General features: G+C 41.0%; 10 protein-coding genes across 18 annotated transcripts in view; 4 read left to right on the plus strand and 6 right to left on the minus strand.

The window, feature by feature from the left end:
* rab9b (RAB9B, member RAS oncogene family) overlaps positions 1-6,802 on the minus strand; it is a 6,863-nt gene extending 61 nt beyond the window's left edge. Inside the window, exons 1-2 of the mRNA XM_042492775.1 lie at positions 6,759-6,802; positions 1-3,142 (exon numbers count right to left, since the gene is read on the minus strand). The exon at positions 1-3,142 is cut by the window's left edge and continues 61 nt beyond it. Of these exons, the coding sequence (XP_042348709.1) occupies positions 2,473-3,084 (612 nt within the window). The 5' untranslated portion in view covers positions 3,085-3,142; positions 6,759-6,802 and the 3' untranslated portion in view covers positions 1-2,472. The remainder of the gene's footprint in view (positions 3,143-6,758) is intronic.
* A 937-nt stretch (positions 6,803-7,739) lies between these two features.
* fut11 (fucosyltransferase 11 (alpha (1,3) fucosyltransferase)) lies at positions 7,740-12,398 on the plus strand. The gene is made up of 5 exons (XM_042493068.1): positions 7,740-7,862; positions 8,165-8,503; positions 8,637-9,017; positions 10,479-11,101; positions 11,268-12,398. The coding sequence occupies exons 1-5, from the start codon at positions 7,860-7,862 to the stop codon at positions 11,416-11,418; spliced, it is 1,497 nt and encodes a 498-aa protein (XP_042349002.1). The 5' UTR covers positions 7,740-7,859; the 3' UTR covers positions 11,419-12,398.
* Positions 12,174-32,027, minus strand: znf185 (zinc finger protein 185 with LIM domain). 4 transcript variants are annotated; one of them, XM_042493063.1, is made up of 34 exons: positions 31,586-32,026; positions 29,632-29,708; positions 29,209-29,329; positions 28,975-29,124; positions 28,849-28,872; positions 27,877-27,933; positions 27,730-27,786; positions 27,565-27,636; positions 27,388-27,468; positions 27,145-27,207; positions 26,866-26,988; positions 25,956-26,786; positions 24,494-24,559; positions 24,304-24,375; positions 23,953-24,027; positions 23,172-23,246; positions 22,881-22,961; positions 22,478-22,537; positions 22,285-22,338; positions 22,000-22,059; positions 21,010-21,060; positions 20,858-20,902; positions 20,576-20,623; positions 19,491-19,556; positions 19,256-19,327; positions 19,067-19,129; positions 18,686-18,784; positions 18,379-18,426; positions 18,039-18,074; positions 16,597-16,668; positions 16,422-16,496; positions 16,249-16,314; positions 14,403-14,508; positions 12,174-12,882 (listed from the first exon to the last, which is right to left on the minus strand). In XM_042493063.1, the coding sequence occupies exons 2-34, from the start codon at positions 29,639-29,641 to the stop codon at positions 12,781-12,783; spliced, it is 3,081 nt and encodes a 1,026-aa protein (XP_042348997.1). In that variant the 5' UTR covers positions 29,642-29,708; positions 31,586-32,026; the 3' UTR covers positions 12,174-12,780. The 4 variants fall into 4 exon arrangements, with proteins under 4 accessions (XP_042348997.1, XP_042348998.1, XP_042348999.1 ...); XM_042493064.1 differs by lacking the exon at positions 31,586-32,026 and adding an exon at positions 30,624-30,704; XM_042493065.1 differs by lacking the exon at positions 19,491-19,556 and having other exon boundaries at positions 31,586-32,025.
* Positions 32,028-33,932: 1,905 nt separating this feature from the next.
* On the minus strand, positions 33,933-38,859 carry nsdhl (NAD(P) dependent steroid dehydrogenase-like). Its single transcript, XM_042493483.1, has 7 exons — positions 38,619-38,859; positions 38,350-38,511; positions 37,331-37,477; positions 37,073-37,201; positions 36,283-36,425; positions 34,847-34,949; positions 33,933-34,716 (listed from the first exon to the last, which is right to left on the minus strand). The coding sequence occupies exons 1-7, from the start codon at positions 38,637-38,639 to the stop codon at positions 34,384-34,386; spliced, it is 1,038 nt and encodes a 345-aa protein (XP_042349417.1). The 5' UTR covers positions 38,640-38,859; the 3' UTR covers positions 33,933-34,383.
* A 1,543-nt stretch (positions 38,860-40,402) lies between these two features.
* cetn2 (centrin, EF-hand protein, 2) lies at positions 40,403-43,578 on the plus strand. The gene is made up of 6 exons (XM_042493357.1): positions 40,403-40,473; positions 40,649-40,733; positions 40,911-41,075; positions 41,178-41,306; positions 42,429-42,566; positions 42,772-43,578. Exons 2-6 carry the CDS (start codon positions 40,731-40,733, stop codon positions 42,859-42,861), a joined length of 525 nt encoding a protein of 174 aa, XP_042349291.1. The 5' UTR covers positions 40,403-40,473; positions 40,649-40,730; the 3' UTR covers positions 42,862-43,578.
* A 1,154-nt stretch (positions 43,579-44,732) lies between these two features.
* On the minus strand, positions 44,733-46,253 carry LOC121947833 (olfactory receptor 2M4-like). Its single transcript, XM_042492972.1, has 3 exons — positions 46,038-46,253; positions 45,828-45,929; positions 44,733-45,332 (listed from the first exon to the last, which is right to left on the minus strand). The coding sequence occupies exons 1-3, from the start codon at positions 46,251-46,253 to the stop codon at positions 44,733-44,735; spliced, it is 918 nt and encodes a 305-aa protein (XP_042348906.1).
* Positions 46,254-47,668: 1,415 nt separating this feature from the next.
* Positions 47,669-52,679, minus strand: gcna (germ cell nuclear acidic peptidase). 2 transcript variants are annotated; one of them, XM_042493399.1, is made up of 13 exons: positions 52,599-52,679; positions 52,155-52,257; positions 51,401-51,593; positions 51,236-51,308; positions 51,103-51,152; positions 50,927-50,993; positions 50,756-50,826; positions 50,244-50,660; positions 49,975-50,146; positions 49,480-49,624; positions 48,743-48,878; positions 48,437-48,641; positions 47,669-48,308 (listed from the first exon to the last, which is right to left on the minus strand). In XM_042493399.1, the coding sequence occupies exons 2-13, from the start codon at positions 52,242-52,244 to the stop codon at positions 48,077-48,079; spliced, it is 1,851 nt and encodes a 616-aa protein (XP_042349333.1). In that variant the 5' UTR covers positions 52,245-52,257; positions 52,599-52,679; the 3' UTR covers positions 47,669-48,076. The 2 variants fall into 2 exon arrangements, with proteins under 2 accessions (XP_042349333.1, XP_042349334.1); XM_042493400.1 differs by having other exon boundaries at positions 52,612-52,671.
* A 933-nt stretch (positions 52,680-53,612) lies between these two features.
* ogt.1 (O-linked N-acetylglucosamine (GlcNAc) transferase, tandem duplicate 1) lies at positions 53,613-68,884 on the minus strand. 5 transcript variants are annotated; one of them, XM_042493524.1, is made up of 22 exons: positions 68,530-68,884; positions 66,309-66,459; positions 65,231-65,474; positions 64,765-64,833; positions 61,252-61,368; positions 61,066-61,145; positions 60,497-60,692; positions 60,217-60,357; positions 60,018-60,118; positions 59,643-59,796; positions 59,055-59,156; positions 58,768-58,947; positions 58,238-58,396; positions 58,007-58,096; positions 57,708-57,833; positions 57,420-57,590; positions 57,168-57,284; positions 56,723-56,893; positions 56,175-56,327; positions 55,829-56,081; positions 55,524-55,647; positions 53,613-55,440 (listed from the first exon to the last, which is right to left on the minus strand). In XM_042493524.1, exons 1-22 carry the CDS (start codon positions 68,564-68,566, stop codon positions 55,260-55,262), a joined length of 3,117 nt encoding a protein of 1,038 aa, XP_042349458.1. In that variant the 5' UTR covers positions 68,567-68,884; the 3' UTR covers positions 53,613-55,259. The 5 variants fall into 5 exon arrangements, with proteins under 5 accessions (XP_042349458.1, XP_042349457.1, XP_042349456.1 ...); XM_042493523.1 differs by having other exon boundaries at positions 58,750-58,947; XM_042493522.1 differs by having other exon boundaries at positions 66,309-66,489.
* A 24,306-nt stretch (positions 68,885-93,190) lies between these two features.
* Positions 93,191-103,918, plus strand: fhdc2 (FH2 domain containing 2). Its single transcript, XM_042492783.1, has 12 exons — positions 93,191-93,343; positions 94,476-95,060; positions 95,164-95,225; positions 97,728-97,830; positions 98,084-98,169; positions 98,388-98,488; positions 98,949-99,019; positions 99,237-99,344; positions 99,706-99,776; positions 100,247-100,364; positions 101,021-101,185; positions 101,294-103,918. Exons 2-12 carry the CDS (start codon positions 94,593-94,595, stop codon positions 103,229-103,231), a joined length of 3,291 nt encoding a protein of 1,096 aa, XP_042348717.1. The 5' UTR covers positions 93,191-93,343; positions 94,476-94,592; the 3' UTR covers positions 103,232-103,918.
* A 2,323-nt stretch (positions 103,919-106,241) lies between these two features.
* Positions 106,242-109,948, plus strand: rhogd (ras homolog gene family, member Gd). The gene is made up of 2 exons (XM_042492784.1): positions 106,242-106,307; positions 106,921-109,948. Exon 2 carries the CDS (start codon positions 106,950-106,952, stop codon positions 107,523-107,525), a length of 576 nt encoding a protein of 191 aa, XP_042348718.1. The 5' UTR covers positions 106,242-106,307; positions 106,921-106,949; the 3' UTR covers positions 107,526-109,948.
* The last annotated feature ends 31,732 nt before the right edge of the window (positions 109,949-141,680 follow it).

Consider the following 141,680-nt stretch of genomic DNA (forward strand, 5'->3'; position numbering starts at 1 on the left):
CCAGCATGTTGGCACAACCAACTCTTATCCTCCGTAGTGCAAAAAGAGGAGTTCAGGGAAGTTTTCCATTAGATCAACACATAATCAAGATGAATAGACTTAACTTTCACACAGCTTAAATCATATTCATGGGTTGAGCACTGAGGATGAGACAGACGTTCAGTGTCATTTTGTACATTATTATGAAATGAATGCCCTTTGCAATTTACATAAGCCATTAATATAGACAGCCCAGAAATAAGTTTTTACATTCATAAATATTACAGGAGCATTAAAAAATACTGACATGAGACAGGGTTGCAGTGATGTAAGACATGAGATAAACATATTGTATGGTTTTGCTACCCACTGATTCTCAGGTAAGTTTCAGGTAAACACTGTGGTAGGCTACATTATCTGAACGGGATAAAAACTGAAATGGTAAAGAGACAAAGTATTCTGTTTCATCCAGAAAACATTAACACTGACAAATGATAAGCTCACAGCCCTCATTTTTGCTTTGAAATAATGTAGGCCAACAGCTTGATTTCATTAAAATGCCCAACTCAGTTCACAGTTTAAGTTCACCTCATACTACTGTGAGTATCCATACTCAACACACCTTTACAATAATTATTATATAAGCCTACATTAAACCAAAGGACCATGTAATAAGTAAATATGACTGTACCTGACTGGATTCGGTTCACCTTCACAGTGAAGAACTTCACCAATATTTTGCACACACACTGAAATATGATGCAATTTGTGACTTGAAAGGCAAATCTTGCACTGAGAGAATACACAAGATCGCCAACATAACAGGAAAAAAAGGGTATGAAAACATGCACCATATTAAGAACCCAGGTGCACTCAGAAGATGAAAACATCTTATTCATGCAATAGTAGACGCAATATAAAATATTATTCCAGCAGCAATCAAAAACACTGATGAGAGTGAATTTAGACCATGTTAGTCATAGTATGAAGCATTGCCCTCTGGCCAGCAGCAGTAAAACCAAAAGGAGCCTGTATGTAAAAGCATTCAAATAAAAGTACCGTCCAGCTGAAAACAAGTAAACATTGTTAAATTGTCTGAATACCCAGTTGAATGGTTCACTTAATACTGTATAAATGGACAGAAGAGGTGATGCACAGTGCACACAGTTATGGCCTTATCCTTGTGCTTAGGCTAGTTCACATTCAGCAAGAACAACCAGATAGACAGCACGGGTTGAATGTATCATAAAGCACAGGAAACCTCCAGAATAGGCAAAGCTAAAGGACAGGAATGTTAAGGCCTGCCATGCAATTAACAAGGCAGGTATGAGATTACAAACTCACCAAAACTGTGAAAAGTGTTAATTCTGAAAACAGACTTATATCAGCCCTTGATCAAACAGAATATCGCACAATGTGTGTAAAAAATAAAAAAAAACATTGGAGGATGGAAATATGCTTCACAGAAAAATAAACAGCAGTTTATCAACAACAGCAGCAAAAGCAGTATTATTTTTGAACCCCGAGAAACACTGAACCGTACTTAGTAAACAGGCCCATGTACATAAATCATGGGAAATAAAAAAATGATCGGATAATGCCTAACTCGTACACCTGACACCTCCAGCTACACAGTCGCAGTGGTAAGAAATCTAGAATTAAAATGAATAAGGGCACCACAATAGCTCATACCTAATGCTTACAGTCAGAGCTGCAAAATTAAAGCTTACAGTTCCCTTCCCATTGAAGACAAACAAGGCCATCTTCCCTCTGAGTGCAGCAATCATTTAAGGTCCTCGTACCTCAAATCGTACTTGTCATTATACTGATGTTGGGAGTTTTCATGCGTAAAAACTGCCTGGATTGGGAACACTGTCAGTCACAGACATTGTCTGTGTCCAGAAAATACATTAGCTTCCCAATTCTGCTGAGAGATCAGATAACATGAAAACATGATGTTTTATTTCAAAGTCCCTCTAAAACCAAGGAAAGTCAGCTCATGGACAGGCTGTTGAGCAGTCACAAGACCGACTGAATGTTGCTGTGCCAAAGATAGAGTGTGCTCTTTAAGAGAGACCTGGTATACTCTCTCGTCCACTGAATTAACTATCATTTTGATGATTTTAATGAAAATAAATGCTCTGAAAGCACTATCTGATACAACTCCTGCATAGGCAGAGAAAGCTGAAGCTAGGTAAAAACGTTTTTGTGCAACACTAGTGAAAGCAGACGGGGTACAAAGGATGAGTGTGCCTGTTACAGTGTGCCTGTACCTTTGAGCAATAATTCAACTATCTTGACACCGGCTGAATCCTTGACACGACTGTCCTCAGAGCAGCTGTATCTTATCCATATTATCTTTAGTGGATACTGTACTCAGTACCTTGTACCTACAGTATGTGTACCATAAACAATATCTCACTGGCTCTTAAAACTAACATAGGGGAGTTTCAGCCAGAGAGATTAAGACAAGGTGGAGTCACACCTAACCAATCAGCAGCAAGACGCACGAGAGGTTTTGCGGTTGCCATGGAGATCTATAGTACTACTCAGTAGCGCATGGTCAATCTGGTCCTCAGCAGCCAGAACCTCTCTGACAGCTGCCTCAAATGCAGCTGTGACATTAGTGTCATCCTTCGCACTGGTCTCAAAGTAAGGACAGCAACCGTTCTCTTCACACCAGGCCCGTGCTTCATCCTCCCCCACCTCCCTCTGCTCCACGTCTACCTTATTGCCGAGCACCACAAAAGGGAACCGCTCAGGGTCTTTAACGTCTGAGTAGTACATGAACTCCTTCTTCCAGCAGCCGAGGTTCTGGAAGCTCTGCAGGTCGTTCACAGCAAATGTGAGCAAGCAGCAGTCGGCGCCTCGGTAGAAGGGTGTTCGCAGGGACTTGAAGCGCTCCTGGCCCGCTGTGTCCCAGATCTGAAGGGTGACCAGACGTCCGTCAACCTCCAGATCCCGGTTGAGGAACTCCACACCAATGGTGTGGAAGGACTGGGAGTCAAAGCGGTCTGTGACATAGCGGTTCATAAGGGAGGACTTGCCCACTCCACCGTCCCCCAGCAGGATCACCTTCAGGAGCAGGCTCTTCCCGCTCATCATGTTTTCCGCCCACCCAGCAAGGCCTCCACACCAGGTGGCAGACCAGGGTCAATTTAACCTAGAAAGAGGAAGAAACGCGAAAGCAGATGCTACTATCAAAGGGAGATGCAAATCATGTTTAGAAAATTATGGGGAAAATAAATAAAACTACCTGCTACTTAACAGTGAAAAGTAGTTAAACTACATCTTAACCACTCTCAAAGTCACTTGTCCAAGTAACACTAGTTTCAAAAAGTAGTTCAACTACATTCAAACTACACCACGATCACAATATGTCAAGAATCAGTCTCATATTGTTACACAGAGGTACAACTGAACTGACACTGAATAAGGTGTAGGTGTGTTTTATTACTAGGGCAGGCCAATCCTCACCTAGGCAGCTCAAGAGTGTAATTTAAGGATAGGATAGGTAGCAGCTGTTGGGGTGGAATAAGGATAATGCTAAACTTCTAGGGAAAATACTAGTACTCCATCTTGGATGCAAACTAGAAGTGATTTTAGTCCAATTGCAAGTAACTGTCATTAAATGACAACTGTGGCAAATAGGCCGGGGCATTTTGCCAGACTGTAGGGCAAAAAAAATGTCTTGAAATTACTACGCGTATGTTGTTTGTATTAATAGAGATGCACAATAATATCGGCACATTATCTGTATTAGCAGATATTGGCTTTAAAATGAAATATCGGAATCAGCCAACATGCTGACTACAGCCAATATCACAAACCTATTTTTTCATTATTGTTATTGATAAAGTGAACATGTGAAAAACATCAACCCTGAGGGATTTTTCTTATTTTGGACAATGAATGAATTTTGCATACACTGAAAAGCATCGTATTTTATGTCTCCATCTGATGGTGGGCCATCACGATAAAAATATGCATAATATGATATCAATTCTACTACAGAGGAAACTTAATGATCACTAAAATTAGGACGGAAAAAAAGCAGATATATCAATGTCGGTATCAGTTATTGGCCAAACACAGAAAGTGGGTATGCACAAAAATATCCTAATTTATAACAGGGTGTGCATGTACATCCCATGCCCGTTTCCCTTTATAAATCACAATCAACTCCAAAATTGGCACATTTGAGCGAGTGTCTTGTCCCACTCATAGGTGCCCATAAATGGTCAGGGGAACGCCCTTAATTAATAATCACTCATACTACCTGCATGAAGACGAGCATGGCTATGAGAGAAACACTGATAGAAATGGCAAGAAAATAAATTTCATACAATGTGAAGTTAAAGTTCTTGTTGGGAAGGTTGACATGCATATGGCAATGGTATTTGGTGAAGACAGCACCCGCATTACAAATGCCAAAAAGGCAGCAGAGTGGCAGCGTGTGGCAGATGCTGTAAATGCTTTTACCTCAGAGAGTTGCACTATGGCCAAAATTAAAAAGAAGTGGTACGATATTAAAGTGGAGGCCAAAAAACGCATTGCCCTCCACAGGCAGTGTGTGTGCCATGGGTGGATGAAGGGGAGCTCACACCCCCTTTGACAAGAAACTGGCAGCGATCATCAGGGAATCTCTACGCACCTTATCCTCTGACAGTGCCAAATAAGCCATTGTGCATCTTTATGCATTTTGATTGCATGCCTGTTTATACCCACCCATCGACTGACTGTATCTGAAAAACTACAGGTATGGGGAATACCATAAATGACAAATGGGTTTGCGCAACAAAAATGTAATAATAATAATATCAATAATAATGATTATAAACTTTATTTGTAAAGCACTTTTCAAAACACAGTTACACTGTGCTTTACAACAAAACAAAAAACACATTTAACACACATGGATAAAATGAGCTAAAAGCAATAACACATAAACGCATTATAAAACACATTATATGCGATATACTGTCTGACAAGCAGTTTTGCGCAATGAAGTGATAACATTATATTAAACTATGCACTGAAAACGGCAGCTGTATGAACGTATTTTGTCCTACTGTTCACCTTATTATTTATGAGAATAAATTTCACAACATGCAAATGTTCTTTAATAATTACGGGACATATTTGAGAGGTTATTAAACATTAGCAGATATTTCTTCTTGCATTTAGTATCCTAAATCATATTTTATGTGTGCGAATACACTCTTCATATGTGATACATGAGAGGTAATATCTCCATTTATCATAATGGTATCAATTTCACGCCATTTTTTTTTTCGTTTCATGCTTCTGCCACTGGAGTCATAGTTTGTCCTCTCACCAGTCTCTTTGTACACATGGGTCAAAGTTTCTGTGGAGGACTGCACATTTTCCTGTCAAGTCTGTTTTTTGTAAATAACCCAAATTTGCTTAGAAAGTAACATACGCCTTCTTTAGTGCGTACGCAACATTTATAAATAAGGCCCCAGGACAGGCCAATCCTCACCACGACAACCTGAGAATGTGTTTTTAAGGAAAGGACAGGGAGCAGTTGTTGGGGTTGCAAAAGAAAAATGCTAAACTTTTATTGAAATCCATAGTACTCGATATAAAAATAAATCTTGCTTGAAAACTAGGGGTAATTTTGTGTAATTGCAAGTGACAGTCACTAAGTGACAACTGTCGCCAATGAGCTGGTGCATTGTGCCATACTGTATGGCAAAACATGTCATGAGAACACAAAGTAACATGAACTACAAAAACTACATGACCCAAAGTATTAAACTACTAATAAAAAACCATCTGAGGTTTGAATGTCTGCCACCCAACTACTGCAAAGTGCAGTGTAGGGAACTACATATAGTTAAACTACTTCCCAACACTCCTACTAAGGAACAGGAAATGAAGAAACATAGTAGATTCTCTGAAAACACTAAACACCCCAAACAGTCTGTGGGCTTGACTTCGCTGCTGATTCAGTGTAGATAATAAGGGGAAAAGGAATGCTGTTCTGACAATTTGTGTTCAAACTCAGATGAACCTTACTGACAAATGAAAGAGAGATGTGTAATGGTTGACTAGCTTCAGGGACACAATGACAGGAGTTAAGGACCGAGATGTCTGCCAAAGGTCTCTGATTGAAGCTCTGGGCTGAATGACTACAGCCTTGTTATTTAATACACAATACTAACTCATGGTAGCCTGCACACATACAATGCTTTCCAGCCATTGTTAAGACGTGAACATTATCCTGCATAATTCATGATATTACTTTTTATGACTTGTTTAGGCTCCTAGGTGTAGGAGTCCTACGCCACAACAAGAGGGGCGAGTCAGGATCATGAGCTGACACTGGAGACGACCACTGCACCTGCGCAGACCACAAACATGAACCAGCTTGTTGTCAACTGTGACTGGCGGCTAAAACTCTGGTTAAACTGTTCCGTCGGTGGTCTCTGCGAAACTGTCCACCAGGTGCATCTAAACAGAAGTGAACTACGAACTGAAACAGCTCAAAGGCTTTTACAAACTATAATGCTGCAGACAATAACACTGTTACATCGTGTAGCGGCTTAGCAAGCATCTCAGCCAACTAACAAGCTAGCCGGCTAGTCTGACGGCTTGTTGACATCCTATCCTGCTCAGGCTAACCGTTAGCCTCAGTGAGCATGCGACTCAAAACTATTTTTAAAAGCAACAAAAGAAGAAATGTTGCAGCGAAGTCATGTATCTATACCATAATGTCTCTAATATGTACATAACAAAAATGTATTTTCACTCACCCTGTTCCAAGTGGTCGGTGTTGCGTGGTCTGCCCTCCTCCCCTACATCTGACTGAGATTGAGTGTCGTGACGTGCGCGCCCCCATCAAAAAGGTGCACGTGCACACCGCCCGGACAATCCGAGGTCCTAAAGCCCGTAAAGTTCACCTCTATAACAAAGTTTCACTGTGAGTCACTGTACATACATCAAGTACATTTTGGAGTGCAAGTACTTCACTTGAGTATTTTTCCATTCCGTTCCGTACATGTCAAAAGGAAATAATGTACTCCATTACACATCTGTTATTTCGCAGATTAACAGTAGCCTATGGAGCATCTACAAAAAATACCCTGAATCTATAATATGTGTATTGTTAAACTCTACAGAGTTTATTGCAAAAGGTGTTCACCTTTTTACGGGTAATACATCAAACAAAAGTAACATACTATTAATGGGAAAATACAACAAATATAATTTTTTTGTATTCATCAGCCAGACACCTGCCATCAAAAATTAGAGTTTAGTTAAAATCAAATGGGAAAAGCAAATGAAAGAATGACGTGGATACTTTTGTTGTTGCTGTTGTTGTTGTTATTATTATTATTATTATCATTATCAATAGAGATATTACTTCTGCAGATGTGACTCTACAGGTTTTTATAAATGCACCATGTTTTAGTGTAGGAGAACATATTTGAAAATCGTTTTTACATCAGACTATTTTTTTCCATGACGTTTTCTGTATAAAGTATGAATTATTCTAACTTTACCATATGGACATATTGTGCCCTGATAAAATATGTTTGCTATATTCTGTAACACTGTCACAATTTGTAACAAAATAACAATGCAGTGGCCACAGACTTTTAATGGAGCAAAATACCCTCCGGAGCTGCAGGTGGCGGTGTGCTGCTTTGGTTATTTTGGACCCAAAGAAGAAGAAAAGCTGAAACGCAGAAGAAGAATCCGGCTGTTTTTATTCCCTCTGCTGTGCACCGCTGGCTGTGAGATACCAGGCTGCATCACCACTTCTCAAAACCATCTTACACGGTGAATAGCTGTGTATTTTTACTTTGAAGAATCCAGAAAAAACGGCCCTTCATGTGTATACTGCAGTGACAATGGTAGGAAACAGTGTAAATGTTTCGATATTTGGTGCACGCTCAGAAACCGCTGACACGTAACGTTATTACTGAGTTGTTAAAGTCAAACGCTAATGTTTGTTGAACAAAGTTAGCTGTGAGGGGAAGCAACTGCTTCCACAACACTTTTTGGAATATGAGCACCAGAAAGGGCGTGAATTCATCTGCAAGACTTAGGAATCATATAATAAACAGATGAGAATTAATTGATTTGTCCTTTTGAATGGTGACCTACTTGTATCCGAGTTTCTGAAATGTCTTTCCTGTTGTGTTCAACCCTGTAGATGGCTGGTAGGGGCAGGCTGGTGCCCTGTGTGTGTTTGGGGATGTTTGGTGTCCTGTGCTGGGTCTGGGTCTCCTTTGCCTCCTTTCCAGATGATCAGCCTCCCCTGGAGCTCTTGGATGCAGTGGACCGAGGAGCCTTTCAGCCTCAGAGTGCTCTGTCAGAGATGGAGTTTGCCTCCATCAGTTCATACAGAGGACCTGGCAACACTGACCGCCGGAGCAACAAGGAGCTGCCAATTCTCCTCTGGTGGAGTGGAGGACTGTTCCCACATTTCCCCGGTGACACAGAGCGCATCGACTGTGCCACGTCCTCCTGCCTGGCCACAAGCAACCGCAAGGTACCAGAGATGTGTCACCTCATAAAGCCTTTTAGTAAAAGTCTTGGCTCCGACAGAGAAGATGCATGCTCACATTAATAATAATCATCACCTGTAGATGCTCTGCCAGTAATCTTGAGTTTGATCTTCAAAGGTCCAGCTGTACAAGCGGACAGCATCCATCATCTTCTATGGAACAGACTTCCGGGCATATGAGGCACCGCTCCCTCGCCTCCGCCACCAGACCTGGGCACTGTTCCATGAAGAGTCACCCATGAATAACTACTTCCTCTCCCATGGACCAGGAATCAGGCTGTTCAACTACACTGCCACATTTCGCAGGGAGTCAGACTATCCTCTGACCCTGCAGTGGCTGCCTTCTCTGGATTACTTGCTGGGCCCTGTGGTCGTGTCCCTGGAGGAGAAGAACCGGCTGAGGAGGGAGGGCCTGGCCCCTGTGCTCTACATGCAGTCCCACTGCGATGTGCCGTCAGACAGAAACAGATATGTCCAGGAGCTCATGAAGTACATTCAGGTACAGTACAAAAGTACAAAGATGCTCTGTTAGGGACAAAAATGAATCCAGTTTAGTACCTGCGGCTTGTTGCAGCAGCTGCGTGTGTTCAGACTTGGCCTAGTTAGAATGTTAATTATCACTAAGTTGTGATTTATGCATTACTAATATAAAAGCTGTTGCACTATGGAGAAAAGTAAAAATATATCTTTTAAGTAACAACTAAATTATAAAATCATAACATCATAAAATGTCACAAAATTGTACTTACTGAAGGTAAAACAGCAGCTTTTCTGCCACATAGCATATTTTTAAATGATTGCATGCCATTTTGCAACACGGTAATCCTCTAGAGAGCTAATTTATTGATATAATATTTCTGTAATATCACTATCTATCTGGATTGATACGATGTGATACAATGACAAGTAGGGCTGTAATTAATGGTTAATTTAAATTGTCAATGAATCTGTTTATTATTTCCGAGATTAGTTGTTTAAATGACGATTGGCCCAAAATGACATCCTCTCTTGTTTTGTTCACATCCCAAAAATATTCAGTGTACTGTCACAGAGGAGTAAAGAAACCAGAAATGTACAATACAAATACACTGCCCTTACATATTTTCCTCCTACCGCCTCATTCTCATGAACAATATTTCTCAAGAACATCTTGAGGGAATATCTTGATGAACTAATTAGATTTTGGTAGTCAAAGGTCAAGGTCACTGTGACCTCACAAAACATGATTTTGACCATAATTCAAGAATTAATTTACTAATTATGATTTAAAAATGTAAATGAAATTTTTTAAAATAATGTCTAATAGGATAAAATGAATTGATGGTATGTTATATCTCCTGACATGGCTGTATATGAGTCTGGACAGACATGGATGTAAACTGCAAATTCACTGGTTTGCAGAGGCATACAACCTGATTAGTTGATGTTTTTTTTTACTCCCATCCTCTGAAGTTTGTTCTTAAATTAAATACTCTTTTTTTTAAAATTTGTTTTAATTTGCCTCTAATCTTTTTCTCAACAAATAACAGGACATGTTTCTGCTTGACATTGAACAACATTTTCAGTACTCTTCTCAGATTTAAACCCCACCACAGCAATTCTGTACAATCAAACATAAATGGACTCACATGCACTGAAAATCTGTAGCCCTCTGAGTCTTCCCTGTTTCCACTTGCAGATACTAATACAAGTAAACAAGAGCCAGTAGAGTCAAAATCATTAATCTTCACCCATGCAACTGCAGTAACACCTCTGTAAATGTTTTTGTAAATATAGACCACAGTGTGATGTTTGTGAATCCCCATCGGGAAATGAAATGTTAGAGTTCAATTAGAAATGTCTAATCGAGGTTTTGTGAAAAATGCAGACCATTAAAAGTGTGTCAGAGTCGCATTAATAATCTCCCAAATGTTTCCGGAGATGAGTCTCTTCTCTCACTCTTTATTTTTTCTCTCTGAAGGTGGACTCTTACGGGAAATGCTTGAACAACAAACCTTTACCTGAACATCTGGAGGACACGTCCACAGCCACCGGCGAGGAGGCCAGCTTTATGAACTTTGTTGCCCGCTACAAGTTTCACCTGGCACTGGAGAATGGCCTGTGCCCAGATTACATGACAGAGAAGCTGTGGCGGCCTCTCCATCAGGGCTGCGTGCCCGTCTATCGAGGCTCCTCTGTGGTGGCAGACTGGATGCCAAACGAACACTCAGCAATCATAATAGATAACTTCCCCTCCCCAAAAGCTCTTGCTGAATTCCTCAAACGTCTTGATGAGAATGATGATGAATACGCAAAGTATTTAGAGTTCAAGAACCCCAGACGCATCACAAACGCTCGTTTGCTGGAGGCTCTGGAGACCCGCGAGTGGGGGGTTAATGACATGAGTAAGCCTAACTACCTTAATGGATTTGAATGTTATGTGTGTGACCGGGAGAATGCACGACTCGCAGCAGAACGAGCATACAGGAAAGCCCCTAAAAAGAACCAACCTCCTCAGCCAAAAATGGCCAACAACTCTCACATGGGATGCCCCCTGCCCAGCCCCGGGTACGGAGATGTCCAAGATTTACCTCCAGATGATGGGTGAGTTTGTCTTAAATTATTCGCTGTGCCAGGTGTGAAATCCTTCTCTTTCCTGTACTTTAATGTGAATAACAACGTCCCGAGGGGCGAGACATCAGTCTATTTTAATGTCCTAATTAAAATAGCCTCTGTGATGAGCCTAATCTGTTTGTATATCTGTCCGCAGATGGTTGCAAATATGGCCTCAGGATTACTGGCAGAGCCTGGACCAAGCAGAAGGGCTGGAGTCTCTGATAAGACATAACGAGTCAGACCCTTCGCTGCTGTGGAAGCACATCCAAAACATTGCTGTGAGCAGAGCCAGAGGAAAACACTGACACAGGCCTTGAAACAAACAGAGGATGGAGCACATCCAGGATTACAGAGGTGTCCCACATTATGCATCCCCGCTGTTTAAATGAGGGAATGAAGCAGAAATTACTAATATTTCTGCACCTGAGTCACCCTCCTTCACACTTGTGAGCAGTTTAGTTATATAGAAGTTTAACTAGAGTTTGATATTGTATTCGGCTGACATGATGTCCTTTATCCTGAGTTCAGTAATGGGAAAATAATGTTTTAGAACGCTATATGCTAATATTTTCCGGTGGTTTCATTGCTCTGACTGAGGTGCCATTGTTGCCCTTACTACTTCTTGCGTTGTTAACATTAACTGCATGCAGTGCAGTTGTTCCACGGAGGCACATTCTCCAGGGAGGCTGGTTTTCATTGGACTGGGGCAGAGCCAAAGACTTGTCCTCTGCACTGAGGGAGCTCTGCCTAACTGTGTGTGAAGACCATCAAGACAGTAGCCAATGAACTGCATTAGTTTCTTAACAGTCGCTCAGCAGGTAGCTGATGGTTATTAGCTAAAGTCACATTTACGTACAAGGCTATTTTAAGTGACTATGCAACAAAAATGTTATTTCACTGAGGAGCGCGAGAAGGCAAATGTAAAGTAATGCACAACTCCCCTGTGGGAAATCACCACTGCATTTGCAAAGTAGTTCTCAGGAACAGCTGATACATTTATGTGGCAGATACTTTATAATATTGCCCTAACTGTTTCATTATACGTGATGCTAAGGTCATGTTCATGTGCAATAATTTTTAATCATGCTTTTCTACAAGTAAAGTACAAGTAACAGCTTGAAACTCCATGACAGTATTGTGCATCTAGTAGCACACAGCATATTTATACCTGGATTATCTAGATCATTTTATTTTTCTAACAAAGCATCATACATGTGAACACACTATTTTGTATCAAGAAGAGCAAAATAAGACATAACATTTTGTAATAAAGTAAGTTTCTTCCATAACTGCTGTTGCTAAATTATAATATTGTAACCCACTTGCCAATATTAGTCTGTTCACAGCCGTATGTAGCACATCATGTTGCACAGACATGTCCTTCATAGTTTACTGAGGCAGATACAGCTTTCACCACCAGGAAAAAAAACAAAACACAAGCTTGTATAACATGTTTGAGAGATTAGAAATTTCACCTAATGTAAGAATCAACATTTGCTAGTCATATTGTTCATTCTAACGGCCTCTTTGATCACACTAAACCAAATCATTCCCGAGTTCAAACCCAACGCAGTCCAAACTTTGTGAAAGAGCAGTTCTCACTTTATATGCAAATGAACATGAAGGGAAGGGGATGAGGATAAGAGGCTGCTGAAGAGCTTCTATAATCAGTCGAAGGCTTTGGAGTAGCAGCTCTCACAGTGGACTTTCCCACCATGTAGGAACATGCTGTCGAGAAGGTCTCCCATTGGCTTATGACACACCTCACACTGAAAAATTGGGAGAATGTTATAAGAAAATGTAATTATGAGAAAATACAGTCAAGCGCATTGTTTTTATCCCTGAAATCCTCTCACACTAATGCACCGCTCCATTATACAAAGTATACCAAACTGTTGCAGCTTCGTAAAACACAAATAACTAGGTAAACTTTGATTCATTTACTGGTAATGTATGATATCTAAACATAGTTTGCATTTCAGACAAAAAACATATTAAGGAGGACAGGCATTATAAATGTCAAAGGAGTAGTTTGACAATTTTGAAAATGCACTTATTGACATTTTTGCTAATAATTAGATAAGAAGATTGATACCACTCTCATGTCTGTCTCTCACATATGATGCTAGAGCCAGCAGCTGGTTAGTGTAGCTTAGCATAAAGACAAGAAAAGGGGAAACGGTTGCTGGCTCTGGAAAGTCGGATTGTCCAAAGGTTAAAAAAATCAGCCTAGTATCTCTTAAACTCACTAATTAACAAGCTTCGATCTCATTTGTTTAATCAGTGCAAGAACACAAAATGTAAAACAACAAGTTGAGGTTTTATGGGAGGCAATATGCCACTGTTATTTAGCCATAAGCTGTGACTTCCTGGACAGCAATAGTTGCCTGGTCACTATGTGGTGATACGGCTCAAGGAAGTGACTGCTCCTGGCAAAGAAACAATGTGGCACACAACTCCCTGTAAAACTACAAGTTGTCTGGTATTTGTACAGATTAAACAATCAAGATATACATGTTATGTTAAAGCTTTTATTAAGCTTTAGAGCTGTTGGTAGACAGATTATTAAACGATGGACATTTCAAGTCTTTTTCTGATCTACGTTATAACTGCAGCTATCAGATGCTTAAATGCTTTGTAAGATCTTTTCAAGCAAATTTAAAACCAGATTTAAGACTCTTTTGTACAATTTATCTTTGTCTTATCCAAGAATTGCAGGTATATGTTAAGAAAAATTTTGTATGTGGTTCCATTCAGAGGTGAGTTTTTTGTGGGTATGGTTATTAGAGTGATGTGAGGTAATCTACAATTCACCAACAGGTAAGTCTAAGTATAAAGTAAAAAGAAAGTAGTAGGTTCAGTGGTAGGTTTAAAGATTTTAATGCCAGAAATGTGGAATTTCACACAGTTTGACTCATTTAGACTAAAAGAAGGATTTAAAGATGGATAACTGAAATAGGATAAAATGTTTGTGGCAATCAAGACCTCACAAATTCAAATGTAAGACTTTAATTGCCCAATATTTATTAAATTGAATTTAGGAAATTTAAGACTTTCCAAGGACCAGCCGACACCCTAAACAGTCTGCAACATCATATTTAGAGATGTGTAGTATCAGTCTTCTCATCTAACTCTACAAAAAGCAAATTTTTGCCAAGATGTCAAACTATTTTTAAGGGAAACAAAAGCTCATTTCCTCCATGTCAGTCCCCTCAAGGAAGTTTTTATTGTCCAGTAAATACCAATTTGTGCCTTCAGCTGAAATGTATCAAGCAGATGGATGAAGTACCTTGAAGCAGGTGGGGTGGCAGTTGATATTGAGGTGCTCGATGGTGATCTTGGCATCATTGCCCACCAGCTCCCCGCAGTATGTACAGGTGGATGACAGCGACTTGCTGGGGAAACACAGCCATTGAGACAAGTTAGTGTGGCCATTAACTCAAGCAGCTCTCATGCAACTGCAGCTCTGTCTGGTAAAATAACCTTTCTATCCTGTGCGAGGGAACTTAATAAGTGTAAATAATCCTTTGATGTCCCCGCTTAGCCTCTTAATGAGCAGGCTTGGTGGAATTTCTGCCCTACTGCTTACACATATCTAGTTTCGTCAGAACTGGAAATAACAAGGTGGGGGAAGAAAGGGCTTTTAGCTGGTTTAAACAGGTTTAGGGAATCGTGTTGTTAACGGGAGTAAGTGGAGTAGCTGCTGTGAGAGAAACTGACAGAGCTCAGTGTCAAATAATTTGACCCACATCAAAAAGAAGAGCAATTAGAGAAAGAAAACCTTCCCTAAGAAAATTTATCTGGGGTCATTATATAATAAGGACAGTGCAGGCAGTGCATTTGCATTGGATGAGGATGGGCCCTTGCAAGGGATTCAGATTGCAACCTAAAAAATACACCAGTGTCAACAGAAGATCTCACATTAAATTACAAATAGTACCATTTGCTAAATATGCCCTCAATAAGGCAAACCCATCTTTTTTTTCTTTTTGAAAAAAAATATTTATGACAAAATTATATGAATATTTTATATAAACTTTCAAGACTAAAAATAAACTATTAGAAAAACTAATAAATTAAATGGATAATTTATTATTTGCACTGAAGATCAAAGATCAGTTTTAAGGCAGAAGTGAAAATGCTGAAAAAAGCTGATTTGTCACTCTTAGGGGCGGTGTCCATCAAAGCATTTTTTCCTGAGGCCAGTGAATTTTTGAAATGATTTGCAATGGGAGTGCTGCATTTTTATACTATGCTACAAATGACAGCAGCATGACAAAGCACTTAACGACTAGTCTACGCTAAGTACCGCATGTTTGGGATTTTTTCGGAGTGCTGAGAGTTTAAAAATGTTCAACTATGAGTAAAATGCTGTGCTTGTCACTGTCACTTTTTACCTAGCTATACACTCACAATGGAGGAGGGGCAGGACATGAACCATAAAGACCAACCATCACATCTTAAAGGTGCTAAACAGCAAAATTAGAGGAGAAATATGTTGCTGGTAATATACTGTGTATGTTAATATATGTTTCTTCTAATGAACCCATATAGCTCAGTGGGACCGCCCTCTCTTCCCACATGCTTCAGCCTTCCCCTCATCCAGAGCAAATACTCTACCTTGTTCTGACATTTTTACTTCTGCACATATTCCATATCATAGCATTTAGACACAACCAAAGTGTATAAGCTGGTAACACTGCAACTCCAAAGTGCTCCCACATGTCCCCAGCTGGGAATGAGGGGTGTCTGACTTTTTCAGCTGAGAAAAAAAACACTTTTGGGGACACGGGGCCTAAGTGTCAGTGATAAATTGAGCTGGAAGTGTCAGTTGAAGTGAAGGTCCTGAAAGATCTAAGTGCCAGTGCAAGTGTGTAGCCTAACCTCAAAAATGTCAGTAAAAGTGGCTTGTGGGACTAAATAGAGGTCAAAATTTCAAAGGCAAAGACCTGAAGGGTTTAGGGCGTTAGTCATAGCATAAGCATTGAAATGCACTAAACTGTCAGTTGAAGAGAAACGGATAAATGCAGTTGAAATGTCAGTTAAATCGTCATTTAAATAGCAAGAGATGAAAGCAGCTGAAGTATCAAGGGAGAAAGTTTTATATCTGGTTTAATAATAAGTTATGTTATTACCTGGCATAAGTGGAGGGGCTGCTGTAAGAGTAACTGGCTGAGCTTGATGTCAAATAATCAGACCGACTGTGGAAAAAAGAGCAGTCATCATAAAAGCAGTGTTGGGAGGTTTATTCAGCAATTTTTATTTTAATCAATATTATTTGATTGTGTAAATAATGTATTGGTCCCACCTAGTGCTGAAGTCTTTGGCATTATGCAAGGACAGCTCTGTTGCATTGACATACTCCTTCAAATACACAAACCCCCTTGAGGTGAGGCAGACAGAGGAGAGAGTGAGTTAAGATGCATAGTTCAAACATTAGCTGTCACTTTAATTTAAATGCCTAGTTTGTAAAAATCACTCACTTTTTGGCCTCAGGTTCTGGTGTCTGGACAGGCCGGTCTTCTTCAATCACAGTCCTGGAATAGGTTTCATAGCTGGAGACAGAGTGTGGCGGCGTTAGTCTCATCTTTCACTTACAGACGACAGTAGTGTGATGGGTTATACAGAAGGACTCTACATCTGTCAAATGTAACTCAGGAGGTAATCATTTTCTGCCATCGCTTGTTAATGGCATGCTGTTTAACGGGCTGTGATTTGACAAAAGGACATCTCTAATACACATCATTAATCTGACATCTGGAGACTGATAATTAGAGGGAAGGAAATGAGGGCAAATTGAAAGACAATGGGAGTGCAGATCTTGTCATTTAATTTCAGTAATAGAGTTGAGTCAGGAGTCTGATGACACAGAAATGTTGCAGGAGTTGCAGGTAACTTAAGATGCAGACTGCAGTATATAAGCGGATACAGCTGTGTTCCCACAGGGTTTGGCCTAAATCTCTCACCCTTTAACTAAGACGGCTGTGTTACAAACACAAACACATAAGCAGATCTAGTAGGTGAAAGTGTGAAACACGCCCAGATTACCTAAAGCTTATGTGGTGTGTGTTTGATTTTAAATACATTTCATTAAATTAAACATTTATTCCACTCAAAGAAAAACCAGGTAAGTTTAAAAGAATACTTCATCCAACTGACCATCTGTTTATCAATTACTCAAAGTGTGTGACACTAAAGAAAACTTTTTCTTATATGCCTCCACTGTGAAAAGAGAATTCAAAAAGTAATGTTTTAGCGAAAATGCATGTTTTTGGATTTTTAATTATACTGAACAGATTGTGTGAGAATTCGTTAACGGATGTTTTGATATAAGTTTTGATGTTAAACGTCCCTTTTTACTAAAATTCACGAAGAGTGTTTTTTGGCGTCTCCGTTGACCTTGCAAAGACTCATAGCACTTCACTGATTCATTTGTAATGCATTTCATTTTGTAAATACAAACCTTTGCTCATTTGTACATTTTAGCAATTTTGTATTCTCCCTAGTGTTGAGATTTTGATCAATTATGGAATCTTTGTTTTTATCTTTTTCCTTTTATTCATGATTAGGGAAGGTATCTCAATAAGCCATTTCTTTGCTTCTAACCTCTCCTGCACAATGTTTCAAGTTTGTATTTTATTCCTCTGTATTTAAAAAACTAAACTAAACTAAACCAAACTGTGGAGACAGATTCAATGTAACACAGGGTAAGTCATTTATATACTAATAGTCATATTGCAAGTGAAGTATTCTTTAGACTCACATGCAGTACCACATCCTTGCTTCAAACAAAAGACATAAAGCTCCACTTTAAGGAGAGTTTCTTTGCAAAAGTAAGAAAATCAACAGACCACACAGCAGAAAATAACACTCTGGAGAAAGTATTCTTGCATTATGCTGTCTGACGTAAAGATCATAAACTTACCGATCCATAGCAGGCTGTGGCTCACTGTGTATCTCTCTGGAAAGTGAAGAAAACTGTATTAGACTTTGAGTGTAGGCTGTAGCAGTCAATAAGCTGGACTCTATCCACTGAGCAAGAACTCTGCAGTTATTATGAGTGTATGAGGCTGATCTTTCTGACTCGCTGCTCCAAAGAGGTCAGGATCTATTGACCAGGTGTGGTCTCTTTTTCTATTGTACTGCAGCATTGCCTCATTTTGAGCCCTCCTCCCCATGCATTGCAAACATAACCTTCATGCCTCTCATGCTCTGAATTCCTTGTAATCTCCCCAGTTTGGAGGAAAGTTTAAATCATTTCAAACCTGATGGTGGTGATGGTTGTCACTGTCTCTGTCTGTGTATCCCTGGGGCTACAAAACAGGACAGTCCTGCATTATAATATGTTTGGCAGTACAGGTGATGGCATTAGAGTAAAAATAACAAGTTGAGAAGGAGTTGATTATTCTCAGACTGAGCCGTGAGGAAGTTTCAACTTGTATTTAGCTTGCTTTCAATTAAATGGTTGACAGGCACTGAATTTTAAGATGCTATAATGACATCCCGCTGAAATTGTGAAAAATAAAAAGTGGTTTAATATGCATGTAATGAGCCCAGCCACAGCGGAGATACCTTTCTTCCTCTTTCCTCTCGTCCTCCTCCTCTTCAGTGGTGATAGTATAGACTGTGGGTGATGTCCACCTGTCCCATGGGGAGTCGTTCTCTTTGGACCTTTGGCACAAACAAAGGCATGACATTGTAGCATGACAGACAAATTCACAGTGTTCATTGTAAAGAGAAAAAAGCTGAAAGGGGATCTGTTTACCGTGATTGTGAGGAAAAGTTGTAACAAATACAGTATATCTGACCTATTTTCATCAGCACCAGTGCACAATGTTTTCTGGCTCAGTGAGTAGATGCTACAAAAGCCTTCACCGTGGTGAAAGGGAAGGAGGTTATGGGAATAAAAGGAGCAGACACACACGTGGGGCTTTTAATAAAAAGATGACTTACTTTCTCTCAAACATGACCAGCGTCTGTTGATCTACAGTTTGGCCTCCCGTTGCGGCTTCTTGGCTGAGAGGGGACATACATTGAAAGGCTTTTAGCGCGTAATGGACATGGATGAGTGCATGTAGATGAATGAAACATAGTGGTCTGCATTGTGTTGTAGTGTAAGAGTAAATCCAAGTGTGTCATCACCTTTCCTCTGTGTTATCCTGCTGAGGTGTGCTGGTTTCCCATGTGTGTGCCCATGACCGCTGAGAGCTGAGACTGGAGAGAGAGATGATGTAGACGTTATGACAGATCAAGCATATCAGACGCTAATGTGTGCGGTTTGAGAGAGTCAGTACTGCAGGTCCACAGTCTTCCTTCCCCGCTCTTCTCTCACTCATACATCCATGACACAATTATGCACTAAACTCAGTTTTAATACCTTGTGCTGTCAGTGCTGATAGGGATGACGTTGTCTGTGAGGGATTCCAACGCATTACTGCTAATACTGTCAAACACACGCACACATAAAAAGGGGTGGAAAACATAAAAATCGAACAAAATGGGTTGCCCTGGAGGCTCAGAGCACTGCATGTGAACCTCAAAGTCCCCAGTTCAAATCCAGCTTGCTAAATGTCACTGCCCTACTGCTCTTTCTCCCCTCATTTTCTGTCACCCCTCTCTATTGCTCTTTAATAAAGGCATATTATCCAAAACAGAAAAAAAAAACATCTTAATAAATTGAAGTTAAAAAACATATTAATGAATTGTGTATGCTTTGAATTATTTAATGAAGTAAAAGGGGTGGGGGTGTTTCGAAAAAGCAAAACTAATTTAACTGAAAAACTAATTTAAAACACTCCCACATAAACAGCTCAGGCGCGCTACTCGTTCGTGCGTGAGACTGTTTACATACAAGTGCTTTAAATAGTACATTTTTAGCAAAATTGCATGTTTGGGAAGTGACTGCAGCATATGACTGCATAAATAAAACTTGCATTATACTGTATGAGCTTTGTGAGAGTTTGTAAACGGATGTTTTGTTATAGCTTTGCTGGATGGACCCCTTCGCTTCAGTTTATTAAGAACTTTCTCCATTTTTGAATTCTTCCTTATTTGTGGAGGCATAAAACAATGTTTTCTTCTCCTATTCAACGGAACAAGCACTGAGTAAATAAGTTATCATTTGGAGGGTTAGGTATTCATTTAACAAAAGTAGAGGTGCACCCAAGGAGCATGTCACTGTCACACTAAATATAAAGAAAATCATCTTACTTTGCTGAAAATGTAGGTTTAATATTAATTAAATTTTTTACAGTTAATAATTTCAGTCAGTTATATAGCATAAATGCTAAACTGATGCTAAATGTTTTTGGTTCCAGCTTCTCAAATGTAAGAATGTTCTGCTTTATATCATCCTAATTTGAACACATTTGTTTTTTGGACTGTAAATCAGGCAACACAAGCAATTTCAGAAAGGCACTTTATCCCTTCTTTTTTTTAATGTGCTGAATGAATTCAACTTACTTGGTGTTTGGACTTGGATCTTTGTTCTCTAGGGAAGTAAGTGACACACTGCAAAAATAAGATTAGAAAAAAATGAAATCAACATTAGAGTATCAATGAGGTGCAGCCTCAGCGCTCAGTGTGTGTGGTCCAACAGCTGCTGATTGTGAATAATAATTATTGCAACTGACAAAGTGAAGCAATTGTAGTTACTCTGATATGATGTTGTAACATGATGGTGTCAGTGCTACAAACAGAGGTTACAATATAGAAAAAGGGGAATTTGCATTGTCACTCTCATACCTGTTGATAGAAATATCAGAGAGGGGCTGCAGCAGGTCAGAAGAGCTGCAATAGAGAAAAGTGGCTCATAATCAGAAACTGCTGCATTATGCATGCCGAGATGCTATCTGGCTGGCTGGAAAACAGTCACAGCTCCAAACCAATATGATTACCTGTTAGAGGATGTGGTCCCTAACGGATATGGATCAAACGGATCAGCCGAGCTGAAAAACAATTTCACACTGATTTCACTCTCAATTGTCAGCATGGCCCATCTTGTGTCAGAGGAATTCTGATCACATTGACTCATAATGGAAAGATTTAATGCAGTTTGAATGGTAAACAGAAACACAGAGGGATCTGGGGCCAAACTCAATCAAAATCAGAATCTGGATGTATTTGACAAATGGGATGATTATTCTGCTGCTGAATGGCAAAATCAATGGATTTCAGTTTTTCTCACCTAAAATGAACTCTGATTTCAGTCTACGCTAACTATTTAAGACTAAACAGATTATTATTTTACCAACAAGAAATTCTTCCCAAAACAATTAATTCAAGCATTAAAATTAATTTGCTGATTGAATGAGATCTATTTTACATGAACCCAATCTTTTAAGCACATTTCCCCCCTCACTGTCTATTCTATTTTTCAACACACTAACATAGAATTTGCATACATTGTAATAGACATCTTACAGGTATACTATGCAGGATTGTCAGTTAGTGTTTGTAAACATTTTGGCCAATGAAGGTGAAAGTAAAATCAAACCCCAAATTCACTCTCATTTAATGTTTTGCCTCTTTTTTTTGGCATTTTTTATGCAGAGTGTCTCTTGGATGCCTGCGGCTTACAGTCTGGCACCCGGTCACTACCTTTTCATAATGCCCTGAACTCAGCTAAGCGCTGTGTGGATACATGCCCATAAATGTCCTGAACAAAGAAAATAAGAAATACAGACAGAAGGGTGAGTGTCTGCAGAAAGATACAACACCACACACACTTCTAGTGGGTCATAAATAATGATTGAGAGAGATTACTTCTGCATCACTCTATACAATGTTTTTTTTTGTTTGTTTGTTGGGGGGGGGTTCTAGGAAAATCCTGCATAGTATACCTTTAAAGCATTAGCTAATATGTGGCGTTGCAGTAAATAAACTACCTTGATTCAGTAACTGTGGTCGTCACCCCTGAGCTCCACAGTTCTGTGCTGTCCTCTTGGCTGTATGGAGGCGAGATAGAGCAGTACAGAGTGTGGTACGGATGAATGGCATGATGGGAAGGGAAAAGAGGGCAAGTAAAGGTAAGTGTGGTTCTTCTCATACACTATTTACAAAGCCAGTCCATTAGAAAAGCTTGAAACCCACTGAACTATTTAACGAGCATGAAAACCATCCGAATTTAGTACATAACAGACTTTCTCTCAGTGTGTGTGCGTTTCTCCTACCTTTTGTCAGTAATGATCACAGTTTTGGTGGTTATAGTGACTGTCTCTGTGGGGCTGGTGGGCAGAGAGACACAGCACAGTTGCAGGCAGAGTTAGTATAAATCATTACAAGGCATATCTGGATAGAATGCATTTCTTAGCAGGAACAGCTAGATAGATAATTGTTTAAGAGCAGCCTGTCATCTCCTTCTACCTTTGTGTTCCTTTGGCTGTCTCATCTGTCTGTTTCTCCTCCTCTCGCTGGGTGCTGAGGCTGGCAGAGACAAAACAAAGCCGCAATACTAATCAGTACAGAACATTCTCTTCTATTTCCAGTCGCGCCGCAGATAAGACGTGGCTTTCTGTTTCAAAGTATTACTCAGTCGCTTCAGGAATCTGCGACTTTGTTTCTATCTAACATGGCGCAGGGGTTAAAATAGAACGCTGGATGTAGAGGAGCCCTGATTTATGGATCAAACTTGAGGAGGATGGGGTTTATTAAAAATTTTACACCTCGGGGAGCTGGGACGCTCGGCCCCTTCATCTGCAGGGATAAGAATTAATGGTACACAAAGAGGGAGGGATGGGGAGCAGGGGCCATCACATCTCTTTCTCACCTGCGTGACTCTGTGCTGATTAGAATGACATCATTAGCCAGGAGATCCACGGTGCCACTGGTCTTTGCTGGGTTTGACTCACTAAAGATATCAAACACAGAAGTCAAATACAGAGCAGAGTTTGTGCGCAAGCTCCTTTGAAAATGTGTATCCAACTCTGGCAAAGTAAGTTAAGGTAATGCTTCTGCTTGCTACTGACAAGGGAGCTATCGATTTTCTACTGATGAAAGGATCATTCTTCGCATAACTTCTGTGTTTGGGGCTTGGGTGGGAAAGTGCTCTTCCTATTACCTGTCTAGTCCGCTAAGCAGATCCTGACTCCAGCGTCCTGGGCTGGGGGGAACAGGCTCTGCTGACTCCTCTGGACTGCGGGGGCAGACGGATGAGAGGAAGAGGAAGTGGAGAAGGTGATGAGCATAAGGGGATTTAGGATTCAAAGGAGATTTCAGACAGGTTAGGTAAAGGAGGGAGGGGGATCATTAGAGGTCCAACAGTGCCACCTTGTGGGGATTATTCAGTGATTGTGAGGCGTGCTTAACCCTTTCAAACTTGGTGCCACATCTTTTTTCTTGTGCTGCATTCAGACGCCTTTCACAAATCGGTGTGATTTCTTTCAGAAACATGGGGGGAAAGGCAATAAGCAACTTGAAAAGAATTGTTTCATAAGCCGTAAGATATCAGTATATTTTGAAAAAAAAAAAAGTAAGAACATTAAAAAGATAAAAGCTAGGGGGAAAGAACAAGCTAGGAGATTTCATGAGATTTAATATAAGATATTATAAGAACAACTATATTTAGATTTACAACAATTACATATTTTAAATAATGTTACAGAAAATTATTGTTATTTTTAAGCTTTTCTCCCCAGGTAATGTTCTTGTTTGTTTGGTTTTTGTTTTTTTCTGTTTAACTTTCTTTTTCTTTTGCAGGTAACACACTCTCGCTCTTATAAGTTTTTTGGTTATTTCTTATTAAGTTGCTCTTTGTCTTCTTCCCATGTTTTTGAAATAAATTAAACCATTGTTTAGGTTTCAAATATTAATTGCATAAAAAAATATTTTTTTTAACAAACCCATTGGTGAGAACCAGGAGATCGTCTGTTATTGGTATACAGTTGCTGATTTCTGGAGCTGGCTCCTGTTCATCACTGCACACAGAGGAAGAAAACAACCATCAGTGCACCTGCTTTGGCACGTACGCACACATCACTATATTACATTTTTTTGAAGTACCACATTTAATCAGGTCTAATTTTGGACACCCTCTTGTGTGTAAGGCAGTTTCAGGCACCTGAAATTGAGTTGTGGGTTATTTTGTGATTGCTTTGAAGTGAACACAGTGGAAGTTAGCCATTATCTCTTTTCTTGCCAAACCTACTATGACATGAATGAGGAAGTTGTTGGGTTTTCTTTGTTTTTTTTACCTGTCCTTTGTGGCACGACTGTCCGCTGAGCTTCCTTCTTCCTTTGCCAGCACTGGCTCATCATCCTTAAAGCTGGAGAGGAAATAAACTCTTATTATCAAATGGCTGTAGAGGCTAGAGGCACTAGTATGAGAATCTCTTTTTTTCCATATTGGTTTCAGCCATTTTCATCTTTTTCTTTTTCTAGTACCTGGTTGAACTTGTGTCGAAAGAAATGAGGGTGTCAGACAAGGTGGTGAGCGTGTCAACAGCGGAGCTGTGAAAATAAATGGAGAACAAACACATGACATTCCAGGGCAGCCTTCAATCAGACACGTGCAAAAGAATAAGAGCAAATATGCCACAGATACAGACAAAGTAAACCACCTGAAAGCACATTCAAAGCTTTGCTCAAGAATTTTACTATTCATTCATTCTGTTATTAAACATATCTGGATGGATATCAGGTTGATATTTGAGACTCATTATTGCAGTATCCGAGATATGTTATACTGATGTTAACACTCAGATCCTTTACTCAAGTAAAGGTATGAAAATCTTAATATAGAATTACTGTGTTACAAGTAAAAGTCTCCTATTCAAAATTCTACTTATGGAAAATACAGTATTAGGGGTTGCATGGTTTAGTTATAGCAAAAGAGGGACATCTGGTCTCTAACATCACCTTTTCAAGTTAACTGAAAGTAAAAATATAGTTTTTTCCTGATTGTGACCTCTTACATGATCTATGCAAATTATGTTAATAGCTATTGGCTTGACTGCACCATGGTAACAGATGGACTTCTGTACATCACAAACATGGACACCCTTAGATCAACCTTCCAAGTTATTGAGAAGCAAAATTATAGCAATTTTGGTTCATTTTTGTTAATTTATTAGCTTATTAAGAAAACTGTCCATCATGCAACTCTGATAATCCAAATTGAATTTTATCCACTAGGCCTGCTGATGTCATTTCAACCATAAAAAGTTCATATGAAACAACTTTTCTGGGGGAAAAAACACGAATGAAAATGCTATGAATGAATGCTATAAAATACGAACATGAAAATGCTATTTAAGTAGGAAACAGGGACGCAATTATTATTACTGATGTGCTATTAGCTTTTTACTTTTGTGTTTGGTCGAGGTGGAGCAAATTTTATGTTTTTATTAGTGTATAATCACCTAAAAAGATAAGACTTGCTGTATTTTCGTTACCTTAGAGTGAGCTGTTTATATCTATATATGGAGCAAGTCCACGGTGTTGTTTATACAGTAGCCCAGAACTAACAAATCAAACACTGGCTGTAGATAGCACCTTTCACATTTTTGTGTCGGCAGCTTTAATTCTCCTACACAGTTGGCACATTGAAAAGTTTAGGTTTTGCAACCTCACCATTAGATGCCACTAAATCCTACACACTGGACCTTAAAGTTGATCGGTTCAGTTGATCTTTGTATGTGAAGGTACTAGTAAGTGAAACTGATATACATGTTTTTAAAAAAAAGGACACAATTATCCCTGAAATATAGTGGAGTACTAATATAAAGTAGCATGTAATAGGACAATGCAAGTACCTAAAACCTGTACTTTGGTAAATTTAATTAGTTTCTACAACTGATACAATGTTATATGTGGCAGCACAAATTCTGGTTAGTAGAAATCTCACCGTGGCATTGGAGACGGTTTTGTTTCTGGCACAGGTTCTGGTTCTTGCACAGGTTCTGGTTCTGGTTCTTGTACAGGCTCTGGTTTTGTTTCTGGCACAGGTTCTGGTTTTGTTTCTGGCACAGGTTCTGGTTCTAGCACAGGTTGTTGTTCTGGTTTTGTTTCTGGCACAGGTTCTGGTTCTAGCACAGGTTCTGGTTCTAGCACAGGTTCTGGTTCTGGTTTTGTTTCTTGCACAGGTTCTGGTACTAGCACAAGTTCTGGTTCTAGCACAGATTCTGGTTCTAGTGCAGGTTCTGGTTCTGGTTTTGTTTCTGGCACAGGTTCTGGTTTTGTTTCTGGCACGGGTTCTGGTTCAGTCTTCACTGTGATCTCTGTTACAGTAGACACTAGGGCAGGTGAAAGGGGGACAGGTGACATTGGGGCCAGAGACACAGGGGCAGGAGCAGGAGACATTGGGGCTGGAGCAGGAGATACTGGGGCAGGTGATTCTGGGACAGGTGAAGCTGGTGCAGGAGCTGCTGGTGTTGGTGATATTGGGGTTGGTGACACTGAGGCGAGTTCAATCAGAGGGGTGTCAACTTGCCCAGAAACGTCTGAATCCTCGGGTTCTGGCTCTTTATAGACTGCTAGAACAAGGTCAGGTTTGAGTTCGGGGAGAGGGGTGGCCACTTTGGTGCAGCCCGGTTTCATGCCCTCAAATGGATCTTTAACAGCAATAGACACTGGAGCGGGGTCTTCCTTCACAGGCTCTGGGACGGCCTTCTCCGCCTCTGCTGCCTTCGGCTCATTAACAATGACATCGACAGCTGTCTTAACACTGGTGTCGACTCTGTAAACCACACAGGTAATGAATGAAATTGAAAGAAGCACTTGTTGCAGAGGAAATAGAAACATGGCACAGGACTTACATTTTGTGTGTTTTGGGCTCAGGCGTGGAGGCAACAGATGTGACAGGGAGGACAGGGGAGGGGGCCAGGGTGCTGGCAGGTGCTGGAGTCACAGCGCTCTCATCATCATCAATAATCTCCACCCTGCATGATTGTAGCCAAGCACACGTGCGCACACACATGAATGCATGTGTGGAGTTGGGCGTGCACACAAATAGAAACAGGCAGAGTAACATTTGATCACACATTTTGACTCTCAGGTTTTCCTTTTGTTTTGGAGGGATGTTAAAGTGTGTTTACCTTTTAGCCACAAATGATACACTGTTGTTGACCGGTGAGGTGTCAGGCCCTGCTTCTTTAGACCTGAAATAGAATTTGCATAAATACTCTACATAAAAATGTATTTTCACACGTCAGTGAAAAACACAATTTCCCAACGTGTAGTAAGTTTTAAAAATATGTAACTCTTTTATGATTCAAGAACTCTAGAAACAGGTTCAGTGTTAAGATTAGCGTTGGGAGAGTGACATAAGACACACATACTCATATTTCTTAGCAGCAGAAAGCACATAAGACCGTTGCCTGGCTGCAGATTTCTTCAGAACGTTGCTGGCTGCCTCCGTCCTGTGAAATGAGTCATTATGATGTTAATATAATCTCTTTTCCAGGGGCATGTGAGTTCAAATTGGATGGCGTTCTTTTGCGTGAGCAGAGTCTTACCGTCTCTCCTGCTCCTCGTTGCTAAGCGGGCCCTCCTGGTTCTCTGAAGTGGGCCTCACAGTGTAGGGGGCTCTAAGGAAGACAAGCGCAAACACACACCTCATGAAAATACATTCTCACTCAGCTGCCAGCAGTCTACAGGGAATGTGATTTGTGTGAGCTCACATTTTCTTGTAACTCTCTGAGGGTTTTTTGATGAATTGTTTTGTTGTAGTTGTTCCACTGTGAAAAAAAAAAAAAACAGATCACGTTAATATGGGAATATCTCTTCACACTATTAACTCTGCTTATTTCAGAAGGAAAAGCTCGTACCTAACGCCGTTAGTTGTTGCTGATGGAGCAGGCTGGTCCATTTGAGTAAAAATGCCTCTGAAAAAGAAATGAAACGCATGAGTATTTTTTTTTTCATTATAACCTATCATTCAATTACAAAATGCCCCATGTAGCCGAGTGTGCGTTTCAGTGCTCTGATATCCCAACATCTGCCTCTAATTTAGGTCTCTAGTTTCCAGAGTGGAGACCAAGTCAATATTTTGCAAGTCACACAAAAAATATTTGCAATCAAGTCCTGAGTCAAGTCCCAACTAAAAATGTACTATTCCCAAGTCAAGTCCCAAATCAAGACTGACAAGATCTGAGTCAAGTCTCAAATCAAGCCCCAGGTCAAGACCAGCAACTCCTTCGTCAAATCCCAAGTCAGGACATACAAGGCCTAAGTCGAGTCCCCAATCAAGGTTGACAAGTCCCAAGTCAAGTCAAAAGTGGCATGTCCCGAGTCAAGTCCAGAATCAAGACCGACAAGAGTCAAGTCTTGAGTCAAGACTGTCAAGTCTCAAGTAAAGTCCCGAGTCAAGACTAACAAGTCCCAAGTCAAGTCTTAAGTCAATACGAACAAGTCCCAGTTCAATTCCCACGTGAAAATTGACTCTTCCAGAGTCAAGTCTCCAGTCAAGACTGGCAAGTCCCAAGTCCTATACTCTGACATTTGAGTCCTAAACAAGTCGTTTTGCCCTCCACCAATAGTAATGCCAGTCTAGGACAAATTAATGACATGTTTTGTTTTTTTTAAATCATGAAATTCATTTAAATTTGTATTTGCTAAAACCAGTTTGTTGGATGTTGTCGCGTCATCGCCTTCTGTCATTTTTGGCCTGTACATTTTGCAATATGTCTTTTGTTGACCACTCGTAGTTTTTTTTTACGAAAATAAAATGATCTTATTATTTTTCCAACTGGCACTCAGTCATTAAAGAATTGCATGTCTAAATGTGCAAGAGGTCTTACCTGATCATGAATCCTGACGAAGAGCTAAATTTAAAAAACAGACTCGTTATCAGCACAATCATGTTTTGTGGGAGGTTTTCAAAGTGCTGTGTAGATAACTCCATGAAATTAGAAACCTGTGTTTACCTTCCAGTGACTGGCTTGGTGGGTGGCGGAGTGGATTTTGCTGGTGATGACACTGGCTTGGTGGGTGGCGGAGTGGATTTTGTTGGTGAGGACACTGGACTGGTTTCAATGGGGGCTCCGTCCACTCGGCCAGCCCTTATATCTGCCATCCTGCATGGATCCACAGAATTTGATTTTGTCTATTCAAGTGACTGAGTAATGGGTAATGAAACATTATTTATACATCTGGCTTACCATGGTTTCTCCTTCTGGGATTTGTCCTGAGCATCACTGGAGCGACGCTGCAACCAGCTGCCATCATCCCTCAGCTTGGTGCGGACTTTGGTGATACGATACACAGAGTCTTTGTCCCCATCTGAGACACAAACATGTGCATGTCACATACCCACACACCATCTGAGATATTACACACACTGTAGGCTGCATCATAATGACATCTTAATCACTGCATGCTTGATGGATATGCGAAAAATTCAGTCCCCTTTGGACCGACGCATAATTGACCACTTGTGTTTTGCATTAAATCAGGGCAATAACAGAGGATCGGAATTTACAGAGTCATCAGCCAGGCACAGAGACACGCCCTCTGATGCTCTATGCTTTTATTGGAGGAAACAGGTCATCTCACATTCAGATCACATCTGTCAGCCTGCTTACCTTTTGACATGCTTGTTTCTCAAGGTTTCTCAAGGTTTCCTTGTTCTGTTATCTTTATAGGCCACCTGAAAAATTCACTGGAACCAGATTGAGACAGATGTGTTAAAGTGTACAATTTGCAGCAGTTGCAATTTATTATGATTTATGCAATTTATTATGTGGATCCCAACCTTTTTCCTTAAGGGACCCCTTTTCTATCATTGAGTAATCTCATGACCCCTGAGTATCTGACATATTCAATGGATGTTTCATGATATGTTCAGTGCATAACAATAACACCATATAAACTGTATAATTAACCCAAATAGTGAACATAATCACTGCAGCACGATTGTGTAAAAGAAGTAACTTGGATGGATTTTGAGCAGATTATTTCCTGTGAACATTGTATCAGATGAGTTCTCCTGACATTTGTAGGATCTTTTCATACTATTAGCTGTTCTGTTTTTTTATTATTTTTTTTATTTTAACAATCATACATACCTAATATGCTTCTGAATATGCTAGACATTCAGTGTTTATTCTCTCCCTGATACTTGGCCATTGTTCTATTAGCTCTTTAGTTGTTTTAACTGTGTTCTTCTCTGATGCAGGATAAAGCTGTTAAGCAGAGAGTGAAGGCTCTGTGAATATAGCTTGTGTTCATGTCTTCTCCATGCCCTTATCCTGTGAGATTTTGTGTGTAGTTTATACCTTAAATATTAACTTTAAAAGTAACACTTTCATTTAGTATAGTTAGTTTATCTTTTGTGTGAGTCCACCTCCTTTTTATTTTGACTTTTTTTTGTTTTCTCTCTGTAACTGTGTTTTTATTCATGCTGCTGTTTGTCTTGCCCAGGCGTCCCTCAAAAAGGAGATTCTTAATCTCAATGGGACTCTCCTTGTTAAATAAACAATAAATACAATTTAAAGGTAAAACAGTTTTTTTTCAAACAAATGAATGACATGCCAAGATATAGGCCTACTTCATATTTCAAAAAAAGTTTACTTACACCTCTTAGAATCAAAAAGCCTTGTGACCCTATGTGAGGCTTAGTTGACTCCAATCGGAGTCAAAACCCCCAAACTGGAAACCGTGGAAACCGATGGATTATGAAAGTCCAGTTTCAAAATGGCCCTTCCCACACTATGTTCTCTTCCGATGAGGAACATGTGCTCCGTCAAGCATTCCTCAGTCTCATCCTTTAGACATGTAGCTCATCCTGTCCTACCACTTTCCAAAAAATACTGCTGTTGCCTAAATATGAATGGACTCACACACATGTACATGTCTGAGCCTGTTGAGTTTAGATACAAAACAAACTGGCACAGAATGATCTATGTGATTGAGTAAATATGGTTTCCTTTCATACATATCCAAATCAATTGACCCCCTCGGTTATTTAAGGTCATAAATGACCTGCTCAGAGGCACACCTACTTCTCCGGGGAACTGAAGACGAAAAAGAAAATACTAATGAAACCTGGCTGAGTGTTGCCTTATCTGAAAGTAGACACGGACTACTGCTTATGCAAAATTGTAGAGCCAAATTCAGAATGCAAATAGAAGTTGTAAAACTCCTGGGGCTGTGAATTCACCCCTTCCAAAGCACAATATCTCTTGAGGATATTGTCCTCAATATTGGTGACAGAACAAATAACCGAGGGCAGAGAAAGCATATTTATCCTAGGTTTAGCACATCCGTCTGCACTGGATAAATGATTGATGAAGAGCAATAGTATATAAGACAAGCAAGAAACAAGACAGACAACTCTACTGACAAGCAATTATGACAGGGAAACACCCAGAAAAATGAGAGGGCAAATACTGATAATCAGCAGGTAACGCTTTCAACAAACAGTTTATGCAGCGTGATTGATTACTTTTACAGTTTCTGTTTCCTACTGCTGCTGATTACTGAAGCTCTCATACTTCAAATTGTGTAAATTATACACCTGCCATCCAGAGGGCTTACCTGCTTTCGCTTTATATCCAGCAGAGAAACGTTCTCCTAGTTAAGTAGCGTGTGTGACCAGTGCGTCCCTTCAAGAGTAGCTGGTGTGTACAGAGGAAAAGCCTTTCTCTGTCTGACAGGTGTCTCGATCCCTGCGCTTGTGAACAGGTACGGGCGTGATCATGGACAAGCCCAGCCAGTCAAGGAAGGTGGATGTGGGGTGGAGCAGTGTGTTTGTCTATCCATTTGTGTGTATGTGTGTGCGTTAATGGAGGTTGCTAAGAACTAATTTCTGTTTACATCTTTGTTCGTGGGAGAAGGCAAGCACATACCTGTCATACAGGTGACTGGCAATCAATTCTGAGGACGAGCGAGGCAAAGGGAAGAGGGTGACGGCGACAAGGTGCACAGCACGGCAAGCAGAAAGGAAGCGACTCGCAGCAACATCTCCTGTGGGAACGCTCCTCTCATGCTCAGTGGGTAGGAAAACCCAGGAAGCACACACATCATTAAAATGAGATCAAGGACAGCACACACAACTGAGCTGAGATAACAAACAGACGCAGTTGCCCACAAGTCAATAAAAATAACATGAAAGCCAATCTAATTTGGAAAGTACTGAATTTTACACATGGAATTTTTTAAAAAAGTACTTCTGTTTTTGTACAATGAAAACTGAGACCACCACCTTGAAAATCTAGTTTCTTACCTAATCAAAGTAAATTATAACATAGTGTAATCTTTTTTAAAGTAAATATTCTAGGTAAGAAAACAGGCAGAGTCTATAACAAACAAAATGTTTGATCAATGTTAGTGACTGTGTGTCTATGTTTGTATAAATGAAGAACAAAGAGTCTATGCTCCTGCAATTGTCCAACAATTTCTTCAGCAAATAGCAACAAAAAAGCACTCTCTGAGTGACTGGCCACAGTATGCACTCTATGAAAACACACTATGGAGATCAGCCGACCATTGTTTCACTACAAAAAGCAATCTCACACATGCTGTGCATACATTTACAGAGTCTTTTCAAATCAGAAAAGGGTGTGAATAGATTTCACAACTATCAGAGGGAGGGGGTGGAAGAGGAAATTAGCAAGTCTGAGAGCCAAAGTTTCACTCTGGTGAGCACACTGGCAAGTGTAAACGCTCAAGTCTATTATCTACCTGCTGGATCCCTCTCTGCCCTAAACGACAAACCAGTCAGACGGCCTTACTCGCTGACGCTGCAGTGAATCATTAGGGTGCTGCTGGCGCGGAATTAAAACGAGAATGCTAAGTATCTTAACTTAACCCCAACCTTGTTGTCACTACACCATGCCAAGAAATGACAAAAATGCTTCACCTAGAAATCCAATCTTTGTAGATCAATACATTTAAGATGAATACTGTGAAAAAGAGGCCCTATCATTTACCAGCTCATCAGTTTTGTAACTATGTCATCATTAAAATGACAAACAGAATGTGGAAATACAGGATAACAATAGTCTATGATACATTTTCATTGTCCCTCCCATTATTGTATTTGATGACAGTCTTTGAATAGTATTTTAACAGTTTGCGCAACTCGTAGAAACGCATGCCATCCTGATGACATACGGCATCTAATACCAGTGATACTCCAGTATCAGGGAGAGAGTAGTGTTTGCAACATGTGAAAAAGTATATACCAAAAGTATATAAACACACTTTACTCTACATACATTGAAAAAGTTAGTGATTGCTGTAATCATTACCCTTGCCCATACTATCCATGAAGCGACCCCTCCCTACTGTAATTCCAGTGTAAGAGATTGCTCATGTTCTGTATTAAAGCCTTGTTCAGTTCAGCCTAAGCCAACATAAGCAGTCTAATTTTGTCAAATCAAGTTTGTCCAGTTTCAGTGTTTTTAGGAGTGTTTCCTTGTTAAGCATTTCATTGTCTCAATGTATATATGGGTTTGTACTTTTTTAGGACAGACTTGGAAAAGTCTGAAACTACACTCTAAACTACAAGCAGTAATATGCTGCTATATATTGCAGCCTTCATGCTTCCACGGAGGCTTTTCACCAGATGTTGGAGCCTGGTGAAAAAGATGCAGCACAGCCGCCACTCTTATTACCTTAAAGGTGTTGGATGGAGAGGAGATCAAGGCTTTGTGCAGGCCAGTCAATATCTTTCACACAATGTACGTGGCGTTGTGCAGGGGGATGGTTTTCTTCTTAAAAGAGAATGGCCAATTGCCAAAAGTTGGAGGCACATTATTATCTTAAGTTTCAATGTATGCTGCTTAACTGAAACCAAAGAGCTTACCTGCAAACTAAATAAAACCACCCTCGACATATAATACACATCCCTATCCACAAACTTTTGGCCATATGATGTAAATCCAACCATAACTTTAAACAGCTATTTTCATTCAAATAATATAGTGAAAATCTTGGTTTAGTGGAATGTATTTAGGTATTTTGACATAAACAGCAGCATCTTAATTGGTATACAGCACTTGAGAGAAACCCAAGAAAATGGAACAGGAATATTTGTAAGTCATTGCAAGTTTTACAGTGTAAGATCAGTATATTTATCTCGTTATTAACAGGGGTTTTACTGTTGACTAAGTGCTTAAAAACTTTGAGAAGACCAAACTGCAGTGTGTTGACCAAAACCAAAATCATTTGCTGCCATCTGCTGGAGAAATTTGTACATAAAAGTTGAAAAGGCACATAAATCCTGCAAGGTTTGGATAAGGATAAATTGTCTGTTCCCTCATTTCAAATTGTCCATTCAGGGCACTCTGCTCAGTGAGTGTACCTGTACAGTCTTCACCTCCACTCTACCATCAAGCACCTTGTCTGAGATGAGGGTAGCTCTGCACTGTGCATGCTATCCCATCCTTCAGACTGACCACTGGTTTATAGCCCAGGTCCTGCTTGGCGCGCTCACAGCTGTAGTAGTGGTGGGTTCCAGCCAGAGCCACTCTCATTGGTGTAAAGGTGGGTTTAAATGACACTAGGGGGCGCAGGATCAGGGCCAGCAGCCAGAGCAGCAGGGCCAGTCCGTACACAAGAAAGTAGGGGAGGTGGTAGCGGGGCGCAGCATATCCCAGACCCACCAGCACCTCAGACATGAAGTCCCAGAATCTAATTGGCTCGTCATTGGTGATGTGGTATGGCTGAAAGAGAAGCGGAGGATATAAGAAGAATGAAAACTCTAATCTTGAATAAGTAGGTGTGTTCTGGCAACATGATTTTACAGACAGAATAAATTGAATCGGTTCAATGTTTGATTTTATTTTCACTCACTTTTCCACATATGGGGGAGTCCGGCCTCAAGCGTTCAGCAGCCAGGATGTGACCATGAACTACGTTCTCCACAAAGGTGAAATCCACAAGATTGGTCCCATCACTGCAGAAAACAGTAGAGAAAAGTTACAATAGATGTATACAGATAAGCACCATGGACCTGAAAAACAAACAAAAAAAAAATGTAATCATTCAGTGCACTGGTGCAGCAGTCTATGAGCCGAGCCACTACCGCCATACTAATTTCAACTTTTCAAGTAGCAGGGGAGTAGAGGTTAGAGATGTAAGTGAGAGATAAGAAGTAGGTTTAAGAGATAACATAATTTTAGACCCAAGTATTTTGTATTTTGGACTGAAGTATAAGAAGATAAATACATGTAGATATGATAATTTCAGAAGAATATTCTGATCAAACAAGTGAGTAAAAGCTGTTAATCTACCTGCAGTCTTTGAAACTAAACTGATGCGTTGTGTGCTGGTGTTTCCTTCACAGGTGGCTGATAAATTAGTAGTGTGCATAACTTTACACCAGTTAAATTTACAAAGAGCACAGTCAATCTGTCACTGTTATTTATAAAATGCAGATTAATGTTAGGTTTCTATATATGAACCTCAAAATGTAAAATTATTTTTTCTTGTTTTTTGGGGGATTTTTTTGCCTTAATTTGATAGAAAAGTCTAAGTGTTAAAGAGGGAGACAGAGGGAATGACATGCAGCTAAGGGCCGCAGACTGGAATCAAACATGCGGCCACTTCAGCAAGGACACCACCTCAGTACATGGGGTGCTCACTCTGCTGCTTATTTTTAATTATTTTACAATGACTGTTGCTGAAATAAGAGTCATTTATTCTAGTTCTATTAGTTAGGGATTCATAAGATTTGGATTTTTGCTGATATCCAATATGCCGATATTTTCCAACTCATTTTGGCTAACTGCAGATGTCAAAACTCCGACATGCACATGCCTTTTTTCCACCTCACTGCAGAGAACATCAAGTTTCCCCTTTGATGGAATTAAAAGCTTGTCAGGCCGACTCTTATCGTTGCCCACTGGCAGATGCAGACCTGACGTACAATGTTTTTCAAAATACAAACATTCACTTTGCAAAACACAAAAACTACTTTAACTTAGGTTACATGTGGAAGATGCCATAATTACTTTTCTGTACATTTCATCAAACAAAACTATAAAATTCACCTGATTTTAACAGGCTTAGGTGGTCCTGACAAAATTCACAATATTTTTAATGATTACAGTTTTATAATTAAAGCACAGTCTTATCAGTAGAAATGTTCATTTCAGGCCAGTGGCTATATTTCGTTTATTTTAAAGCCTTTGTCTTCCAATACCAATGACATGCCAATACTATCATGCATCCCTATATCAGTAATTAAAAGTTTTATTGTCATCCGTACTGAAGCCCCTATGACCTACCCAATGATGAATTTCATCTTGCCCCTGCGAGCTGTGTCCACCAGGATAGGAACCAGCTGTGGGTCCCGAGGGCCAAAGATGCCATGAGGCCGGATGGCAACTGTGAGTAAACCCTTCTTCTTGTCACAAGCCTCGAGGACCAGCTAAAACACAGAGACAGTATAAAATATTCAACTCTACCTGCTGCAAAACAGTATGATCATTTGCTCTCTCTTCGGTCTCATGGGTTTGATTAATTGTAAAGGGCACGGAGCAGATGGTGTGCCAGTAACACAGGAGGTCTTGGAAAGATGTACTCACTGCTGCTGAAGATGATATGGTTGTATGATGCTGATAAAAATAAAGTCAAGAGTACAAAATAAAATTTGATACTGAAAGGAGAAGGAGAAAAAAAAGACAAACACAGACACTCAAAATCACAGCCATGTGCAATTGAGAGCCTCCACTTCAAACTGTCTTTGGTGGTTTAAGGAGGGACACACATACCAAAGTATAGAAAACATGCAAACTCTACAAAGAGATGAAGTGAGCAATGTTATAGTCCGAAGTCTGTCTACAAATACACAATAAACTCTTTTCTAATTCAAAGAGCACAAACTCAACTCACAGTGACAGAGTTGATTGAACAAACTCTAATCAGCTATTCTGGAACCAAAAACTCAGATATTTTCATCACATGGTTCATCAATTCAGAGTTCGGGGTTACACTCACAGTTTGTTAAACCTGCTCTCTGGAATGGACCCCTGGTCTACACTGTTGCAGCCAATGTTGAATTTATTACTCTCCTACCTTTTCTTGCTCAATCTTGGTCTCTGTGTAATAGTCGATCGGCTTCTTGGCGTATGGTAGATCCTCTCTCCCATTCTTAATGTCTGTCCCTTCAAACACCACACTGGCACTGCTGGTCAGGACCAGTTTCTGGCAAAAATCCAACAGTTACAACACTTAATTGGCATTTTTCACCTTGAACAGTAAAGCATAGGCATAAACAAACATACAAGCTAAGCCTATAACCCCCTGGCTGCACCCTGCAGCCCTCTGCCTCACCTGTACTCCTGCCTCCATGCAGGCCTCAATGACGGTGCGTGTGCCCTGAATGTTGACCCTCTCAAACAGCCCACGGTCATCGCTGGCAGGGGCTGGGGAGGCACAGTGGAAGACCAGGGCCACATCCTTCATTGCTGGCAGCAGAGCCTGGAGTACAATGTGACAGAAACCTCACAGCTATTGACAATTGGTCCCGGTCAAATGACCTCTGGGGCAAGTCTCAAGAGTTCACTGTCAACTCAACCACAAGTACTTCAGGTCTCTAAAAACCTCTGACACGACACTGTATTTGAAAATGTTCCTGCCAGAGCAGTGCCAAGTCCTTCCAGGCCTGGTATTTAACCTGAATCAACATCAGTTTTCATTTCTTTTATTATATTTTGACAATTTTGCCTTCATTAGATAGGACAGAGAATTGGTAGTGTGGAAGGGGGAGAGAAAGGGGATGACATGCAGCAAAGGGCTGCAAGCTGGACTTGAATCTGCGGTCGTTGCCCCAAGGACATTATCTTCATAAATGGGGTGCCTGCTTTATTCACTGAGCCACCAGACACCCCCCGTCACTTTTCTTGTGCTGCATTCAGATGCCTTTTAATAGAATTTAAACCTCTGGAACCTTAGAAAATGTGGTTTATCTCTTTTAAAAACACAGGAAGAAACACAATGAGTCACTGTGAAAATTAAAGGTGACTACTACTGGATTATTATTATATATTATCAAAATTGAAGGAAAATGTACAGATAATTATTTTTAGAATGTTCTTAATTATATAGTTAAATAGTATTTTACAAATATATTTAAGCATTTTCCTGAGGTCATTTTTCTTATTTTCGTGTAATTTTCTTGTAACTTTTTACTAATTTCTTGTTCATTTTTGGCTATTTCATGTTAAGTTGCTCACAGCCCACTTTCCATGCTTTTAAAATAAAACAAGCCAATTTGCTCAGATTTCAAAAGGTTAAATATTCAAGATGTCTAAGCATGCAGGCCTGGTCCAGACTGAGAGGAGAAGTGTCACCTGTATGTCGCAGAGGTCTCCCTGGTGGAAGGTGACGCCGGGCAGCTCGTAGCTCTGACGGATGTCAAACACAGAGACAGAGTAGCCACGCTCCAGAAGCTTCTCCACCAAATGTCTGCCCAGGAAACCAGACCCCCCGATGACTGTGCACCGTTTGTTACTCTGTGGCACACGCAAACAGAGACTGCTGATACATTTCAAGCTAACAATCAGCGATAGCATCATGACAGGTTTGAGCAATTGTGCACAATAAAAATGTTTCAACTCACCGGTCGAACGCGCGTGGCCATTATGACTGAAGAGACCAACAGGTGAGCGAAATTATCAGGCGCCTGTGGTGGAAATATTTGTGTTTGCAGGCGAAATACGAAGAAACTAAGAGAGTTTCTAATTGTAACATACGCAGGGCATTAAAGTGACAACTTTTCATACGCAAGACGCACTCAGCACTACTCTAATTACCTGCCTCAGCGCGTGCGAATGAACCGCGCGCACGAACCACGTTTCTGAATCAGCTGAGTGAAAAGTGCCCTGTGATTGGTCCAGCCCCAGCTCGGCACAAAGAAGACGTTTGAGAACAGCCAATGGTTGTCGAGATACGTCAAAGAACGCCACAATTTAAACCAATCGTGGACCGTAAACTGGTTCTATCCGCCTCCGAGCTCAAAGACCACGCCCCCTGTGTGCCTCAGACGAACACCAGAGAGGAAGTGAGAAAGTTGGCAATTATGTAGCCTAGCCTGTTAACGTTGCTTCAATATTGATATTTTTTCGAGAACGCCTTTCTCTTCTAGCGTTGTATTTTTTTCTAATATTTGTTTGTTATTCCATATTAAGTAAAAAAACATAAATGGAAAAACATAGAGACTGATTTCTGACTTATGCACAGTATTTATATCCTTTAATTAAGCAGAAGTATCAATAGGCTATCACACTGCAAAATGCCCTGTTACAATTAAATGTCCTGCATGGAAACTCTTTTTTTAGTTTAATATATATGTTATATGAGTTTCGTATAAGAAAAGTAGACCATCTAAGTATATTAAGAAAAATATACTTTAAGTAGACCAATTTAAGGTACTCACTGAAAAAAATGTCCCTCGTGACTTTTATTTTCTTGATTGATCGATTGATAGGCTTAATAAAAGTTAATTAAAGTGATAAATAACTAAAGCTGTCAAATAAATGAAAAGTAAAAAGTACAATATTTTTCTTTCCGAGAAATGTAGTGGAGTAGAAGTACAAAGAATCACGAGCAAAAATACTTCAAAGTACTTCATATTCTTACTTAAATCAGTTCTAGAATACCTATATTAAATAATATACTCCGTTATATTCCACCACTGCACATAAAATAATTCAAATAGAATTACCACACAAAGGACAAATACACTACCGAGAAAAGAATAAAAGCAAAAAATAAAAAAGAAACTGCTGACATATTGGATATAGCCATATTTGTGCCGCACAGTCTCTCATCATACTGTACTACAGATCCGTGCAATAATAATATGCCGTCTTCAGAGGTGACGATTATCCTCATAGTCATAGAGAACCGTTGGCTGCACACAAATATTTGAAGCATATAAGAGCTCTATAATTGTTTTCTTATTATTTTGTCATATTCCATGATCATTTGTACCCCTTTATTATTGTTATTACCCACTATCTTATTATTCCCTGTATTATTACCATCTGCTTCTCTATAAGAAGAAGCTCTGTTCTGAGGTCTGCTGACACTAGAGGGTGTACTGGGGCAATTTTACAGAGTAGAACTAGCAAATGCACCATTTATATAATGCATTATGGTCTATGATATATTTTGCATAAATATAAAACAGGACTTCTTAAATGTCAATGTTCTGTTTCAGCGTTTTATATTTCACTGGGGAATCTAAGGAGGTTTCACTGCAGTGTAGATGTTCTGCCCCGTGATCTTCAGTGACCAATCAGCTTTTTGCCCGACTTATGCGTTTGATTTTTACTCCCACTCGTGCCTGTGCGTCACCTGCTTTAGTTCCTCAATGTCCATTACCGCTGTGGCTTGTCTGCAGTCTCACAGGGTAAACTAATCAAACGCCTGGGCTCCATGACGGCAGCTCCTGGATAGCGAGACCTGTGCAGGTTGTTAACTAGAAACGTTCGTTTTCTGCACATTTTAACAGCCGTTCATGTGGAATTAATATAATATTTTGAGGAATAAGAGACTCTCTTATAATCAGGGCAATTAAACAGCTAATGCAAGCAACTGGTGTAAAATATAAACCGTTTTTATCATCTCCTCCTCCCTAAATGATAGGGAGGCTTCATAGCCCAGAGGAAAACGTAGATTGCCTCATAGATCCGCAAGTCGTTTTTGTCAATCAAATAAACAGCAACTGATGGTGAGTAAAACTGTTTGAAAATAACCTAAATATCTGATGGATGTTAACATTATGCCTTTATAGGTCTGGAAAAATGCCATTTCCCCCCCAGAAATCTCTCTGATTCTTGTTATCATTGGTGTTTGTGCCATCATTAATATTATTCCCCCTCTGCCTCCCCTCCTGTGTCCCCACCAGGCGACCAGTGCCAAGAGACCATCCCTGCAGGGTCCTGTGCCCCCTCCTCGCAAGAAGACAACCCCCAAGCCAGAGCTGACTGAGGAGCAGAAGCAGGAGATCAGGGAAGCCTTTGAGCTGTTTGATACTGATGGATCGGGATATATTGATGTCAAGGAGCTTAAGGTAAAAGTGCCTGAATGCTGATCACAGTCACATATGTTTTAGGGGGAAATGACAGTTTTCTTTGTGTTTGTGACAGTTCACTTTCACAGTTTTCTCTTACAGGTTGCAATGAGAGCTCTGGGGTTTGAACCAAAGAAAGAGGAGATCAAGAAGATGATTGGGGATGTGGATAAAGATGGCACAGGGAAAATCTCCTTTGCTGACTTCCTCGCTGTCATGACACAGAAAATGGTAGATAACTATGTCAACTGGGGGCCGACCGATATTAGTTTTTCAGGGCCGATACCGATTATTAGTAATTAATTAGATAAATAATCGATATGCATTTATAATAAAAATGAAAATCTTTCTTTCAATATTTAGAATTTGGAATAAACAAACTTCAACACAAACCTTTGTTTAGACGCCTTTGGCAAATGTATGATCAAAGCGAAACGTTCAACATCATATTAAGCAAATTCCCTGCAACTTTTTTATAAAGGCAAGTGACAACTTGATTAAAAAATGGATAAATACAAATAGCTCCCTGAGGTTTTACAAAGTGAAAGTTCCTCCCATGTTGACACTTTCTTTGCACTTTTTAATTAATTTTACCAGCGACCATTATAATAAAATGCCAATACAGATAATTGGCAATATGCCAAATATCAGCTCCAATAATCAGCCAGGCTGACAATCTGTTGACCCCTAATGTCAAGAAGTGCACTGTGTTATATATGCATTACTAGTTGTGAGCAGTTTCATGTAGGAACTATTTTCTTTCTACTGAACTACATCCGCCAGCTGTATCACAGCACAGGAGGTGTACATCTACTCATGGATGAGAGATGACAGCGTTAACAGTAATGACATCCTCCTCAGCTGAGCTGTAACACTAGCTAGAGTTAGATGCTTCCTTCTGCCCAGTGATTCAGTTGGCGGGTGTATTACAGTAGACAGAAAATAGTGCCTACATGAAACGACTCACAACAAGGTCTGTGGATTCTCTTGAGTAACTAGATCCTCGCTATTGAGTTTTTCATTTTTTTTGGCATGTTAAGCACCGCAAACTGAGTGCCATCTACTTCTATTATATTGGAGAGAAGGCAGACATCGTTAGCCGATATCTCCAACACTCAGCAGCTCACACCAACCAACCTGGATTGATAAATAAGACATCAGGATGAACTGTCCCTTTAACTTCACCCGAAAAGCCTCATTTAGATTCCTCATTGACTCTGCTGGTTTTTCGTTTTCATAGACACATCTAAACGGGCCACAATTTCTTTAGTTTATGATGTGGTTGTTCTATAATCTGTAAGATTACTTCCTGCATAATGACAGTTTGTCATTTTCCATCTTTTCTGATTTTAGGCTGAGAAGGACTCCAAAGAGGAGATCCTGAAAGCTTTCCGCCTGTTTGATGATGACGAGACGGGCAAGATCTCATTCAAGAATCTTAAGAGAGTCGCCAAAGAGCTGGGAGAAAACCTCACAGATGATGAGCTGCAGGTAAATCAGATCATCATGTAACAAAATAATATTGAGACATATGAACACTTGTATTCAACTCTGTCACAAGGGCTGGCTTCCTTACAAAGTCATGACTGCAGTTTTGACTCATGCAAACACAACATTTGCTCATGAATGCTATTGAACTAGCTTGATTTGCATTCTCCATTCTGTTAATCTACTTTTTTATTATGTGTCTTTGAAGGAAATGATAGATGAGGCAGACAGGGATGGAGATGGAGAAGTGAACCAACAGGAGTTCCTGCGAATTATGAAGAAAACCTGCCTGTACTGAAGAAAGGGCATGACATAATGGTCGGTGATGTTGAGGGGACCAGTGGTGGTTTTTCATGTAATGCTGCTCATACATCTAATATCCCTTTCCTTATTATTGTGTTGTGCCATACATTTCCATTTATAATGAGTCAATCAATCACATACTGCACCGAGAGGAAGCTGTCGTGGTCAAATGCCAAATTATCGTCCTTTGATTTACACGATACATTACATTTGCCAAAAACAGGAAGAGAAGACTCTCTTTCTGGTTTGGAATGCTGCATTCTTTTATGAAGAATACATTGATAATATTAACAATAGCATGTTGATTATTTATTGTCAAGAAATTCTCAGTGCCTATGTCAATATGGTGACAAACACAGTACATTCCAATGCTTTGACTGACGATAACGTGTGTGCATTTAGTTTTATCCATCTGTAGATTATTTGGTTAATACTGGTAATTCCAGTGTTTCATGGTTTGGCTCTTGTAACCGCTGCTGATTGAAGACCCCTGTCTCACCTCAGTGGATTTGTGCCTGTGCCTCCTTCAAAGGGGTGACCCCACTCTCTTTAAAATATGATTGTGTATGTATTTTTCTTGTAGCATCGAGTATTTATCCCTCTGTTGTGTTTAACTTCTCCTCTATATTCTTGAATGTTTTGTACAAATACATAGTGATTTTAATGAGTAGATATACAGCATATAAATGTTTATGGTACAAATTAAATATGTTGAAGCAGTTTGTCCTGTTTTTTATTTTTACTTTATTTTAATGAATCACAAGAAGATGCTACCCAACCCACTATTTCAAAATATTACATTCAAAGACGCCACAAAAACACCTGCTGCTGTGTTGAGCAGGACGATATCAATCTTGTCATTCAGGCAGCATAAGTAAAACTGTTTGTTTTGTAAAGCAGCTGCTTCAACACTCTTAGAAATAAAGGTGCTAACTAGAACCATAGGATTCTTTGGTGCATCCATATAGGAGACCTTTTATGTTCCTGGTAAAAACCATCACAAGGGTTTAGGCTCTACCTAGAACCCAAAATAAAGGGTTATACCTAGAACCATTTGGGAAAGGGTTAACCCACATTTCCCTATGAGAGGTTCTACAGACAAACCCACTGTAGTGTAATGATGCCACCCAGGACTCTCAATTACCCCCTTTTTCACTAAATTAGCTTTGATTCTTTAACTGGTTTTTGTCAAAAATTGTGGAACCTTGGTACTAAATATCTAACCAACCTGCATTGCCATCAGTTTTGATTAGAACCATTGTAAACAAGGATGTGCCATCAACAAACAATGTGCACAATGCACAACAGAAGGAAACAGTAGTAGTAAGGTGGCAGATCGCATTGATTATCTGCAAACTTTTTTGGGGTTACTACAGATTTTTATTTATTTAAAAATGCAAAAACAAGCATGGGCCAGCTATTAATGAGGCCACCGCGCGCTCTATTTTTTCCAGTGATTTCTCACTGAACGTCTCTATTGTTGCCTTTTACATCCTCTCTTTCTAACCTGAAGATTATGACATGCCCACTGACATAGTAATGGTTCACATCTCAGGCTGAGAAGAACCTATCTTTTGGCTCCAGCTGGGGACCGACTTTTCAGGTTCTGAACCAATTTATTTTTTGTTGAAATGCTCTAAAATTAGGTGCAAGGACTGGAACAGAACCCTTTCCATGTAGGCGCTAACAAAAGGGCTCTTTGGATTAAAAGGGTTCTTATTGAAACCCCTAGTCTTACAAAGAAAATTTAAAGAACCCCTTTCCTCAAAAAAAAGGTTCCTTGTAAATAAATTCCTCTGGGTAGAACCTCAGCCCTTAAGGAAGGGCCCATGTGGAAGTTATTTCTAAGCGTGTAAAACTGTAAATCTAATTTCGATTGTTGACTTTGTTCTTGTGTGCAGCCTGTTGGATCCTTTCCTGCAGCTCCCGTGAGCGGTAGCCATACACCAGAGGGATGAGTGACACCCCGAGGTTGTAGGTGATGGTGGCTGCTATATCGAGAGCATCACTGTGCAGGTAGGCAGGGAGCAGGTAGCTGTCCATGACAAAAGGAACAGAAAAGAGTATGGTCTGAGCTGCCTGGAGGGTCAGAGTTACACAGCCTCTCTTGGTGCAGAGCAGTCCTGTGTGCATGTCCCAGCAGAGCAAGCAGAAGCATCCCAGAATGGTCAGAGAGCAGAGAGGCACCACCACAGCAGTCCCCACAGTGCAGTAAAGAACCAGAGCTGATGTCCCTGACAGGCAGGGTGAAAGGATAAGAGGTCGACAGCGGGGAATGGTAAAATTGACCTGCACGGTGTTGAGGCTCATGCCCAAAGACACACCGCAGAGCACAGCTGATAAGGTCCATATGGCTGCAACAGTTGCTCTCTTCCTGTGAGGGCACATCAAGAATTCATAGCGCAGGGGCCACTTGACAGCGACAAATCGGTCCACCGACAGAGCTGTGCTCAGGAAGAGGTCCACCTGCACAAAAAAGGGAAGACATAGAGTAGATGCAGTTTTGCTGTTAACCTGCTGTGTAAAGATTTTAGAAGTCCAGTTTTCATTATAGGTGAGTCAGAGGAGGCAGGCTGTGAATTTAGTTCACACTTCTCTCTTTAAGAGGCCTCTTCGTAAATAGAAATGATCCAATTTAACACTGGAGATTTCATCCAATAATATTATGGAGTAAGCATGAAAACCTCAGATAAACAAAATGCCAAATTATTAGCGGATGCACATTATCTATACAATAGCTTAGGGGACAGGTCCACATTTTTTTAAGTATAGTTTTCAGACAGACTTGAAAAAATGTGAACATATCTTTTAAACCCAATTCACACTTTTCCAAATCCAAAGGTACAGGAAGCTGCCCTCTCTGAGTGATCTTAGAATGAGTTGTAACCTCTACTGTTACTAACAGTGCAGTGTGACTAAAACAAATATACATCACAAAAATATGAACATTGTTTTACAAACCAATGAGCAGGCCTGGATAGAAGCACAGAAGATGAAACACTGGGTCACAGGTATACCTCCACTGGAATTTAGGAGAACTGCTTGGATGGTCCAGATGAGCTGCTGAGATGATGATGGTGATCATTTAGCTCTGGGGGCAAATTATCGTCATCTCAGTTGTTAGGAATGGGAATATTGGATTAGCATCAGAGTCAAACAGTGTAGATATACCTGGAGGTTGACACACAAAAGGAGGTGTGTGAGGAGCAGGAAGCGAGTGTGTCTTAGGAGGGACGGCGAGCGCATGATGACCAGGAGTAAAGGAACACTGAGTACAGTGTTCAAGCTGCAGCTCACACACATGGTGACCATCTTCACCAGGTGGTAGATGGTGGTGTTAATCTGTGCCTGGGCCTCCAGTGAGGTCACGTTGCAGTGGATATCCATGACATAAAGCTCCCTCTGATCTGACTTCCAGTTTTGTTTCCTAATAAAAAAAAATGAATAAAAAAACAGTCATTCACACCTAGGGAGATTTAAAACAAAATAAAAACCATTTGCACCTCATGGCAAGGGAAAAAAAGATGTAATATACTCACCCTCACATCTGGCTCAACGATGATCTTCTCTTTTAAGCATTTCTAACATGACCCAGCACAGCAGACTCACGGTCAGTTTCACTCTGATGGCTGGTTGCGACTGAATCTTCCTGTCACACGCCAGCATTACAGGCTGTCCATTTACTCAGCTTCACCATGTCAACGTGTCAAACCTCAGTTCTTAAAACCTCATCCCTGTCGACAGCCATGTGTCAACAGCTAGCGTTTGTTATCAGGATTACGTTTGCTTATTTATACAAAAGTCTGGGACCATATTAATACATCTGTAGAGAGTTGCATCCTACCTGTCAATATTTGCCTGATAACAGAGGCACAGTCATGGAAAACCTAACGCCATCGCCTTTCACCCACACATTTTACAATGTTACTGTGGAATATTTAGAGATGATGATTCAATTCTGGGCTAAAAAACAAAAGGTCAGATTTTTTTTTTTTAAACCCAAACAATCCCTTGGTGTGAAAAGAACTTAGCAGAAAATGTAAGGAAATAAATGTATCGAATTTTAAGTGTAATTTAAACATATTAGTTGACTACTACACGTCAGTATGAACACTGGAATCCATAAATGACACAGAAGATCTATACGATCAAGGTGGACACCCATGATTGGTGTCACCAATTCAGCATCTGACCAAAAATGACATTCTGTTCCTGAGATATAACGCTGAGTAATGGTCAGAGGAGTCTTTTTGCATAACATTATGATTTCATAGTGAAGTTGATCTCTCAGATTAAAAGATTTCAATACTTTATCATTTTATCCTAGTAGACATTTGTGGGAATAACTAGCATATGAACTCTTGGGGTTTGGCCAAAAACATGTTTTGTGACTTCATAGTGACTTTAACTTTTTGACCTTCCAACATCTGATTCTCATCAGTTCATTTTTAAGTCCATGTGGATGTTTGTGCCAAATTTTGGCGGTCAGGATTTGAGTCCAATCTACTGCCCTTTGCTGCGTGCCATTCCCCTTCTCTCTCCCGCCTTTTCCTGTCTGCTTTAAGCTGTCCTATCAATAAAGGGAAAAAAACTCCCCCAAAAAAACCAAACCACAATGCCCCCAGCCTATGCTATCACTGGCGCAGAGGCATAATAAAATGATTTATTATATGTAGGGTTGGGGTGGAAGGTATTCTAAGACATAACATTTTCTAAGCCGATCATTAACACTGTTTAAAATGTAATGAGGATATCAAGTGACCCTTCAATGTACAGCAAAAATGTAAACTTTATTTATAGAGGTCATAACGAGAAGTCAAATATAAAATAATTACATAAATGTAATCATATGTTTAATGTATAAAATGCCCTTTTCTTAAGAAATGTATCTTCAATATGTGTTAAGGTACAAGGGATGACATGGGGTATGAAAATCATTGTTTGGTACCACTTCATCTACACACACGGACACACACAGGAATGTGAACTTGATGTTGAGGCTCAGGTTTTTTTTCAGTTCCAGCAGATCCAGTCTATAATCACATACTAATTATTACAGAAATTAAATGAAAACAACATAAAAAAAATAGATCCAATATCAATAATCATAGCTGCCCACTAACACTAGCTGATGAGGTATTTCAGAATTTGAGCAGGTTCCCTGTGGCTGTGCAGTTCGTGGCTGTATGTACGACCAGCATCAAGATCTCTCAGCTTTGGCTTAGTTTAGTCTTAGAGGCAAAGTCTGCACTAAGTTTTCGCATCACCTCCGCATGGCTTTGTCCTGAAAGCTCCTTACGTGCATTCCCATAATTCTCTTTGACAAAGTTGGCAAACGGTGTGGGAGCGCGCGGCTTTACGGGCGTCAGTAAAACAAGTTGTCCTGTGCAGAGAGCGCACACGAACCTCTGTGTGTCCAGAGACTTGGAATGACGCCCAATCCTGTGAAGAATCATGGTAAAGTATTAGGAATGTCACCCAGTGGAGTTAACACACAGCTCTGTAAATGTGAGGTAAGTAATGAACAAAATGAGGTTAATGTCAATCAATCTGAAATCAGTCAGACGTACGTATTCTGGCAGCGGGTGCACTGGTACTGGAATTTGTACTTGATGTCATAACTGTGGCAGCGAGTGACCATGGGCAGCTCAGGATGCGCCACTGTGGACTTGCGTGCGTACAGCTTCCAGAAGTTCCCGTGCCCGTCCCTCACGCCATTAATCAGCCAGGTTGCGGCGTGACACATCTCATGAATCAGCGTGTCCCTGAGACGATCTAAGAGGATGGAACAATGTGAATGAAGTTGAAGAGATTCAATCAAATTTCAAGCAGACACCGTTTATGACTTAAGTCTGTCTATCTTACTAAAACATTACCTGCAGAATCACAGACTTTCTCCGACAGTTCAATGCGGGCATAGCGGCTCCCTCCACCTCGCTCCTGCCCCGTGATACAGTAACCAGCTGTTTTCCGCATCTTCTTGTTCCAGGTCACTGACATATTCACAGGGAGCTGAAAAGGGGGAAAAAAATGTCAACTTAGATCTCCATCGGTTTTCTTATGCTGCAATCAAACACCTTTCATAAGCTGTTTGACCCTTTGAAACCTAAGCAAACTGGTTTTGAAAACAAAAGGCAAAAGGCAATGTCCAACTTGGTAAGAAATATCCCATAAATTGCAAGAAATTAGTGAAAGGTGACAAGAAAATTACCTAAAAATGAATTTTGAAAGATTTTTTGAAAATTATACCCAAAAATAGGTAAAATGTATATACAATAATTGTATGTTTAAAATCAAGTCGCTAAATATAATAAAATACATAAAGCATGTTGTTTTTTTTACTATCAGCACATTTTTAGATAATTTACTCAGTCTCTTTTCTAGCTGATTTTCAGGGTTGGGTTTTTTTTGATAACCTTTTAACACATTTTTTGTGCAATGTCTTGTCAAGTTGCTTGTTGCCTTTGCCCCATGTTTTTTAAAAAGAAATTAGACCAATTTGCTCTGGTTTCAAAGGGTTAACAAAGCAACTGAAATATTTATGCATTTAAAAATCGGATAACATTTCTAACGTATGTAACCAAATTGAAGGGAAACGACCGTTGTTCATCACCTTACTGTCAAACACACTGGTATTGTACAGCTGGTACAGTCTTCTGGTGAGTTCTTCCTTGTTCTGCTTGAAATTTCGGCCATAGTTGGAGCCAGGGTTTGATAAGGTCTGCAAGAAGCATCCTGGGGTTTTACACACCGCGACCCTAGAAAGGAAATTAGATAAACTGAGTGAGCAACATTTCAGTTTGTACATTATGGTTGCATAACAAGCACCTTCCTTAACCGATTATTGGTTAAGGTAACGATTGATTAATCATTATTTGAAAAAATAAAATAAAATTAAAATTTTGCTCATTTCAAAGAATATCAAATGTTTTTTTTCCTCAGTCAAAGTTCATAGCAAGATATTCCATTTACTTTGACAGATTTACATAGCCTATTAATTAATCGATTAAACTTCACGTTCGATCAAATTCTTTATGACTGATTAATCACTTGTCGATTAATTGTTATCATCCCTATTATAGATCAGAACTGGTCAACAGATCAGTACCTGCTGCTGGGACCGTGCCTGGGCTCTGTCTGACTGACTTTGGGCTTCATGATGGTGGATTGTCCTGGGGTTTTCACATGCAGAGGTGTGTCCCCAAATGATTTAGAGACTGGTTTAGAGACGGGTGTTGTGAGTCCCCTCACAGGAGGTGCAGGAGGCTCCTTATTGCACTCTGCGTTTAAGAACAGAAAAGATATCAGCCTCACACGCAGAATAAAAAACAAAAGCTAGATGCTGCTAGAATGCCACACTCCAAATAAAACTGTTACCATGGGTGCTCTTAGGTGACAATGAAGTGCCAGTAAACTTGTTTTTCTTTTTTAGTCTTTCCAGCAGGGATGTGAATTCCTCCTCAGAGCTGCCTGACTCATCCAGCTTAGAAGGTGCTGAAAGAGTGCGTTTTGGAGAGGCCAGTGATGTTACAGTTTTGTGACGAGGAAGAGAGAAAGGAGCCGGGTTGGGAGGCAACGGCAGTGATGGCGAGCTGTCCTCTTCATCATACCGCAGAGCATTGTCCTTGTTGGCCTTTAGTGGGGGCTTAGGTTTAGAGTGACGAGTCCTCCAGGTGCTCTTGACTACAATGTTATCATCATCATCACTGTCACTGACAAAGACCGGGGAGTCACACTGAGACAGAGGTCTCAGAGGTGGACGATGGGCTGCTGGAGTGTTGCTCTTTTTGGGCACTGCAAAAATGAACAAAAAACATCACATTATAGACATGTTGCTTTTCTTGGAAATACAATAGAGCAACACTAGTGATAAGGTCATCCAGAGTTACCGTTAATAGATGATTTTGCCTGAATAAAGTCATCATCTGAAGAGAAGTCATCCACTATGAAGTTTTTGAGGCTTTAGGGTAGAAAAAAAAGTAAAATATATTTTTCACAACAAAATTTTGTCAGACCATAAAAATGCATTTGAAGACAAAAAAAATCAATCAAAAACTCACCTATCTTCACTCCCACTCTCTGGTATTCTCTTAGGCTTGACATTAGGGGTTTTCATTCGCTGCATAACTAAATGTGCGAAATGAGGATATATGAGAGAAAAATAAAGCTTCATCATCTGTTGGATGACTATAATGACTATAGACAACTGCACCCAGGAGAAAATGAGGCCACTTACATGTTTCGAAACCGTCGTCGTCATCCGAGCTCACCACAGCAACATTTGAACTAAAACGAACAAAAACTGCTCTGAGCAAAAATAACACAAATGTTGCTCATGAAAACATTTTCTGTGTGCTCCATTTTAGTACCTGTCCTTCTTTGCAGCACTACATGGTTTCAGTGAGGCAGGTTTAGCTTTCGGTGTAGCCCTTCCCACAAGAACTAATGAAGAAAATTACAAAATGAACACATCAGTGTAACAGAGTCATACGGTTCAACAACACACAAATTCAAATTCAATTTAATTCACTCACACTGGTCAAAGTCATCATCGCTGGACTCCATTAAAGACTTGTCTCTGTAATGGTTGTACTTGGAGTACTGGTTCTCCTTTTCTGGATCATCTTCACTGTCAGAGAGGGCAAGCTGGACAGGAGGGACGGATTGATCCTCAGATTGATGACTGCTGGTGGCAGCATGACGACTTTTGCCAATTTTGCTTCTGAGCTACAAACAATGCAGACACACATCAGCATCATAACTCAAACTTGTTCAGTATTTCAATAGGGCTGCAACTAAAGATTATTTTCATTATTAGGATTATTTTACTGATTAATCTGTGAATTATTTTCTTGAGTAACTGCGTTTAATGAACCATTTTATCCATTCAATGTAAGATTGTCAATTACTTTCATATTACTTATTGGATTCGATGAAGAGTCACAAATCTAAATTTATTTTGTTTATTATGATATGAAAAAGAAAACATACATTTTCAAATTTTAGAAGCTGCCAACAACAAATATTATGTATTTTTACCCAGAAAGAAAAAAGTCAAACGATAATCCATTCACAATTGCAGGCGTATTGGCTGTCAATCTATTCAGTGATTAATCAACTTATTGTTGCAACTCACATTCAAATATATGCTTGTTAACTAATCTCTCTCTCTCAGTAACCAAAACACATGTCTGATTGCAGAAGATATTTTAAAAGTTATGAAAATGGTAGAAAGACTATGGCAGTGATATGTTTGTGTTTGCAGGTTTTTATGAAACGTGCACAAACCTTTTTTTCTGCTGCGTCCAGCCCTCCCTCATCATCCCACCCCATCTTTGCAGCAACTCTTTCAAACAATTTTCTGGTTTCATCATTCATAGTTTTCGTTACTCTGTGGAAACACAAACCAACATGGCAGTCATTTAACATTTAAAGCCCCGGGCTCCCGTCAAACCATTGATGCATAATATAAGAAAATGCCAAAAAAAAAGAAAGAAAACGTTACAGGATTTTAATCTAGGAAGTACATTTCAGTGAATCCAAAATAAATAAATTAAAACAAGAGCCCACGCGCTTAACTTACTATAGCTGTAAACATTAGCGTTACCGTTAACAACATGCTAGCTAATAGTATGTTCGTCTTAAGCTAACTTGACATAGTGGTTAGCTGAGTACATATGAGTATATGAATCCATCGAAAATTGTTTTAATTGCGAAAAAAAAGGATTTAACCTGTGATGATTACCAAACGCGCTCGTGTTGTTTAGAATAAAAGGGAGAGAAGCAGAGAGGACGCTTCACAAATTCAAATCCTGTGCTTCGGTAGACCGGAAACTGTCAAGAAGACATTCAACCAATCGGAGCAGGGTTGAAATGACACGTCAGGTGACGTAGTGTCCACGCACACCACCACCAATCTTTCTTTTTACAGAGTACAATATTTTCCTCTGAAATGTGGTGGAGTGAAAATTGAAAGCAAAATATAATATACAATAAAACACTCAAGTAAACTCACCTAAAATGTGTATTTATATACAGTACTTCAGTGAATTTGCTCAGGTTTGTTTTAATCCCACTTCATATTTACAATAACTCACCTCTGTCTGCGCTTTAACCTCCGGTCTTAGCTCCATGTCACTCTACACTGCTGACTTTATTTTTATTTTTATTCATTCAGATACTGTTCCGCACTTTACACATGTATATATGTATATATGTACAGTCTCTTAGTTTTTTTAGGTTTATTTTTTAAGCGCATTCCTTTATATTCTATTAATAATGTGTGCTCTTTATTCTCTGTTCTTACTGCATGGCGCTGCTACATCCCAATTTCTCCCAATTTCAGTTTTGAGATCAATAAAGTATATCTATCTATCTATCTATTTTGAATGCAGGACGTCATTTTCACATTGTGATAATGCCTATGCTTAATGAATACATGCTCCATAAGTGATCTTTTCTTGCTCATATACATGTTTAAGAGTAAGAACAATCAAAATAGTTAAAGTGCCTTGGTCACCATGGTGAACACATTTACTTGGCTGGCAACTCACTGACTATATATGTTATATTTTTGCAATGTGCCAAAAAAATGCATCATCTACTGCAACAACTAGCATTGTGTCATTTATTATAAATTGCTGCCACATACACACAGTAATCCTGTGCTAGCAATCTAAACAAGTAAAAAGCTATTGGGCTCAGATTGTTTTTACCATAGATTGAGTCAAGTGGACACAAAGGTACTGAAGTGTTTTGCCATCTCTTTATTTTATTTTTTTTATATTTACAACCTTGTGGCATCATTGACAGCATACAGTTAACAGACAATACAAAAACAAAAACCGCTTAGAAAATACTTACCTAGGCCGTTCCTGGTTTGAGTGATTAAAAAACAAGAACAATTTGTGAACAGCTCTGACATCTAATAGATCGAAGCTCCTCTGTCCAGCTCTGTCCAATCATCTTTACAAGCATAGTGTGACATCATCAAACAGGGAAACAGCCACAACATATTCCTTGGTTGACCACAATAAAAAAAAGTTGGCATTTGCTGAGGGGAAGAGTCATCATTTTAGACCATATTCTTTAAAACTTGCACATCTACTTATTGCAGTAAATTCATAACAACTTGGACGAAATAAAGAGCTGCTGCAATCTAAGTTTTACAATTGCACGTTAAAGCTGATGCAACTTAAGTCAGGTACATTTTTCAGCATGCTGACTTGAGACCTGCCTTCGGGTTATCATTTGGTGTCCCTCAGCTATTTTTAATCACTACTCTAGATCCAGCTTTTATAAAAGTGTGACCTCTGCGTTGATGAGACATTTGGAAACCTTGGTCTATTCAGGTACTTAGCAAGAGCTCACTTATCTTTTCCTAAACTGCTTGAGAAAACTTTGAGAATATAATGTTTCCCCTAGAAATACAAAACAATATTTGATGAATCTATAATCTTTTTTGTTCACATATGCCTTCTCTTTTCTGTATATATGGATACATGGAAAAAGGAGCTGAGGCTCAAGCTGGACAAAAACTGGCAGAGGGACGCACGGTCAGAAGATTGGTGACAGATTTCACAGAACTCAGGACCCCTTTATCCTGTATTACTTCTGACTTAAATGCCATTTAATCCAATCGATACCTCATCACTGTTTTTTTCCTCATCTGTCAATCAAGAAAATGTATTTTGTACCCTATAGGACACGGAAGGATGGATGAACAGGATGATGGGTGCATTTTGTGCCGTTTGTTTGTTGTGGGTTGAAAACAGCTTAATATGTCAGAAAAACTGTCACTTATTTGCAGTTAGTATCTGTACTGTCTGTAGCATGCTTTGAAGTTTGTTTAATAAACACATTAAAAAAAGTTACAATTGTCATGGTTCAACAATGTCCTCTTAAAACACACAACACTCTTAATCCATTTATAAATAGATCAACACGTAATGACGGCTGGGCATTCTCTCCACAAGCTGCAGTTAGTCCTGTATGCACACTGACAGGAGAAAAAAAAAACAATCACTGATCAAAGTACTGGAGGGTAGCAGGGCATTCACAATCCTCTCATGCTCACCAAATATACTGTGTTTTAGCACAAGAGTCTCAGATAAGGTGCCTGAAAGTCTCAGGCTGCATCTGGCTCAGGAAATGCAGATGTGTGACGCAACAATGGATGTGATGGGGGGAGGGCACGTGAACATCTGTAGGCTCCTTTACAAACAAGAGTCCCATTAATAGTAAATGACAACCCTGGAGACAATCACTGAGGGAGAGGGCTGGAGTGGACACTGACCATTCCAAGCAAGAGTGCTGATGATGTTTTAAAAAAAGAAGTGGGGATGGCTGGACATGGCTGGGATTCAAGGGAAAAGAAATCGGCGTGTTTCCAGTTCAGGCAGTCTCAGTGGTCTCTACTGAGTGGATTTTGACCAGGTGTTCTGGCTTGTTGCCGTTGCTATGGTGCTCCCACATCTGCAGATAGAGCCTCTCCAGGTCAAGTGTGTACTGCTTGGTGTTGAAAAGAGGGCTGCAAATTCGCTGCTTCCAAACACGTGCTCTGACCATCTTCAGGCTGAATGAGAAAAAGAAAAAAGGTCAGACTTCAGAGTTTAATGACAATGCTTTTCAAAATAAGTCTTATCAAATTCTACTTACTACTCCATGTCAGAGCCCAGTTTGACTGCTATGTCCTCGTAATCCTGACGAGTGTGGGCTATTAGCTCAGGGCAGCCAAGACAGTTGAGTTGTGAGGCAGCCACGCGGGAAGCAAGGGTCTCGCCTTTACAAAGAGGTCACACAATTAAAAACAGCCTCGACATGAAATGCATTCTTCATACACTACTTATTTCATCATAAGAAATCAGACATTTTGTAAACGGTTGTATTTATGGGCATTATCCTTAGACGGACTAAAACATTTGCATTCAATGAGCAACCAAAAAGTATGCTTATCTGCGTACCTGGCATGGTGACCATGGGTGTTCCAGCCCAGAGAACATCCATGCCTGTGGTGTGACCGTTGCACAGAGGAGTGTCTAAGCATACATCAGCCAGCTGGCCCCTTCTCACATGCTCCTCCTTGGGGGCCACAGGAGAGAAGATGATGCGAGAGCCAGGCAGGCCCATGTTCTGAGCGTATTGCTGGATGTTCGGCTCGCCAACAGCAGGGAAACGGAGAAGCCACAGCACACTGTTGGGCACACGCTTCAGGATCTGCAGGGAGAGAAGGAAGGTTTAGAAGCTTTTCTTTTTTTTAAACTAATGAGCACTCAAAGCAGTCATTTAATCAAAGTCTACCCAACTTACATTAGCCCACATCTGAAGAGTAGGAGGGTCAATCTTGTAGAGCTGGTTGAAGTTGCAGTAGACAATGGAGTCCTCTGGGAGACCATACTGGGAGCGGGTTGTCACAACGATTGTACGTGGCACCTCTTCCCCAGTGGCAGCTTTGTTGTTGATCTAAAAATGAAGGATTAAACAGTACTGCTTAGAGGTAAAGTGGCCTCAATATTTCCATCCTGAAGCGTTGGAGTGTAAAGGGTCTTTGAGCCACTTGATGGGCTTACTGGTGATAAAATGCTATTTGGAAAGCAAACGCAGTCGAATCATTCATTTTACAGCAATAGTGCCACCATTTCCCTCACCAACAGTTCTGTGCTTCCACTTTACTGTCATGAAGATGTCATACCTGTAAGGACACAGTCTCAGAGACTACAACTGCATCTGCTGAGATGATCTGGAAAAGCAGCAAGCTAAATTAAATGGCTGCTCTCACCTTGTTTCTGTGTTTCTACCAATACTGTACCCCTTAAGATTTGCATTAACAAGTACAAGTGTGTCAAAGTTAGACCTACCTGTGTGGTGGCCAGGCCATTGCTGACAGTGAAGCCGTTGATTGTGACCTGGATTTGGCCTTGGTTGATCATGTTGATGATTGCTTCAGCTGCTGTGTTCATGGGGATTACGGGCATAGACAGAGCTCCATTTGTGTCCCCAGCAGCTTCCTGGTTGTTGTCACACTTCATCTGTTCACAGAGAACAGTTTCAGCTTAAATGCTAGACTTTGGTTCCATACCAAATCATTCAACAGGTATATTCTGGCTGCACGGTTCATATTCACATATTTAAATTTTCCTCAGCTGATTTCAGTGTCGACAATACAACATGAACAAGTAGTCAAACAATGCTATCTAAGGCCCAAAACCTAACTACAATGCACCAGTCTTACTAAATTAATTTGTTTGCCAACAATACAGTTAAGACAAAAATTTGGTTCTCCAATACATTCCTTTAACTCACCTTTATCACTTTCACATCTGGCAGACTGTCCAAAAAGGCCTTCAGATCAATTCCATTAAGAACAATGCGGTTGTCAAAGATGTGTCCATTAGATTTGAAATCAATCACAGCCTTTTTCTGTGGGACAAAAAAAAAGGAAAAAACAAATGTTACGAACTTCCTGATTATATCTCCCAGTGTTTTCTATTTGCTTTGGTTATTTAATCAAGACACTCCCAAATACAAAAGGCAGAAATGTGAGGATGGACAAACCTTGAGGTGAGGGAACATGTTGGCATGGTCTCCAATGAAGAAAGTATGGGGCATGTAGGCCAGTTTCTCAGAATACTGTTCAGCTACTTCCAAAGGTGACGTCTCCTTGTCAGAGATGATGTAATCCATGAAGGGAGCCCCACTGGTTCCAGGGTAACCCAGCCACATAGTCTGTTGAGATCAGAGATTAGATTAAAATGATTTTGAAGACGCAGTTATTTATTTGCACTGGTGTTGCATAACCACAACACAACTCAGTGTGAAATAGAAATCATACATGGCGCTCACCTGAATGGGGGCAGGACGGAGGGCAAACAGCTCATTTCGGGCTCCCTTGGTATATCCGTTCATGTTGACCAGAATGTGGATTCCATCCTGGTGAATACGATCAGCGGCCTTGCCATTGCAAGGAATCTGCAGGAGAAAGGAAGCAGTTCCAGTGAAAATGGTTTGCTGCTGACATCAAATTCGACAGCACTTTTGTTGAGACGGCCAGTCAGTTCAAAATTCACATGCATAAAATGAACAGAAAGTCAGTTAAAATGCAAACTGTGATGGAAAAAGTAACTCTAGATTTTAACAGTTACCTGTGAGAGGTCTGTGAAATGATGAGCCTCTGCTACCACTTTTACACGGAAGTTGGTGCTATCATCAGGGCTGAGCGCATAGCAGAACACCTTGAGGGAAAAAAGTAGACCCTTACATCAACATTTATCAACTATCTCAGTCAACCCTCGTACATTGTAATAAGAATTACACATACTTGTTAGGTCAAGTTTGCCATTGCTAGAATGTAATTGACAATGCAGATTACCTACCTCAAATTTCTCTGGATTGTGCATCCCAGGAATGGACTGCATCAGGTGTGAAGTTGGATGGTTGCCAAAGTCAGAGCTGACATAGCCAATACGTAGACGTCCACTGCTGGACTTTAGATCCTTCGGATGCTCAAAAGCAGGTTTGTGCAGTGCATTGATCTGTGGAGTAAGCAGAAGTGTAAGAATACAACAGCAGGACAGCCAATACTAGTTTGGCTAAGTTTTACACACACACACACACACACACACACACACACACACACACACACAGCGACAACTAATACTGAACCATGAACAACCACTGAATTATCTTAAATTATGTCCAGTCATAAACCACACCCCCTTCACTGCATGCAACCTATTCACCATCACCTTTGCCTCTTTTTCTACAACGTTAGATGCATCCAGTATCTTGCCCATCCCTTACCTTCCCCTTATCCCTGCAGACAGCCATTGCCATCACCAGCCACCTTCCACCCCCTCCCCCCAAAAATGAATGAAAGTTTACTTGCTTTGATCAGTGCGTGTACCTTGTCCAGGCAAAGGTTTCCGTGGCGCTCAGCAATGGCCTTGCGGAAACCGTGGGAGAGCGGGTACAGCATGCTGTGGTGTGGGTGCACTGAAGGCAAGCGGTTCTTCTCCAGCTGGTCAGCCACGATGCTCACAAGCTTCTTCATCCGCTCGTCATAGTCAGTCCAGTCACACACAATCTGGGAGAGTGACAGAAATTAGAAAATAAACTCATGAATCAATATGAGAAAAAAAAGGAAAGACTGATATACTTAAATATTTGACAAATAAAATGACATGTACAAACCTGCAGACAATGTGCCAAGTTGCAGTAAGCATCAGGGAAGTCCGGCTTAAGTTTCAAGGCTGTGCGGTAAGATGCAATGGCCTCTGGGATGTTTCCGGAATCCTAATAGTCAAGCGAAACATTACAATACAAAATAAAAATGCATCAACAATAACAGCAATACATTATATATCACACATAAAGAGGTGGTTATATGTGTGTGTTTTATCCCCATCCAATTCAACAAAGCAATCAAAACATGTTCTGTATAATATCGCAATGATCCCTTCTCAAGCCAGAGGTTCATCATTAGTTGCCTAAAAACAGAAATTAAGCGCAATCCCACATATATAATTTTAACTAGCACGAACAAATCAGTCAACACATCAGTAATTTACTAATACCAAAGGTTTATAGATAGGTATTAATATAATTTGGGCTTTATTTAGAGATAATTGTTGCAATTTCATTGTTGTCAGAGCCGTTGAGTCAACCTGGAGGGAGGTGAGGCCACATGGTGATGTAACATAATTCTGCACATTTCCAGCAATCATAACTGCAAAATATTAAGGAATTAATACCAAAGTTAAAATGAGAAATTATTCCCACCTTGTGGATGGAGGCCAAATTGCTGTGAGCATCAGCAAAGGCAGGGTTGATCTGGATGGCACGGGTGTAGCATTGCAGGGCTCCCTGTACATCTTGCATTTCCTTCAGTGTATTGCCCATGTTGGAGTAGGCATCAGCAAATGTGGGGCTGATTCTAAAACCATAAAGAAAGACTGTTTTAACTCTTGTATATTTGTATGGCAGTATGGGAAAAAAATGAAACCCCAAGTCAAACTGTATGAAGATCGTACATGTTCATCAACTGATGGAATGTCTAAGAGTGATTGGGCCTTACAACAATATCAGGAGGGGCAACTGTGGAGGAATATCATGTTAATACAAGTCAGTAGATACCCGGATTATAGATTTACAAACCTGATTGCCTCCTTGTAGTGCATGAGGGCCTCCTGGAGTTTTCCTTGCTGCTGCAGGACACTGGCAAGGTTAGAGTGAGCTGCTGCAAACTCTGGGAACACCTGGTGAAAAACAAAGGGTTACCATGAAGAAGAACAGCACAAAAATGCCATGCTACATTTATAGCAATCATGACAGCCTTGCTAAACTCTTAACTCACCTCCAATGCTTTCCTATAGAGCTGAACTGCCTCCTCAATGTTGCCCTGCTCACGCTTGATATTGGCCAAGTTGTTAAGAGAGTCTGCATGGGTTGGACACAAACGCAAGGCTGTGTTGTAGCACTCTTCTGCTTCTGAAACCTGGGAAAGACATTGACATTTTAAAAGTTACATTCAGTAAATGCTTTGTGACTGAAAAGAGACCTAAAAACGATTGAAAATGTGGTATATAAGATATAAGATTGTCTCCACAGATGACACACAAATAGTGCTCCCTTACATTGCCTTTCTCTTTCAGGGCATTTGCCAAATTACAGTAGGCATCAGGGAAGTGTGGCTGCAATTCAATAGCACGGCGGTAGGTGTCAATAGCCAGGTCAATGAGGCCTTGCTCATAGTAGACACAGGCCAGATTTCCATGGACAACGGCATGGTTCGGGCTGAGACTCAGGGCTCTCAGGTATCCAGCCACAGCTCTGGAAACATAAGATGAGGTGCAGATACAAGCTAAGGTCAAGATCAATCTTTTACTGAAATTTTAAATTATAGTTATCACAAGCCTTTCACAATGTATTGTAACATAGTTGACAAATTGTACTTAACTATTTGGAGTAAATTTTTTAAAGTTTAATGCTGAAAAGTTCCAGCCCTGACAATTACGGCACTTCTGTAGGTGCGATAAATCTGCCTTGCCTAAACAATGGTATGGAAAACAGTCAGCTACAGAATCCATACCGACAGGGTGGTAATGAAAAACATGGTATGGTAGGGTGGTGCTTTGACAAAAAATTAACTTTGAATGTGTAAAGGGAGTATTATATGGCCCAGTGTGTCATGATTTAGACTCACCTGTCGAAGATGCGGGCTTCCTTCAAAACATTTCCTAAATTGATGTATGCATCAAGGAAATTTGGGTCCAGAGTCACAGCCTAAAAATGAAACCAAGCTTAAGAACATGTGACAACACAAGACTACTGTATACCAAGAAAGAGAGAAGTTGGATTGGAAAATGTTAGAACAAACTATGCAACTGACCTTTTCAAAATGGTGTATGGCCAGCCATATCTCTCCTTGGGCATTAAACACACAGCCCAGGTTGCTCCAAGCCACTGCAAAGTTGGGCTGAGTCTCAATGGCTTTCAGGTAACAAGCCTTCAATGGGTTTATAATGAAAAACCACAGGAAAGGAGGAGAAGAGGCAGGAAGGGAGAGGTATAGTGCGTAGAGGGGAGGACGAGGGATTGTAAAATAAAAACAAATAGAAGATTGAGAATAAAAGTAAGAAAAAACAAAAAGGGCAGAGAAAGCAAAATTAGTGACTATTCTCCATCATGGCAAAAAGTGAGTCTACAGCATGGGCTTGCATGCGCACAAGTCTGCCGCGCTAAGCTGCATTGCTTTTTCCTACGCTGCGCGGATCCGACCAACACCCACACGTACGCCCTCATCCTTCAGTTATGACCACATTCTCGCCAAAATGCTGTGGTACCCACATCAGCTGCAGCCTGCTGCACTCTGATAATATCAACACTGGGAAGGCAAGACCCAGAGTACTTATTATTATTTTTATTTTATTAAAATGTAAAAAATGAAGCCAAATATCTGCATTAATGTTGGTTATTTCATGTGGGCATGATATCTCACAACCTGGGATGCTGGGCAGTTCGTGAAAGTGATGGTCCCTGTAATGCATGCGCAACAAACGCAAGCGCGAGGTGTGTGTCTATTGCCAACATCACCACCACAATGCACCATATAACGCTGTTTGCGTGACCTTGCTGCTGGCAAAGGTCATTACTTTGCTGCTGCGCTCGCTGGCTGGCCAGGTAAGACAGCTGCAGACCAACAACCCCCGGCAGTCCACCTGAAACACCAGACTGGCACACACTCAGCACCCATCAAGTATCTCAGAGTTAAGGGGGTATTGAGGGGTCAACCAGTAGCTACACTGTAATGTTATGACGAGGGACATTTGGAAATTAACAGCCAATAAACAAACACCTTTTTACATTGAATCAGTAAAAAGGACGTACTGTGCATGACAACATAAGTGTTTTTCAAAAAGCCAATTGTGTCTGAGATTTGGGGCATTTGGGAGCGAGGCTGGTTGTGGGTGGGGAGAGGTCCGCAACCAACAGGCCAAAGGGAGTGAGGGGGTGTGGGTCGCATGCTTGCGCTTTCAGCCTTTTCGGTTGCTTGGAGGACATCGCTGCGCAGCCCCTGCGCTACTGCAGACTCACAGCGCACTATCTGCATCATCATCAGAACGCTGCAACTCCAAATAAAGAAGGAAAAACAAAACAAAATAGGAAAAATAAACAACATGTAAGAGTTAGAGGGTTCTTACTTGTTTTTCACGATTATTGCTTCCAAATCCTAGTTTCTTTTTACTTAATACAGAATTGGGTAATTAGTATAGCATATTGTAAGAAATGCTTACTGTAATTTGCTATATAATTTTTTTCTTTTGCTCTTCAAAGGAAGCCACAAGACAGAGGAGCATGAAGTGAGGTGGTTTTTCTTTTGTTGTCAGTTACAAACCCGTTACCATATTTTTGGACTTTGTCAGAGTGGTGGCCGCAGCTGGCTGGAAGAAGAGGAGAGGACTGAGGCTGCCCTAGTGTTCCTTTCCGCCAGGCACCTACGCAGGAATAGTGTCACCCACCTGAAACCTTCTAAATAACAATATCAGTTGTGGAAAACCAAAAGAGACAAAATCAGAAAACAAGATCGTTAGTAAAAGTCTTCAAACAATACATTCTTTTTTAAAATATGGAAATAAAACAGGTTCTTCCAAATCACAACAAACATGAAACAGACTATTCTTAGTTTTCATTCATGCAATGAATGTTTCATTTCAAAGAAAACAAAATAAATGCTTTATGGGTAACTGGGAGGGAAGAAAGGCTTTGATATGTTCAGTTTACCAGTAAAATATAGTTTTAGGTCAGGTTTCCAGCTGTCCATCACTTTCGTTTTCATATCCAACTACAGGAGGGCAGTTACTGGCTTGATCTTGCCCAAATGAACTGATCCCATTTGTTTGGGAATAAAATTACATATTTGAAGGAAAAGGGAAGAAGTATTAATCATTGCTTTTCTTTCATTCTTTTATCATTTTCATAGAAGATTTTCAAATCTTTGATTTCTTTATCCTGGCTTGCTTTCTTGAATCCTGGCCAATGGGGTAGGGAGAAAAGTCTGTGGTGTAATTATTGGTATCTAGAAGCCTCCAAAGCTCTGAAATAAAGAAGTCATCGCTGTTGCTGCGCGTGCCTGTCTTTCTAACCCAGCATCTGACGCAGGTCGATGGAGCACAGATTGTGAGCTGTCTGCCTGACGACATTTGAACCATTTTAAGGCACTTGAGAATGAGCTCTTTTAAACACACTGTTTTACATACTATTGAATAACACTGGATATCCAAATAGATAGCCAGCTGGGTACAATGTTCATTAGAAACCATAGCCAAAGAAGAGCTTACGCATGTGTGCATGACAAAGCACCGCTGGGGTGCGCTTGGACGCTCACTGGGCACAGCTGAAGGGTCAGGAAGGCAGCTCTCAGCGCGCACACTCCACCAATCCTTAGCAGGCGCGCGGGGGGTGGAGCGACAGAGCAGGGGAGCTTGTGACTCCCTGATGCTCCTCCCCACTCCTTTACCCCCCTCTAGCACGAAATAAGATGGCCTGTAACCACTGAGACAACTCCACATCTCCACATTTGACCCAACCCAGGGAACCCCATGATATAGACAGAAGCCATAAAATGACAAAAGGAAGTGTGACCCACACTGGCAGCAACTGTACTGACAGCAAGACCAGAGAGCGAGAGCAGAAGCTTGTCATTGGGCACTTGATGAACAATACTGGAGTTTAGTGGTTAGGTTAGAAACCATCTTATCTTTTGCACTGCAAAGATAAACTAGCTTCTCATCAGTTCATATATTCTTCAAAGACCGAGCCAGCATTTTCCCTCCAAAGTCTATTCAGAAATGCATGGTCTGAGGATCAATAATTAGAACGTAGATTAAAGTTTTGATTTCAAAACTCCAGCCTTTCTTCCTGAAAGGAGAGGGGCTGACCTCTGGTAAAAGGTCGGGGTAAATCAAAAGACTAAAAGTAATACAGGGTGGGGATAAATGTGATAAATATACTGCACTGAAAAACAAAGTAGATGAAGCTGTCTAAAAAGTGATAAACAGAAAATCTGTGTACTATGATTATATAAAAATACAGAAAAACTGGTTGCCTCTCACAGTGTTGACTCATTGCAGTCCAATACCTCCAAAGGTTTTTAATCAATTAGGGCCAAAAAGCTCACTGTAACTGAAATGAGAGGAAGCTACCATGTCCTGTCCTTCACTTTGTTGGGGGGACTGAAGGGAAAAGACTTGATTTGGCTTAAAAATGTCAAAAGGAAGAAAGGAACAAAGTCTATAGCCTTAGTGAGGTTAAACTAAAAACAAAATTTCATATTCAAAAAGAAAAAACTACAACAAAAATACAAACACCACGTCTATAAAAATGCCAACGCGCTGTAACATACCTTGGCCTCTTCCAAACGCCCAAGGGCTTTAAGCAAGTTGCCCAAGTCACTGCGCACACAATAAAGGTCCTGGGTGGAGAAAAAAACAAATATTTTAATGTTACTACTACAATGAACTGTAGATAAATGTGTTGACTTGAAATATGTTTGCATTAGTTGCAGATAGAGTTGCTATCATTTTAAAGAGCAATTTAACACCACCCTGTCTACGCTATCCTCCAGTGGTTTAATGTTTCACTTTGCTACACTAAAATTAAAGTGTAGACCAGGACCTTGTGACATCTGTTGAATGTGGTTACAGATGCAACCGAGCATATTTCTGAACCCACCCAACGATGCCTACCAGTGATGGCTGTGGTCAGAGGTGAAACAGACTTGAGAGAGCCAAAGAAGGCAGCAAAACACTGCTTTACGGCCTAGTGTTAAGTTACTCTTCACAGATTTCAACAGATTACAGGTTACTCACAGGGTTATACTGTAATGCAGACACATATGCCTGCACTGCTCCCTCCATGTCCCCTGCGGCCACCAAAGCTGCTGCCAAGTTGATGTATCCGTCAATAAAATCTGGTTTCAGTCTCAAAGCATGGCGATAATGCTCTATGGCCTCCTGCAGTTGCCCACGCTCCTTGTACACGTTCCCCAGGTTGGAGTAGGCCTCTGCCAACAGTGGGTTCTGTTTGATGGCCAAGGTGCTGAAATGAGCAGACCTGTGGGGCCAGAATGGGTACAGAATGGTCACAAACCTGACAGGAGTCACTGGCAGTGTTGGCTCGATGCTTTGTGCAGAAGCAGCAGAAACGTGCAAATGGTGAAAGGGAGAAATATGTTTGAAGGCATATTGGTAAATATGTCAACAGCACATCAAAATGAATATATTTAAAATGTGACATAAAAACATGACACACAATATAACACATTCAACAACTTCCATTCTCGCAGAATCCATTATTTAAGTGTCCATTATGCAAACTAATTATAATGCTGGCAGTATACTCAAAATTAAGCTGCGTTTGCAGATAAGTGCTGCATCTACGACAAAGAATATGCACGATATTTCGCTTCAATGGTCACACAGTGTACATGCTTTGCAAAATTTACTGTTGAAATGTTTTACCTTACAATGAACGATTACCAACCAAACCGTCGTTAGTTGGTAAATTTTTACAGAAGATTCTGTAATCAATTCAGCTTCAATTGAGCATTTTCTTTCCAATTATACTGTTACACTGCTGGCAATGGATGAATTGAAGAAATAGAAATAAGAGTAAATAAGACTGAATGAGTAAACCTGTGACTCGCAAGACTTGAAACCTTCACCATGGCACCTGCAAAGCAAGGGTACGGCCACCACCACACAGTGTTAGAATCATGAGGGAACAGAGCGAGACCAAATTAAACCGAGCAAGAGGATTTCCAGAAGACTGCTCAGGTTGTTGCATTAGACTCCTCAGACCAGCTGAAAGCCACAGAAGACCCATTATTCTCTGCCACTGCCACGCCACATTCTCAGAGTGCGTTGAGTCAGCCCCCCCACACCTCACCTGTCAAGTCTTCGGCATTGGAAGTGGATGGAAGACAGGAGCAGCAGCACGCCTGTGTTATCAGGCTCCTGTCTCCATAGTTGCATGCAGTGGCGCTCAGCTGCTTCAAAGTCCCCTGACTGATACTCCCGATGCGCCAGCTCGGCCAACCCTTGGAAGGAAAGCATACGTTTTGTCGGTTCTGGAGCACCAACACAACCCAAGGAAGGGGGGAAACAACATGTTAGAGGTGATGGAAGAAATTAAAACAGACAAATGGAAACAAAAAATAAGGAGATGAAGCTAATGCTGTCAAGGACAAATACTGGCTATCAACAGAAAACAAGGCAATGGGGAAAATAAGGGAAGCACTGAGATCAAGTGTTGCTATCACAACAAATGTTTGGGATTTTCATGTTCCAATTTCTAATTATTTAGTCACGATAACATTTAAAAAATAAAAAGAAATAATAAATCAAATTTCTATTCAATTAAAACTTTTAACAGTTTACGGCATTGTATGATCAAATGTTAGTTTTGAAGTATAAGTAATTTGTTCACATAAGTGCTGAAGACCGCTGAAAACATAATGTTTTATTTGCAAATGTTTAAGTGAAAATTACATTTCAGAGATGCAGTGTGCTATGTTCCTAGCACACAGTTTCAACACATTTTACAAATTGCACAAAAAAATAAATTTGTAAGATACCATTTAACATAAACCCTAATAAACCAGGGTTTACACCTACAGAGAACCATAAAGTAATACAAAATTTGGCAACACAATGAATAAATGGGATGAAAAAACAAAACCAAACAGGGGGAGGGGGTGGTGATACACTGGCAAAAATTCACAAGTTTTGGCACCACTTAAAATTTCAATCAGATATGGATTAATAGCTTGACAGTTAAGCTGTCAAATCACATTTAAATACCATACAGCCTTGAAGTAGCAGATATGCAAGGTTTTAATATAAATTGGTTTTCATTTTATGTTTTTTTTTTATGAGGAAAACATTTTCTCTTTTACAGAATGTTTTTGGTTTTCAATATCAAACGTTTTGTTTTATGCTATTTATCAGTCTTTTCCACATATGATTCATGTTTAATCCAAAGGGCTGTGGGCCGAAACAGATGAAACAATAAGTTTCGGTTGGACCTACAGTGTCACTTGAGGTCAGAGCATTCAGGGTGTGGCAAAAAAAAACAACATGCTTAACACATCATGCATGGTTATAAGTGCACAGTAGGGTGGAGGAGGTCAATTGGGAACATCCAACTGGTATGAAGTAGATGCACCCACCTGCAAAGTGACACCACAATGCCAGAGCATAGACTAAGATCGCAGCAGATCCGGTTCATCAAACCATTACGTAATAATACTCGTATGTAAAAATAATCGGTATTCAATCGCATAAGGCGCCCAGTCATAATGTTACAACAAGGTGATTGTTGTTGGGGATCGCCATCATGTATTATACCCACTGATCACCTTTGAAAAACGTGCAGAAAAAACGATCATTAACGTTGGGAATCTGCGCCAAGCAGTGATGCCAGCACGGCCCATTATAACTGCAGGACGATGCAAGGATGTCGTTATGTCGGTGGCCGTGACAAGCAACGTCAACGACTACGATTACATTATAAGAGTCATTAATTAAAATAGATACAGTTTTATCAAAGGAGGCCATTTTTGGATCTAGTCACCCAGCGTGCAACGGCATCTTGATATCATTCAGGCTAGCATGCACGTTAGCTAATTTAGCTAGCTACACTGCAATACGTGTTTAGACTGAACACGTTATGAAATACATACAGCTGAATGGTTGACGATTACGCATTAATGCAAAATGTATACACTTACCCGTACTCGTCAAAATTACCTGGTAAACTATATTTTAAGAAGACCTATCATTGCGAGGTAATGTCTAATTGCAATCAGTTAACGTTAGCTATGCTACCTTGCGTTAGCAGTAACGTTAGCTCGAGACTGAAGAAATAATACGAACAGAGGCGTCAACTGGGCCTACACTTTCCTTACCAATATGTTCACTTATGTGACGCAGAGGGTTGCACTGATGAAGTCTTTGCACAGTTAATATATTATATGTATTGAATATTTGCTACATGGTAGCCACCAGCTCGGTCGCATGTTAGCTAATGTTGCAACACAAGGAGAGGTCGTCTTCACAGCTCGCTACGCTACTTGCCATTTAACATTTGATAAATAAAATTAACCAACCTGTGCTGTCAGCCACGTTTCCCACTGAGGTCGCCATCTCCTCAGTCTTCGTGTCTTGCACGGTGGTCGTCAATGTGTCTTCTGGTGGGTTACAGATTTAGAGAAAAATGTGTGACGGGCAGTCGTCTTTGTCGGTTCCGACCAACAAACACGTTGCCGGGCGAGCTAACCCAATGTTTGATTTTCCGTAACCCGTTCAGCACTTAATAATGATGGTGCGGTGGTCAGTATATTAGCTGATAAATAATATCTTACCTCGCTACATATACCTAACAATTAACTTTCTGGCATTAAACTAAAAGATTACTTTCGGCATCGAGCTAGTCTCTCTTCACAACAAAACTGCTGTGGAACATAAAATGGCGAGATGGGTGGCTCTCATTTTTGAGAGAAAGTAGATCCACACATCGCCATTACGAGGAAACGTATGTGTACATTTGTAATAAAGGTCGTATTAGTAAAATAACGATCAATCTGATGCAAGCTTTTAGTATTGTTTGCCAACGGCGGGTTTAAGTTTCATGGCGGAAAATACACCGATTACAAATGGTAATTCGCGGAAGAACACATTGGTGCAGTAAGAGAGTGCACTGGTTTTCCAGAGAAAAGCATCATCATGGATGGTTCAAAGATGATGGCGTGATTTTCATGTCGATTACAGCATGGCATGACATTTTAATTTGTCTAACATGCCAAATCCTGCAGTTTATAAAGTGATTAAGGAATAAATTATAAAGTATAATCGTGTGATTTACTAATGACTCCAATGATAGTACTCAGATGCAGGCTTTTATTGCAGATCTGCATGTAGTGAGCTTTGCATTCAAGTTGGAAAATGCACGTTATCTCTATACACCTAAATACACAACTGTATCAAGTAGCCCGTTGGTATATATGCTGCACCATATGTTACCTTGCATTTTGACAAGAGTAATGCCAGTCAAATGCAGAAAGGTAGTTTTTAGGTACTAATCCTGCTCAATCAATGCAAGATTGTACCAAATGTAAATTAAGAAAAAGGTTAAACAGTATGGTGTTCACTGTTTTATTTAGATATGCACAGGGATTTGTTTCTTTGCCAGACAGAGAAGGAAAACATTTATTTAACAGAATATAACTTGGTGGAAATGCATTGGTAAACATGTGAGGAAATATGATGAATTATTTCATGTTGTTGTTTGGTGTAACAGATGGTGCTGTGTATAGGGGCATGCTGGTTTTGTTTGTTTGTTTTGTTTTGGGGTGGTTTTTTTTTTCCAATGAAACTGTTTCCAAATTCAGGATTTCTTATCACTGACCTTGGTGCAGTTGAAATACAGAACCACACTATCTAAAACTTATCTGTCTTTGAAATGAGTGTTTGGGATAGCTTGGTTAAAAGTGCAACCAACAAAAACAATTCAAAGAATTCAGCTGTGAATATCCGTGTTTAATATGCGGTAGTAGGTTACATGTATGAGTTTTTTTTTCCACGTCTTTATATATATAAACAAGGACCATGCATAAAAAACATTAATCTCAAAAAGAGAAGAGATGATTCAGATTTCCAGATTTAGCTATTAGCTAGTGTACACCTGCAGTCTCTGGGCATGTACAAACGGGACAAATATCTAACACAAAAAAAAACACTTATCACACATGATAAAAAAAAAAAAAAAATTACATACAATACACAATACAAACAGATACAAAAACAACATACCAACACATTCATAAAACCTGGATCATGGTGAAATTAATGTTGACATGGCTGGATACTCTGTATCCAGAGTATGTAGTATGTTGGCCTCCTTGCAGATGATAGGCTATATGCAACATTCATAATCACCAACAGAGGGCAACATTTGTAAAGCAATTACATAGAAAGCTCTTTGGAGCCCTGCAAGGTGGTTTTGTGCAAGATATTGCCTCAGATATTGTTATTTCTGCAGATCCAGCATAAATGATAGATAGCTGTCTAGTTGATAACGGGATTCCCTGGGTTGTACTATAGTATGCCATTTCTACTCAAATTGTCGTTGCATATTTCACACCACTAAAAGAGCTTCTTCTTAAGTTTGTTGATAAAACCTGTAAGCATTTTGGCCAACATCAGTTTTTGGTTTTTGTTTGTTTTTTTTGTTTGTTTTTTTTACAAAGTGCAGTTAATATTGATTTGAAACTCAATATAACAGACAACACAGACCCTCATTATATTCAATATCTTTTCAATTCATTCATGTTTACCACATGTCAGTTTTAAGGATGTGGCCCATGAAGTGACAGTCATTAACGTGCCATTCTGCCCTGAAGATGTTGAAAAGGGGGCTACTGCTTGCTGCACCCCAGTTTTTCCCATAGTCCTTCTATGGGAAAGTAGTTGACATCATTGCCCATGTTGGCTTTGCTCTGTGTGCTCAAAGCATGCATAGGGCGCAGGGTTTGTGTACTCTTCCATGCGTTCCTCTCCTTTGCTCTCGCTCTTCACACTGCTTAGCGGTCACTTGTGCACAGAATGATGTCATGGCCACTGTGTGTCTATGGCAATTGCATCTGACATGCTTTATCTTTGTGCAGGCTACAGTCACTAGGAAGGCGGTCAGGGTGAACGCATCTTCTCCTGCCTAAAGGGTCAGTGACAGCTCTGCACAACAGACCCTGCTTTCACACAAGCTATTTTAGGATGCACGTGAGAGCAAGAGGTTCATTCACTCACAGGTCAATTTAGAACGGCTGTTGTTTAAATCTCAGCGTAGCCTGGAGATATTGGGAGTTTGTTGTGCTGTTTAATTGCCAGGCCAGAATATTCTGCTAGCAAATGACTGGCCTAAATTATTTCAGCCCATTTATTTTAGGAGAAGATCCAGTGCAAGCTGATGACCCATATTGTTTGCAGTGTTTTGGAATGCTTTCCTAGATACATGAATAGGGTTGCTTTGGGATACAGCGGGGGTTAGTTATTCATTAGTTAGTTATTTTTGCTCCATTCTGTGACTCATAACTGAAAGCTGTATGAGCTCAGAGAAATTTTACTTGAATGAGGCAATTTTCTTTTGCTCACACACATCTGGAACAGCCATCATGGATGTCAGTATCTCAGCACCCATTAGGCTTACTAATCAGTGAGTCCTCTTGATTTTATGACTGTGTTATTGGTGTTTTCCTGAGGTCCTACCATTCAGATTTGATGCTCCAACCCGACAGGTATGTTAAAAACAGTGGTGCCCCCAAGTGGGGGCCAGCAAGGGCCATGGCCAATTGACACAATTGCTGGCATTCTTTTTAAGCCGGTGCAAATGGTATCTTTGTCAAACTTAAGGCTCTGACACACCAAGCAGACAGTTGGTTGTCGGTTAATGTTTGGCCATTGTTGAGTGTCTTTCGCCTTAGTCATTGTGCGACCCACACTGTTGGCCCTTGTCAGTGCTTGTTGTAACCAACATTAACCATGTTGAATTTATGTTAGAGAAGATGGCCCATTGATGAATACATACATTTTAAATGCATTTGAATTAAATGCATTTCACTTTCCTTGTACTTTTGCAATGACAATAAAGACATATTCTTCTATTCTTCTTACAGTTATTAAGCTCAGTGCACAGGAAAAAAACAGTGGTGATGAAATTAAAGAGGGTGTGAGACCTAAACACTCTAGGCCTCCCCTCTGTAGATGAACAGAAAAAAAGAGACATAACAAAGGCATTTCCACAGGATCATCTTTGCTCTTGTGGCACCAGCAAGCATACCTACTGTGACTGTTGACACACTAACACAGTGAGATAAAGCTGAGTCACTTTTGAACATGTCGAGCTTTAAATTCATTGTGATTTAAGGTACTGCAGTACCCTTTTTGCCAGAGTTGAGTTTTAAAATAACTGAAATGTACATAGAATAACTGCACATGAAAACCGGCAGGCAGATATTGGACTTCTAGCTGCCAGGCAAGTTAATTGTCAGGTACCTACAGTTTGATTCATCCTCCTGGCCTTTATTTAAGACATTTGTCAGGTGCAGACTGATGTTTTACAGCTACACATTTTGTGGTTGGAAGTTGTGTCTGAACAACACAACTATGTAGAAAAATGCACTGCTGTAAAATACCTGTTTCTGTTTGAAGTTACGTTTAATACTCATCTCTCTGGGGTTTTTGGCTAAAAGTTAGTCAGCACAAGTGGAAAACATATAGTCTCTGTTTTTAATTACTTTCACACAAATCTCAGCCACTGGTATTAATTAGAAGCTTAAGTGCAGATGGGGAAAAACACAAATGGCAAGATCATCATCATTCAAGTCACCGAACAAGGCATAAAGGGACAGTTAACCCCAAAATCAAATATACGCCTTTTTCCTCTTACCTGTAGTCCTATTTTTTTAGAGATGTCTGCCCTCTCTACAATACAATGGAACTAGATGGCACTACACTACACACACACTCCAAGCATTTGAAAAACTCAACAGCTGATCACAGCACGAGATGTAAACACAAGGCAACCTCCTTTACTGAGTTGTAATGTAAGCTAGCTCAGTTATACTCCTGAACATCAGCAAAACGAAGGAGATGATAGTGGGCTTTAGGAAGAAGCAGGGAGGGAACTACAACCCTCTTAATATCAGCAGGTATTTGGTGGAGCGGTTGGACAGCTTCAGCAATCTTGGTGTTCACATTATTGAGGGCCTGACCTGGGCACTGCCTGTTGACACATTAGTAAGAAAGGCATGACAGATTCTGTTTTACCTTAGATGCTTAAGGAATCAGTGCAAATCCCCTCAGATACTGAGGAAACATCTTCTCTTGCACCATAGAGAGAGTTCTAATGTGGATCATCACTGCCTGGAAAAAACAAATAGCACTGAAGGGGACTGCAAGGCCCTGCAAAGAGTTCATTCAGCTGTACCCTGCCTAAAGGATGTTTCCACCAGGCGCTGAAAAATGAGGCCAGGAGAATCATTAAAGATCCTAACCACCGGCTTTTTTTCCTTCTGAGGTCGGGGAGAAGGTACCGGTTACACCAGGCCAGCACTGAGAGGCTCTGGACAAACTTCAGGCCACAAAAATCTTAAATGACGATGCTGCCTAAGACAGCCCAATCTTATATTCACTATTACAGTCTTTCTTTTTTATGCACCAATTGAAGGAACTGCAGAATTACATTTAACTGAAATTGTATTTTACATAATTTCATGCAACAAATAAGCTGTCTACAGAGTTGAGCTAGCACATGTCCATCTTTGCTGTGTTACATTAGCAAGTGTAAGAAGAAAATAGTTCATACACGAAACGGCTCATCCTGAGTAACCGGGTCATGATTTCTGTGAAGAGACATTGCTGTTGAGTTTTTTAAATGCATTTTTTGGGCACTTTGAGCTCCACAAGCCAAGTGACATCTAGTTCCATTATATTCGAGAGAGGGCAGACAGTGGATATCTCCAATAGTCTGCAACACACACCAAAACAATCTAGACTAATAAGAAGCACTACAGGTAAGACGAGAAACTGTCCCTTTGACCCTGTCTGTTCCTGTGTCCATCATAGTATCAGAGATCAGGAAACGGACAGGTCAGGGCTAGAGTTTGCAGTGAAGATGTCAGGACCTGCCTGGTGCCTCCCTTAAATCTCTGCATTCATCACCTGTCGTCCCCCTGACTCCCTGACCCCTCTCATTTCACCCTGCCCGCTCCCCTTCTCCTCTCCTCCTCTCACTGCGAGGAGGAGAGTGGCAGCGTGGAGGACCAGGTGACACCTCTAATGACAGCTGCTGTCAGTTTTGCTATCAATTACACCGTCTGACTGACACCCTCTCCAGCCCTGCCCTGGCTTTTATTCACCCTCTGGGAATCTTTGCCAGTTACAACAGCAGCCACCTCTGGCCCAATCACCAGCCTAATCCCCAATTCTCTCCAAGACTTCACCTACTGCTCCACGAGAACAGTGCACTGTGAGTCAAAACACAAGTAATGTTTGAAGGATATCACTGCGTATTTTGCACACTGCTGTGCATTTTAATGGTGAAAATGTGACTTCTCCAAGGGTTCAGGCTAAATCTCCCATGTAAAAAGTCTCCTCGGATGGAAAACTCCACTGATCCCGGCTTTGCCAGATCTCATTTAGATCCACCTGAGGGGGCATTGAGTGGTGTGCAATCCCAGAGACGGGATGTCTGGGGTGGGGAAGGATTAGAGGAGACTCCCCCTGGCTGGCTGGGGTCCTGGACGATCTAAGAGGCTCTCCTGTTTGGATATGTGGGTGTGCAGCTGATTGTCTGATGTTGATCTACCCTCTAAGAACCAGCGTGCAGCTTCAGATCAGACAGAATGACTTGCATTTTTAAATCACTTGTCTTTCATGTTTTTGTAATCACTTTTACTGTTTAACACACTTCGTACCTTTTTCATCATGCAGCTTTTTTATTCCTTAGACTTGTTTTAATTAATTTTATGAGCTTCATGTTTGCGCTCACTCGCTTGTTAAAACATTTTGAGTCTGCATTAAAAGAACCCAACTTATCATCAGTTTGTTTTATAGTCTTATCAACTCATTCTTTTAGATATTCATCATTTATTTTATACCCTTTTGGTTTTTTATTGTTTCTTATTATCCAAAATGAAGTTGCACCAACCAGGCGCCTCCCGCTTTACAACACTGGGAACATGCTCACTGCTCCTCCGTGACATCCCTCCTCTTTCCCACTGTAAACAAAGCACTTGTTGTGGCCCATCCCTTTGTTTGGTTAAGATCAAATAGAGGTGGAAACGTACATGAAAAACACAAATAAGCTGTCAGAGGTTAACCTATAATTACCTACTGTACATGCGCTATAAACACTGTGATTTCAGATGGATTGCTCTGTGGGGCTGAACACACCCTGATCCCCCGAAATGAAACAACTATGTGGCATATAATGGTGCCGTCTCTAGATTTACCCTTTGGTACCTGGATCGACATCAGTTTTATTGTGCTGTGTTCATACGCCTTTCACAAGTTTTTTGAGTCTTTGAAGACTGAGCAAAGTAGTTTGATTTCAAAAACATGGGGGAAAAGGACTTGGCAAAACATGTCCCAAAAATTGCAAGAAATTTGTAAAAGGTAACAAGAAAATTAGTTTAAAAAATGTTTTTAAAAAATAGGTTAGGTTTATCCAGAAATTATCCAGAAAAGTAGGGGAAAACATCCAGAAATATTTTATATTTATATTTCATATTTGAAATTATGTTACAAGAGAGATATGATAAATATATAAAATAAATGCATTTTCCAGCATTTTAAGGTCATTTTCTCTCTATATATATATTCTTATACTTTTTTTGCTTATTATCAGCTAAGATTCATGTTACTTTTTTACTTTTTTACATTGCCTTCTCCCCATGTTTTTGAAAGAAATCAAACCAATTTGTTAATGTTTCTAAGGGCTAATAAGGGTTGACCATTCACCTGAGAGTTTCTGCCTCTTTTGGTTTCACTCTGCATCATTCAGTTGGCTTTTCTCGTCAGTGACAGTTACAGCATAATTGACCTGTGGCCAGCCTTGAGCAAATAAGGCTCGTGTTGTGTCCCATTCTCACGCAGAAGTCATCCACTTTGTCAGACCTTTTATCCAGAAAAATGGATCATCCATCACTAACCCCACTCCCCTGCTCTAGCCCCTTCGCTCCCACTGGTTGCGTAATAGGCCCGTACCTTGTGAGTCAGCTGTGGTGGGGGGAACGTTTTGTTCGGAAAGAAGGTCACCGCCAGAGAGTAGAAATCAGCCGCTCACCAGGATCAGGGCACAATACACCACTGTTCACCCTAAAACCAAAGGTCTCCACTTGACACTTTCGTATAAGCTGCTAAAGATAAAGTCAATGTGTTTGACTTGTAATAATTGCACCTGTTCACATTATAAATTGACACTTCATACGTCACGTCCAACTTACTATGGTCTTCCACTGTGTGTGAGAACTTTTCCCCCCGCTGTCTTATTGATGCTGTTCCAAGTTATGTAACTGCACACTATGCCACAATAAAGGATTATCCCAACTTTGAGGAGATAAGCTTCATAATAATAATACCCAGTAGCAGCACAGAGCCGGTTTTATGAACTCAGAGGTGTTTATGTTTAATCTATAATCTCACCATCACCAGTTGCAGCCATAATTCATAGGCAAAGCAGTTTAGACTGGAATCTTCTTCTCATTTGGATCAGCTTATTTGCCCGTCCTCCCACATGGTGATTTCCTCTCCTGCAGTAATTGTACAATTATTTTTCACGCAGTTGTTTGAACAGTTTACCTCCAATCTCGGCCCGTCTTTTCCCACCCTGCTCTTTTCCTCTGTATGTATCCTGTTTATATGACACACACAGTTGTAGAAATATTGCGGAAACTGGGACTCATTTCAAGATACAATACACACTTGATCTGAGTATGCATATGAAGGAAAGGTTTTGGCAACATTTTGTAAATAGTGTCACTCTTACTTTGCACAGGGTTGTGCCTTTACACCTTAAAGAGATTGCTAGGGTGTTATAGTGTTGCTTTTTTTTTCACGTGCAAGAATGTACATGTGCAATCATGTCTTGTGTGTTTATTCTGTGTGTGTCTGTATCTGTGTGTACTCAGCATAGGTCGGAAACGGGTTGGACCACAGCAGCTGTGGAAGGAACAGGGAAAGAGTCCAGAGGAAAAGGCGTAACTGTTGCCTGTCGACCACCAAATCCATTGCCCCTTACTACAGGTTGCAATAAAACACCCTCAAGACAGTTTCACACACACACACACACACACACACACACTTGTGCACGGACATAAACAGGGACATCATAATAACAAAGTACAAATTTGACCATTATTGTAGGTGTTCTGACCTCCTCTTGTAAAATGTCATGTTGCAGCAAAAATGACCAGAAGAATTTTCAGCTGAATCCACAGAGTGATGGCTGTGGTTTCACTGTGGATATGTCTGTGTGGGCTTCTATGGTTCAAACACTTTTACTCTGGTCACCTCAAATTTGCACTGATCACACCCTGTTCTGACTTCAAATAGAGCCGTTAGGTAAGTGCAGACAGTGATTCATTATCTACTCAAAGTTACACACCCTAAATCACATTATACATGATGTAACAAGCCGGCAGAACATTTAGCAGTCCCAATAACAAAATAATTAAGTTGCTGACCTTATGAGATCTTTAGAAACTAGTCCCCAAGGTTAAGAGAGTAATTCTACTCAGTAAGGAGACAGCATGTAATGATATTCAGACACAGCTGTGGTGGTAAAGCTGCAAGGGTCAAAGGCCACCAAGGGAGCACAGCGCAGAGAAATGTACTATCTAATATTACTGTAAAGGCAAGGAAGGCTTTTCTGTCCGTCAGAGAGATAGTTAATTTCTGGAAATTCACAATATAAATGAGTTATTTCTCTATTTATCTGCAAGCTGTGCAGATTCAGAGGATTACATCCTCTCGTTTTCCTGTGTTATCTCTCGCAAAACAATTGCAGGAATCGTGTGAACTTTTGTCTTGTCGGGTGTATGAATGAAAAGTGAAAACAATAAGAATGTAAAACTGGGTGCAAGGTCGGGCCCTCTTATATGAAGCAGTAAAACTGATGATTTATATGCGAACTCTGTGGTGAATATACAGTACTCCTGTGTGGCTGACATCCAAAATCTGGCAGAACTGTTTAAAAGTGTGGTTCTGTGTAATATCAGATATGTTTAACTAAAATTTTACCTCCCTTACAAGTGGCTCTGTACTCTTGAATGATATTTAACCTTTTCTCCACAACTCTGGGTCCCTCCTTAGAGACAGGCCCTGGGGAACAGGACCAACCAGGGGGAAACATGAGGGTGAAAGGTCAGGGGTTGCTGATGCAGAAACAAGGGTCACTGAGGGAGTGGATGGGCTGGTGACCTTTGACATCATCACAGCAAAAGAGGTGCATAATTCTTTTAACCACCAATCATGTCGAAATCACTCACTTTATGTTTACATTTCTAATTTATTACATATTAATCAACAACTAGTTTATGAGCACTTAATGAACCTCTGGGGGCAGCTTAGTGTGTCATGTGTAATGATCTGTCCACTGCACTGCGCCGCAGTATGAACGCCATCACCAAGCCAAAACAAATACACAGTTTTTGCGGCCTCTTTACTGCTGTTTGGCTCGACTCGACTCCCCTTTGGTACCAGATGCGTTTCTCAAATCAGCTTTCCAATGTGGACAGTATCCCCCCCAGTTTAGGCGGGACTCTCAGCTGTTCCCCATTGCGACACCGTGTGAAACTGCTGTGACATCATCTCTGACGCAACACTTGCTGGATCCTTTCATTGGCAACAATGTCTGTGCTTGGTCAATAATACGGCACAGTGAATGTTATAGTTTTGCCCCAGCCAACATTTGTATGTGGGGCCCATGTGGAGAGTAAATGGGCTGAAAAATGGGCCTTTTATGGGATCATCCATGGGTTACACATTGGCCCCTCATACAAATGTGTTGTATTTTAAAATCTGGGCTGTGTGAAAAGAAATTGGGTTCACTATTAAAAAATGGCAGTTTGTGGTTGGTGTTTAGGACTTAGGTTGATATATTGGCAGAAATGGGATATAATATAATAAGTAAGTTTTCTTTAGTGTATAATCACCTGAAAATAAAAAATTGCTGTGTTTCCATTAGCTTAGAATAAGCCGTTTATATTTGCTTTGGGTGCAGGTCCTCGACTACAGAGTCTGCCACGCTGCACCACCATGTTCCTACAGTAGCCCAGTGTGGACAAATCAGACATGGACTGAAATAGGTTCATCTGTGTTTTTGCATTTTTGCATAGGCCACTGTGGTTAGCAGCCCCTCCACAAAAAGCAGCACTGGAAAAACTCTTTTTTTTAACATAATTTGAAACTGCTTTATTTTGTGTTTTTACTGGTTTACATCACCAGGTCTGTTTATTATGGAAAGGAGAAAACCTCTGTGGATAATTCGGCTCTCGGTAAAAACCTCCTGACCATCTTGATCTTAAGCTGTCAGGGTACAAACCAGGACAGGAGGAGAATCATATTAGAAGCTAACATATTTACTAATGTAGCTGGCTAGCAACTGTTGGCTTAGCACAGCTTGGCAATCTTCACAAACCTGTGTCTGAAGTTGGTTTATCACTTTACCTGTTTGAATCCAGACCGTGAGATGTGAGCAGAGGCTGATTTTCATGTTCCTGCCCTCTTATTGTTGTTGGACTGGCAAGCTCTGGGGCGAGGTTTTGAAGGCCGAGGTGGGAGAGCTGAGGAGGGGAAGTGCATGTACATTAAGAAATGGATATTGGCCCAGATTGAAGCACTGACTCAAGTGAGCATGTTTGTTCCAGATAAGGGCCATTATTTTTCAGCTGAAAATAAGAGAAAAACACAACCATATGACAGATCTGAAGGATGTTGGCTGTTCCAGCAGCAGCTCTAAATGAGAACATAATATATCAACAACAGCATGGAAAGGACAGATAACAAATGTTGACCCAAATGTTTAGTCACTTTGAAGTGTGGCAATTTTCAGGCCAAAACAAAATAGAAAAACACTTAACTAAAGGACAATGGAGACCTGTGGCAGCCCTGCTGTCATGTTTGCTACAGTCTGGTTGAATGACTTTCTTTCTTTCTGCAGGGATGGGTGGCCACAGAAACAGAAGCTATTCATTAATCCGCAGCTAAGTTTGGCAATGATCAGTTCTAAACATTTTATAGACACACTTTACTGTTTAATCTATAATATTTTCATTGAGAACATGTTTTACTTGTGTACCATTATCTGGCAGTTGTCTTATTTTTGAAGCAATGTTATTATTGGGCCAGCTGTTGCGGTTACGTTTCTGTTATTATTATTGTTAAATGGGAAAAAAAAAATGATGTTGTGACATAACCAGTAATTCAGACATCTCGGCTTATATGCAGTGGGTGCAGGCCTGTTTTTGGCATGCCTTGGTTCTGAGCAAATCCCTTTTGTGTGACACACAATGCTGAAACCATCCAGCTCATAATTAGCATTGCTTGGCAAAGACCTGCCCAGTGCACCTGGGGAAATGGGAGTGGAAGAGGGACAACTGGATTTATGGTTATATCAGAGTCATATGAATGTGTAGGACAGTGCAACATGCCTGATTGTTACCGTCTATTCAACAGCTTGTCCAGTCACAAATGGTCATGTTCGTATATTTATAATTTACTGGGACAGATCAAGACCAGATAACACTGCTCTGCACAGTAGACTTTATCATTGCTGTCAGCTGTAATAAGTACCCTGAGCTTATCTGCTAGTTTTATGGGAGCACTGTGTTATTATGGCCCGTGGAGCACTGCGGCTGCACAATTGGCTCTCCCCTGTTTTTATATCCATATCAAGCACCTGGTTGGAAATAGGCTAAGAATTAACGCAGAGACTCAAACATGTCTTAACAATTCCTCATATATGCCTCTCCTCTTTACGTTTGACTTCAATCAGTGAAAAGCAAACATGACATAGTAACCGAGAAGAGGTGGGGGTGGTGGGGTGCCCTATGTGTTTCTCCGTATGTGAGATCTGTGATCAGTGAGTGAGAATACAAAGGATCCATTTCAACATGTTAAACCAGCTTTGGAGTTTAGGCCTCACCACGCAGCACTTCAAAGGGATGTCCATGTCAGTCAGGGTTCAAAGGGCTTTCATATGAAGGACCCGCTTTGTGCCAAGATCTGTGCCCCTGCACCCTGCAACTCTGATGTGCCACATAGTGGCACCCTTCTCTACTTTGATGCCCACATTGTCACCGAGTCCTATGGAAGTAATCAGGCATGCTCTGTTTATGCTCGATCACAGCATCAGTGAGAGCTGAGCATTACGACTGCAGTGTTTCATATGCAACTACTCCGCGGGTCACTGGAGATGACTGAGATCAGCCTGAGATACACAGAATTCACCGTGGAGTCTCTTGTGCAACAACAAGCAAAACAATGATGACGCCAAGGCGAGGCTGAGAGGGATGTCTTACGTGGACAGAGCGACTGTGCGGGTGTGTTTAGTGACTGCAGTCCCCAGCTCTTTTTACACAGAAATCTTGCTATAGAGCCGCTATGAAGTCCCTTCTTCATGCTGCCTGTACATTTTACACAGAACCAAAGAAAGGAGGCATCATGCCGCTCCACTGTGTGATTTTAGATAGCTTGCCAACATAAAAGAGGCATGACGGACGTGACATGTAACACAACAGCATCTGCCTGTAGTGTGACATATAGGCTATGCAGGGATGGAAAAACCCTCTACACAAAAACAATAGCATAACATGGCAATAACAATAATTTATTGATTCTGTTATATGGACGCAGATCTCGTCCTCTGTTTGGACGCTAAGGAGCTGCCGATCTCATAGTTTCTCATTTTGAGTACATATTGGCCACTGCTCTTCCTTTGAGTTAGATGCTAACTGCAAACAGCTACTTTTTAAATCTCCTGCAGTGGGCTGTATGCATAATATGTCAAAATATGTCATAATAATATGACGCATAACATCACACTTGTCACGTCCACTGTCCTGTCCTGCCGGCTGTCTCTACAGACACTGTTTCGGCACTGCGGATAAAAGGTAAGAAAACTTTCCCTGCATTCCACAGTTGTACCTTATATACAAAACGGCAAGGCGGCGCAATAGTGCCATATTTCTGCCTTGAGCAGGCTGGATAAAAGTGGCATACTGACAAGCAATAGTGTGTGTAAAATTTCAGAAAACAAGCTTCAGTCAGTTCAAATGCGTGTATAATATATGAACAAAAAACTTTGATTCATGATGAAAACCAAGACAAGCCACAAATCAACCTATGAACATTCTGTGCCTTGGAACTTGGCCAGTGGAGGACACAGATTTGAGCCAAAACTAAGTCTGCATTTTCCTCCCTCCCTTTCTTTTTAACACCACCATCCTCTCTCCTCCTCCTCCTCCTCCTCCTCCTCCTCCCCCTCCTCCTCCTCCTCCACACCTCTTGCTCAGGTCACAGTTGGAAGACCATTAAGAATGCACTGTAGTACACCCCCCATGCTGAATGAAGGGGGTGTTAAACACGAGCCCTGCCATTATCATTCACATAAGTGTGTGTTTGTGTATATGGGTGTGTATGTAAGCCAGGGGTTGATTGTTGCGTCTGTTGTAGCCTGTGTGTACTCTGGAAAGCCATTAGGTCAATTAAAAATTAGTTATTTCCATGTCCTATTTGGGTGTACTTAAGAGGTTCCTCTCTGCTGAATTTCATTGGTCTGAATACACAAACAAAGCTCTTTACACTCTCTGGGAACAACAGGCAGGTGTGATCAGTAACAACAGGATGACAGGGTTCAACACCTCTGCTCCCCACTGACTTCCTCTCACACCCCGGCCCCACATGAGACCACACCCAAAGCCCACATACAGTATATGTGCACAAAAATGTGTGCATGCTCTGTGTTCGTGTGGACGTGGGGTTGCACTCAGGTTTTAATCTCTGAATCTCTGAATACCTTTGCTAAGTTAATCCATTTAACTGTAGAAGTGCCTATCTACTTAGACAACTGCAGTTAACCCCAAACAGTCACTGATAACCCCTGAGCCTAACCTGCGACCTCTGACCTTAACCTCAGGGCTCTTCAAACAAGACATTGGCCTCTAGGGATTCAACACACATATCTTTAATGGGTTTCTTTTTTCTTTCTCTGCTGTGCTTTCTCCTTCTATGGTTCTCCTCTTACTCTTCTATCTTGTTCTGCGGTCTCTCTCTGGTTTCTGTTTGAGGCCGGCCTGAGATAATCCTTTGAGTCTGTTTCCTTCAGAGCCCATCCTGAGTTTTCACAGCACAGAGCCAGAGGCTGCTGTGGTGTACACGTGAGGAGTAAACAGCAATACACAGATCTGTTTATTTAAGCTTTTCTGAGCATGGCAATACTTTCCTTTTGCACACAAAAGTGTCTCACCAGTGATACCTAAAAACTTATTTCTTCCCTATGTCTCACGAGACATCTATCATTGAATATTGATGGAACTGATTCTAAAACTGCTTTCCCAATTCACAAAAAAAACAACAGCAAACATTAACACCTGCTGACATCTGGCTTTTTAATGTAATGGGAAAGGTTTCAATCAGCATTCACACCTGGGTGAAATAATTCTGCAGTAGTCACAGGCATTTATCAACTCCGACTAGGATCTGCATTGATAGAAACACAACACCCAGGTGATTTATACTCTCTATGGGGTGAATATGGAAAGCACTTTATAGCGTATTTTTGGTGAGTGTACCTGTGTTTTAAAAAAACATGCGCACACACACACACACACACACACACACACACACACACAAATATGTGTGTCAGTTGTTTGCATTATTTATCTCCATTGTTAATAATAAAACTACATAGGTTTGAAACAGTAAAACAATAAGGCTATTGGTCTACATATTTTTTTTGGTCAGTACCAAAGCCAATGATGCATTGGGCAGCATTATGCAAGACAAGAACTAGTTTGTGCTAAGTGTTGTCCGACCATGTTAGAAACAATTACGATAGCTTTGTCTCTTCCATCAATCTTTATTTTTTATTTCTTTACTAATTTTTATTTTTAGGTCAGTCTAGTTTCAGTTAGTTTCCAGAGAGTTAGTTTTGTCATTTAAAAAATGTTTAGTTTTAGTTTAGTTTTCATTAGTTTTTTTGTTTTAGATTTTTTAAAAATTATAATACAGGGGTATTAGTCAGTGGTAAGACTAAGGAAGCTCAGAATAGCTATAACAATACAAACACTATTCTCTGACAAGGCCATTGACTTATAGTAATGTAGACATTCCACTCTCAATCAACATCTGCATCAGTACCTCCTCATGCTTGTTGACAGATCTGACCAAATTTACAAAGGCTAAAACTAAAGACATTTCCTGTATATTTTAATTTTATTTTTGCTAGTTTTGTAGGTACACAGTATGATTTCAGTTTGTTTTAATTTTTTTCATAAAGTCTAGTTTTTATTGGCATGGCTGTGGATCAGAAAGTTACTGAAATGGTCAGACACAGTCACTTTCTTCGCTTACTATCCTCTGTATTTCCATATATGTGGGTTGCATGATGATTGCACAAGTATAAAATAAGACCAGACCAAATTGACTGATTAAAGACTGATGCATTTTTTCTTGCAAAACTGTCAGAATCACAAAAGAGGTTAGTAAACATGGTGCACTAAAATGAAAACTGTCCACTTTTAAAAATTTTCTCACGAAATCTGTAAGAATAGCAATAAATAAAAGTGTAGTTGCATCCGTAGTCAATGCCATTTCATCAGCTAGGTATCCCTTGTAAAGGAAATTGTTGATCACAAGGGGACTTACCTGGTTAAAGTTATTTAAGGTTACATTAAAATGAAACAAAAAAAGAAAGAAAAATCCCCATGAAAAGTCCCCATAGTTCTGCAGAAACGGATTACTTTTTATGGGGTTTTGCCATCGTGGCCATTTATGTTTACAGTCCACTGCAGTCAGAATTATGCAAGAGATAAACAGGGGTGTGATTAGTCCTAAGAATGAGTTGTGTGTGTTTTGGTGTGTTGTGCAGTGGTTGTCAAGGACAAGGAGAAAGAGAAAGTTCTTATACTGACACCCTGCTTTGACCTTTGATTTATCACTACAGAATCAGAGCCACTTTCACATTTGCACCAACAGGTCTATATAAGGTCAGAGTAAGGCCATTAGTGTAAGTGGACCATTAGAGGTAGGTTGAATAAGGTGTGGATATGTTATATTTGAGTGAGCAATATGAAACAATGTGAGTTATACAAATACTGACAACAGCATTTACAGTTAAGAGGCTGCACGTTTGTTCATGCCATAGTAAATTTCCATGTGCCATCACTCCTCTATTTAGGCTCTCTGTCAGCCTCTTAGTAAGTCTTTGAGATCCTGATCAACAGGTTGAGTGGTTAATGAAGGTTCAAATAGAGTGATAGAAGGTAATAGTGGGTAATAATACTAATTGGTGGTGATTGCAGTGCTTAAAATGGCATATCTGTGTGAGTAAACAGAGGCCTGGTTCTTTTCAATGAGCTCAGCCAGAGTGCTCTCTCTTTCTCACAGCACAGCCTAGCAACAGCCTGCCCTTCCATTTTACTGGGTTTTGACCAAATAACTCAGCTGGCCATCGCAACTCTGCAATGGTCACTCATCCTTTTGTTCCATCTCTTTTCTGCTTCTGCCAAACATGCCACATCACCATGCGTCGGGGAGAGAGGAAGGAAGGGAGAGAGGGTTTGCACGTGATTTCCAGAGAGCAGAATAAACCCCATGCTGGCTTCCCATTTATCTGACCCACATTAAGTCATTTCTCCCTCATTCTGCCCTCTCCATTAATGGCTTTGAGATCATCTGGTGTTTTTAAATGTGACAATAACTGCTGTTGCCACTGACGATGGCTGTTATTGTCATGTTTAAGGTTACTGTGGACCCTTGTGTTCTTAGCAATAGGCTGCTTAATGGAAGACTTGTGGGGGAAAAAGGACTATTCCCTTTCAGAGTTAGATGAGAAGATGGATAAATGTGCCATGTCTTTACACTGAATATGTCGCTACACACAGCTGGTTAGCTTAGCATAGCTGTTGTCTTGGCTTAGCTTGGCTTAGCTTAGCTTAGGATAGCATCAAGACTGTTAAAAGGAGGATGCAGCCAGCCAGGCTCTGTCTAAAGGTAACGAGATCTGCCTATCAGCTTCTCTCAGGGCCCTGACACACCAAGCCGACTGTTGGTAAATGTTGGGCTGTTGGTGAGCGTCTGCTTCCCTAGTGTTTGTGGTGTGTCTCATACTGTTGGCACTAGTCGGCCCTTTTTCGGCTTTTTTCGGCCAATTCAGGATGTTGAATCAGAGATGGTGGAGCCTGTCAGTGAATGAACTCTGATTGGCAGCTCAGCTCAGAGCACGAGAAGACAATTGGAAGTGAAGAAAACAAATGGCTAAAGTCAAGAGGGAGAGAGACTGATACATTATGCAAAATTATTGTCATAGCCTATATGTTTTTTGGCCATTAAGCTCTTTAGCAGAACCAGTTTGTATTTTTTTGTGTGTTATTTTTCACCATAGAGCACGGTAAATATTATTAGCTTTTTCATCGTTGGGTTGTTTTTAATGTGCTAACTGGCTAACTAAAGTCTTGAATCCTCTCTGTCAGTTTTCTGATTTCCCTTTTTGATTGATGAATACAGACTACCATGGAGAGTTGCTTTCTCTCACGCAAGCACAGAACATATGTGCTAGTTGGCCACTAGCTGTAGTTTTTGCGGTGTGTTCAAGTGCAATTTTTTGGCCAGACACACACAAAGTGAGGTGACACAACATTAGGCCTTGGTTGCCATTAGTTCTTTGATGGCGGTTTGCTGTGTCTGGGCCGTTAAGGTCACTAATTGACATGCTAGATCCGCTATGTTTAATATACACAAAAACAGTGTTCAATCTGTTGTTTTGTGAGGATAATGTTCCAGTCAGTTTGTTGGCCTGATTCCAGTCCTTATGCTAAACTAAGATAAATAGCTGTCTGTTTTATAAATGGATAGGTATGAGAGTGGTATCATCTTAGCCTCTTTACCAAAGTGTTGAAGTATTTCATCAAGCTGTCACACAACTTACATGCCACTCATTAATTCCTACGTCTACTATGACGTGTGCCCCAAATGTCCAGTCGCTCACACAACAGCTCCAGCCTCCAAAGCTCCCCCCACAACACAAGAAACTGGGCCTTGGGCTCGGGTTCTGGGGGCCCAGGGGTGCCTTGTTTTACCAACAGCTCCAGTGCTGCCGCAAAAGGCAGGCCGCATTGTTATGCAACAGTTTAGTGAGAATGAATAGTTTCCAGCACAGGCCCAGTGAATGCCAGTGGAAGAGGATGGGAAGAGAGTAGCAGCTAGGTTAATCCCAGAGGGAGTCCCCTTGGGACCTGGCCCTCATAATTCCTCCGTGTTTTTCTTTCAGCCTTAAATGTGTTCGCTGAATGTCTGTCGGAGCCACAGAGGGAGCAGAAAGGAGGAGGCTGGGTTCTGCGGGTCCAGCAGCAGAGCGGGCTGGTTAATCCCTGCAGCCCCAACACAAGGGCCAGCCAAAAACTCCAGGGGTCCTTCCTCATTTTTCCTACTTTTCTAACCTCTCTAGTGCTAATCTTCTCTTTACCTCCTCTCCTCTCCTCTCCTCTCCTCCTCTTTGCCAGCATGGCCGCCCTCAGGCGCTGAGCCAACACTCCCACTGTCTCTCTGTGGGTGACATCACTGGTTGGCAAAGAGAAGCAGGGGGAGAATAATTAGGTTTAGATGGTTGAAGGAACTGTGTGTGTACGTGCATGTTGAGCGTGTGTGTGGTGATGTAGAAGGGAATCTGCAAGGCTTTGCTCAATATGAATCACGTAGACGTTACAATCAATAGTCAAATGGAACCCAAGGGAAATTATGCAGCTTATCAAGGTGCTTTAATTGTAATGTTTTAAGTAATGCGGATGAAATACATAATGAGGTTCATATTTAATGAGCGGTTAAGGTGACAACGTAATACATTTGGCTGTCTCATACAGAAAAATCTACTGTCTTGTGTCAAAATTAAAAAGTGCATTAAAGCTAGCGTAAAATGAATAATGTGTGTAGTTCACTGTGATGGTGGGGGAGGAAGAGCAGGAGGCCCTGCTTTAATAACTCACTATAGACTCCATACATGACCACCCCAGCAAAGCCTATCTGTTCACTGCCCTTCGTGCTATATACACAGCCTACTTAAAGAGAAGCCTTTGTTTGTACGACTCGCTTTGTCAACCTCTATTTAGTGGCTTCTTTACAACAGACCCGGCCCTTTGAATATTAACTGTGTGATCACTCTTGCCACACAAGCAGCCGCTCAGGACCCCCTATCAGTGCGGCCCAGCTCCCCTGCACTCTGCTCAGGGGCTTTGTGCCCAACCACAGCTTGGTATACAGACTCTTGTGGTCTCTCATCAGCCAGTTGGGGAGAAATCTAGTTTCCATTGCTTCGCTGACATCATTTATGGGGAATTTGATTCATTTCACATATGAGGAGACTCTAAAGCAGGAATCAAATATGAGAGGAGTCTTTCATTTTTGACAGAAAAAGAGACAAAGAGATGTAAGAAAAGGAGGGGAAGAAAAGGGCTTATTTGTCTATGTCATTGTATGTCAGTGTGTCATTGTGAACCTCTAGTGGAGTGCGACTGTAGTTCTTGCTAGTGTAATGACCGTAGCAGCTGGGGCAGGAAGGCGACTGAGGGTGGGAGAATCTGGTCTAGTGTTTTTGCAGGCCAATAATCCCCTTTATTGAGTCTCAGGAAATCCTAATTGGAGTCGGAAGTGGCTCTAGTGGCCAGATGTGCAAAGACAAACATAGTCGACCCAACCCCCGAGGACGACTGACCACTAGCACCTCAGCTTCCCTGCCACCCTGCTGAGTTTAATTTAAACACACACACACACACACACACACACACAATACGCAAGGTCAAGTGACCACAAGCATTTCCACTAGTCTCCCCTCCATCCAACCTAGGGGAATTTAAAGAGGAACTACACCCATTTTTAAAATCCATGCCTGTTATTCCCGTGGTCTAAGACAGTCCAAAATGTAAGTAAACACGAACAACTCCAAAATCTATAAACTAGAGTGGTAAAACTCAAATTTGTTGACAAGATGATATGAGCCACTTTGCAACATTCTCAAATCCTGCCAGTTTACATACTGTAGTTTACCAATGCGACTAGAAAAGACGGTGTGTCATGTCTATAGCAACTACGTCCGTTCTGATTGAATATTTCACAAGTTTGAGACTTACTTCTCTGCTTTCTGACTTTGAGAGAGAATAACTCATGTTCATGAATATTGATTAAACTTTTTCGAGGCCACGGAAATAATACACTGAAATTCTTAATTTAGTTGGTGTTCTCCTTGAACTTCATAACAACAGACACAAGAGTGTGTGCATGGATCAAATGTTAAAAATGTTACAATAGACAGCTTGGTAAACACAGCAAAGCTTTACACATAAGTCATTCTAAAAAAAACAAAGTGAGGTACAGGGTTCAGTTATGCCTCTCTCTCAATCAATAATAAAGCTGGAGCTGTAGCTAATACTGTTAGAAAAGTGCATAGTGGAAATTCTTCAACAATCAATCTACAGGAAGCCTAAAAACAGGTGAGGAAAAAAAGGAAAGAGGAAAAAAAATGTCTAAACAGACATGCATGTTCTGACAAAACGATGAAAACCACAACAAGCGAAAGCTTCCAAAGATAGCTCTTCATAGCAAGGCAATTTTGACTCACAGCCCTCTCATCTTTCTGTCTCCATAATGTTTGTATCACTGTCTAATGGCCTGTCTGTGAACCCCCAAAGTCACATTGTGCAGCAGCAGTGTGTGGAAGCCTTTGTGTCATCATGTGTAACATATGTATGTGTGGGAGTGGATAAGTTTTCTCATATGCGGAGCAGTCATATGTGAGTGCATACATGTGTTTGTGTGCAAGAGTATTTGAGAAAAAAAGAGGTCAAGACGCTGAATTTCCGTGTTGTCTGTCTCTTGCTGTCTCTCCTTATCAGGTCGGCGGTCTGACCAAAGCCAGAGATCCTTGTCAGGCTGTTCTGGATAACTGCACGTGATCTGAGTGCAGCTGGGAAACCGAGAGAGATCTAAGGAAGCTGGGTTTGATTAGGAATACCTCCCCAGACCTACTGTCCCAGTCTGGGATCAGACCCAGGTGCATGCCTGAATGCATTTTCTTTTTTTTTTTTAATTTTGTTTTTTTTTGTGTTCACATACACACTACGTGTACCCCCGCAGAGCCGCAGTCACATTGACCTATTTACTCCAACATGGATATGGCCAATACCCAGAAGGCCAACCAGACTGGCAGAATAACACTAAGCCCCCCTACATGGTTATATCAATAGTTTCACATGGAGTAGTTTTACAGCCACTTTTACACGCTGTATAAATGGGACATCTGGGCAAAAAATCTATTGTATTGATTTCTTTACATCCGGATTCATTTTCTGCAGTGTGAAAAGCCAATTGCAGCAGAGGTCTCTGTATAGAATTTGATCACCGTAGCAAAAGCAGCGTGTCAAACAAACTTTATTTTTGTGTGTTTTTGATCATGTGTGTTTCCGGCTATGATTATGTGTGTATTAGTTAGGGGAGGAGGGAGCTAATAGCCTTCACCTTTACGTAACCCTTCTTGGACTTCAAAGTGAGATTAAGAAGGGATAAGGGTGTATGGCTGCAAACTAAGGGCTGAGTTCCTGCAAACTTTCCGCTGCTGTGTTAAACCTTATTTTTTCACTCTGAGGAAAAGGTGGCAGGTTACCTCAAGGCACTGAAGAAATGTCATGCTTTGTTGCAATTTTCTTTCTTGAATTATTGATCCAGAGAAACTATTTCTCTCCATTGTATGTCTATGCAGTGCAATTTAACTTGAATGCATGGGTTCACACTCACACAGGTTCACACACACATCTTACACATGAGCACCCTCATGCACATTCATTCAGTAAAGAATGGGCCGAGTGAAGCACAGGCTCTGAAGCTCACTGTTATGCAAAGGGGGGCACCGGCTGGGAGTGGGCCTGTAAACACATCACAGACTGTTTTGTCTCCTTGCAATTTAACTGTCTTGGTACAACAAGTGTAGGATGCCAAGTTAACTCCTTACTATTCATTAATCAATGTCGCAATGTGCATGTTGCATGAATGCCTGCATAATGTGTGGAATTGTACAGAGTTGTTCAGGTTTTTATGGACTATAAAGCTGCCGTGTCTCACCAGTGGCATTTCCTTGTATTCTGAGGAGTGCACTGTACTCTGAAGAGTGAGTGACTGAATAGAAAGTGAAGTTTCCTGAGAGAGGTTTATTCTGGCACGGGTACACTATAACATGCCCTGCTGCACTGGCACAACAATAGCCAGATCTTTGGGGTCATAACCCCCTAATTACTGCAGAGCCCAGAAGTGATGATGACTGCCTGTCAGCGCCGCCTGTGAAAGGGGCAACCTGAGCCGGACTCGGGAGCACCAGGTGACATGGGCCAGGAGCACTCCAGCACCTTAGATGAAAGGTCGGTGTTATGGGTCTACATCCAAGCACCTGCGGTATTTCAGCACCCTAGAGGGACTTCTGGTCTCTTGGCTTTCACCTATGCCCTGTTCATGGTTCAGGGAGGAGATGTGGACACCATTTCCCATGTCTGATAGCCATCTGCTCCCTCTCTCAGGTTCTCAGTAACATACTCCTCTTTGCTTGATCAAGGCCTTCTGCACCAATTACAGATCAGAGTTCTGCCCATGATGATCAGCCTGAAATAGAGACTTATCAGGTTGTCAGTACAGCTCCTGACAGCAAGCTTTCATGTACAATTTTATCTGTACAAACATTATTGCAAAGGCACTGTATGTGGTATCATGCAATTAAAGGTTTAGTATGTGACTTTTTACCATTATTAATTGTTTGTTATTGCCATAGGGCACACAGATCGTAGCATAACTTAAAAACCTAGACATCTACTCTTCCTTTTGTCTCTTGCAGCCTGTGGACTGACCTCTATGAAAAGGACTTGGGACAGATGGTTCGCATGTTCTTGACTGCCTCGTCTCTCCTCTGTCTGCTATAGCACTAACAGCCTGCAAGCTAAGAAACTGAGTCCCCAAACGTCAACAAACGACTGGCACCCACCACAACACATGTCAACACCCACAACACAGAGTCCACATATGCTGTTTCCGTTTTATACATTTGCACCCCATAGCAACTACAGCCTACAGCCTGACTGAGTGCCAGGGGGACCTGAGACTTATTTCAGGCTTTTTAGCAACATGATGACAGTCGATGACAGTCTTGTGTTTTTTCTGTTTAGGCAGTTATGATATTGTGGCCCCAAATCAACAAATAAATATGCTCTCCATTTTCTGTGGAGGCATGCAAGAAAATTAAAGTATTCTTTACGATTTCAAGGCAACACGATGTGACTGATAAACAGTGGGTCATTTTGTGGGTGAAGTATTCCTTTAACAGCCTCACTGTGTCACTAATAATGAGAATTTTCTCATTATGGGGCCAAATCTGGCCTGCAATAGGGTGCTAGGCCCCCCCAGACCATTTTTAAAAGGTAAAAAATAAAATAAAAAATAAATAGCTTCATTCTGGGATTTTTAAATTTGGTTTATGAAAATAAGGTGTCAGAGTGCGTTGAAAAAAAACATAAGAATAGGGCTTGTTTATCATTATTTAAAAGTCCTTAAAACACTCCTGTGTGTACCATACCTGTTAAGGGCTGCTACGACTGGCCCCTTGCCAAATGCAACTTTGCAAAAGTGGCCCCAAGGCAAAACAAGTTGAGTATCTCTGCTTTAAAGCAATTTTTCTGAAAGATTAAAAACAATACAGGAATTTTAATCATTGGGTTATTGATTGTGTTGAGAATTTTAACAATATTATTTAACCTTTTGTCAACGTGGTAAACATACCAGACTTCACAACAACTGGTCTTAAAGTGGAGTTATGATCGAGTGTACTCCCACCTGAAAACCCTAAATCCGCCCATGGGAAAACTGGGAGGATACTGGCATATCAGCGAGCGGGCGCGCGCATCTGCGCGTTCGCGATGGACTGTGTGGAAGTTTCCCTGCAAGTTGAGAAAGACAAGAGGACTACAGCGAGTGGAGCGGGACAAGTCATCGGGATAAAGAAGATACAGGAAACAAAACCTGGAGTTAAAACGTTAATCTATCGAAGTTTTCACAATGAGACCGCGAGCTCGGGTTGGTGTTTGAGGGGTTACGTCACTGAGGAGTAGCCGTTAACAGCAGGTAAGTGAAATAATAGGAATTTTATTGGGCTGTCCTGAATCAGATATGAGAATTACTTGAACAATGTTGTGTCAACTTTTAAGAAAGGCATGACATTTAATGTGAGGTAAATAAAAATTTTTTATCCGGGATAAATTACCGGGTAATGAGAAACGGCGTTTTGTTAACTTAAACAAAATGTCAACATCAAAAATCCAAACGTTTATTCAGTTAAAAGTTATCATAGCTGATGTTAACCTTTCGTTTTCATTAGATAATAAACTCCGTTAATTTTCACCCTTCTCGCAAAATGTTGGGCAACAAGTTTTAAACAAAAAGATTTATCAAGTGACTTTTCGCTTGTCAAGATACGGATCTCATTAAATGATGGAGGGTGAGATCACCGGCTGGGGTTTTTGCTGCGCCCTCGTGCGGCGCTCCGTGGAGCAGCCTGTCTATCACGTGCACCCCTGAAGTTTCCACAAAATTTGTGATTCATGTTTAGAGCGCGAGAGGATGTGTTTTCGGCCAGATACTAAGCCATGTCATGATTAAAGACTTTTCCTTGAACCAGACACCTGAAACCTCTGAGTCATTCCTAGTTGCATCACTAATCCTGATAAAAAAAACCTGCTGGTGCATGTGTGTGCAACCAGCATTCAGATGTTAACCTCCCATAACGAGGAGAGTGTTTAAAGTCATGATTGGTGAAGTTGCAAACCTTTATTTGTCATCTTTGTGGCTCCTTTTGCCTGTGGTGTTTCCATGTATTCTAATTAGAAGGGAAAGGTGTGTGTGTGTGTGTGTGTGTGTGTATGTGTGCACTGAGGTGAAACTGAACAGGATAGGACAAGCTGCTCAAACAGAGGGTACAGAGGGTGGAGAGCTCATGGTGCTCAGCTAGTACTTTCCACAGATTGTTTTGAACTTCCACTAAAAGTTGAAACAGGGGTTACATTTTTTAGCTCCCAACTACTTGTTCCGTCACTGGCGTCATGCTAATGAAAGGAAGTGAGGCCAGGTGTTGGACAAGCTCAGGTGAGGTCATCGGCCTCAGTTTAAGGGGATGACTTGCTGTTACAAAACCCTGCCATGACTCTCTCTGTGCGTTCAATAACGTCTAAGATAAGATTTTTTTTGTTTTGTTTCCTAGGCTGTAATTATCTTTTGACCTTTGAGCTCACTTAAAACTGGAAGAGACATCACTGACTGACTGAGCAGAGACGTCTCACCCGCCATCTCCCCTCCCTCTTGAACCCAGACAGCCTCTATGCTCATCAACCTGACAGTGGCCATCAAGGAATCTCGTGCCTTTCATGGAACACAGCCTGCCCCTCTCGCCGTCGCCCCTGACACTGTTGAAGTGACAGCCATGGAGTCGCGTCCGTTGCTGGTCGCCCCTCCGCCGCCTCCCCTAGCACCTCCACCACCACCTCCTCCCCCTCCTCCTCCGCCCCCGCCTCCACCTGTGTCCTCCTCACCCTTTAGCCGGGCGGACAGTGCCCGTCGGAGCCGACTTAGGAAGCTAAACTGGGAGCGCATCCCCAAAGAGAAGGTGGAGGGGAGGAAGAGCGTGTGGAGCGGGGCGGGCCCGGGCGAGGATGAGTTCCCCATTGACCTCCATTCTCTGGATGAGCTGTTTGGTCAGAAGGACAGTAAGCCTCAGGACAGAACCAGCACCCTGAGACGGCGGTCTGCTCTGCTGCGCTGCAGGTCCCCCCAGGACAGCTCAGAAGAGGTCAGATCATGCAGATGGCAGAGATATATTTCAGCCATTTACAAATGCTCTGAGATCTCTTGCACTTTTCTTTCTCTCAATTGTATCATTTCCCTCTTCACAGATCTCCTTGTTGGACTCCAAACGCAGTATGAACATTGGGATATTTCTACGCCAGTTCAAGATGTAAGCCTCTTTATTACTTACTAGAGCTAAAGGAATTAGAAATGCCAAATTTTGTAGGTTCCAGCTTCTCAAATGTGAGGATTTGCTTATTTTTAATTTTGTTTCATATCATTGTAAACTATATGTCTTTGGGTTTGGGCTGTTTGTCAGACTAAACATGACCTTTCACTATTTTTTGAACTTTTATAGTAAGACTGGGTGATTTGGCGAAAATCAAATATCCTGATACTGTTGACCACAAACCTTGATGTCAATTGTGACATTAATCACCATTTTGTCAACATTTCCTGACATCTCATGGTCCTATCAACTAAACAGTTAATTAAGAAAATAATCAACAATCAACAATGAAGATAAATAATAGTTAGTTGTAGCACTAATTCACACAGGACTAATATTATCATATGACCTCTGTTTGGAAAAATGTTGTGGTTCTCAACATGAAGGTGGCTGAGCCAGCAGCTAACGGTGCTTACTCGATATAAAGCGTTAAACAACAGCAACAGTGCTTACAGTGTTAACCGGGGGGGGACTGGAAGGTGGATGCTACGTTTCAACGACTCCGCCATCATGATATCAACAGCTGCATTGAGCTATCCAATAAGATACACACATGCACAACCATACGTGCGTGCTTACCACAACAAACCACAGCTCTGAGAAGCTCTGATTACAACACACACAGAAGTAGCGTGACGTCAGTCTCTGCTCAGGACGCCATTACTCTGCTATATCTTTACATAGCAAATAGTAAATGTCAAATACAGGAAACCAGGAAAAAACAAAACGTATGATATTACAGTATCCAAAATCTCAAACAATTTCTAGTCTTATATCAGAATATTGCTATAATATCAATATATTACATAGCCCTATTTCATAGACCAAACAACTGATTAATTAACAATTAATCAGTTGGCAGACTAATCAATCATGTAAATAATCTTAAATTGCAGCCCGGTTCCAAACAATGTGATGCATTTGAACAATTTCAGCTTTTGGCCTTTTTGTCTCCATTTGGTGGTCATTTTAAGTCAAAACTCAGAAGTAGCTTTAAGAGCAGGAAACAGAAGTGTGTACAAGTATGCCCCAGGGAACAGTACTTCACTTGAGCTGAGCTGTGAGTGTGTGGCCATATATCAAAGATGGACGGGTGTCTGAGCGTGTGTCAGAAGTGTGAAGTCTCATCGGCAGAGAGGATGTCTGGTGTCGGGGAGGGGATGCACAAGTATATAGCAGTGGACAGGTGCAGGGGAGGGTGGCGGGTGAGTGGCCGGGTATAGCCTGAGGAGTCAGAGTCGACACCTGCTGATGCCCTTTAAGAGTCTCTAATGTTACAGCCACCCCCTACAGAGAGAGAGACCCTGCTGGTGGTTTGTCATAGCCATCCATCCACTAAAGCCTGTTTAGCATGCTTGCATGGCTCAAACAAAACTTCACTTCTTGTAATGAATGGGGCTTTTTAATCAGCATTAAAGCACACAGTTTAATGGCTGAAATGTTCTGATATTGGAAATCATGTCACATGCAGTGTTTCGAGGTAGAAAGTATCATGCAAAGATGTGGAAAAGAAGTGCTGAGTTGCTTTATTGTCATGCCTCCACGTGTGCGTGAAGTGTTCACGATGACTAAAGAGCGTTTCTTTTCTAAACCAGATCTGTCAAGACTTGTAGGGAAAGCCATTATGTCTCTTGTGCATACAAACATTTGTCTTGTTGGAAGCTTTTTTTGCCTGCCGCTCTAAACACAGGCAGGGCTACCGTTGAATTGTGGGCGTAGTTTAAACAAAATATGGTTTTGTATTGTCAGTGTCTTTGCAGTCGCTTCAAGATCTTTTTATTAAGCAATAGTTCCGTTTATAGACTATTTCACTCAGCACTTTATCAGTTGAACTAGTTGGGACAGATAACAAACAGTAGGAGTTTCTGTTTTGAAAGTGAGTTCTTACAAAAAATATTTTGTCCGAGATTACTTCATATGTAGATCCTGAAGTGTGTCAAGAATTGAGTATGGATGTGAATGGTGAGCTATGAATGAGGAGAGTATGTTAGAGAATAAAAGCCGCACACAGTAGCATGCACATAATGGAGTATGAGCATGTGTGATGGGCTGTAACATGAAGGGGGAGGGGAGGGGGATAATGGAAAACTGCTGGGCAGATGTGTCACTCAGAGAAAGTAAGCCAGAGGTCAAACAGTCAGTTCAGTTTCTCTTCTTTCACCTTGACATCCCAAGGCCCTTTAGACGTTTTCTCTGCATGTCTGCCTTTTATTTACCCAGTGGATATGCCACTTTGTGTCGCCAGTGTGGCGTCAACTAACCCTCTCTCCCCAACACTCTGACTGATAAGAACGGGATAAGCCTAAACACTGTGTGATCAAGGCAAAACAAAGAGCTGCTCGTTACTTGAGTTTTCTTTGGTGGGGTGTCGGGCTGAAAACCCCCATCACATGTTAACAATGATGTCACATTAAAACCATGTGTGTTGTCATTTTTCCACAGGCCTGCTAAGGAGATAGTTGAGGATATCAGGCATGGTGCTGGGGACCGTTACGGAGCAGAGAAGCTCACAGAGCTCTGCAAATTGCTGCCTGACAGTGAGGAGGTAAAGTGCCCTTTTCTGGCATACAAATACAACAGTGACAGCCCCCTCCATCCCCCTCCCTCCCATCTTACTCATCATCTGGCTCTGGTTAGGATGATCAAAAGTTTGCCATTACACCATGTCGTATGATGTGGTCTGTTTCCGGAGACGGACCGCGATGAAAGATATTGGAATTGACTGTCAACGGCATGTTGGGTTTTTTTTAAAATCGAATCTGCTTCTCAGATTTTACGTAGCATCTGTTCTCTTTCAGGAGTCCCGCCTGAGGAGGTTCAGTGGGGAGCGGAGCTTGCTTGGAGAGCCGGATCTTTTCCTGCTGCTGTTAGTGGAAGTCCCCAGGTACACTCTCAGTCCCAGATCGGATAAAATGACCATAAACATCCCCCGTACTTTTTTTATGTAGCGTTAAAACTCCTCTCTGCTCATGTGCTTCACTTTGTGATGACATGTGCTTGTTTAAGTGATGATTGATCAGGAGTGCCTTTTTTGACTCCGCCATCACTCACCCCTGTCCATTCACCCATCTATCCGTCCCCCTATTTTCCTCTTTCATTTAGCTTTCGGCTTCGTCTGGATGCCATGATCCTACAACAAGAGTTTGACCCTGCTGTGACCTCTCTGTGTGTGGCGGCCAGATGTCTGAGGGAGGCGGCCAGAGGTAAAGTTAACAGCAGGGAGTTGTGTACACCACAACAATAAAGGTCCCTTTTAAATGCTCTATTTAGAATTAGTCCAGAGGGGTTACGTTTGTACCCAGAATGCAAATGTGATTAGAGACCGTTTGTTGTTAATCAGAGCTAAAGGGGGGCTGTGGTGTGACTTTGTTTCTGGTCATAATAAATGGTGTAACTCTGATGATTTTTAAACAAAAATGCCTTTTTTTGCATTCTCCTCTCATAAATAACAACAGTTCCTTTGCATTCAGAATAGCTTAATGATTTAAGTGAAACTGGATATTATATACTTACTAGAAAAGTTTTGTTCACCGGCCGGCTTGAGTGTCACTTTTTCAAAACAAATTGCTGAGTCACTGTAAAGCCTTGATGGCGGCTACATACACATACATCCTTGTTCCTCAACCTTGAGACAAAATATTGAATCTCCGTCTTCTCTCCTAGAACTGCTGAGCTGTCCTGAATTACACTGCATCCTGCGTTTGGTGCTGAAAGCAGGGAACTACATGAACGCCGTGAGTGCTTCTTTATTTTATTTTGTTTTAATTTCTTTTCTTCAGCCCAACAAAAAGGAATCAGTCCTTTTTATCTGTGTACAATACACCGGCCGCAAGGGGTCTGGGTGTGTGTTCAGGGGCGTCACTCTGACTGCGCACCTGGGTTTTGTATCATTGTTTGTTTAAAGTTGTCACGTGTGTGTGTGTTATTCTGACCTTGTATGTGGCTTCTCAGGGTGGATATGCAGGGAATGCCGCTGGTTTCCGAATTTCATCGCTGCTCAAATTGGCTGACACCAAAGCCAACAAGCCCGGCATGAATCTACTGCATTTTGTAGCTATGGTAAGATCTGGAAAAAAAGAAAAAAGAATATTCTATAATATCCAGTTAGTAAGGGAAAAAACTTTGCATGTACCAGCTATCTGCTTTTTAAAATTTGAACCGTAGTCTTTATGGAGAGGATGTTCATGGTATTTGGTCTTGTAAATAAAAAAAAAGTGTTGATATTGTTGATTCTAAACATTTTGGGGAAGATAATTTGTTTTTGCAAGGAACAATAGTTTCTGACCACAAAGTGTTTAGAGAACAGTAGCCTCTCTAGCCAGACTGCTCCGCCGAGCATATGATTTTGTCAACATTAGCAAATGACGTGTTGCTTCTTTTGAAACAATAGCTGGATAATCATTTGTGTTTGTCTCCACAGGAAGCTGTGAAAAAGGACCAGAGTTTACTGTCATTTCCCAGCCAAATAGGCCATGTTGGCTCCGCCTCCAGGTCAGTCTCTTCCCAAAACTCAGATCTTACAGTTTTACAGCAACTGTGTCTGAGGGAAACATACAAGTCCTGCTTAACAACATCAGTACACCCCAACAGGCTGCTAAAACAAACATACTGTAATATAAATCTATTGCATTCTTGTATCAGAACAAGGTACCCAGCTGTTAGCAAAAGCTGGCTGCCTGAGTGAAAGTGGGTCATGACAACACAGATACTTCAAGCCAATATTTTAGCACTCCGGGAGAGTTAATCTGTAAGGTGTTGAAGAATGACTTCCCTTACTCTTCTTTTAAAAGTAAAGAATTTTCTGCATAGCAGTGCAAACTTTGTGCATGGTGTCCATTTAAATTAATGGGATATCTGGATTATTTGCATTCCTTTATTACTGATTTTGGGTTGTGAGACCTTTCTCAAGACATGTTGCACAGCTATTTCTTATTATAATTGCATCCTGTCTTTCTCTGCAGGCTGAGTGAAGAGTCTGTGCTGGAGGACTTATCCAAGTTAAAAAGCAGAGTGGTGGCCCTCAAGGCAAACATCCAGACTGAAGCAGAGATTCAGCAACAGACACAACCTTTCCTAGAGGTATGAAATGTGGTCTGAAATGTATAGAGTGCTGCAGGAATGAGTCCTAAAGTGCAGAAATGATTTCACATTTTTGCATTTCTGGTTCCCTCAGATTGAACTTGATGGGGTTTTGAATGGGTTCTTAGTTAGATGCCCGACATAGGGTCTGTGGTTAAAACAAGCTTTTTTTAAAACAAGAATTTTTTAATGTTTTGTTTCCAGACATAAAATATATCAGTAAATACCCCACCTGTGAACTTGGAAGCTTTTTGCATCTTAAAAAAGATCACTATCAAGTGGCTAAATGAGACAAAAGAGCATCATGACACTGAAGATGGCTTTGCAGCCTTGTTGTGGAAGTCATGTGACCAGTGTAGCTCATTTATAGCTTAATGTTAGTTTTTTACTGCTGGCAGTTGCATTCATGCTTCAAAAATCATGAAAGTGACATTCCTTTGTTAGGATCATCTTGCTGAACAAAACATGATAGTATCATAAACTTTTGTTTGCTAGGGAGCTTAGTTTTTGAAATAATCCAAAATCCAATAGAAAAATCCCACAGGCCTCTTGTTGAGGGAACCACAACAATTTCCAGGTCTGTGTGCACCTTCTATTAGGATATTATCTAATGGCTTGTTTCCAGAGTTGACTGTGTAAACTATTTCTGTGTTCAGGTGGCCGAGGAGCGTCTGAAGGAGGCAGAGGATGAAGTGGAAGGCATGAGGATGTCCAGTCAGGCTCTGATGGAGTTCTTTTGTGAAGATGACAGCACATTCAAACTAGAGGAGGCTTGCAGAGTCTTCCATTCGTTTTGCCACCGCTTCCAAAAAGCTGTTCAGGTTAGATTTACATTGATGGAAATATCTGTTAGAAAAATATGCACATTCTCAGAAATAGTATGGATCAGAGAGTCGCTGGCAACTAAATTGTTCTTTCCTTCTTTACAGGAGAATGCAGAGCGGGAATTGAAAGAGCAGAGGCGTCTGGAGCGTCAGCGTGAGATCGGGGAAAAGCGTCGCTCTTTGGCTGTTTGCACAGGGCTGGACCTCGGCCTCAGCCTTGCCAGAGAGCCTCAGAGTCAGGAGAACCAAGACGAGCTGGAGAAACTCCTGGAGAAGAACTTGAGCTACACTTGGAGTCGGCGAAGCCTAAGAAGCTCAGAGTCCCGCAGACACTCCCATCACCCTCACAATGACTCCCATCACCAGAACCCACCCGGACTCAAGAGCTTCCCTGAGCTTGGCAGCAGCCCCACGTCCACCAGTTATCACTCCAACAGCTCCTCTGACCACGAGACCACTGCTGGGCTTTGTAGCTCCCCAGAGACAGACGGCACATGTTCCCCCATTGACCAAGAACCTGTTCTAGGTAGAGGGAGCAGGTCTAAGCACAGCCAAGCAACTACCCACATGGTGGCAGTTCAGGATTCGCACATTGCTACATTTAGTCACTCTCAGCAAAGACGTGGTTACACAGTCAAGCAGCACGGGACTGAGAGTATTTCTTACATGTTACAAGACCTATCAAAGACAACAGGACTTGGAAAAGAAGCTGAGATTTCACATGAACAAGTGGTTTTGATGACCACTGAGTCTTCACCAAATTCCTGCACAAACTCTGCTGCTATACCCACCACGGATAAACCTGCCCTTTGTGTTAAAAGCCAGATCCCCACTCACAGACACAGGTTTGGCCTGCTGGTCACAGACAGCATTCAGCCTGTTCAGAGTAAATCTAATAACTCTTGTGTTGACGAGTCTGTACCTCACTCTCTTCATACGAGCGGAATACTTTCTCACAGTGTGACCAGGACTGGATCGTTAAGGTACCAGAGATCTGAGAGCCAATCACCCGTAAAAACTCAAGAGCGGGTCCAGTCACAACCAGAGACACCAACTATAACAAGTGCTGTGATGCCTTTACCTGATGCAGGTTTAACAAAGCACACTAATACAGAAGTGGCGTCCACACCTGCGGAGGAGGACTGGATGCCCTCCAGTCTACCAGAGTTCAGCCAATCACAGCCAGAGGAGTACTCCGACTTGCCAAGTCCTGAGAGGGACACGGCAAGGCCTTTCTCGCGTGTGGGTGAAACATTAGAGTGCCATACTTTGGTGAAAGGCCTTCGATCCTATGATGCCTTGTCACCCCCAACTTCCCCACTCCCACGACCTGCGCCGAGCCTCTGCTCCAAGTGGAGGAAAGAGAGGGAGGGTGACGTCCGAGCGGGGACAACTCCAGGGTCTCCTACATCAAAGGAGGAGACTCGAACCATGAAGATCCCCGTGCGTAGTGGGATAGGGGCCAAAAGGGGACTTGTGTCGCGTGCAGGACCTTCCAATAGCACGGGTATTCCCAGGGTGCGCTCCAAAACTGAGCCTTCAAATGGAGCCCCAGCTCCTGCTAACCCAACTACTCCCAGCCGGCTGTCTAGTCCTCGCAGTGTATCCATGCGCTCGTCTCCTGTCGCACGACCTGCTGCTGTTCAGACAGAGGTGAAACGCAGTAATAGCACACGGGAGAGGACTGTAAGTGAGACTCCGGGCAAGCCAACCTTAACCCGCAGGACCTCAGACAGATCTGTACCAGAGAAGGTCTCAGGCATCACCCAGCCAGCCTTCATCAGAGGAAGTCCTCTCCGTGTGTCAAAACGACTCGCCCCAAACTCTGAGACTCAGGCACCGTCCCAGCCTCGCACCGCCCACAGCCCGTCATCCGCCACAGCCAAGACCATACGAACAGCTGTTATATCCGCTGCCCGAAATAAAACTGCCAAGACAACAAGCACAATCTCCTCTCCTGCGGGCTCTAAAATTCCCACAGCTTCACGGATACCTGGTCCCAAAATGCCTCGAGCTACTGCCGCTCCGCCACTGTGGAGGTGATTTTAGTGAATGTGTGCAGTTTTTTCAAATTTTTCATTTCAGTCCAATATAACAGTGTGAGTGGTGAGTGTGAGTCAGATTTCTGGTCTTAATCAGCTCTAGGTCGTCTTAATTCAACTTTTATGAAATATGCATGTAGTTCTGAGTGTTTAGGTTCCATACATGTAAGCGAGAGCTGCACTGGGAGCTTTATGTCATGTGCTTCACCAGATAGCAGAATAAATCCTACCTCTTTTTACACCCTCCTGTGTCCTTTGCAGGCAGTAGGACACCACAAGACCACCCACCCTCGAGTAACTATTCATGTTTAGAGCAGTAGCAAAACCGTAAAACACAACCAAGTGACATGGTGATTTGGGGAAACTGATTTAATCTCTTTTGCATGGAAAGAAAGTAGATTTGTCCAAATGTTTTGAATGCTGTGACCCCACCGCTAAGCGATCATTGTGTTCTCACAGTTGGCCGAACTGAACTCGGTACAATATGAACTGTTTATCCTCTTGTTGAGAGGCCTCATTGTTATGATGCACTTTACAAACTGAAGAAGAGGCCGCATGAAGATGATTGCTGTAATTTTTGCCTTTTTTTATTTCGTATCAAAAGATTCTATAACTTTATTGAATAGCATTGGTTGTTATTCGCTGTATTATTTGGATTTATAAAAAAGAGAAAATGAATAAAGATGTTCTGAATCAAAGCGTCTGTCCCTGAGAACAGGGCTCCTCAGTTAAATTAAAAAGTTCCCATTTGTGCTGTTGATACACTTGATTTGAGAGCTGTCACTTTCAAGGTCTCCACTCTTCCTGATCAACTGCTGCTCTTGCATTTGTTGTCCTCTGTCTTCTTGTCACCCTCATTTTTCTCTCTCCCTCTCATCTGAACTCCCTGTTGCTGCATCTCTTGACACAGTCACCCCCATCTCTGTCAGTGGCTGTTGTCATGGAAATGCTACAGACGTCCCGGGGAATCTCTTGGCAGAATAGTGGGGTGCAAGGGGTTGGGGTGGAGGGTGACTGTGGGTGTAGGGTCCCAGTGGGAATTCTCTTTTTATAGGCCGCAGTGACGCCAGAACCTCTTGGGAAAGGCAATAAACCGGTGCCTCTTTGTGTTTTAGAGTGTCCGGTTGTCGGTCAGGGCTGGCCTCTTAACCTGCCTCAGTGTATAGAGGTGACATCATCAACGGGTCTCCAGGGGTGCAGGACAGAGTAGTCTAAAGTGGTCCCTCTTTTAGCTGCCTTCATGTATTCTGCATCGATCTGAATGCACTGGCTTAGTGAGAATAATGACTTGTCTGGAGGTGAAAAAGTGATATATGGGCTCAAAGACCACTGCTGACCAACGAGAGGATGCCGTCCAGGAGACAGGACTGTTTGAAGGCCTTTGTATGTGGGGTATGTATGCATCCACAGTGACACACAGGCATTTAATTGCCAGAATGTGGCAAGTTCAACAGAAAGAGCAGAGAGTCTTAAGGCATTCATGCATTTAGAGTCATTTTGAAATGTTTACAGACTGGTAAGCAGCCAGCCTGCTTCACTTGCATTGAGACTGGCTGGATTTAAAGTGTTAGATGGGAAGCTGGCATGGTTTGGGTCATCCTTTTTCAGTAGTTGTCACAGAGACAGTTTATACAAACTATGTTTTGCAAGGTGTAATTAAGGTATTATAAGCTCTAATTGTTGTCAAGTGGTCATATCATTGAAAATAAAGTTGTCCGATCACATCTTTGCATTACTTAGGGAAATAAATGCTGTTTGTTTCAGGAAAAATATCATGCCAAACTCCAAACATAAATTTAGCAATATGACTTTGCTACTTGACCTAAGAGAGGCAAAGATTTGTGGGTGACTAGGGACTTTTTAGTATTGGTAGGAGCTGTGGTGAGAGGAATTTACCAGAGTATTAACTGAAGTTTTTCAGGTATGTGAGTATTTCCATTTCAGGTTACTCTGCTCTAAAATATTAGTATTTATTTCTTTATCATATATCACACTTTGTATCTCTCATTTGACAGCAATATCTTAAATACAAAACATAATAATATAAAAATATTAAATATTGTTACAAATGGTGTGATTCAGAGATCTTTCTGAGGATATTTAAAATAAATGCCATAAAAAGACCTTACAAAGTAGGAAGTCCCTCCCCTAATGAAAAACGGAAAAAAAACCCTCATCCCTGATGATCAAAAACTTATTTGAAGTCCCTAACCCCTTTTGCACCCCTATTCCCTCTCATAAATAACCAAAAGTTATTTAATACAAGGATTTGTTTCTTGTAATGGGGTATTTTTACGCTGAAGTATTTCTACTTTTAATTGAATGAAAGCTGTAAATGTTTTGCCACCACTAGGTAAAAACCAAAGCCCACAGCACACTAGGTTAGGTTAAATACACCTGTATCTCATCAACACAGAACCCAGGTACACTAAAGTAATGCTAACACAGCAAATCAACCAAGACATACATTCACCTGCAAGCCAAGAGCACAATAAGTGGAAAAAATAACCTGTTCTCTGCTCCATCTATTCGTTTTGGGCTCCTTTTCCCGTTTTATCTGTGTTTTTATTCCAGTTATGCCACTTAGATCTGCTTATATTTTATTTACTTCCCGCTTGACCTCTGACGTTACATGATGGACCGATCCACTTGAAGCTGGGGGGGGGGGGGTTAATAAGGACGACTTATTACATGTTTGGGGCCATGTAACCCCTAATCAATTGGAAGTTGGGCTGTCCCAGTATCAAATGAGCCAGCACATTTTTCTTTCTGTTTTTTTTTCTCTCTAATTTTTTTTAATTCGTATAACAGTGCTATTAACTTCGTCTTTTTAAAATGATGACCCTTGGTTGCCACTGACAGTTTTCAACACGAGCCACAGGGGAGTTAGAGAAATCACAGGAGAGCAAAACAGCTGAACAGCATCATCTAGTGTCGGAGAAACGACTCACACAAAATAAAACTACAACTCCCAGATTGCACTGTTTCCGTACGTCGTTTTTTACGTAATGGACAGCTCCCCGGATGCGGCTGTGATTGACTATACCAGGCAAAAAGAGATCGAAAGCCAAGTGGCGGTAAGTCATAAAATCCTTTAAATTTCACTGATACTGATAGTAACTACGTATGAGACATATATTAGAAAAGAATAGATTTTTTAGAGTAACTTGTAGGAGGTTAACGGGCCAGGAGCAGACCTTTTTGAGAGGTGGCTGGCAAATAAACTTTCAACTTGTTTGCTAACAAGCTAGCATGTTAGCCACCAAATAGCTAGTTCCTTAGCTTGCTGCTAGCTACCGGGGAACGCCTAGTATCATAAGTGAACGGTACGAAATAATAAACGCTGGAAAATAGCGGATTACTTTTGATTCACTTTGTTGTCCTTAACTTAGCTCTGTGAACTTTTTAGACATTGTTTATGAGTAGACGGCTGAAATTGTAGCTATCCTATGTAAGTTGAGGTTAATTACGTCGAGGAGCTAACGCTGGCGGCGGTTAGCTCTTCAGCTAATTGGGTTTAAGTTTAATTACTGTAAAAAAAAAAGTTGTGGGAGGCAGTTTGAACAGTATTTTTTTCAAAATTAATAATCACCTCCCTTATCACTATTGTTAGTTATCTTAGATTATCCTATCAGGACATGGTGTATTGTATTTATAAGTAACCCAGGTGATCGTTTTTTCTGTTGTCAGGTGCTGCAGCCCCAGTGGTCGTTGGCAGGATGCAGACCATAAAGTGTGTGGTGGTTGGTGACGGGGCAGTCGGTAAAACCTGCCTACTCATCTCTTATACCACCAATGCCTTCCCTGAAGAGTACATTCCCACAGTGTTTGACAACTACAGCGCTCAGATGAGCGTAGACGGCCGCACTGTCAGCCTCAACTTGTGGGACACAGCAGGCCAGGAGGAGTATGACCGCCTGCGCACGCTCTCCTATCCCCAGACCAACGTTTTCATCATCTGCTTCTCCATCGGCAGCCCTTCCTCCCATGCAAATGTCAGGCATAAGTGGCACCCCGAGGTGTCTCACCACTGCCCCAACGTGCCCATCCTGCTGGTGGGCACGAAGAGGGACCTGAGGGGTGATGCAGAAACAGTGAAGAAGCTGAAGGAGCAGGGCCTGGCTCCCACCACCCAGCAGCAGGGCAACACCTTGGCCAAGCAGATTGGGGCAGTTAAATACATGGAGTGTTCTGCTCTGCTGCAGGATGGTGTAAGGGAGGTGTTTGCCGAAGCTGTGAGGGCCGTGTTGTATCCAGTCACGAAAAAGAACCCCAGGAAGTGTGTGCTGTTGTAATACATGGTTCCCAGATTTGGACTGTGGAGAGAGATGATGGAGATCCACAGATGCAAAGGAAGGCTGAGGAGCGAATGTCAATATCTGGCTGCCTCCACGCCACCTCCAGCAGTTTAGACTTTGTTTTCAGCTCCTCTGTTACTCCTCTCTTCCTTATTCATCTCCTGGAGGATTTCACTCCGTTGCCATCATCACCAAAGTGACTATGCCAAAATGGGGGCAACAAACCGAATCTCCTTTATTTTTCTTACATTTTAACTTTTGATATTTACACTTTTCTCCAATTTTACACCTGTTCTAGATTTATAGCCTCTCTGCTTTGCCTTATAAAATGCCGATCATGGTTGTCACAAGCCATAACAACATCCAAACCAACCAACCGAGCTACCCTGTTTGACTGGAGAGAAGAGATCTGCCTTTGTTCAGGTGGAGAAATAATGACTACCTCATACTCTCACCTAGGTTGCATCTCATGAGTCTCAAGCAGCGTCACCATCTAAATGCTTTGACTTGCCGTTTTAGATGTTAAAAAAAAACAGCCGAGTAGAGGGTGAACAAGTTTTAATTTCAAGCAGCTTGAGTCCAGACATGGTGTGATGACTCCCGGACAAATGCCAGTACCCCTTAACCAATATGCACAGATTAGAGGTTAAACTCTCAAGCTGCAGTTCCCCTTGTGCTCAGTCTGGCATGTTAGAGCTGTCTGGCAGGCTGCCTCTTCAGCCTCTTGCACGGCTCTCTCACTGCCACGCATGGAAGAGCCAGGAGGCCTTTGAAGATAAGCCGGACCCATTGAAAGCAGCCGACCGTTTGCCCTCTTCAGTAATAGAGGAGCAGGTGTCATAAGGCCTCTGCCAAATTAACCCACCCGACAGGATTTGTCGTGCTGGCATATCAGGAAGACAGGTTGTAGTACAGCGCTCCTCTGCCTTCGTCTTAACTCTTAAGGCTCACACCGAGTGCCATTAAAAACATGCCTAAGAATTACTTTTTGACAGGGTGGGCGTCAAAGAGACTGTATTTTTCTCTAATTATGTTGAATTTACTCTGTAAATGATCTTTTTTCCTCAAATGTTTTTAACCTATGAGTGCGGTTATGGCCAAAGTTGAATATATTTTTTTGTAATAGCTTATGTTTATTTGATCAGTAAGATGTTTGTGTGTAATAGTTGATACTCATATTTGATAAACCAGAACTCCATAATGCTCCCTTTGTCATTTACGTTATTGCCTTACATTTAAGGTCAACAGACTATGACCACTGCCTAAATGATTTAGTACAGCATTATAATACCACAATATGTTTTAACTGGCTTGTGCTAGGCTTTCTACACCTCTTCTCTTATATTGTCTTGGTTAGTGGAATATCATTTCATCTTGGAAGAAGCACCGTGTAGCTGCCTCGTTAATTTTTCTACCATATACCAGCAGTTTATCTACAATATGCAAGGAGCCTTTCATTTGGTCAGGTGCCTTATCGAAACCAAAAGACCATAGCAGTGCTCCTTTGTCAAACCCAAAGGTTCTTATTATAACGATGCAAGTGCCACGAGAGCTGTCAAAAGCAAGTCTAACCATCTCTGGGTTTCATTTTTGTAATTTTCAGGAGCTTTCTGCCTTAGTTCCTGCCAGTAAACACACTCTTCTCACAACCCCCTTTGACAGACACAGGTGCTAAACTGACATCTTCTGTGTGCATTTGTGAAACGGAGCGCTCGTGGCCCGCAGCTCTTAACAGATTGTGGTTTACATCCCTGCATTGCACGGTGCAGTGAGGGCAAGGCACTAGCACAACTTGCACATACGGTAAGCAAGAGCTGCGTTGGTGGAACGTGCCTGAAGATTTTTTTTTTTTTTAATCCATTTTTATAAAATATTTTTTAGTAATGACTGGTTGCTCATTTGTGCTTTCAGCTGCCAGTAATAACAGCAACCCCTTTTACTATAGTTATTTTCATTTACTCACTCGAGCGGGGTGTATTATAAAGTCAACCTAGATTGTGGCCTGTGTAAAGTCTAGAATAACTGAAGCGCAACACGAGCGGGAGAATTTGTGTAACAACAGTGATGCGGTTTGAGACCTGCCAAAGGATGTGTGAAAATTTCCCAGATCGGTGTGTGGAGGGTTGAATGTAAGTGCACAATATGTCAAACTGTCAACTGTGGTGAGCTTGTTTTTTTGCCATGTCCTGATTTCACTCAGATAATGCTGTTGAAGTGGAACATACACCTGTGGGCTCTCTTGTCTGTGTCCCGGAGCTGTATGCTACCGTGTGCGTGGTACTACGCTTTTACACTGGGAACTTGATTTGTAGAAATCTGTTTTGTAATTGTTTTATATATAACAAAAGCATATTTGTATAAATGAACTAACAGTGAGATGATTTTAAATTATGCAAAATAAAACGGTGGTTAAAACCAGATGCTGTTTTGTGTTATGGATGATAAAAGAGCTCTTAAATTACACGTAATAAGCACATTACAGCTATATGGTAACAATGGAAGAAAAAAGTCATGACACTGAGAACTGAGTCACACATGTACACACAAAGCTACTTGTATTTTCGGCTCAGGAAACCACACTACACTCCTATATCATACATATTCTAGCTCAGTTCAGTTTCATGTTAATGGTATTTCAATTACCATGTCCGAACACTAGATGGACACAGCCCTCTAGCTTAGCTCCACATGATCAAGAGCGAGTGCCATTCTTCAAAGCCTGTTTTTTCTTTTCTGTACATTTGGAGTTAATGGTCTATACCCATCCGGTTTTCAGGGCCATCCTTCAACTCAGCAGACACCCACAAGTTCAATCAGTTGCAGGAGCTTAAAAACCCAGCATGCTGCATACTCTGAAAAATTCCCTTGACCTTTACGGGTTGTGGCTTTGACAAATGACAGATGTGTCGAACCCCGCCAGAGGCTCATTACAACATCACTGCAGCAGCATTTAGGGCCCATTTCCTCTGCGGTTTGTATAAATGTTTTACAACCAAGACAATGCTGGATGTATGTTTACAGCCTGTAAAAGTTTTGTCACCGCCTGCGTTAGGGCTTGAAATATTGTTGCAGTGGATTCTGCCAAGTATGAATTGTAAAAACCTTGAGGAGGCAGTACTGGGTAGTGTGATGGTTAAACAAGATGAGAGAGGATGAGCAACTGTTGCTGTCTGCTTAACTAAAGGCAGGCAGATTAATGAGATTTGGGATGGTTAAGGTGATCCGTCTTTAGGGGTATGTACTGTAAAAGAAGTGATCTGGACATCCTCCAGTTGTTTCAAAACAGTTTCTTCCTCACTTATTAGTTATAGTGGTTGAATGAGACCTCAGCCTCAGTCTTTGTACACAGATTATTTATATTGAGCTTGATTTTATCATTACAATAATCATTTGGCACAAACCTGGATGTTCCAGTTCTGCAAAACAGGATTAAAATTACCTGAAGCTGTTGTCACAGCAACAAGACCATAAGCCCAAACTTTTTCCACAGGTGGATCACGACTGACACTTTTCTATGTGAAAAACAAATATAAACGGTTTTCAGATAGAAATATATTTATAATACAGACTTAAATTACCTGTACACAATAAATCCATTCATCCATTGTCATCCGCTTATCCGGGGCCGGATCACAGGGGCAGCAGGCTGAGCAAAGCGCTCCAGATGTCCCTCTTCCCAGCAATGCCTTCGAGCTCCTCCTGTGGGAAGACAATAAAGTACTCAACAAATTACATTTAGTTTGGTATCCTTTGAGTCAACAAACTCACTATAGAAAGACGGCTAGAACCAGAACGAACTGGCTTGTTAACACTGCATTATGGTAAGAATTATTAAATGTACTTTTACTTGCTGCTTGCATATTGTTAAACAAAAGCAATCAATTCATTATTATTTAATTATGATTATACATTTAGGTAGACCCCTCAGGGAAGGACTATACAGCTACCACAAGGTTTATTTTGCTGAACTAGGTTTTATAATCAATAATGTTGCTTAATTATTACCTTCGGAGAACCGCACTAATCCAGCATAAACATCATTCATGGTCAACAATATTGGACCATAATAAATAAGTGGATTTCAGTAATGAAAGTGTGAAAACTGTGAAAACATTGGGGCACATTATAAAGCACAATAACAGCATTATTACTGCAGGAATGCACATAACACTGGATTTAAAGTTTCTCACCAGATATAATTTAAAGGTTCTGTATGCGACATTCAGAGCATTATTACAGTATGGTACGCTACCTCTGTGTGTTGCAACCAGATCTTCTTTGTGGTTTGTTGTGGTAAGCCGGTCTGGCTTGTTAGTGCATGTGTGTATCCCACTGGCTAGCTCTTTGCCGACACTTTGCACTGCATTTACTGTTGACATTCTCCCCCTCCACCCCCTGTCAACACTGTTGCTTAGCACTGTTTATTGAGTTAGCACCATTAGCTGCTAGCCAGCAGTCAGCCTCCTCCATGTGTAGAACTGTGTGTTCAGACCATTAACTGTATATAAAGATGGACAACATGACAGCTCCCCCAAAGTGTAACTTTTCAGTCTTGATCGCCCCCTGGTGTGTGTCTGCAGTATATGTCATAAAGCCCACCCCTCCATGTTAGTGAATGGGACATAGGCCTAACTAAAAACTTAAAGTACACGCTAAAAATTTTTTAGAAGGCAGTTCTCATCACCCTGATTTTTGTTCAAGTGTTTGTTTGTTGTATAAATTCAGTTTTAATGAGTTATTGAATTACACAAAAAGGGGATTTCCACAATGACTGACAGCTGTGAAAGCCAATCCATGTGCTCGCATTCAATCGAGCTGCTTGCGATCGGTCATATGGGAGTTTTGGCGGGAGCTCCCCGACCGCAGGTGTTGCTGCTGCACATACTCTGGCATCACCATCACAAGCTGGCAACGCTCTTAACCTGGATATTTTAGCCTCACTTAAGCATAGTGGTGGTAAGTGGGGGCACGTCGTCCAACTTTATATACAGTCTATGGTCTAGACAATTAATAAACCCTGAATTTCACAGAGCCCCTTCAAGATATGTAAAATATACACTGCTTGTTTTGTTTAGCATGGTTTTCCCACATACAAAGCCAAAAAGATTTCTGAGAAGCAGAAGCCTCCCTTTAGAGCAACTCCATGTGTGATGTTTTTCTTTGTTTGTTTTAGTCGTGTCTGTGTTCCATATTGTAATTTATTGAAACTCTTAATTAATTCATTCACTCATTTATTTTAAATGAGTGTGCATGTGTGTGTGAAGCACTATGTAACTGCATGTTTTTAAAAAAAGTGCTATATAAATAAATCTTTATTTACTTACTTACTGACTCTTTCTCCCCTTGTTCCCTGCCCACCACTGCCGCTTGCACAAGGTTGACCGTTGAAAGAGTGGCGTCATGACCCTGCTCATGAGCCTTCACAAAAAACGGGAGACACACGGTTTTAAAGTGACAGGTTCACAAATATATTCATTAACATATGATCATTTCAAAAGCACAGGGAGGTTGTGAGGTGTGTAAATCAGTGTTATCAGTGTGTATTTAGATGCATGGGTGGGTGGGTGAGAGATGAATGAGAGAGTGTTGTAGAGTGTAGATGAAAAATACTTACAGGGCCAATGACAACCAAACAAGAACATTGTGCCAAATGAAGGAAGACAGGAGACTGGCTGCCACAGCCAGGTCTTAACTGAGCTGCCACTGAGAGACTGGCCAGGTGCTCCCAGTTGCACCTATTACCTGACTCCACCCACCAGGCAAGGCAGCAGAGGGACAAGCAATGCAGGGGAAAGCATACACAGCAGGCCCTGCTAAAGCAAGAGGGCCGTCACGAAATCAAGATGGGAAGTGTTAGAGAGAGCATTGGACAGTTTCAGTCATATATGTCTGAGATCCAGACTCAGATGAGGAGTCTGTTGTGCACCAAAATCGGTGACTAGCAGACATATCGGAATAGGATTTGCAAGTATTGTTAGCATCTTTATTTTTAAGTTAGTAAAAGTCTTAAAGTATCTGATATTTGCTGTATTTAAGTATCAAGAGTAATTTTATGATATCAAATGTAATTATGTGTTGAAAGTAAAAGTACAAGTAAATGCTGGTAATAAAAAGTGTACAGAATTCTTCCCTACTCATTAGAGGAATATAAAAACACATCTCTAGTGACACACTTCGCACAGATACAAGTCAGCATACCAAGCTCAGACATTTTAGGAGACATAAACAGAAGAAAAACACATTTTTGGGTTTAGGGGATCTTTAAGTTCATGATTTGTTTTGTCTTTTGTCATTTTGCATTCTGAGGCTTCCCTACACACCACCATATAAATGCTGGTCATGGTTTGAAGTTCCTATTCTTATTTGCCTTTTATTTAAGACTGCACTGTTCAAGATTTCGTCATCTGAGATTAACAAATCAAACAGGTCCCAGTACTCTGCATTTCTATTATGTGTTTGTGACAGAACTGAATAGGTATTTAGTTTACGATATGCTGTATGTGATGTGAATGTAGATGTTTTTCATGCTGCATAGTCATGCAGTGAACTCTGTGTTAGAACGTATCATTGATCATGTACAGCTGAGGGTAAGACAACCAGCAGATATCCTCTCTGTGAGTCATCAGCGTGGAGTGAGTGGGTGTGTTGGAGTCCGCCGGGACCTTGATCTCAGCTCTGTCTATCGCTCCTCAATCTCCCTTGTTCCTTTCCTCCCTCTCACTGTCCGTTTGATGATGTGCTGGGTAAAGCCAAAAGGCCGGGCAGCTCTCAGCACTGTTCAGTCAAGGAACCAGGGAGATTCCTCCTCTTCTTCATGTCTAAAGATGAAAAAGCAAAAGGCCTTGATCTAAAAGACGGCCCGCAGCTAGACTGAGACTGAGAAAGCTGCAGTCCTGCATTCAAATCAAACTGTTCCAGCAGCAGGAGAGAGAAAATGAGATTGCAAAAGAACACAGAGGGGAGTGAAGGCCGTTAGCTGTGTTTGCAGCAAAATAGGACTCAGAGCAGAGGAGAAAGAGTGGAGCAGAGACCGTAATGGAAAGAAATGATGATTGAGTAGAGGAGACTTTTGTCGAGATGTTTCAGATGTAAACTGAAAGAAAGAAGGTAGATAAGAAAAGGAAAGATTGATGGATAAAGAAGGAAGAAGAAGGACCTGATCTTTTTCTCTGCCCTGAGGTCGCATGGGTTGAATGGTTGATTAATGACATTTTAGGAAATATCAAGACACAGGAGCAGTGCATGAACACTTAATTTATTTACAGTTAATTTATTGAATTGTCTCACAAAAAATAGTCTACAGGATAAAACACATAAATCCTATTATCCAACATACAATAAAATAATAATCTGGTATGAACATTTAATGGAATACTTTGCCAACAAAATGACCATTTGAAAATCAATAAACCCAGTTACCTTGAATTTGGTAAGAAAAGACATATTGATTTATTCGAGTCATTGGGATCAGCTTTTAACAACAGCAAAACTGTGTCAAAACATCTGTTTACAGACTCTGACACAACTCGTGCAGAATAATCCAAGTCTCATTTACTAAATTGTATGCTCAGTAATTCACAAACAGGTACATTGTCACTAAATAACTTTAGTATTGGAGCCTGGCTTTGAAGAGGGCATTGATAGGTTTCACTTTCAGTTCCGTTTTAAATAGTAAAGTTTTAGCATGTGTTTGAGTAGTGAGAAGACGACTGGATCAATGAGATTTGGATTATACTACACAAGATGTGAGAGTTTGTTAACTGATTTTTTGATATAGTTTTGCTGCTGTTAAACATGAAATCCTATCAATCAATAAATTAATATGTACGCCATGATGAAATGTGAGAAAATATTTTCTTCACAAATTTAAGATAACACGCATGACTCATTTATATACAAATTATCATTTTGTAGGTGAAGTATCACCCTTATATAAATTACTATTCCCTGCAGCTGTAAAATCCACTGCCAAATCCAGTTCTTGCTTTCATTCATGTAAGTGAGACCGAGCAGATGGGAGGTGGAGTTAAAGGAAACGCTCTTGTGCTTGCTTTATGAGTTCATAGATGCGAAAGATCCAGATAAATTGCTATACCTAAACTCCTTTTGGCTTCATGTGCCACTGGACATCTTTCTTTCTTTCTTTCTTTTTTTTTTTTTAAAGATTTTTTCCTTGGCTTTTTGCCTTTATTGTGATAGGACAGTCAAAGTGAGAAAGGGGAAAAGAGAGGGGACGACATGCAGCAAAGGGGCACAGGCTGGAGTCGAACTTACAGCCACTGCACAGAGGACACGGCCTCTGTACAAGGGGCACCGGCTCTACCAGGTGAACTAATCGGCACCCCAACTGAGCATCTGTCATAGCAATGAACAGGGCCCCACTGCCAATGTGGTACCCAGTTCTCTTTATACATCTAAAGGAAATATACTTGTTTGCTAAGTTAAGTTGTTGCCAACTGTAGCCAGTGGCTTATTTACAGAAGAAGATTTATCATGTTAACTTACAAGCTTCAGAGCTTCTTCTCGGCAGATTTTGCTACAGAGCCAGGCTACCTGTTTCCTTGTTTCCCATCATGCTACACTAAGCCAACTAGCTGCTGGCTGCAGTGCCATATTGAACGCACAAAGTGGTATCGATCTTTTCATCTAACTCTCAGCAAGAAAAGCAGATTAGCGTATTTCCTAAAATGTCAAACTATTTCTTTAATTGAGCAGTTTATTTTAGTGTTTTCATCAATATTGCCCACAGCTCTTGAGACAGAGAGGAACCATAAGAGCCTGTTGGTGCTGAACTATTTTGAGAGTGTAAAGAGAGAGACGAATCAAGAGAGAGAAAGAAAGGAAGCAAACAGAGGAGCAGAACGGAGAGAAGAAAGGAACAGACACCCAGGTCTACTGGAGTATTAATTATGTTGGTTTGCAGGAGGTGGGAAACTGCTGCCTGCTGAAGTAACAGCGTTGGGAACAGAGAGTCCTCAAGTGCCTTCTTCACATTGTTATTGCATGAACCTTAGAAAACGAAAGCAGAATGAAACCGGGCTGATTAGATGTCCTTTGTTATTGTTGATGCACAGTCCCTCTAAATCCACAAGAGCGTGTTCACATGCTGTCATTCACTGATGCCTGTCTCACCACAGCGGGGCGAGGGCAGATGGCAGGGGGTGCCAGAGCAAGTCAACTCTGACACTTTTCAGAAGCACACTCACACCACCACAGGGTTGGAGTGATGATGTGACAAAAAGGGAAGAGACAAAAGAGGAGAGATCTTTGTGGGACATGATTAGATGCAAATGAAAGCAATCGATGAGCTGAGTTTGAGCCTTTAGCGGCTCATCATTAAGATCGAATGGGACATATGACAGACCACACGGTGAGCCTCATGCCCCTTCCCAATTACCAGTTATAACTTTGGTTTTATGCTCTGTCTGAGCTGTCATAACTCTAAAATGACAAGACAGCATGAAACCAAACACTATTAAGTCTAAACAAGCCACACTTCCGCATTCCTCTCCTTTCGTCCTCTCTCTGCCTTTGTTTTGCTTTCTGGTGCGCATCAGTGTCAGCTATCCCCGGGATCTGTCAGCAAGAGAGCGGAACCTTTTCACAGAGTTGTCAATTGAGGCGAGCCGAGCAAAAGGTCACTCAGCAATTTAGGCCGCCCCAGTACTGAACCGACACCCAACGCTTGCCAACTCTGAATACATCTGCAAACCTCAGCCAAGATGAGCGTGCAACCCATGGGACTGATGAAGCAATCAGAAACTGTTCCCCTCCGGAGTCTCGTTGCAACATCACGTACTTCAGCCATTAAGAGAGAGAGTTGGTGTTTCTGGGACTGTGGCCCCTGTGTGAGTCAAGACAGAACATCCTGTGCTGCCTTGGTTACTGCTCTCCTGCAGCGCCGCGCCTGCTTTGATCTCACCCGTCTCGTCTTTGAGGAGCAGATTTTACCGTTCTGCTCACATCGAAGTAGATTGTGTGGTTTAACCAGGTGGAAAATGCTTTTCAGAGGAGACGGGAGCTATTTTTCTTCCTATCTGGGCTCAGGGTTTTTCCATGGTCAGAGAAAATCTCTTTTCACTACAGATCTCTGCTCTTTGAAATGCACATTTGTTTCCCTCATTGGTTCAGTTTCATCTGTCAGAGTTCTGTTGCCAGAGAGGATGACACTGTTACGGCACTTTCAGGTGCTATAAGCTGTGAAGGAAAAAGTCCTCACAGTCCAAGAGTTAATCCAATTGTCTTTAGTCCCATGTGAGGAAAAGGGGATTGGGCTCTGTGTGTGCATGTGAGTGTGTGTGTGTGTGTGTGTGTGTGTGTGTGTGTGTGTGTGTGTGTATGTCTGAAATGTTTATGGATTACTGAGAGGTCAGCCTCTGCAGTGGAGCCTCTTCTGGACAGCCAACACGTCATTGCTGTTGAGACTGTTGTACTTGGCTCTCAATACATAAACAGCCCCGCCTGCTCTTGGTGCAGTGTGGAAGCTGCATTTCAACAAAAAAGACGAAATGAAAAATGATCTGCTGATTTAAGAAAAAAACGAAAAGCTATTTCCCCTCAAGGAGTAATATCTGATGCTGATCTCATTGTATTGAGAGACAGTAGTTAGTGCTTCTATCATTAGTGTAAGCTGCAATTAGGTAGCCAGTGAGAAATAACTCAGATAAAACAAAAAAATACAACTTTCCCAGAGGTAGCAGCTTCTCTCAAAGTAAGCAATAAGAAGTTTTTTCCCTCTCCCGTCATTATCTCTTTGTTTCTGTCTTGGATGGATCCGCCGAGAATATATGCATTTACTGCTGGCTCTGTTCATTGTGTTTGTCTCTTGTCCTGATTTTAACTTGGAAACCCAAAGGATCCACACATGAATGGATGGATATTTTTATCCTCCCTGGTAGAAGCGGGATTCATATTCTGAGTCATATTCCAAGTTTTGGGGGGATACAAACTATTGATGGGCCAAAAATGAGTTAAAGTTAAAGAGAGATCAGGAATGAACTCTGAAACTCAACTTTTTAGTCAACATGGAGTTTCAAAAGTACTCAAAATAAAAATAGAAATGAACGTCTTCAGTTTCATGACAACTGCAGATGAGGATCGTGTCATATTATGAAAAGCTCCAGAATGACTATTAAATGGATCCTTAAGGTGAGCATGTCTTCAGTGAAGTGACACATAGCTGGGAAATTGAGAATTAAGTCTTTGACTTAAAGGGACAGCTCACACCAAAATAAAAAATACAGATTTGTACTCTTAGTGCTGTTCATCTGCATAGATTGTTCTGGTGTGAGATGCTGAGTGTTATAGATATTGACGGTAGAGATGTCTGCCTTTTCTTTAATATAATTGAAACAGATAGTTAAAAATACATTTTCAATACATTCAACAGCAATGTCTCTTTCAAGAAACCGTGACCTGGTTACTTAAAATAAGCCACAGATCTTGTGAGCAGTTTCATGTAGGACCTTATTTCTTTCTACTGCGCTACAGAAGCCAACCGTATAACTGCACAGGATAAAAGCGTGCATAGACGAGAAGCTAGCTAAGTGGTGCTAGGTGAGCTAACTGTAGCTGCATACTTTCTTGTGCGCAGTGTTGGCAGGTGTAATTTGGTATAAAGAAAATAGTTCTTACATGAAACTGCTCATAGCTGTCTGTGGATTATCTTGAGTAAGCGGGTCATGATCTCTGGAAAGAGATATTGCAGTTAAGTCTTTATATATAATATAGATTTTTTTACGCTTTGAGCACCACAAGTTGAGTGCCAGTCAGTCGGGGCCCTTCTGGGTGGAGTTTGTATGTTCTGCCAGTGTCGGTGTGGGTTTTCTCTGGGTTCTGCAGCTTCTTCCCACAGTCCAAAGACATACAGGCCAGATTATTGGTGAAACTGCCTGTAGGTGTGAATGTGCGTGTGAAGGGTTGTCTGTCTCAATAACTCAGCCCTGTGAAAGTCTGGCGACCTGTCCAGGGTGTATCCCGCCTCTCACACAATGGCAGATGGGATAGGCTCCAGTCCTCCTGTGACCCTGAGCAGAGATGATAAATGAATAATGCCTGAACAATGAATCATAAATAAGATGTCCACATACTGTACTTTGAATATAAAATCATCAGGCCTAAGCACTAAGGAAACATGGCCACAGTTATGTAAAAAAGAAAAATGACTATATTAACAGCTTAAAATGACTTTAAAAGGCAGCTTTGACTTGTAAAAGGTCTAAGTCAGTATGTGCCCCATGTCAAACAATCAATCATGTTTAACAATTACAAACTGGCTTCAGAGATTCACTCCCATGCAGCCACAAGAGCATTAGTGAGGTTGATTACTAATGCTTTCTGAGGTCACTCTGTACAGGGCAGTCAGTTTCTACCCCAACAAACTCACATTTTTGTATTGGCTTTGTGAACTTTGCAACAAAGTGTAAGAACATATGGACTCACTGTATCTGATGCACATAATAGAAAAATATTGGGACATTGGGAAACATTGCATCTAAATGTGGCTTATGTTGATGCATTTTGAAAGTGAAATATTCTGCTCACATCTATAACAAAGCATTTCAGTGGTTTCATTACTAAAATCCCAATAAACGCTGAGGAAAAAAATACTGCCTTATATCTTCTGCATATCTGTTTAGATGTTTTTTGTCTGTACATATACTTAAATGTGCGTAAAATCATGCTTTATGTGCATGTTTTTGAAGATAATGTACAAAATGGATACTGCGTGCACACATCAGAAGCTGGAGTATGAAAAATCACTCAAATACATAGACAGCATTTGATAAAAGGCACATCTGTTAAAACACTGACTCAAAATAGACTACGTCAACAGGAAATATCATGGGGCCCAACTTCTCCAGTGTTGTAATCCTTGCACAAAATTGCCTGAGATGATTCTCAACGTGTGTGCCTTTGTGTGTTTTTCGTGTTGATGTTTGCGCGTGAAGCCGTGTGTAGACGGTGCATGTTTGATTGCTCTAATAGATGGTTTGCTTTTATAACATCTGACATACTGAGACTGACAGCTTTTTCTGTGACCATGGAAACGGCAAATTACCCTGTTCACAGACTTCAGTAATCTGCTGGCTGACACTTAGACACTCGCATCCTGAAGAGCGTAACTGAGGAGGTGAGAGGAGGGGAACAGAGCGATGGAGAAAAACACAAAGATGAGAGATAACACCTCACATGTTGACATTTTGGTGTGTTTTCCCCCAGAAACACGTTTTATCTTTACCCTTGTTCCAATCACAGCTCCAATCCTGATGGAGTTCTTCCTCCTCCCCAGTGAAGCCTACCAGAGGTCTGATTGGCCAGATGAGAGAGAGATGTCTCCTCCAGATGTGGTATCTGCAGCTTAGTAGTGAAGGTGGTTAAGGCTCCCTCGATGGCTTGAGAAGCAAGCTGTGTGGAGTAATTGAACCCGGCTCCCCTTGGGGCTCTGAACTAATCGCTAATAAAGTCTACCTCCTCCTCATCACTGCCACCACCGCCCGGCACAGTGTGTTTGACCCCTGCCTGCCTTCTCTGTGTGGTCCCATAATGAAGGTCAGGATGACTGTATAAACTGAATCACACACACTACAGCCAACAAGAGAGCTCTCTAGAACAAATACACAGTGCCACAGTACATACTGTACACTGTAATTGACAGTGACAGTACAGAATCATCAGGCATTAAACATTTGCTCAGATGCAGACATGCCGTTTGTGCATGCATCACTGCAACCACATATACATACACACATAAGGTCAGCCACATAGGTCCCCTCACAGCGTTCCTGCGACGCTCTCCAGTTTTTTTTTTCCCCACAGTTTTAATTTCACAGCTGAAGAGAGGAGACAACTCTGTCTACTTGGCAAAAGCACATTGGTAAATGAACAAGATTTGTACTGAATAAAACATCTAGTGAGAATGCCTAATGCCCACACTGCTGAGCTGAATGTAAGCTTTAGAAATAAAATGAGAGGAATCTATTAGGACTGTTTAAGTTGGTTTCATACCCTTTAAGACATTGGCACTGTGACCTCTGCTCTCGTGTGCTTTAAAAGGATTTTAAATATATGTATAAGTGCAGAATTAAAAAAAAATTGGAAATAATGTTTCATAGATTTTGCGGTAATTTGTGACAGGGTTTACAGGAAATAAGGGGTGTCAGAGGAGGGTTAACATGCCACAAAAGTCCCCAGCTGACTCAAAACAAGGATGACGCAATAACATTGTCAGTCTCTGAACAAGAATGCCCTGGATCTAACAACATTCAATAATATGAGACCACACAAAACAGCACATTAAAAATGCATAATATATCAGCTATCCCCGCCCTAATGGTCTGTCAACACATCATGCTGTCACAGTGCACTGCCTAGCTAAAGGATCGGTGAGGCTTACACAGGCAAAGTGGTGCTGACTTGACTGAATACAGACACTGTAGCCAAGACCAAAAAGCTGTATTAGATTTGGACTTAAGTCGGACTCAAAGAAAATAAAGACTTGTGACTCGACTTGGTAGAAACTCAACTGCCTCAAGACTCGTGCCAAAATACACAGACATCAAGATGTGACTCATGAATATTGAAAAGTTCAAAGTCACCATAGCCTAATGCACACTTTTTGAATAAAATTACATAATAACTAAATTCAGATGAAAGAAATTAGACATTAGCCTTTTATTATAAAATCTCTGACAGACAATGCCAACCCTAGATCCATGATGCTCGCATGTGTGGCCCGGCAGTGGCAAGGCCCAGATTTGGCTGAGAATTTTAGGTGGCCCTTGCCCTTTAACAGTCCAGTCAAATCAGTTAAACCCACAGATACAGATGATAACAGATGGCTAAAACGATGGACATAGACAAGGATTTCCCCAAGATTACACATTTATTAAAGACTAATATAATGACAATATATATATATACATATAAACCAACCACAATTTATAAATGCTCATTAAAATCTGTAGAAAAATTGAAAAGAGGTACTGTGAGATCTCATCTGTACAAAGATAATCCTACGGTGGCCGCAGACAGGGGAGGGAGAAAATTCATACTAGGATAGAGTACCTCACCATACTCCAGTGCCCTGCTCTCACACACTCTCTCTCTCACACACACACACACACACACACACACACACACACACACACACACACACACACACACACAGCAAAGCAAATAAAAAGGGGATGTGAAATAAATGGTGAAGGAAGTGCACAATTTACCAAACACATGATAATGGGGAATTTGAAGCACAGGTGAGTAACTACCACCAAAACCTCCACTGATGATTCGGCCACACTCATTTACAGCACTCGTACAGGAACTAAAAAAAAAACACACACATTAGAGAGATCACAACAGGAATGTCCATGTCAACAAAAAAACAACTTATACAGCACGTGCTAATTCTTGGAGAAAAATGTAATAATCAATGCCAGCCAACCGTGTGCAACAAAAACAAACCACTAACGGTAGACACCTAATGAAATAAAGGGCTAAATGTAGAACACAGTATCAAACAAACAAACCTAAGTAAAAATGTTCACTAAAACAGCTAAATGAACAAAACAGGCATTCAACAAGATCAGGAATCTACAGACTCACCAGCAGCAGAGAGAAAAACAAAGCAGCAGCTTCAGGGGTGGTAAATAGAGCCGCACCCAAATAGAAGCCAGGAAGAAGGTGTGGTTAACACATGGGTTAACATCATGGTGACCTGGAGCTGACCTCACACTACCTGCTACACATGGGTCAAAAGAAAAAAAATCCTCCTGTACATACGATAATCTGTGTTTGTGTAACCATTCAGATTGATTTAGATGTATACAAAGATGAATATAAACATGTTGAGTTCCTGTTTATCCATTCAGTATTTATTTCTTTTCACAAATTGTATAGCTGTCAACTTAGAGACTTATTGTTGGTAATTGATGCCTTATATATATATATATATATATATATATATATAATATTTCTATAAACATATATATATATATATATATATATATATTATAATATTTCTATAAACACCTATTATTTCACATGCTCGTACATGTAAAATTACTGTCTATTCTATATCATTATTTATCAAGATCTGTTGTTCTTGTTTCTAGCTGCTGTAGTACATTAAGAGCAATGAATAAAAAGAGTCAAATTCCTTATATGTTCAGGTATTTGGCAAGTAAAGGGGATTCAGATTTAAAGCTGAAACCACACAATGAATATCATAAAGTGCCTGGGGCTGGGTTTGTGAGAAGGTTTCTCCCCTTGAAGGAGAACTTACACCTAGAAGCTAAATAGCCACACTTTTTTCAGAAACAACCTTTACTCCCATTGAAAATAGCTTGTAGCCTATGATGAGGTGTTTTGAAGTGTGTTGTGGGTGATGAAATGTATTGATGATCTGGCATAATTGTGCAAAATGCACTTCTAACTATGATGAGGAATGTATCATGAAGCTTCGGGTGAGATGAGGGGAGATGTAACTCCCTGGAGTGCAAACCTCGAAGGAGTTGCCAAGATCTTGTTTAATTTTCACCTCAGATATCCTGCTGGATTCCCTGGAAACAGAATCTGAAATTAGTTTGCTCTCTCAGAGTCGTACTCAGTTTATTATTGTACACTTGTAGGCCTGCCTGTGTTAAAGTGCAAATGTAAGTAATTGCAGAGTGTTATTTTCCATGAGTGTTTCAATCAACCTGCAGGGCCCATCAAGTCCTGGTCTTCATCAGACTTCCCGTCACTGACAGAGATGACTGTAATTATATGCTCAGCGTTGCTTCTTTCCAATACCAAAATAGATTTATGATTCACCAGCCCACGCAGTGTCCACACATGCACTAACATACGCACACACACACTCAACGTGCAGCCTCACAAACAAACATGTGCACACCTCCCTAGTAATCAACTCTGATGGAACACAATTAATATCCAATTCCACCAGCCTTTGTTTTCAGCTGTGGATTTAAAAAGAAATGAGGAGCTCCGGGGGGAGTTGACTCATGAAAACCAATATTTAGTGTGGAGACATTGTCTGCTTGAGGTCAGGGATAAAAGACTAGAGAGCTCAGGTTGGAATTGTCCTTGTGAGGCAACAACGATGATGCATGGATGCATGGTGAAATGAAGAATGTGAGACAACTAGCACAAAATACCCTTGGTGGTTTTTATTAGGATGTGAGAGGTCTTTAGTATGCCGGAGGCCTCAGGTGTTGGGAGACAGAAGATTCCAATCTTAAGCTTCCCGTCTGGCTCTCGGTGACACACCAATGGATAGCCAGCTGATTCACTCCCCCTGCTCTTCAATCAATAGCAGGAGCAGCAGGGGAGATAGAGGTTTCTTGGCTTCTCTCCTTTTCCCCTTTAAATCAGCCTTACTATGCAGGGAAGGAAGACAACCCCTTCATCCTTTATCTTGCTGGAAAGACAAGCCCAAGGAATGCCTCAAGGCAAACCGTGTGCTCTGCACTCCCCTGCCTGGCTGCCTCAGCGATAAACTGTGTCTTTGTAGCCTGCGGTGGAGTTATGTATGTGTCAGTGTATTTGGCCACTGTGGTTAGACGTCTAGATAGACTGGTTTGAGGGTGAAGGACGACAAGATAGAAGAGGTTTAAGAGGCCCTTATGGCGGTTGTAGTCTTGCAGAAAACCAGGCGGTATGACCTCAAGGGACAGTTGCTGAGGTGCAACTTAATTTTTCTCTTACAAGAGCACTGTCATGCTTCTTGCAGAAAATGAGTACAAAAAATGTAGTTGTAGTTGTACTTGGATAGTTAAAAGGCTTAACATTTTGTTTTGGAAATATTCATTTACTTTTAATCATGTTAGGAAAATGGCAAAAAATGTTGGCCTGTTAGTTGGTCTGTCAAAAGCTATTGTATGGATTGCCATGAAATTTTGAAAGGGCATTCATGCGCCCTACAGGATGAATTATACTATATTTGGTGATTCCCCTGACCTGTCCTCTTGCACCACAATGAGGTTCACATCTGTGGTTTTGAGTGAATATTCTCCAAGGCTGCTGGATAGATTGTCATGACATTTTGTTCAGACACTTTTCCTGTTTCCTACAGAATTAACTGAATAGGGACATTTTAGGGACGGCTTATTGTTACAAAACCCCAATGGTCCAAAAAATGTCCCACTGGACCAAAAGCCCTTTTGTCAAACAGTCCATTTTCCCAAAAACAAATGCCCATAGCTTGGAAAATACAAACTCTCCTGAAAAAACATAGGACCTTCCTAGGTCTCATTTTTTCCCTACAAAAGTGAAGGTTTGATCCACCTCACTCTGCCTCTGGTACTTGTTGCTTCGTTGGTAGATTGAGTAGATTTAGGCAAGAGAAATGACATTGGTCAGGGTAAGAACGTCAGGGTAAGCAAGTTGGCAAAATAATCATGGCAGGGTTAACTCATTACAGGCCTTTAATCTTTGTAACGACAGGCAAAGTGTGTATTTTCGGGGCATTGGGTTGTCAGAGCAACAGGTGTTTGTTTTTTGGATAACAGGCTGTTTGGCAAATGTCCTGGGTTTTAGAATAATGCTCCACTGAAACAACATTGGCACCCAATGAATAACATTCCCATCAACCAGAATGTTCATTGTGTTTAGTGCTTAGTAGCACATTAACATGTTTAGCTAAAATGGTGAACATATTAAACATGACAACTGCTTTACATCAGCATGTTAGCATCGTCATTGTGAGCACGTTAGCATGCTTACATTAGTATTTAGCTCAAAGCGATGGCTGTAGTCTATGAATATTGCTCAACCAGCATGTATATGCAGACATTTTAATGATGCATATTCTGAAGCAAAGATATAATGTACACATAATATAGATGTTGCAACACCAACTTCTATTCTTTACAACTTGCAGGCATTAAATTTGGGTGGGATTTTTTAGTGTTTTAGCAGCCCTGTGGGAAATATTACACATAAATAGTTGGGTAGGATAAAAGCATAAATACTCTATTCCATCATCCATTTCACAAGACTGACTTAACAAGAATTTGTCCAGCTTGAAAGCCAACACTCTAGCTCTCCTGCAACATATCTGTCTGCCTTAACACCCACTTTTTTCTTTATTGTCCTCTTCTTTCCTCTCCGTTTTGCCAGAGAGATGGATGGCCACCAATCAGGGTGGAGGCGGCTGCCTCGGACAGGCTGATGGGGAGCGTGAGTGAGCCATCACTCTTGTAATGAGGTGCTTGGACACAAACTAGGGTGAGGAGGAGGACGAGCAGGAGGAGGAAGATCAGCCCATCAGAGGTCAAACCTGGAGGTCAGAATGGCGAGCTGTGATGGGACGAGGAAGAGCGTAAACACTGTGGTATTAGTGGCAGACAAAAATAGCTGCTGCAGGGGTGTTAGTAACAGATCGAGGTCAGGTTATGTGCATCTGTGTGTGTTTAACAACAGTTGAGGCAGGGACCCCTCCCAGGTGAGCAGTTAAGGGCGAAAGCGTTTGGTGTTATTATGTGGATATGTCAGAGTCTTCAGGACCTGCTGCGGGGAGAAGGGTAATGAGAGCAGTTCCAGTGTGGAAATGTTTGTTTAGGGGGCACCAGGAAGTATCTAATTAATGCCATCCCGGAGGCCCTGGTGAGCCCTGACCTTCTGTTCAAAGCCCCGAGCTGCCTCTGCCGTCTCACCCTGCCTGGGCTGCCATGAGTGGAACTTGAATTATTGATAAGACTGAGAGGAGAAGTAGGAGTTATCCATTGCATGTGCATGTGTGTGTGGGTTTGCATGTGTGAAATGAGCTCACAGGAAGTTGAACAATCTATAAAGAGAAGGTTAGAGGAGACTAACCCCAAGGGCAGGCGTCTCTCGGGCCTACGTGGAGAGGAGCATCCTAAATAACATGCAGCCTTGAGAGAGGGTAAGGTTATGGGAGAGAGGAGGATAGAGGTGAAGGAGAGCAACAGGAGCATAAAGAGTGAGGTCAGAGGATGAAACATGCATCTTAGATAAAAGCTGGAAACCATACAAAGAAACAAACAGAGAAAGAAAATGAGTAAAAGAAAGAAAAATAGGTGAAATTTGTTCGAACATTTAGGACTGTGCCTGTGTGAAACGTAGCACAGGGAGCCTCAGCACGACGGAGAGTGGAAAGGGGGACGGCGGAGGGAGTGCTGCGACTCCTAAATCAGGCTGCTGCTTTTCCCAAATGCACCGCTGTTATTTTGCCACAGCTGGGGTTGGCTCACAGGAAACAGATGGAGGTAATAAAGCAGGGAGCTGGGTGGACGCTGCGATCCTGCTGGGTTGTCTTCGAGCAGGCACACTCCATCCCAGCCCTGACACACATAAAGCTCTCTGAGGATTGAGCAGGGCACGAATGGCTGGTGGGCAAGGTGACCAGTGGGGCAGGGATTCAATCTGGGGGAAACAGGCCGTGTTTAAGGCTTAAGGGTTGAGAATGATTGGCGAATAGACTCTAGAAGTAATACAAGGCCTGGCTCTTAAATATCAGCTGTGAAGTGACAGAGAACAGGGGCCTGAATTGTGGCTCAGAGCAGGTTTTCACTTGAAAACACATTAATAAATCAATACACAGCACATGATGAATGTTGACATGTAAAGGATAGTTGGATATTTGGGGAAATAAACTCACTGGCTTTCTTGTTGTGAGTAAAGACTATTTGTCAGACTGTTTCTGAGTGCAGACTCAAGGAAGTTATTGGTCCCCTCAAGAAATAGGGCTCATAACCCTCAGGTAAAATGGCATTTTCTTTAGTTTTGTACTTTAGTGTTCGTATAAAAGAAATGAGTAGAGGTGTAGTCTTCAGTCATGACTTGGTCTTGAGTTAGATTCAAGTCAAATTTAAGACTTGCATCTTGACTTTGACTTTAACACTGGTAACTTGTAACTTCACTTGGACTTGAGCTTTTTGACTTAAAAATATTTGATAACTTCCCCCAAGCCTAAAGATTAAAAAGTTGGGTTTTTTTCAAGTTTGACACCAAACAATTAATGTTCACTTCATTACCTGAATTAACTAACACTGACATTTTTATATGTTTGCTTTAGACATAAAACATGCAACAACATACAATATTACTTAAATGTCTTGCAAATTTTGATAGACATTATGCCAACATGAGATGACATAACTATAAGAAGACATGACAGAAACATTAATTCTGTTGTGGTTCTGGTAAATAGTGCTACATGTTATGAAAGTGCAATATTAGCTCTACCTTTTTTTTAATAATTAGGTAAGTCACACTTGTTGACAAACGTTTTTAACAAATAAATACAAATTTTAAAAAGCATTATGGAATGATGTACATTTAATGTATTACTACTCTGCTGTTTAAATGGCATTACATCAGGTGAAGCACTTATTCTAACTTAAGAGTCAAAAACTCAAAGTTCAGGATTTGGGACTTGACTCCCGACTTGAATCTAGAACTGTCAGTCATGACAAGAGAATTCACTCCAGACTTGTCAGTATGAACTTGACTTTATGACTTATGACTCAGTCATAAAGATTTGAGACTAATGACTTGGTCCCACCTCTGCAAATGAGTAATAACATGTTCATCAATCAGCTTTAAAGCTGCTGGTAGGTGGATGTTATTGTCTATGGAAAGTTCTGTTTCCAGTCTTTCTGCAAATCAAAGCTATCCTGCTGCTGAACTCTTCATAGCTTCATACAGTATTCAATTAAAAAAATATGAGGGTGGTATTGATCTTCTCAACTAACTCTCGACAAGAAAGCAAATTAGTTCATTTCCCCAAATTCCATTAATGAATTAATGTGAGCCTCAAGCAGAAGGCTATTCACATATTAAAATTCATCATGTGGTCTTGAGAAGTCAGATGCAACAATAATTTGACAGTAATAAACAACCCTGCTGTTGCCCAAGTTACCTTGAAATCGCACAGATTGCATGAAACCTCTCCAGACTACCAACCTGAACACTTTTGCATAAATTTGAAAGACTAATTAGTCTTTGGTGATTAGCTGCTGCTCTTCCTTTTATTCCCCTCTCCTTTAATCCCAACCCACCCCAACACCTACGCTCTTTCTCAACTAAGTCATTAACGGTGAACCTCCTGTGGGAACTGAAGCTACCTGCGTCAAACAAAAACAAATACTAGCTTGTTTCATGCATCAGCCGCCGGAGCCCCGGGGACTGGCAGAGTATGAAGTCAGGAGATGGTTGCTCCTACTAATGTATTTTTAATCACTTGTGTACACTTTTCATTCTCCCCATCCAGACAGGAGACAGATGCAGTCAGTCCACGTGTCACCGTCCTATTATCTAACATTTTTAAAAAGTATTTTTGGATATGTTTGAGTCAGGAAATAAGCTGTGTGAGTTTTTTTCCTGGCTTTTCTATGTTCCGTATAAACATTTTATGCAGAAACTGAGAAGTGGAGGAATGCATGTTGCTGCCAAAGTGCTGTTATATGTTTCCACAGCTCTAAAAAAAAAATTGCTTCCTCAGAGTCATCGAGCGTGGCCTCAGGAAATAAAAAGGGAAGGACAGTTGTCAGCTGTTCATCCCCATGCACTATGTACTGAATAAAGAAACATTAACTTAGCTTGAAGGGAGAAACTCTACCACCTCAGTGAGATCAGGAGCAATCAGATCCCATTAGTATAACGCGCCACTAACTCCCTGCTCGCACACGCAACAGTGCCGCCAGGACGCTGTCTTTCTTTTAATTCAATAAACAGAGCACTTGTGTTTACACACAGAAGCTTTTACTCTGTCCAAAGCAATTCTTCTCTATCTCAACCACCCTTTGGCCTTATTTTGTTTGGCAAGTCAGAGGCAATTTCAGTATATATCCACATCCTGGAATATGTAAACATTCACAAACACAAGGCACTGACATCCTGTTTTTCGACTCACCTTCTCTCTCCCTGTGGGCTTTACAAGCACTAATGTTCTCTGATCTCGGATTCAAGGTTCACCCCGCAGCTCCTGGTTTAGAAAAGAATGAGACACAGAGGTGCTGGGAGCGTGGCAGAGAAGAATATAAAGGAAGTAATGAGATGACAGAGATAACAAAGATGTCAGTGGCGGATTTGAGCTTTTGCAGAAGCAGCAGAAGCCAGCGAGCCAGATGTGACAGTCTGCATTTTGTCTTCCCAGACAGAGCGAGAGTGATGGCTGCTTTGATCCAGCACAGGAACTGACATATTCTCTCAGTTCCTATCCTAGCACTCAGCACATCCCCACCGGCACTCGAAAGCCCCGAAACACGATGGTGTTTGTAAGCAAAGATAGAAGCGCAGATCGCTTAAAACACAAAGTCCCACAAAGCCACCTGTCACGGGTTGGATGTGATGTGATGTGATTACAAATCGTTCCATTAACTCTCATCTTCTGTGGGAAAGATGCAGCAAGGTTTTGTCGACTCGAGGTTTCCATCTGTATGGGAAATTTATTTCAGCATGTTCACATCACTCAGTGTTTTGCTAACACCCCACCTGCAGCAAAGTAAATGTTATCATTGTAGAAAATGGGCTGGCATGCGTGTTCGTACAGAGGAAGGCTCCCAAGCGGAAATCCACAGTTAAACAGTGAAAAGGCCCTCTGAGTCTCTGTAAACAGTGGATAGGTGCTTCAGCCTGTAGTTGGATTTTAGGGCTGCTTTCACCTTCTGTTTGTCTCCTGGTTGACAGCAGTATAAACTCCTCCAGCCTGTAAGTAAAACAGGAATTAGTCCACTTTTTACAGTGAGAGTGACACTGTGACTTAATGACAGACGCCATAATCCTCAATCTATGATACAGAGTTAAGATGGGTTGAACATGGGCTCTGAGGGATTTACCCTCGGACACTCTACTGTGTATCCCCGTATAATAATGTGCATGTCTATGCATATATTTGAGCATTCTTGTGAGTGTCCTCTGGTCAATGAGTACCTACAACACACTAGTGGTTTCTGAGTGGTTTAGAGCTGAGCTAAGAAACTACAGTTAAAGGCTATAGCAACTCAAGTTCAGTCTGGGGTATCGCAGCACTGGGAGTCTGATCTCAGACCACCCAGACTCTCTGCCGGATCAGCAAACAAACACATTCTCATCAGCATCACATATTGCCGCTTTGCAGCAGACTTTTGAATCTAGATATTATGCTTCAGGTATCCTTGTGCATCTGCCAATGACTTTCTGAGATGTCCTTACCATCATGTCAACAAAAGCACATATTGAGATTACGCTGCACATGGTTATGTTTAGGCAACAAAAGCATGTGGCAACCAATGGCAGGGCATAGACAAAAGCACATGCCGGCACAGATGGTTAGGATTAGGCAAAAGAAGCACATGGTAAGGTTATAGACAAGACACATCACATTCAAACAGGAAGCAACACCTGACTCCTGCATGAAAGTCCAGGCTTTGGTGGATCCAGCCACTACCCTACCCACACTATAGGGATCTTCAAGCTCCTTATATGACATTGTTACCGGCAGTGCTTCAACCTGACGCTGTCTTGCAGCATATCATGTGGAAGTGACATGTTCCGCCTGGCCGCATTCTCAGCTGATGCTGCCCTGTGGTGTATTATACGGCCACAAAAGGTGACTTTTGGCATCAGGATCTTACACCGAAACCACTGCAAAAGCAGCAGTACTTGACAGCTTTGCAAGAAGAGTGGGCTGGTTAGACCCTGAAATCCTCAGCAAAACATCTACAATTCAATATTGACTAGGCTAACTCAGTCTCTATATAAATATTATGTGATATGATTGAAAGAACCCAAAAGCCACTAAATGAATACATATGTTTTGCTAATAATTAGTACTTTTATTTCAATACATTTTTTAACACAGGACATTGTCATATTGCTGCTTTTACTGAGAAAAAGATTTGAAAGCTTCTTCCATCAAGGTATCTATTGTCATTTAATGTGTCTGTGGGTTGATGTTGCTGCACCATTACTCTGATTAATCTCATCTTGAATCTTTTTTTTCAGGCACTGAAGATACAATCTGCTCAGGTAGATGCACTTAATCATAACGACTTCATTTTCACTTTAACAGCAGCCCAGAGTCTCGTTTTATGTCCAAACATAAGAACCGAAGATGTTTTCACACTAAAAGTCCCTCGTTTATAACAAACCAGCTCTCCTGTTAATTTCCCTGCGTCTTGGACTGTGATACTGAGACACAGAACCTGTGGGCATCTTAAGTGCCTCTTATCAGCAGCATCTGCCTCATAAAGAATCAAATTGGGCTGCTGATGCACGCACAGCTGATCCCTCACCCTTGGGGCCTGAACCAAAGAAAATATTGCAATCGTGAGCCATGGATTTAGTCTGGGTAGTGTTTATCCGCCAATCTGTTTGGATTACTGAATAGCACGGAGGCTATTGTTCAGATACGCTTCCTGTTGTGTAGAAACAGAGCTCAGAATAAGATGTGTCTGTCTGCATGCTCAGCCCATGTCTGCCATATAGAGGAGGACGGGAATCCAGATGTACTCCACCCACACAGGAAGCAGCGAGGAGACGATTTCATCATGGAGCCATCGCTGACTGGGGGCAGGAAGTTATCAAATGTGAGGAAAATGTTTTGAAGTCGGAGAAGCCGTACAAGATGAGATTTGTGCCACCTGGCAGCAGAATCTAAATGATGTAATCTGAATTCATGTGAAATCAGATGTTGGCATCTTAATTGTCATTGCAAGAAATAAAATGAGAATAAACTTGCTTGCACATTTTTTTTAAAGAATTTAGGTTGAGAAAAACTGAGGGAAAAGCAGTTGCTTACTGATAAAAGACCAAAGCTGACAAGAAAAAGAAAGAGGGGTTTTTTGTTAGTCAACAAAATTGCTCCTCAAATGTAGCAATTCAAAAAATAAATCAAAGGAATACTTCACCTATGAAATGATCATTTGTATATCAGTTACTCATCCTGCATAACATTAAAATGGCGCAGAAATGTTAACCTCACATATCGCCACATTGAACGAACAATCAAAAAACAGAGATAATTCTTGATTATCTACATTAAACTGTATATAACAGCAAAATTATATCAAAACATCCATTTACAAACTCTCACACAACTTATGTAACATAATCCAAGTCTCATTATGCAGTTGTATGCTCAGCGCCTCCCTGACACTGCATTTTCACAAAAACGTTACTATTTTAAACACTTTCGCATATGAATTGTGAACAAGGGCACCTTAATGGAATGCTGAGCACACACTGTGTTTTCTCCGGTAAGAATAAAATAAAATTGGACTGCAGCTTCATTTTTTTATTCCACAGTTACTTAAAAGACATCTGTCTATCATTTATGTCTATCACTGCCATCCTGTTTTGTCACACCACATTAGTTAAAGAATAATAAGTGAATCTCTTCCTCACTACTGTTTCAAAGGGATTGGACATGAATTTTTGACTTGTATTTATTCAGTGAAACTAAACACTGACAACTAATTTTGCAAATATCCACAATTAAAGAAAAACTTAACCCACAACATAACTGTTTGTATATCTCACCCAGTGTTACCTTGAATTTGTGAAGAAAACATTTCTCTCAAATGCTTCCACAGTGAACTAAGAATCCAAAAATGGCAATCATTCTTGATGAATTAGAGTAAAGAGGGATCACATTTTGGAAAATCTGAAGAAATTCTCTCAAGGTGTTCTTTTGCTATCACATTCACGAGAAAGCAACAGAGGAAGTCACTGTGACTTTGACCTTTGTCCACCAAAATCTAATCAGTTCATCCTTTAGTCCAAGTGAACATTTGTGCCAAATCTGAAGATTTTCCCCCATGGTGTTCTTTAGATGTTGCTCTAATGAGCGTGAGACAGACAGGGTCACAGTGACCTTGACCTTCATCTACGACAACTAAAATCAGATCAGTTCATCACTGAGTACAAGTGAACGTTTATTTAAAGAAATTCCCTCAAGGCATTATTGAAATATTGTGCTCACAAGAATAGGATGGACTGACAGACAGACAACCCAAAAACATGGCTTGGAGGCATAAAAAAAAAATTAAAAATTGCCCTATTTTTACAGAAGACAGCACAGTATTAGTTATAATAATAACCCACTGATACTGCTGTACAGTATAAATACACCGTATACATGGCAGTAATTACTGTCAGATGTAACACTCAGCATTTAATGAGCAGGCCTTTCCACAGATTATAGCTGTTGTTCACATTTCTGTTGTTAAAGAGCTCTCACTAATGCATTCAGGTTTGGGTTTTTTTCACAGATTCCAGTTAGAAAATTCAAACATGTTTCATATAATCACATAATAAAGGTTTGAGGCTCATTCAGTAGGCAGAAATTTTAATCCCAAACCTCCACACTGGCTGAGATAATGTGAGGAGCAGTACCAACCTCCCACTGTTTGAATCACATTCACCATGACCAAAATTGGTTCATAATCCACTTTAATAATTTGTGTAGTATTTAAATATGCAGCCCTTGCATTTTATAGAGACAAAGCTTCATGGTATTTTTCAAAATGTATCATTCTAATCTGAATGTATTTTTCTTACAGTGACCCCTGACTTTAAGCAAAGTACTATCACTGGTTCAGAAATAGTTCAGATAATGTTGTGACAGCAGAAGAGGAAATGTCCCGTTCCCACCCTTCTGTCCTGTTCCCAAAGCAAACGGCGCTCCTATCTGCACCCCCCTCTTATTTTCCCCAGAATGTATCCAGCCTGTCAGACATGGAAGCACACAGATCTTTTCCTGTTTTGACTTTTCCTGTCTGCGCTCTTTCCTGCTGAGCACTGCTCATCAGCTGTGCGTTTGTCTGAAACGTCTGGATGTGAGATGTTACATTTGCAGGAGCTGGCCGGTGTTGCCTGGAGACACAAACAGGTGATTTGCTATTGCTTTTCTCCATGAGCTGGTGCACATGCATAAAAGAGATTTAGTGAGAGAGCGAAAAGGGAGAATGGCCAGATGTGTTCATTGCAGCTCACTGGAGCAGAAGCTGTTCTCGTGGAGTTCATCAGTTTCTCTGAGGCTGCTGCTCTAACCTCCAACCCCATCCAGCCAAGCAGAGGCCATCCTCTTTAATTCTCTTAATGTCACAGAGACTTTTGTCTTTTTGAATTTTAGTTTTGCTCTGCAGTGGCAGCCACAATATTAATTGTCTCTTTGAACACACTTTTGTGATCATAGTGGAATTAAGATGACACTTGTTTTTAACTATTCCTTGTGCCATTTTTAGGAAGCAGAATACTCAAAAATAAACAAAAATATATAGATAATATTAATTAAAAAAATATATTTTTTTAAAAGTCAGATATGCCACTGAATGTATGGAGCCAAACTCTCTGGGATTATAAATGTGATTGTTGGAAACTTGGACAGCAACTTCACCAAGATGCTTTACTGCTGTTGGCAGCTTGTATCTGTGGGTCTGGTGTGAGATACAGTACAAAACTTGTGAATGCCTCCATTCTAATGTGTTAATTGCTGCCTAAAATTATCTTGATGAAGTGGTTCCATTTTAAAGAGTAGACATCAAGGTCTCAGCAACCCCTCCTTCAGTATACAGAGAGCTAGTTAGTAGCCACCGTAGTAACAGCAGCAACATGAAGGCGTGTGTCTGTACAGTATGTGTGAGAAGATTTAGCATTGCTGGCAGTGCAGTGCGGTGATGAATCACTGTAATTTGCACAGCCTGCAGAGGAGGCGATACCACAGACTATTAAAGACAGCAGCCCTGCATTGATTACCATAGCAGGTAATTGCTTGGTGAAGATAAAATCGGTGCTAATCCTGGGATGTTGTCAGGTTTTGAAACAAGGAAAAACTTTTGATCTTCCCAGCGGGTATGTAAAAGCCTGGCCACGCCAAAAGAGATAAGCTGGAGTGGACCAAATCAATTCCTGCAGTGGGTTAATTGCTTTTCTATGCATGTCTAGCACATTTTAAGAGTGAAGGAGGGGGATTGTTTTTATATTGATTCACTGCACAGGGAAGATTTTAATTTCCCCGTACCTCTCTGGCAGTGCTGCCACTCTGGGGTTAGAAAATCCAATTATGTGGGCTAGCCCCAAAACTCAAGTAAAACCACAGGAGAATCATGATATTGAAATGACTGACATAATTCAATGGGCCTTTTGAAATTTTGAATGACTCGAGATAAGGATCCACAGATCAAGGTCGCATTTGCAGAGATAATAAACAGGTTCAGCAAGGCTTGTGTCCTCTGCAGAAGTCTTTGTCCTGGGAAATGTGAGGTGGGGAAAAGCTTTAAAGACTCACTGCACTGAGCAGAGACAGTTGGCGATGCAACAGTGTTGCCTGAATGTAATTTTAAGCATGTTTTAAGTTATGTTGACACTGGAGGAACAAAATGAAAAATGATCTAAAATCCGAGCATGCATAATAAAATCACTCTGTTTTTGAGCAGGGTGTGGACGGACACTATTTCCTTACAACACAATGAAAAAGAGATACTGTGTGGAGAGGAGCTGCTCAGAGCTGGAGAAAGTGAAATGTGAATTGGACAGGTCTGTGATGGCTCAGACAACAGCTCAATATCTTGTCCCTGACGCATCTGCATAAGAAATACTGAATGTGGAAGTATTTTTCTTACTCAGCAACAAATAAATCAGGTCTTTTAATAGGTTTTCTTTTTTTTTCTTTTTTTTTTAGTTTTTTAAATTTAAAATTGTAATGTTCCAGCATCACCGTTTGGCTGAGGTTTGTTGGTGCATGTCTGTCAAGTACAACATATAGCAAAGTATACCTAAGTATAAGTATAGGAAAGTATCTGCCATTCCACACAGCCCAGCTCTATCCATGGGCGGATTATGAGGCAATGGGCCCATGGGCATACATATGCATAAGGCCCTGCCACCTCTTCTATGTAGGAGGTGGTTTTGGCTTTCTTTGTAGTCATTATGCATCATTTTGTTTTGGTTAAGTGACTCTTTATGGTCATTTACTGTACCTTTGTAGTTGTTTGTGTGTCTTTGGGGTTATTTGTTGTCTCTTTGTGGTTGTTTTGCATCTCTTTGGGATTTTTTTTGTGTCTCTCTGGGATTGTTTTGTGTCTCTAGTTGATTGAATGATTTTCTGTGCCTTCATGGTTGTTTTACCCTTTTTTGTGTGTCTCTGTGCAGACTTATTAAACCATGTCTATGGGAGAAACAACATTGTTCTCAGAGTTAGTACCACTTTAGCGACGCATATATTTCATATTTTCTAAGAATGTATTTTTGTATATGTACTCATGGATGTGCTTCCTTTTGTTTCTTCTTGTTTTAACTTTTAAAAAGCCTACTGTGAATGGGTATTTCAAATTAGGGTTTTGATGTCCATATCAAACCAAATGAACTTTAACTATACATTTTGTAATAAAGTATGTAACTGGGACGAAAGACTGAATTAAGTATAAAGGAATCATAAAATAAATAAAGCTTTCTTTGTTTCAATATTTAGCTCATTGCCTCTTTATGTTATGCTGCCATCTGCCAGTATTAATCTATAATGTGAAACGACATACAGCAGAAATGACTTGAAATGATGGCTGAATAAGGGTGCTTCATAGCCCATTTAAACATAATAATAATAATTTAAAAGAATAAGTAAATAATGGATGGCACACAGCGAACCTGGAGTTTTTTGCCCCCCTAGAGAATTAAATTTTAAAAAAACTTGAAACCATAACAAATCAACAGAGTTGACTTGTCATGTGGTATATGTTAACCTTAAATGCAGATTTTTTTCTTGCATTCATTATCTCGAGTAAACTCAGGATTTGCGTATTAAACACTGCTTGAATGCGGGCTAAAAAGCTGCATACCATTTAGAGGTTTACAACAATACAAAAGCTCTAAATGCACTTCTGGCAATATGTGTGGGGTAACAGGCAGGAATTAGCACTTTGCTCTTTCAGACCTCCATTAATTCATTAATTCTGTCTGCCATTAATTGGTTGCATTCAGCTAGAGTGCGACACTGATTAAATCTCAATAACTCCAACGTGTTCTCTTAGTGGTGTTTTTTAATTGAATTCTGTCTGTACATTGTAATAGCCATGGCTGCAGGGGAGAGCGCTCTCTCTGCTCACCTTGATGTGTTGGAGACAGAGACACACAGCCACAGGCCATAATAGAGACTTCACAAAACTCTGGGAGAAGAATACAGCGGTGTGATGATCACTTCAAAGCCGTCAGAGGGCCTATACATAATGGATGACACAAGAGCAGTCCGCTCTGAAGTGCATTGTTGCTCCCTCCCAATTAATTTAGAGGTAATTATTCCTTAGGCACCTTAATAAGATGAGAGGCCACCTAAGAGAGGCTGCTGCTACTGCTGGAATTAAAAAAGACATTCACAAGCAACGCTGTGATCACACGCAAGTCACTGTGGCGTGCTCCGCAACACTGTCAATCTCACTCGCAGCCATGCACATGAATATTTGGCAGACCTCTCAGAGGAAAAACAAATTTACTAAAGCCATTTTTCAGCATTTCAGCAGAACTTTTCCAAAAAGTTAGAGAACTCAAATGAAACTGGATGGACCTGGAAATTCTTTCAGAGATTTGAATGGACCTGATAAAAAATATAGATACCTAATACAGGACTGAGATATTAAAAACTTGACCCAGTCAATGTCTGAGTGGAGAGAGGGGTCTTGGGTCTATTCTATAAAACGATGTAATTAAAATTGCTAATGCTGCTACATTACTGCTCAAAGCTACACATCTTTTCTATGTTCCACCTCCAACTGACAGCACTGTAGCCCAATGTTGTGTTTTTTTTTTTTTTAACCTACTTTTGCTTTCATAATATGATCCTAAGTCGGCCTAATTATCACGCAAGTTACACACAGCGTTTGTGTTTTTCTCTCATGATCAGTCTTCTCAGATTCATTGGGTATTACACATACTGATAAACACACTCAGGACCCACAGTTTGATAATGGAACCTGACCAGGATCTCAGCAACTATAATAAAACTTGGACCAGAACTTGTAGAGGTTCTGAGGAGACATGTAAAGATCTCTACACTGGATACTACATTTCCCATACTGCAATTCAATAGTGTCTATCTATTTTTTATTGTCTTGGGATGACCTCTAGCTCACCTGGAGGAGCATGGGCCACACTGGATATCTTTAGCTGTAGTATTGATAAAATATATATATATATATATATATATATGTGTGTGTGTGTGTGTGTGTGTGTGTGTGTGTGTGTGTGTGTGTACACATCCATTTTAAGTCTCAAGATTAATAATGATATCAGCAAACAGTCGTCTATTTTCACCTCCAGCAGATGCAGATTAGCATTAATTTGGAGTCGTGTTTCTAGCTGCAAGGCAAAGGTAAGTCTAATCTATATTCTCCTTGTAGCTCTGTTTTGGTCTCCCCCAGCTACTGATGGAAATATCGTAGCTTACTTTGTCTGTCTTCTGTTTGGTGCTGGTCAGATAGCATCTACATGATCTTTTATGCTGGAAACAGAAACAACATCAGGTAACAATGCTGATGAGAGCTTTGCAAGTTAACCAAAAGAGTAAAGTTGTGCCAGAAAACTAAAACAATTAGCTAAAAGATGCTAAAATCCTCCATGGAGCTGAGGGGAGCTGCAGAGTTGGGTGATAAGTGACCCCTTTCACATACAGTAAGTCAGTTAGACTTTCTTCATATATATTCATTATAGCCACTATAAAATCCACCAAAGCACTATGCACAATCTCTCTCTGTGAGTGGGAGTTATAGTTTTTTCCAGGACGTGTTTGTAGGTGTGAATCTGTAGTAGTGTGTTACTGGCAGTTTGCCAACAAGTGAGTAGCATCACTAATGCATACGGCCCATTTGGATGCAAAGAGGAAGGAAGCCAACGATGTTCCTGGTTTATTTGGGAACAGTGGGGAACTCAAGCAGGCTCTGTTGTTGCTGCAGTGTGTTTGTTTGTTGCTCAGGAATTTGTGTGGTCTCTCAAGAGATACTCACAAACAAGACACACACACAAACACACACAGTGCGCAGGCACTGATGATGATGTACTGCCTCAGTATGTTGAGGAGCCTCCTCAGCAGTGCACAATGCCAGGAGAGCGCAGTGACTCAGGCTGACACAGTGGGAGCGTGGGGCCAAAGAAACTACTATCTGCTCCCAGTGCACCAAAACTCCTCCTCAGCCAGAAACAGTGCCGCTTTGCAGCTTCTGGAGCCCAGTATCCAAAGACTCCCTGGCCCCATTGTTAATGGTAATGTTGTTTGTTGTTTAATGTCTGCTGCCTGAGTCCTTGAATGTTGAGCATTTGCAATTCTGAATTTTTATTTTATCTCATCCTCGTTTCCCAGAGAGGCTAATAATCTTCATTTTTCCACGCTGTGCTAAATAAGTCAAAATACACATTTGGTCCTGCAGAACTTTCTGGTGAAATAATGATTCAATAAATAATAGTACCAGAGGAGACCCAATTTTTCTCCCCTGTGACAAAATGAAATAAAGACATCAGGTAATGACAGCTATACCAGTCTTTGTAGTGCAATGCACAAAGCTTCAAAGCCCCTGACATTTCAATGGGAATTCTTTTAATACAGTTTTAATAGTGTCAGTGTAACAGACAGGGGGTTTTCAGACAATAAGGTCAGTATCCACTGAGGCTGCTGCAGCTATAGGCAATCTTTTCTTTTCCTCTTACTTTTGCAGTTGTTTGTCTCCAAAATATTAGGCTGAGCTGTCGAAGGCTGCATAAAAAATGCATAAATTCTGCATTTGGGTAGACTTAATGTTCACTTTTAAACAATGGTATTAAAAAAATGTACAATCTTTCCATATTTAATTCTTCTCTCTTTTATTTTTTATGATCAAGACATGTTTCCAAGCATAGGAATGAGTGGTTATTGAAGAAAAGAATAATTATGAATTCATGTGAGATACCAGGTTACTAACAGGTGACAGCACCGTGTTTGATGTTTGTATATGGAACTTGTTGGTGAAGATCAGAAGGAAAAACTTGTCATGTGCAGTTGTTTCATTGTGATGCTGCAAATGGGAACTTCTGATAACAATTTAGTTTTAAACAAAGTCATTAAAATTTCCTTCTCAAGGAAAGCGTGAGAACTTCCTCCTCCTCAAGTTAACGTTTTGTAATGTATTATGCCAGCAAGCGAAACTGCATGAGGAAAATCTACTCATTATGCACTCGTGGAACAGG

The sequence above is a fragment of the Plectropomus leopardus genome, chromosome 9 (genome assembly GCF_008729295.1).
Source record: "Plectropomus leopardus isolate mb chromosome 9, YSFRI_Pleo_2.0, whole genome shotgun sequence".
Lineage (NCBI taxonomy): Eukaryota > Metazoa > Chordata > Actinopteri > Perciformes > Serranidae > Plectropomus > Plectropomus leopardus.

Bases quoted from the DNA above. Each gene is read 5' to 3' on its own strand.
- nsdhl (XM_042493483.1), bottom strand. From the start codon at position 38,639: ATGGCCACGCGCGTTCGACCG. The intron at 34,950-36,282 runs GTAGGTCATAGG...TGTTTTCTGCAG, and splicing joins AAGATGAAATTCATCATTGG to TGATGGGACCAATCTTGTGG. The intron at 34,717-34,846 runs GTGAGTGAAAAT...CTTCTCTTTCAG, and splicing joins ACTCCCCCATATGTGGAAAA to CCATACCACATCACCAATGA.
- gcna (XM_042493399.1), bottom strand. From the start codon at position 52,244: ATGAATGATGAAACCAGAAAATTGTTTGAAAGAGTTGCTGCAAAGATG. The intron at 51,153-51,235 runs GTACTAAAATGG...TGTTCGTTTTAG, and splicing joins AGTGCTGCAAAGAAGGACAG to TTCAAATGTTGCTGTGGTGA. The intron at 48,642-48,742 runs GTAATGTTTTAG...CCATCCTCTTAG, and splicing joins GAAAGTCTGTGATTCTGCAG to ATCGTCTCAGGGACACGCTG.
- LOC121947833 (XM_042492972.1), bottom strand. From the start codon at position 46,253: ATGGATATCCACTGCAACGTGACCTCACTGGAGGCCCAGGCACAGATT. The intron at 45,930-46,037 runs GTATATCTACAC...TCATCATCTCAG, and splicing joins TTTTGTGTGTCAACCTCCAG to CAGCTCATCTGGACCATCCA. The intron at 45,333-45,827 runs GTTTGTAAAACA...TTTTTTGTGCAG, and splicing joins CTATCCAGGCCTGCTCATTG to GTGGACCTCTTCCTGAGCAC.
- fut11 (XM_042493068.1), top strand. The intron at 9,018-10,478 runs GTACAGTACAAA...TTCTCTCTGAAG, and splicing joins AGCTCATGAAGTACATTCAG to GTGGACTCTTACGGGAAATG. The intron at 11,102-11,267 runs GTGAGTTTGTCT...ATCTGTCCGCAG, and splicing joins GATTTACCTCCAGATGATGG to ATGGTTGCAAATATGGCCTC.
- znf185 (XM_042493063.1), bottom strand. The intron at 16,669-18,038 runs GTAAGTTTATGA...CTCTGTCTCCAG, and splicing joins CCACAGCCTGCTATGGATCG to CTATGAAACCTATTCCAGGA. The intron at 14,509-16,248 runs GTAATAACATAA...GTGTTTCCCCAG, and splicing joins AGCCCCTCCACTTATGCCAG to CAAGTCGCTGTCATCCACCT.
- rhogd (XM_042492784.1), top strand. From the start codon at position 106,950: ATGCAGACCATAAAGTGTGTGGTGGTTGGTGACGGGGCAGTCGGTAAA.
- ogt.1 (XM_042493520.1), bottom strand. From the start codon at position 68,566: ATGGCGACCTCAGTGGGAAACGTGGCTGACAGCACAG. The intron at 57,834-58,006 runs GTAACTGTTAAA...TTTCTCCTGCAG, and splicing joins ATTTCACAGACCTCTCACAG to ATTCCTTGCAATGGCAAGGC. The intron at 56,082-56,174 runs GTAAGTTGGGTA...CTCTCCCTGCAG, and splicing joins CTCTTCAGATGTGGGCTAAT to ATCCTGAAGCGTGTGCCCAA.
- cetn2 (XM_042493357.1), top strand. The intron at 41,307-42,428 runs GTAGATAACTAT...TTCTGATTTTAG, and splicing joins CTGTCATGACACAGAAAATG to GCTGAGAAGGACTCCAAAGA. The intron at 42,567-42,771 runs GTAAATCAGATC...GTGTCTTTGAAG, and splicing joins TCACAGATGATGAGCTGCAG to GAAATGATAGATGAGGCAGA.
- fhdc2 (XM_042492783.1), top strand. From the start codon at position 94,593: ATGCTCATCAACCTGACAGTGGCCATCAAGGAATCTCGTGCCTTTCAT. The intron at 98,170-98,387 runs GTACACTCTCAG...TCTTTCATTTAG, and splicing joins CTGTTAGTGGAAGTCCCCAG to CTTTCGGCTTCGTCTGGATG. The intron at 99,345-99,705 runs GTAAGATCTGGA...TTGTCTCCACAG, and splicing joins TACTGCATTTTGTAGCTATG to GAAGCTGTGAAAAAGGACCA.